This window comes from Pipra filicauda, unplaced genomic scaffold (genome assembly GCF_003945595.2).
Source record: "Pipra filicauda isolate LSUMZ 115617 unplaced genomic scaffold, ASM394559v2 scaffold30_size5312502_pilon, whole genome shotgun sequence".
Lineage (NCBI taxonomy): Eukaryota > Metazoa > Chordata > Aves > Passeriformes > Pipridae > Pipra > Pipra filicauda.
The window spans coordinates 2,434,137-2,548,286 of record NW_024104432.1 but is presented as its reverse complement, the minus strand read 5'-3'; the positions used below and the strand labels follow the sequence as shown (position 1 = coordinate 2,548,286).

At 42.2% G+C, this 114,150-nt stretch overlaps 4 protein-coding genes across 4 annotated transcripts; 1 reads left to right on the top strand and 3 right to left on the bottom strand.

Annotated features, from left to right (window-relative positions):
- Positions 1 to 2,614: 2,614 nt before the first annotated feature.
- LOC113999171 (stem-loop binding protein) lies at positions 2,615 to 10,280 on the bottom strand. Its single transcript, XM_027742387.2, has 8 exons — positions 10,053 to 10,280; positions 9,669 to 9,800; positions 7,114 to 7,218; positions 6,537 to 6,596; positions 6,151 to 6,282; positions 5,431 to 5,580; positions 4,343 to 4,424; positions 2,615 to 3,602 (listed from the first exon to the last, which is right to left on the bottom strand). The coding sequence occupies exons 1-8, from the start codon at positions 10,094 to 10,096 to the stop codon at positions 3,486 to 3,488; spliced, it is 822 nt and encodes a 273-aa protein (XP_027598188.1). The 5' UTR covers positions 10,097 to 10,280; the 3' UTR covers positions 2,615 to 3,485.
- A 3,993-nt stretch (positions 10,281 to 14,273) lies between these two features.
- On the bottom strand, positions 14,274 to 25,557 carry LOC113999168. Its single transcript, XM_039383440.1, has 13 exons — positions 25,554 to 25,557; positions 25,121 to 25,418; positions 23,377 to 23,493; positions 21,512 to 21,616; positions 21,029 to 21,148; positions 19,843 to 19,992; positions 19,079 to 19,216; positions 18,287 to 18,403; positions 17,289 to 17,396; positions 16,757 to 16,870; positions 16,326 to 16,439; positions 15,387 to 15,579; positions 14,274 to 14,678 (listed from the first exon to the last, which is right to left on the bottom strand). Exons 1-11 carry the CDS (start codon positions 25,555 to 25,557, stop codon positions 16,334 to 16,336), a joined length of 1,377 nt encoding a protein of 458 aa, XP_039239374.1. The 3' UTR covers positions 14,274 to 14,678; positions 15,387 to 15,579; positions 16,326 to 16,333.
- A 941-nt stretch (positions 25,558 to 26,498) lies between these two features.
- On the bottom strand, positions 26,499 to 36,787 carry TMEM129 (transmembrane protein 129, E3 ubiquitin ligase). Its single transcript, XM_027730804.2, has 4 exons — positions 36,462 to 36,787; positions 34,940 to 35,414; positions 32,501 to 32,660; positions 26,499 to 29,847 (listed from the first exon to the last, which is right to left on the bottom strand). The coding sequence occupies exons 1-4, from the start codon at positions 36,664 to 36,666 to the stop codon at positions 29,599 to 29,601; spliced, it is 1,089 nt and encodes a 362-aa protein (XP_027586605.1). The 5' UTR covers positions 36,667 to 36,787; the 3' UTR covers positions 26,499 to 29,598.
- A 1,826-nt stretch (positions 36,788 to 38,613) lies between these two features.
- TACC3 (transforming acidic coiled-coil containing protein 3) lies at positions 38,614 to 65,704 on the top strand. The gene is made up of 16 exons (XM_027730801.2): positions 38,614 to 38,684; positions 49,976 to 50,156; positions 50,298 to 50,443; positions 52,763 to 53,842; positions 54,952 to 55,051; positions 55,504 to 55,693; positions 56,607 to 56,659; positions 57,523 to 57,656; positions 58,311 to 58,422; positions 59,133 to 59,264; positions 61,181 to 61,257; positions 61,349 to 61,392; positions 62,402 to 62,562; positions 63,877 to 63,983; positions 64,179 to 64,299; positions 65,531 to 65,704. Exons 2-16 carry the CDS (start codon positions 49,977 to 49,979, stop codon positions 65,594 to 65,596), a joined length of 2,703 nt encoding a protein of 900 aa, XP_027586602.1. The 5' UTR covers positions 38,614 to 38,684; position 49,976; the 3' UTR covers positions 65,597 to 65,704.
- Positions 65,705 to 114,150: the final 48,446 nt, after the last annotated feature.

The following is a 114,150-nucleotide window of genomic DNA, read 5'->3' as shown; positions in this document are numbered from 1 at the left end:
AAGTGAAGGAAAAGTTGGGACACCTCAGCTCTTCAGTGTTCTGCCTTGCCACCCTATCCACACACACATACCAACAGCCCACCCAAAACCAGATGGAGCTTTAAATTATCCATAGCCATGACTGCTGTCAGTTAGCCAGGCTTGGCATGAGGATGCTGAAAGAGGATAAGGCTTGGTGTGAAGGGAGTAAGAGAAACATAAACCAGAAGGCACAGGTCTATAAAAAGCAGGGTTGACAGGTTCTGCTGCCCACGGAACAACCTGTTCAGTTTTATTTTTAAAGGAATTTAACCTAATAAGGCTAAAGTTTGACAGCAGCACTTGCCTGTTCTCCATCTGAAGCAAACTCCATTGCATGCATCTATGCACAGCTGAACATATGGATGTCACTTTTCCATGAGATCTGTCACCAGACACTGCCCTAAGTGCACGGGGTTAGCCCACATTTAACCACTAGAGGGCTTTATTCTATCACAAAAAACAAGTTTTCCAATTCAGCATTCAGTACCTTTGGAAAAACATCCAAACTCGGATAACATAATTGTTCTCTTCAAATGCCAGCCATAGAAACTAAGGTCTCTAAGTAGCTGAGGGCAAAGGGGAATAATTTGTAGGATTAAATACACTACTATGGATGGCCAGCTCCTTCAGGAAAAATTAACAAATCTGAGACTGTTTCATAAACAGCTACTGGACATGGACCAGTTACATTTCCAGGCTGGAAAATGCTCACACATACCTAGTTCCTGGAGGAGTGTGTGTGCTGAATAGCACGGACCTGAAGAGCTGAACAATTTCCCCACATTATACCAATAGCAGAATCTTTTAGTCAGACTCCTATATTTCCTCCTCCAATACAGATTCCAAAGAACACACATCACAAAATCCTAAGGACTGTCACAGAGAACTCAAATGACTCAAAAAGACCGGGGTTTTGTTTGTTTTAATAGTATTTGTTCATGTATTGCCTTCTCACAAAGAACCATAATAGCAGTCTCAGATATCATTCCTAGATAATTTCTGGAATTAATATTTTTGCTGAAGCTATGGATAAGGTTTAGTAATAAAAATTGATTTTCAGAGACATGGAATCTTTCAGATTAGTAGAGTAATAAATTTTTGTACAATAAGCTCTGAAATGTGTGTCTCCTCTAGCTATCTCAGTGGATAATTATTGGTTCAATACAGAATCATAGAATGGTTTGTGTTGGAAGGGATCTTTAAAGATCATTTTGTTCTAACCCTCCCTGCCATGCACAGGGACACTGTCTACTAGACCAGGTTGCTCAAAGCCCCATCCAGCATGTCCTTGAACACTTCCAGGGATGGGGCAGCCACAGCCTCTCTGGGCAACCTGTGCCAGGGCCTCACCATCCTCACACTAAAAAATTAACTTCCAATACCCAGTCTAAACCCCTCCTCTTTCAGTTTAAAACCATTGCCCTTTGTCAAAGGTCCCTCTCCAGCTCTCTTGTAGCCCCTTCAGGTACTGGAAGGTGCTGTAAGGTCTCTCTGGAGCCTTCTCTTCTCCAGGTTGAACACCCCCAGCTCTCCCAGCCTGTCTCCATAGGAGAGATGCTCCGGCCTTCTGAGTATCTTCATGCTCTAAATGGTCCATGTCCTCCCTGTCCTGGGGTTCCCAGAGCAGGATGCAGCACTCCAGGTGGGGTCTCACAAGAGCAGAGGGGCAGAATCCACTCCCTTGCCCTGCTGGCCATGCTGATTTTGGTGCAGCCCAGGACACAGTTGGCTGTTCATCCCTCAGCCTGGATTTGTGCTTGAGAGATTGCCCTCACCCACGTGCTTTCTTATTGCAAACCCAGGTCTAAGTAGCCTTAACCTTATGAAGGCTCTAAACAATCTCCTGAATATTCCACTGATCCAACCTGTTTGGGCAGCTATAATGGGGTAGAAAAACTTATTTTTTAAAAAACAATTCTACTGGCTGTTCTGATACTCAGGTATAGACTGACACACCACCAGTCCCTGCCTCCCCTTAAAAATCTTAAATAGTTCTTTCTCTACTGTGTCATTTAAGTCTCCATTTAAAGGATGAGTTACAATTTACTCCAGGGTTATTTAAGGTTTCCCTATCAAGTCAAGCTACCAGATTTTACGAGTGTCTAACATATTAGACAGCTGTAAGCAGTATTACTAGCTAAGATACTTGAGTTGAAGAGTTCAAGTGTCTCCACTGAGCCTGAGTGTTGTAACATCAACACCTAAAACCTTCATTTTAGAGATAAACCCAAGTGAGGTGACTGTAAAACAGGTCCTGTTAGTAAACGAGACTGAAGTGTCCACCCAGCTCTTCCAGTAGTTTTTCCTAGAGAACAGAATTTCTTAACCAGCTAATGGACATCTACTAACTACATAAACTGCTTCTAAGGAGTCTGTAAAAGGTCAACAACAGGCCCATTGTAACTCAGACTCAAATTCACCCTGCACAGAAAATAAACAGTTTTTAAGGTCCTGCTCAAAGTCAGAGGATGGTGCTAACACAAGTATACCCCAGCCTAGCATCAATATCTCAGATGCACAGCTTCCAGTCTTCTCCTGCATTTTGTTATCCACAGAACATTGCCAGTAGGAAATGAAGCTGAAGAGTCATAAGTAAAAGTAAAGGCAATTCCATTTATTTTCCAGCAACATCCCATGTAAAAGCAATAGAAACATTAACTGCTCTCAGCAGAAAATCTGTACAGTTGCTATCATTTACAACAGTTTTACATTTAAAACCAGCAAATTAGAAGAACCAAGAACTTTCCCTAGACGTTGTTTTCTTGACTGTATTAACAAATGACTGATGGCTATTTACAAATTTCAAATTCAAGCTAATGCTTCAAAAAAAAAAAAAAAAAGCCATTATTGCATAGGCTTTAGCATATTGACCTCCAATTTCTCGAGAGAATTTAATTTCCAATTGTTTCTGGAATGTTTTTGCAAATAAAGGGGTTTTTTTAGGGTAGGTAGTTAATCTTACAGTAAGTAACTGCAGTAGATGAGTTTACTAGTTACTAATCAGCTACGTGGTTTCAGCTGCCACATGCATTACTTCAAGTCAGACCTCTGTAGATGTAATAGCAAAGGAATATACAAAAATATCTCCCTACTTCGCTCTTTATCTGTGGGTGGTGGGCAACTGAAATTATGGACACAGTGGGGGAGGTGGTGCTGGGGAAACTGGTGAGATCTTGCTGTACTATTCATAATTACTTGAGGATAGCACTGCCTTTGGCTAGTTTTTCTACTGAAGAGTTTTATAAAAAAAAAATCTGATATACATAAATTAAAAGTTAACAAGAAGTCACACAACTTAATCGCAATTTTACATAAGTCTGATCTGGAGAATATGCAGACCAACCACGACTTTTAAAAAGAGTCTTCAACTTTGCTTAAGCTTTCTTACTATTAACAGGTTATGAATCAAGCTAACCTCTCAAATTTAAAGGAAACTTTCTCTAAAACAGTTTGCATAAGACTATTTAACTCACAGTATCAAATTCTTTCAGTGGTTCACTCAAACACACTTCCAGGTCAAATTCACCTTCTGCTTGATACTCAACATGTCTAAGTTTCGTGGGAGTGCCAGAACATGTATCCTGGAAGACCAAGGCAGTTTATAATTAGCAGTTAAGTACAGATTTAGTTAGGCAATAACCCAATTAACTTCTGTAATTCAGTTAGACCACCCTATAACAGAGCCTTACAAACACTTTAAAGGCCACACAAAACCCCAAGGCTAGTCTTAAGATTACAGAGATATAAATGCAGGCTTCTGCCCATTCAACCACATTTGAAGATTTCTTGCAAGTGTTTTAAGGATCTATATACATGAAAATATACAGAGTTAATATTCATTAGAAAAAAAAAATCCAGTAAGAAAAGCATTCTTAGATCTTTACTGAAGGTTACTGCTCAGCTGTACCAAGTGCCCTGTGGATATAAAAGAAGCCTAATTCTGTGTGCCAAGAAAATCACACCCTATTTTAACATTAGGTATTGCAATCTAAAGCATTATTTCCACTCTATGTTACAATTCACAACTGATTTGCTTTCAACAGATACAATTTCCTTTTGTAGGCTATGAAAAATTAGATATTTGTAATTTGACACGATTTAAAATTCTAACTCTCTAAGTCCAAGACTACAGAGAGATATTGGCTATAGCTGGAAAATATCCAAATTTAAAGATTACTCAGCTTTATAAACAATTCCTAAAACATAACAGATGATGGAATTTGTCAGGTATTCAGGTTACTTGGGATAAAGTTCTAAGTAAGGAAACAATTATTAACAAATTGTTAACAAATATATTTATGCAAATGACAGATAGGCTTACATCATTATCTTGACAGCTTGTTTGAGATTCAGAATTGCTTCCAACAGATTCTGTCTCCATCTCACCAAGGTCAACAGGACAGCTGTAAAATCATTTAAAAGAATACAACACAAAACAAATTCATTTTTTAGTGTTCAGTTGCACTTTGCGGTGCAGTTCTGAAAACAGTGAGCAAAGGAGAGCAAAGAGACCCACAGAGATCAGAGGGACAGTGGTGGCAAACTGGGGAAGGCAGATGGAACAGCAGGTCAGCTCCACACAGCCAAAATGAATTTAAGTCTTGAGACTAAATACTGCAACTTGTCAAAGACAAAAATGCTTCTATACAAATGATAACAAGTGTTATGGAAGAGGGGAAGAATTTTTTTTCCCCAGACAAGGTTTTCATCAATCTGTTTTGCAAAGAAGGTTTAATATCCACTGTACACAGACCCAGAACCCAGTATCCAAAGATAATACTAGTATTTCCACACCAAAGCTTTGCTTTTAGATCCCGTTGCTCCACATTGGTTTTAAAATCAGCACTGTTAGGGAAAACAGCACTTCATTAACACAGAACTGCTTACTGAGGAATTAAGTTAAATCTGTGTCCCCTTCATTCCTTTATTACCATAGTTTTTATTTTGGATGTTCCCTGATCAGCTGTATTGCTTCCTACAGAGGAAAATAAGCAGTTGCAGTACTCTGCATCTTTTAGAGTTTCTGCAGCTTGGACTGTGAACACTTGTAGACATGCTTTGAGTTTAATGGTACCTTAAGATGATTTCACAAGTTCTTCTCTCCTCCTCTCTGCTCAAGAAACAACATTTTTATACCACGTTCTTGAACTAGCAAGTGAGAAGATGTGAGGCACGTTCTTGTACACTGTGTTGGTCCAAGCTCAATATTCAGGGGATCTGCCCTTGGTGAGAACTCTCCAGCACTGCTCCTACCACAGATCAATCTGCAAACTGCTCTGAAAGAATCAGCTCGCCTCAATGGTGTGGTGTTTTCTTTTGCAGAGCACTGCAGAATGAACTGTTTGTTTTTTAGACACGAGACTTGACATATTAGTTTCTATAAAAGCACCTTGAACGCTCTGTACGTACATTTCTTGCAGATCACATCCCCCTTCAGTCGGTGGATCCCAGGAATGCAGTGCAACTTTCCACAGTTTGATCTGCTGGTCCCATGACCTGCGGCTGTACTTCTTGAATTTATTGGGAGTTCTGGGATGAACTCCTGGTACACGATGGCACCTGTTAAGATATTAGAAGTGAAAAATTAGTGGTTTTCACACATACATAACATAGTTTTAAATGCTAAGTCTTACAGCCTGTATTATTTGAGAAGAGACTACTGGGCAACTCCAGCACTCAAGAAAAGGTTTGCCCACTCCATATGAACTTTGTAGTTTCTCTGATTTCAAGTCAAATGAAAAACAAAAAAAAAAGGGTTATCAAGCACAGGTGTGGAAACCTCATTCCAGACTCAAGAGCGACTGTAGCCCATTTTGTCTTGTAGTTAACTCATGAGAAACATCGACTGCAAAAAGCAGTTTCATTTCCTCTTGTTGACAAGCACAACTAAAAGAACTTTCATTTCCATTTCTGCAGCATGAGGTATTTCTCACAGACCGCCTAATTAAAAGAAAACCACACCTAATTTGAGTGTTAGTGTGACTTCACAGTTAAAAAACGTCTTAAAACTTTTTTTTTAGATACTTTCCATTTGAATGTGTGTTGGACATCAAGTTTAGTATATTAAACATGCTTACAGAGAACAGGTATGACTCACAGTTCAGTTTTCCAGGAAGTCAGGTAGCTTACCTAGGAACTTCTTTGACATATCTATCATATGCAATTGTGTTTTTTCCGTAATTTATCTGTTTCTGTCTTCTCATTAAAACCACTTCATCTGTCTCAAGTTCTACTGTCGCAGTGGACTCCTTTGAATCAGAACTGAAGGAAAAAAACACAGTAGATTTGGGACTGCTGGAGAACAAGCCACACTCAAACAAACCCACTTGTAAAAGGCTACAAACAAACACCTTAAAACTTTTCAAACAAATGCTCTGGATGTTACTAAATTACACTGTAGGAGGAGACTTAAAATGAACTATTTTAAACTGAGTGTTTCAAGAAACAACATGGTGCATGTGAAAATTCAGACTTGTTTTCAAAATTTCCTCAGCTAAGCTAGAAATTTAACCTACCTTCCTGAGGAGGACTTCCTTTCTCTTGAAAATTCATTTATCAGGAGTTTTCTTCTGTATCTGTAAAAGTGCAAATCAGGATTAAGAATATATGTAACACAAAGAGAATATTAAGGCTCAGCCTCACAGTTGATTTTACTTTTCAGCAAAGCAGCAGCACCCCAGACACTGTAAACACCTTTCCACTATGGATGTTTCAGTTTTCCCTAATTTAAAAAAAAAAAAAAGCAACTGAGGACTTTCTTTTTCTACAAAATTCCCCTATTCTTATAGTAATGATATGAAAAACCCCAGCCATTAGTGAGACAGTACTTAGACGTATTTCAATCTAGGAGATTGAGGAAAAGCTTCTTCCAAAAGGGAGATACTTAGTGATACACATCCACTCTCCAGTGAGCATCCCATGACATTCCTGCAGGACTTAAGCCAAAGTTGACCTAAAAGCAGCAGCCAAGAGGCTAAGGTGGGCCTGATTTTACTACAGTGGTGAAGTTAAAAATACAAGTCAGCACAGATTCTACAAGACAACTACCATTTCCCCTCTTTTCCCCACTTGATCCTAAGCACCCAGGGGTACCTTGCAATTTCTTTGTTGACATTGGTCCTCATTTCCTCTTCTTCCACTGCAGTTCCCCAGTCTAAACACCGGGAAAGGGGTCCAGGGCCTTCTGGTGTTGTAAAACTAGAATGAAAAGGAAAAAAAAAATAGAACCCCTATGTTAAAATTTTGTTTTTTGTATTTCCCACCCCCAGCATCTCCTTCAATCACAGCTTGATCCCTATTTAATGTGTTTATTTAGACTACTCACAGTGGCTGTGAAAAATCTTGTGCTGTTCTATTAAAATGTCATCACTGTAAAATTAAGCATCAGTTCAGAGTTCCACCTTGAGGTTGGGTGGTTTGTGTTGGGTATTTTGTCTTAAAAAGTTTATGTAGGTATCTACAGAAACATAGCACTGTAGCATGTAATGCAGCTCACCCTTTCAATAACTTTCAGCTGGTGTCCTTCAGAAAACAGTACACGAAATACCAGCTTTACTCACTCACTTATTTTCACTCCACCAAATGACTTAAGAATTACTTATTCATTCATGATTGCAGACCCATTAGCTATGTAAGAGACAGAAGTTAGAACACAGAATTAAGATGTAAAGCTAATTAATTAAAATTACACCATAGCACCAGGAGTTTCTCCATGTGAAAATATGCCTCATAGAGAAAGCAAAGGCACAAAAAAAGTCATATTTTAACCAGCAAACTGAGATTTGCTGTGACTTTGCAAACTGGTTTAACAACTTTATTGCAGCCCATTAGCATCACAAGCAGGTTCAGAGTCTTGCAGGGGAATAAGCTCAGATCCCTTCTCAGCCATCTGTAGCTGCCTACATTTAGACTATTCAGTGTTTTCCAGTTTCTGTCCTCCTGATGACCAATTTTCCTTAAGTACTGAAAACTGTGTCCTCCAGAGCAGAGCTTTTTCAGAGGATCTTGAAATGCTCTGAAGACTTACGAGGATTCTGGGCAAACATGTCCCCTGAAGTCAGGGAATTAGATCCATCTACACTAAAACCAGCTTCAACTCCCTCCCTGCTCCCAAGCTGTCTAAAATTCTTTTAAAATGAAACCCAGTTACCAACTCAGCAAAATTAAAAATTCAGAGCAAACAGTACAGGTCCCTCTGCAAATATCTGTTCAATCTATATGGATTCTTAGCATTTTCTGATATTGATTTCTAGTTTTGCAGAGAGCACAGGCCATGTTCAATTATTGCTCTCCAGTGCTGGAGAACAAATAGCACAAACCCAGCAGTCCCAACACCTGAGCTTCTTCCTCAACACTGATGTACCTTTATATACTTGTTTGATTCTGCACCTGTGCTGCAATTACAGAGAATTAGGGACAACTGGCAGGGCTCTACGCTTTTTCTTTTCATTAATTTGCTCTGGTGCCAGACATACTGAGCTCAGCCATCTTACTCAAGACTCTCATCCCCATTTCACACCTGGTGAGAGGTTCTGTTGCTGTGCTAGGACTGTAAATGGTGCTCAAACACTGCCACAGGAGCAGAAAAACAAGGCTACAGCTGGCCCCACCTGAGTCTGATCTATGACCCAGCCTCCATCCTGCTCCTCCTTGCTTTTTAGAATTTTAATTTGGGAACGTTGAATTGGCATAAACAAAAAAAAATAGTAAAAAAAAATTTATCACAGGAAGAGAACGATTTCAGTCAGAGCTGAATCCAAACTGAAATGAAAAAAGTACGCCTGCTCCATTTAATACTGGAAGACACACAGAAACACTGCTTATTTAGGTTGAAGCTGATGAAACTATCTGTAGTTTCATTCTTGTAGTCCTATTCAAACATGCCTTCTGAAATCAATTTGAGTTACTTTGCATATTGTAAGTTGAGCCATTGACCAACATCTTCCCTGCTCACTATCAGGAAAGGAAAATGGGTAGTTACAGGGCACAGCCCATGTCATTTTAGATTTGAAACCTAAATTCAATCTTCTGGGGCTGTGGCCACAACTCCCATCTGCTGATCAAAGTCACTAAAGGGACTTGTGGCATGAATATCTTGGACTGTAAATGTGATACTTCAACTAAAATGAAGTTCAGCTGTGCTGGGCAATGGTAAGGAAGGCAGAAGAGCAGCAGTGTGAACACACTGGGAGACCTCAGAAGTGGATTGCCCCCCACACGTGCTGACACAACTTCTCAGTGTAGTCTGTACTGCCTCCAAAAATCATGAAGGCAGATGACTTCTAAGAATTGAATTTTTGTCATCTTTTTTAATTTTACCACAGCGGTTTGTACAGTCTATATCGACAGATAAACAATTGTCCTGTACAACTATTTCTTTGTGATAAATGGCAATAAGCAATCAGGAAATAGGGCAGAAAATTATCAAGAATACAATTCAAGAGATAAGAACTAAATATTCACTCTTCAGAAGTGACTCTAAGGTAGGAGCACTGCCCGAGATCCTTTTCCCTCCTTTAAGACCAGCTATTTATGGCTGATGAGCGACCGATAAACAGCCAGGGCTTGGAAAACTCAGTAGAACAGCCAGTTCACAGCTCCTGGCGAACAAAGAGCCGGGAGCCGCTCCCGTGGCCAGCACCGCTCACCTGTCCTGCCGGCTCTCCGCAGGACGGGGCTCGTTTTCCTCAAAAACCGAGGATTCGGGCTCGTTCTGCCTCCGCCGCCTCCCATCGGCGCCGCGTTTCCGCGCCTGGGCCCAGCGCGGGGGGTGCTGCGGGCTGGAAAGAAACACGGAAAAACACAAGGTGAGCACAAACCAGGGGGGTTTTAGCGCATTAAAACCTCCTTCAGACATCGCAGGTATTTATTTACTCATTTCACTCCCACAAACCCAGCGAGGCGGCTCCCCCCCCGCCCCACCACCACCAAGCACACCTCAGGGCCGGAGGGGAGCGAGGGCCGGAGAGCTGCGGGGGAGGGGAACGAGAGCTGGGCCGCCGCCACCCCCCGCCTCATCCCGGCGACACTACCTGCTCTTCGTGCTGCCGTGAGGGCTCCGCTGGCGGAAGGACATGGCGAGGGGTGTCCTCGGCAGGGAGGGCCGGGCGGTGAGGGGGGAGCGGAGCGGGCGCAGAGGGAGAGCCGGGCGGTGACGGGGGAGCGGAGCGGGCGCAGAGGGAGAGCCGGGCGGTGACGAGGGAGCGGAGCGGGCGCTGCGGGGAGACAAGGACAGAAGGAGCGCCGCCGCCTTCCCGCTCGGCCCCTTCACATCTCCCGCCGGCGCTGAGAGGCAGCGCCCGCCCCGCCCCCCCGCGGGACGCCTCCAAGGGGACAGGTACGGGAGGGGGGGAAGGGGAAAGCGGAACTCCCCGCCTCGCGCCTTTACACACTGATACACACCCCACACACCCCCCTCCGATAGTGTGGTGGTTCAGCCCGCTCCGCCCGGCTCCGCCCCCGGGGCGTGTTGGCGGGAGAATCGGTTTTTGGCGCGCGCCTGAAACAACAGCCAAAAAAAAAAAAAAAAACCCAACAACAAAAAAACCCACAAAACCCCAGCCGAAACAAAAGGAAAAAAAACCACAGATCTCCGCGATTTAAATATGAAGGATGGCCGGTCACCGACACAGCTCTTCTGCACCTCTTCAGGGTATTTCAAGGGACGGTTCAAACCCTACGGCAGACGGTTACATTTATGTTGTTTAAAAAGACATGCCGTTAAATAGTTTTTCATATCAATAGTGAAGGAAGTTGGGTAATGCCACGAGGTTGCTATGCCTTGGTAAGCAGAGCTTTCCGGTGTTTTTAACAGCACTTGCATGCACAGTGAGATCCTGCTCATCCTGAGAATCCGGCACACACTAACATTTTGCAACAGTAATTTATAAACAATCCGGAGAACTCCTGCAACAGAATACACACAGCTTTAAACAAAAATACCTTTGCAGCCCCTGTGGCCTGAAGGCTGGTGGACACTTCAGAAAGATGCAGCACACTGAGTTTTCTTCTTCCAGCCTTACAATCACAGGATCATTAAGGCTTGAAAAGACCTTTAAGATCATCAAATCGATCCATTAACCCAGCACTGCCAAGGCCACCACCAAACCATGTCCCCAAGTGCCACATCTGGTAAAACAGATGTCAGAAGTAGCAAACAGAAATTGTCTGAGTAGTTTTTTTTTTAATGTGTGTTGTTTTTTTTTTTTTTAGTATCAGTTTAAAACACAAAAGCAACTACTGAAGTGCAGCAATGCTTTTGGAGAGACTTTCTGAGCACAGCGACAGGGTGGTGTTTGGTTTTGATTTTTTAAAAATAAAGATACGCTTCAGCCTTGCGATGCACAAAGGATGGTGAGAGGAGGATTTGCATCTCCAGTGTGGAAATGAAGCAGAGTTTCACAAACTACAAATTTCTCATGTAATTATTCACAGAAATGGAAGAGGCCTGGTACTGTGTCTGGTCTTCCCAGCCATCACGTACACAGCTACGTGCCTAGTGCTCCTGACTGAAATCAGTACTGTTTTGAGAAAAGGTAAGCAAGAACTGTGTATACTTTCCACTCATTTTTCCCCTGAAGGTTGTACACAGGTCCTGTATTTTTCTCCTCAGAGCATCTCTGCTGTAGGATGTGTCCAAAACGCCTGGCTCTGGGTGGTAACAGTCGGGCTGGCTCCCACTTAGATCTGAAAATAGTACTATGAAGGGATTTACCTTGAAAATTCCTTTCCTGTTGCCTGGCCTTACTGTAATTGTACAAGCTCACATCTTTCTGGGTGGCATCTGCATGGACACCCACACTGCTGCAGTAAAGTCGGCTCTGCCAGCACCTCTTCTTTCCCACACTCCACTGTGGAAAACAGAACTGTGTTCCTGAACCAAGGACATGCTTGAAGTACAGCACAGGTTCCAAATATGTAAAAACAAACTCCACTCCCTTCAGCCTGGCTCTGAGATAAGCTGACTGGAACAACACGTTTACCTGAACACATCCAAGCAAGCCAGACAGGACAGCTCCAGTCTGGAAGCCACACAGTGCTTTTAGCATAACGCTACGTACAAATTAAATTCAGTTTATCCAGTAGAACTGTCTGCTGTGACACAGCTCAGGGACTGCAGCTGCCTTGCATCCTTCTGTCCTTGTCAGCAATAAAAATCCTTCAGAAAAGCATTTTCACACCACAGTGGGAAATTTAGGGAGGAGATATCCTCAACTGTGATCTCAAAGCAGGAGTTTTACAAACAAAAGGTACACACGAGCCATGGCATTTCAGAACTGCCAGTGAAGGAAAGTTTCCACAGACATAGATAATGTATCATCTGTAAGGAGATCCTCACAATGGAATCATGCCAACACAAAATACTTGCCACTTCCAGGAAGAAATTTAAACCTGGCTGGTGAAGTTCGGGGTGTATTTTGGCTTAATTACAAACCGAGCACAGGTTTAGACAAAGGAGATTTAATTAAGTTGGGTAAAATTAAAGGAAGGGTATCAAATACAAACTGGGGGTGGAGTGCCAGACTCCTGCTTCACATACCTCAATTGTAGACTCTAAAATAGCCTTGGGTAGGTAAACAAGTGCATGGACAGGCTGCATTCCAATTTTGGCTGCTCTGTCTGGACTGATGAGGTTACTGTTAATAATTAGAACACGTGGTGATCCTACATCCAGTGGCAGCACTGCACGAAATGATTTTAGCAGACCTCAAACCTCACCTGCTCAGCATTCCTTTCCTTGTCCAAGCATACAGAACCTGGATTAGTGAACAGATCTACCCAAAATTTCACTGCCACAGGCAGGTTAGTTACTCTATTTCTAGTCTAGGTATCTTCAACCAAGAAATATAAGATCTTTTAAGGACTGCTGAAGTACAATTCTTATGGATATGTGTCCATAAATTCACTGCAAGCCCTGTCCATTTTAGGCAAAAGCTTAAGGGCTCTTAATACTCATTAAATACTTAAGCAGAGTTTAAGTATTTCATGACAGCCTATTACTCTCACCTGGCAGTTCCATCTTCTCCAGGAAGACACCTTTCTCACAGCATAACAGCTGCTGGGGCTTCAGCTGCTCCCTCCCACTAGGTTACAACACCCTAAACACAAGTTCAAGATAAGACGCCAAAATACAAACTGAGGGGTTGGACACAACCTGAGCTGTAAACTGCATTCAAGAGTCTGATTTAATATCTGAAGACTCCTCTTTCCCCCTTTTAGCAAGGGCTAATAAACCAAAGACAACACTCAAAATAAACAGAACACCCTAAAACAAATGAAAAAGGACTACTGAACCCACATATTCCTTTTATGATCAAACTCTAAAAACATAACAGCAAAAGCCGACTAACAACGATTTTTAAAGTCTTTAATTCTTCTGCATAAAGGCAAAAAGCCAAAAATGTAACACATTCCCTTATTTACAATCATCATAAATCACATGGAAGCATGCACATTGGAACAACAAGGTTCTAAATATTACTTCTTAAAAAAAGTGCTGTACAGATGTGTCCCTTGCATACACACACTTTGTGCTCCGTGGTGTGTGACTGAGCCACCCTTGTGCTGGGATAAATGCCTCAGCACGCCTGGAAATAACGTTTTGGAACTGGGAGTAGTTTCTGGGGAAGCAGCTTACTTTCAAATCAGCAGCAAAATGGGATTTTAGCCCTTGGGTACTGCCAGCCCCACAGCAAGACTGTGGCAAAAAAGCAAAACCAAACTCCTGCAGAGAGACAACTCCCAGCTCTAGCAGACATTGGTATCCCAGGACATGCTACACAAAATGCCACAAGGACTATAAAGTTCCTGTAACTGGCACATGAATTTTGTATAAACCACTGTAGCCACAGCTCTCACTTCAATCTTCTGAGCACACTGCCGGAAGAGTAAAACAAAGGAGAACCTATCCCAACACCATCACATTCCTCAGACTGGACAAGAGCAGCTCCACATCTGCAAATACTGCTTCTCACCCCCAGTTCCTGTAGGAACAGCAGGCACTGAAATCATCCTCTTACACTCTTTAACAGGAGACTGGCTCTTTGGGTCAGGCTGCAAAACACATAAAAGCAAAATCTGGGTCTTTAAGCTGTGCTACTGTTCTAGCAGTTGCTCAGCCCCTTCAAGAAAAGGATCTGATTCTGATAAACTATCACCTTTTCCTTTCTCTTCTCTCACTTGGCTTAGGCAAATGCTATCTTAATACATCTCAGAGAACAATAAACAGGCCAAATGGATGACCACCCACTCCAAAAGTTCTCAACAGCTTGTCTTTAACAACTGGAGAAAGGTTGAAATTATCTACATTCTTCTGAAGCAGTTCTTCAGGCTGGATGTACAATTCTGGTCCAGTAAAGCAAAGGGACTCCTTGGTTTTAGGGCTGACATTCCTCAGTTTGACTGAATATTGAACCAATTCCCTGGTATAACATTTAGGAGCAAGATCTCCATATGGAATGGCAGGATCCATCACCTGAAGTAGCCTTTGCAATGTGATGCACATGTCACCTGCGAATGCAGGGACAGCAGAAACTTTCTCACAAAAGCTTTAAGGAACATCCATTGTCACTGTAGCACAGGCTTCATGAAATCTGAAGTTTTACACTTGAGGCACAGCTTGTAGAAAACAATCTATCCTTATAAAGATCTGGAGAAACCTAAACAAAAAAAACATATAACAGCATTTTATAAATATCTCATATATTCCTGAAGTATTTGTGAAAGAGAAGAGGAAGCACCTGAGCCTACCATTCCCAACCCATCGTAAAATTTTCATCTAAATGTCATTATTAATTCATAGAATACATTTTTCTCTTAATTCTAATTAATGAATTACTGACATATCTTAGGTGTCCTGCTGACTAAGGTTTTCACCTAGAAAGGAACCAGGTACATTCATATTTACAGACATTTAACTGCGCTCCAAAACAGCCACATTTATTTTTCCTGTTTAAGACAGAAATGTTATTTTAACAAAAAGGCAGGTGGTGTGGAATTCCACCATGTAACCCACTGTCTGGTTTTCAAGCAAGATTAACCTTCCACAGACAAAGTTCCTGCCATTTGAGAGTTAGAGGTCATCACACCTAAAAGCCATGGTTAAAGGCCGTGTCGCTCTAAATACTGACCTTTGCATCCCAGGAAACCAATGTGCTGCTCCATAAAGAAGCTTTTTAATTCACTTTGTACATTTTACATCTAACACAGATATTTTTTCAATTAGAGTGATTACAAACCCCCTGAAAATATACACTCCTTAACTGAGCCTTATTTACAATGCAGACCACTGCAAAACAGCTGAATATCAACTATCTAGAAACCAGAAAGGCTCTGAAGTGGGATGTAGACAGAAATGCTTCTTTTACCTGAATAATTTCACCTTGTGTTGATTGCACGTTTGCTGACTGTAAATCTCTTCCTCTTGCAGTGCAGATCCTACATGACAGCACCAGTTTTCCAAGACTTGATCTGCTGATCTCAGACTACATCCCTATTCTTCAAGTCTTTTTCTGTCACAGGAGAAATTCCTTCTTCAATACTTCTATATACAAAGAGAGACTAGATATTTTCAAATATTGAATTAGCACTTTGGCAAAGTGAATGCATATTAAATCTTACTCATGCTCAAAGAGTTTAAATTAAAAATCAATAAAATCAAAAGAAAAATGCTATCAGCTTTTTTTAAAAGCTCTATCTGCCTTTTCCTCCTATTGCTAGAATGCAAAATCTGAATGTAAAACTGATTTTGTGCCATATTCTTAATGAGCTTTATTGTGCAAAATATTCAAAGATCACTGTTTAACATTTAAATCTTAGTCCACGTTTCCAAGCCTGCACCAAACATAGATCAAAGACAATCTAATTACACAAAAGATCCCCTGCTAATAAAACCTATTTGACCCAAGATTACTACCCATCCTATTAATGTACCACAGGAATCTACAGTCCAAGAAGAAGTTTTCACTAAAATTTACTGCTGCAAAACTCAAAGTTGTGACTTCATTACAAAAATATGAAGAGATAGAAAAGGTGCTACTGCAATAATTAAAAAAACTGGCACTTTTCATTTGAGTGATAAAACACATTTTCTACCTGACAGATAAATATTTCAATTTAGCAAGTGTAAATCATTAAATCTTTTCATTCAGGTGCTGCATTAAATACAAGAGGATGGGATAAAATACTAATATAATAAAGGAATAAAATAAGATCTGCTTGAACTGAACAGTTTGATTGTGTAGAATGATACTGTGGATGGGCTACTAAAACAGAACAGGTTAAATAAGCAGCCAGCACAAACTCACCTTGGTATTTAAATTTTTTTCCTCATTATTGTATCTTCAGCATTTGCACTTCCCCATCCTCTTTCAGGGTATTCTGACCGATGTCCTTCCAAGAAACTGCTACAAAGTTTAAGCCTACAAATAAAAAAAAAACACAAACCAAAGACCAAGTGGCTTTATTATGGTAACCTTTTAAATCTTTTTACATTTAATAGGGCTACAACCTACGTATTCTAATATAGACTGTAACATGAGAACATAAGGACAGAATTTTACCACACAACAAATACTGGCCAACACATCCCTAAGAAGAACAGTAGGAAAAAAAAAAAAATTTAAAAATCTATCTTTACAATAAAGGTTTGGATTGAAATACAGCATTATTCAACAAAGCTTCTAAATTAATCTGCAAAACAACCCCCAAACCCTGATTGAAGAGCTGCGTTTCATACCTCTCCAGCCTGCAGTCTGTGTCTCTGCAAGTTTTGCTGTCAGGCAGAAAGAAGTTGGATTTCTTCTGTTTCGGATTGTTCAACCCTGAAGAACAACCCGCTGGAATTGGGTCACTGCATAAAAACAAATAACTATCGTTGATGTCAGCTACAAAACAACCTCTAAGGAGACAGAGAGGAAGCTTCCAGCTCCCAGGCTGAGGAAGTGAGAGGTGAGTAACAACCACAGGGACCAACTCTGCCAACTGCCACTGCTTTTCATAAGACAAAGACCATGAAAGGGGCTCATCTTTTGGCATAACTTAATGGCAGACGCAGCAGAAAGCAACAGATGGAGAGTCAGACTGGAAAAAGCCAAGTAAACTCAAAGAACAAAAATAACAACGAAACATATCACAGGTTGGAGTAAATGTAAGGAAGGAAAAAAAAGTAGCATTAACCAATGAAGGAAAAGATTAAGAAGAAAAGCGAAGGGCCCCTTCACAGCATAAGCAATAAAAAGAAATACTGTCATAATCTTTGTGGTATTTACCTTGTTATTTCTATACCTTGCTGTACTGTCATTACTTCATCATCTTCACCAAAGGCTTCCCACTCTGAGCATTTTGAAAAAGCCTCCTGATGTCCTGAGTCAGTAAGGCTGGAAATAAAATGAAATGGTCTGAATCCATGCACCTTTGTCACACAGTTCCTCTTAATTTTTCTGAAGGGGGAATAAGTAGAGAGAAAAAAGCCAACCTGTATAAACATTTTTACTAAGGTTAGCGTGGAAAGTCTGGTAAACCCCTGAAAAACTTAAAATGATTGGTCAAGTTTTCTGGTGGTTCTGACAAAACTTTGTACAGTTAAACCGTGCTCTCCTCTACACAGGCTATCGTTTCTTAGTTGTAGGAAGACTTCTTATGCAGCAGATAAGAAAGGAGAAAAAAGGAAATATGATACCAATAGCTACAGAAGTAGCTTAAATCTTGAACAACTTAGAATAAAGGTGTTGGCCTGAAAAACTCTACCCTTGTATTATTCATTTTTTAACAATAACCTCCCTCTGTCCCAGGTTGTGTGACCCAATTCCTTGTTGTTCCAACCAGCATTTTCTTCCACACCATCTTTCACAAGGCAGGAAAAGGCTTAATCAAAATACACAAAGCTTCTTTTCACATCCCTTGAGGGGTACATTTAATACACATAGTACAGAGAAAATGTAACTTAGTAATAATTAAACAGGCAGCGAGTTTCAGCAGTCCAAGAGAAATTAAGAGCAGCATATTAGTGTTGCCTAAATCTACACACAAAAAACCCCTCCCCTCTGTGCTGTGACTTGTGACACTGAAATTTTCTTCATCTTTGCAACAGACCTCTGTAAATATTTGCTATCATACAACACAATTGTTCTGGCATGATTTCCCTTCCTCATTAAATTGCACATACATTTACATAAAATTAAAGCTATTAACAATACCAGTCATATTCCAAAAGTCAGTTCATATAATCAATGAATTTCCATATTTGGAAATCAGAGTCATTTCATACCTTTCCAGTGTGTGGTACATCTGCACATAAGGGGCTTTGCTCTCTGAAACCACAGAGGACTCAGAATTATTTCTTTTTCTGCGTTTCCATACTGGAGAAGAATCAGATGAACAGGGACTACAAAAATAAGACACAGATTTTACACACATAGCATTTTTCATCTGTGCTGAAATGCTTATCAGAGTTCTGCTAAATAATGGCACATGCTACACAGGATGATTCTTTTTGAGGTATGATTCTTGAGGCACACAGAGGAACACAGAAAAAATGGCTCAAATTTTGGTAACCATGCCATTGTATTATGGAATGTGAACACAACTGCAGAAGCAGCTTGGAAGCAGAACCATTTTGAGCTTCACACACATCCCCCCCCCAGGACAAGATATCTTAGTAAACAGGGAAGTGCATAGGGCGCTTCACTGTCAGTCTCCCTGCTGTTCTGCAAACAGGTATAGTACTATTAAGGATGGTGACTCCTGCTTCTGAAAAAGTCCCCCTACTTTCAGCACATGCCAATGGTGGTCAAAGAAACCTGAGTACCCCACTGTATAAACAGAGAAGCTGAAAAAACACTGGCTTTTCCTCCTGTTAGTCATGTAATTCTGCAGTGCTGTTAATTTGTCCACATTCAGTGCTCTGTACCACTGACGGATTACATTCAACATCAAGTGTCAAACTCCACAGCTGCATTTTAACTGCTCTTCCACAGAAAACATTTCCTACAAAAACCTGACAGCATCGACATGCACTGAATTATGTCCCCAAGTTAACCACGAAAGTTTCATCTCCTACCTCTCAGGTGTGCAGTCAGTCTGCCTGCATTCGTCTTCACATTCATTTCTCTTCTGCTTTTCGTCAAACACAAAGGAGGCAGAAATGTCCTGATCTTTGCAGAACCATTCCTGGGAGCTGCCTGAGGGTTCTGTACTACTAAAAACAGGATGGAAAAAAAAAAGGTTTAAAAAACAGCCCATCTGGCTTACTGCTCCAAGGAGACAGCAGTTAAGCTGTGGTAACAATTAACAGTTCATCCCATATGACATCCAAATGGTGTAAAAACTGCAACTTCCACCATAGGTCAAATTACAACAGAGTAAAACTATTTACACAGTGCAGTAACAGAGCCAATAGAATTCCATTCACTCTTTTCCTCCCTAATTTACTATTCTAAATCTTGTAAAGTATGAGCTGGCATCAAAGATGGAAAGGTTATCAAAGTCAAGGAACAGTAATTAAATTTCTGCTTTTGCCTATCTCTTTCTAGAAAAATAATGTGACCTTGTGCTCACCAGTGTAAATACACAGGGGAAGGGAATGTACTACTGCAGACAGACCAAATGCCTCCCTCTCCAGAACACCTGATTAAAGATCAACTCAGACTAAGTAATGGGAATTTCTTGAAGACTAACAGAATTCAAAAGGAAAACAAGGCATTCAAGGAGACTCCCACTTCTGAGCCTGATCTCCTCCCTTGCTCCCAGTCAGGAATGCTCTAAAGGACATACAGAGCCCTCCTTAATTCCTTAATGCCTGGCTTAATTCACCCATTTACACACACTGGCTGCAGATCCCAGGTCTCTTCAGCAGGAGGATCCCAGGCATGCAGTGCTATCTTCCACAGCCTGATCTGCTGGTCCCAGGATCTACGGCTGTACTTCTTAAATTTGTTGGGAGTTCTAGGATGAACTCCTGGTATTCGCTGATTCCTGTAAATACATAGTAACATTTATTATTTCAGACCATTATTTTCATTCTTAAAAAAAAAAAAATTCTCAGTCCATCAGATCCCAGTGGCATCAGTAGTCTAATAAATAAAACATTCCTATTTTTAAATATCTAACTGAAACGTGTCTATTCTAAAACATTGTCAAAAATAGATCACAAAAACAACAACTAACAATAACACGCTGAGTCAGATTTGAGGTTCATCCAGTCCAGTACTCTGACAGCTGCTAAAAGCAGATTCCTATTGCTCATGGACAAGTATGAAACTGAAGAAGCATAACTCATACCCCTTCATTAGCAGCCTAACCTCCTGCTACTTGTACTCAGTTTTCCTGAATCAGGTGCAGTTTCTTTGTATTCAGTGTTGTACTGAGTCTGGCTGCGATGGAGTTAACTTCCTTCACAGCAATCCCTGTAGTGCTGTGTTTTGGATTTATGTCTAAAACAGTGCCAATAACACACTATTTTCTGGCTGTTGCTGACCAGTGCTTGCACTTCAAGGCCTCCTCTTCTCCCCACTCAGCCCTGCCCCATCCCACAGCCATTAAGCTGAGGGAGAACACCAAGTTGAGAACCTACACTGGGGAGACACTGTAACAATGCTGTCACAAAGCAACCCAAGACTCTTTGAAGAAAAAGACATTACTGAAAATGTGACCATGCTACTGTGCTACAGTCCTCATCCAAAGACGACATTTCCTGGTACCAATTAACTTCACACTAGCCTAGCAACACTCCCCAGAATCACAGGGAGCTGATTAATACAGAATTTATTTAAAGTATACTTGCTTCTAACAACAGCAATCCACAAAGGGAACATTTAGCTTTAAATGTTCCCTATCTACATTTGCTCATATGCAGAAAATAGCTGACTTCTCTTGAAAACATCAATTGGTTTAAGTTTCCTTCACTTGCTGTTCACAGAATTTAAAGAGAACTAAAGCTCTGTGCTGATCTATGCACACATCAGGAACAAAAAAGAATTTATTTGGAAATCTGCAACACAAGGCAACTTACTTTGGAACTTCTTTAATGTATCTATCATATGCGAGGGTATTCTTTCCAAAATTGATCTGTTTTTGTCTTCTCCTCAGAACCACTTCATCTGTTTCCCTTTCAGCTGGATTAGCAGAATCACTTGAAAACAAAAATTACACTTAGGTTGAAAGGAACCTTAAGAGCTTTACAAGAAGTTATATAAACAAAAACTCTAGAACTTCCTGTATTTTACTCTGATAGGCAGTAAGCAAAACCCTTACCTCAGTAGTTTACAGAAGAGAAAGTTGTGCTAACCAAACCTGAATCTGAAATGATTATAGAAGTAGCTTTTGAGATAAAACTTCTCAGTGCTACTCTCTCCTTTAGGCTTCCTTCAGGCTCAATATGAAAGAGCCTGACTGTGTTTCAAATCTTCTTTAATGCATGTAAAGTAGTCAGAGATCATCAGATGGCTATTGCTAAAACCAACGCAACAATACTTAGTAATTGTTCAGTACTTACTTTGTCATTTTTTTATTTGATGTCCTCATTGTTTTGCCTTCTTCAATTCTACCTTCCCAGCTGGGGCAGCTAGAAAGAGACCTAGAATGTTCTGGTGCTGTAGAGCTAGAAAATAAAGGAAATTCAATATGAATGTCTGCTTCTCGAAACATATTTAATGAACAGAAACTTCAACAGTGGACAAAACCAGCTCCACAACCATAAAACCACGGGCATGCCCCTACTCTATTTCAGTTCAAAGTCACCTTCAGCAGTGATGTAAGATTATCAGTTTTACTTTGCAAGGAAAGAAAATGGTCTTGAAGTGAATCTCCTGTCACAACACCTCACGATCTCTTAAAATACTTTCATCTCAGCTCTCTCTACTACTTGAAGACCTTCTGGACATATCAATTCCATCAGATATCCCAAGTCATGGAATTACTTGAGGTTAAAATTAGTCTAGTTGCTGCTCTCCATTGTCAGCTAAGGTCTTTTTAAAGGACCAGGGAGATGCTTAAGAAATAGAAAAACATCCATCATGTGAGCAGAACTAGTATTTTGTCCGATGATATCATATCCCAATATCATAATTTCAAAATGCAAACTTTGCTGTGCAAAGCCAAAAAAGCAGTCAGGAAGCTCTTAAATCATCAATTGTATCACTGATGTTCTCCAAGAGATGGAACACTTACCAACTTCCTCATTAACTTAAAAAATTACGGCATTATACAGTTCCCATTTATGTAAGTGTTGAAAACTTCTCCTTTCAGTCCGCCCTCTTTTGCCAACATTACTGCCTCAACATTTAACATAAGTAATACAGAAGTAGATTGAGCTTATAGTCTTACTTTCCATAAATAGTTTCACATCAACAGATGAAATTACCATCCATGCTGACAGTGTCATTTTAACACAGGAAGTAAAGATTTCACACTAAAAAGGAACATATCTACTCAGCAAAAGAGAAACACAAAACGCTGCTGGCACATCCACTTATACCCACACTCAAAACATAGTTAGTATTTTTCATGACAGCATCAAAGACATAGAAAACACTCCTGAATACAAGGGTTTTCCTAAGCTCTTCAAAGAATTAATTTATTAACAAAGCAATATTAAACATGCCATCAGAAATTACAATCACATCCATACAATGTAATACTCAGAGATGTATGAATTATGTAAAAAAAAAAAAAAATTCATGTACCCTCAGTAAAATATTTCCTCTCTTCTAACTTACATTCTGCTCGGTTTTATGCAAATATCCAAGCACTCACCACTTTTCACCTTGGTGTCAATCTCAACCACTTCCTCCACATTAAGACACCACTGCCTCTGTCTTTAGTCTGGAATATCCAAAAGCAAAGCAAAATCCTCCTAGAATTACCTACGTATAAACTTTTATCTCATCTCAAATTGTTCCTTGTACTGGACTACGAAAAAAAAAAGCAAAAGTGTTTACTAAAAACTGCAATACAGCTGAACATACCAAGTGCACTGTCAAGTGAAGAGACAAAGATGGTTTGCCCACATTTACATGCATAAATGCATAGGCAAAGCATGAGAGTAACAGCATATGGCTTCAATGGGAATTTTATACTAATACTGAAGACTACAGCAATAAAGAGTTTAGACTACTGCCTCAGTATATACCATTTCTCCCTTTCATGTGGAATACTTGCTAATATTATGGCTTGTATTTCAATCAGACAAAATGGGTGGTCGTCTCTTGGCAGGATGCAGGTATTATTTCCTAGCTCCATGCTACTGTATTATTAGAAAACATTTAATCTAATCATGGCCAAGCTTTTCTTGAGTCCTAAAGAAGAATGCAAGAAAGTGAAGATTTAAGGACACATTTAAAGAAGACATTTTTTCCTTACCTCTCCAGCCAGTGGTCTGAATGCTCACATTGATATTCCTCAAACACAGAAGAATCTGAATCATTCCAGCTTCTACATTCCTGTTCTTGGTGCCAGCAGTGTGGATGTTGCACAGAACTAGAAAACAAGAATTTTCATCTGAAATCAAGTCCCTGGTAGTCACTGAACGTTGCCTATACAAACCAAATATGGACAATATCAGACAAATATCTGATTTGGCAAACAGGTATGTGATTTGCAAGAACTTATTCAGGCAACACTAACTTAACAAAGGTGTTAGACAATGCAATTGCTGAGAAAAGGCCTTTGACTAATGCAATTAGGACATAAGAATTTTCAAATAAACCATTAATATTTAGATAACAAAAAATATATTCTATTTGCAAACAAAAAGGTGGGGGAAAAAAACCCTAATTGAGGAGTGTCCCCAGGGTTTATGAACCTGTGCCAAAGTTCAGACTGTCCTCTGTCAGCAGTGCATTATTTGACACTTACTGTCCCATTCAGTAGTAAACTAGTGGAAAAGGCAAATGCAGAAACATCACTTCAACACATGGAAACAAAATGGCTAAGCAGAAGTAGGTCATATGTTCACGTGGAAACACTTTTACCCAGGAAATCCTTTACCAGACACTGCAGAGCCCTCATAAGGAACAAAGACCTGACTCTACTGCTTTGCAACACACCGGCGGGACAGCCAGAGATTGCTTAAGGGTTAAGAGTTCTCTACATTTTCCTTCTCAGTTCTGGGGGCTTGGACCTCTTAAATGACAGGTTGCTAAACAAAACACCCCCACAGCGTCTGCTGACACCAGACTTGGCTCCTGGGCCAAGGACCACACCTGTAGATCCACCCTCACCGCCTGCCTGGGAGAACGACCTGGTACTGCAGGCTCTGCACAGCAAACACACTGCACCTGTGTGCCTGTGAGTAACAGCAAACACAGGGCTCTTTGTGTGCCACGTCTCCGTGGCTTAAGTCAACAAGTGAGAGGAAAGGAAGGTTTTTGATATTTTAATCCTGCATTAACCACCGATGTTTTCCTTCCCTTCCTCCTCCACCCCGACTGGCTTTGGGAGTTTCCCACTCCCAGAGGGCTCAGAGTTACCACCAAGACATAGCACAGACAGCTCGCTCCAAATCGCGGATCCAGGCAAAAAGACACTGCCAGCGCGCTCGGTTTTTGCAAAGGCAGTAGATGGATAAAACCCTCCTCTAACAGCCTTCAACAGCAATTACTCGATTTAAGGACTTGAAAGAAACAGCGGGGAAAAAATGCACCCCAGCTTACGTACAACAAGACAACACATGCCACTGTTTGAAAATGCAGGAGGAAATGCTAAGCGAAAATGATGACTTTTACAAACATTGCAGTGTTTGCCTCGTACTGCCCGCCCACGCCAGCCTGAGGACAATCCCAGTGCCCCCACCGGGCTGGGGCACCGAGCCCGAGCCCACGCCCTGCCCGGGCTGCTGGTCCCTCACTCCTCACCGACAGGGACACCAAGGCAGCCTCTGCACGGGAGGCGAGGGCGCAGGAGAAAAGGGGATGTTTGGCAGAGGATCCCAACCCTCCAGCAGCTCCTCCCGGAGTCGCCCCAGAACAGGCGCCCTGGGACGGGTAGCACCCCCCCACCCCCCCCCCGCCCACACCCACAGAGGAGCCGCGGTAGCTCCAGAGGCGCCTCGAGGGAGCGATGCCTGCCCGCCCCGGGTCCCCCCGACCCCCGCGTCCGCTCCCACCTGCGAAGCCCGGCCGGATCCCCGCCGCCCGGGCGCCGCTGCCCGCCGGACATGGCTGAGGCGAGCGGCGGCTCCGCGGCCGAACATGGCTCCGGCTCCGCCGCCAGCGCAGGCGCGGCCCGGCCTCCTGGAACGCGAGGGTAGCGCAGGCGCCCTCCGTGTTGTGCCACAGCCGGGAGAGAGCCCAGTGTGGGGAAGGCAGAAATGTGCTGTTTCTGCCGGAAAGCCGATCGGGAGTTACAGGGGGAGGCGAAGGGTCCTGCAGCCCGCGCTCCTGTGAGGGGCAGGGCGCGGCTCCCTCACGGCGAGAGCGCCATGGCCCTCACAGCCTCTCCTGTGCCCTCACCCAGGATAAGGGCGGCTGGAGCCCCCGGCCCACTGGGCTCGCTAATCCAGGGAAAACCCCGGCTCCCACATCACAGCGTTACCTCACGCATGAGTCAAGGGTTGGGTTTGGGTCAAGTTAGCCTTCTGCTGGATGTCGTGAGCTAAATCATCTCACCAAAGGTGGGCACCACAAGGTACGCTCCAGAGAAACGTGTCCCACATTTCACACCATTAACGGAATCACAGAACAGTTTGGGTTGGAAAGGACCTTAAAAACCACATTGTTCCAACCCCCCTGCCGTGGGAATGGACACCTTCCACTAGGCCAGGTTGCTCAAAGCCCCATCCAACATAACTTTAAAATTAAAACCAGAAGTCTTACATAAAATCAATTGTATTTTTATTCAGTTCTTCAGAGAGTTTTAAGATTAACTGCATGTATTCATTAAACCTTTTCCTTAAAGGCTACCTAAATAATACTGTCCATTTTAAAAGAGGTAAGCTATCTAGGAAACCAAAAACCAAAAATCACAAATAAGAAACCCTGCAGTAAGTCTTTGGAAGAAAATGTCTTGTAATGTATGTAAAAGCTTGAATATTTATATCTTACCTCCTTAAACAGCTCAAAGTCAACAAATATTTCTTAAGAAATGGCACTCAGACCTTTATTCTTATTGAGGTTTATCCTGACTGGAATGGTATTTAGCTGCAGTCTAACAAGTAAAATCACAGAACGGTTTGGGTTGGAAAGGACCTTAAAGATCATGTAGTTCCAAACCCCTGCCATGGGCAGGGACACCTTCCACTAGACCAGGTTGCTCAGAGCCCCCTGAAGACTTCCAGGGATGGGACAGCCACAGCTTCTCTAGGCAACCTGGTCCAGTTTTGATACAACAAAAATACTCATATTGAAGAGATCATGTAATAACCTGGTATTTTTGGGTTCAAGCTACACCAAGCCTCATGGTAAAAAAACCCATCTTCATTCATATAATTGATTCAAATTATATCCTGCTTGGAAAAAAAAAATGTCTTTTTTTTTGGTTAACTATGTTAACCTAAAAAATCAACAGATAACATATTTTCCTAGTATTTTCTGGAATGCTCAAATTACAGAACTAACACAACTGTGTAAATAAATATAGCCACCTACTGAGCTGCAGCACAGAGTGAAATTTGGGCTATATATGTACACACACATATGGCATATTTATACTGACAGTGTGAACCCACAGATACGTTGTCTTAGTTCAGTGACATCACATTTATATAAGGTACTTTGGATTACTCACATCGCCCACCCACAAGTCAGTGATGTGGAAAAGCATACACACTGCTGAAAAATGCAACACTAAATCACTAATAGTGATTTATACACAAAAATAAAAGAAAATTATTTAGTAAATATTTTAGCCTATCACATTACTTGTTTTGAGGTTTTTTTTGGTTTTGTTTGTTTTTGTCTGTTTTGTTTTTTAATAAAATGTTGTAAAAAGACCAATTCTAAACTCTATCCTCATTTTTAAGAAATGTATCAAGATTGTGTGGGAGGCAGTGTTGTTTTCTCTGCTGCAAACAGAGAGGATCTTCTCCACAAATGGCCCTATATGTGCAGGTGGTTCTTTGGCTGATGACCTGAAGCTATGACAAAGACAAATGCCTATTTTTGTATTCCATTATTTTCTTGTTCAGTGGTTTATTCACATCTCATATGACTGTGCAGGGAGAAGTCACAGTTCCTCCTTCTACTGCCTCTAAGAAGGAAATGTCATATGGATTTTTAACAACTTGTTTCTCTTACACAGCCTTTAAGCTTACAAACTTTGGAGGCATGCCAGACTACTTTGAGAATTTAAACTTGGGAAATAATAGTTGTTTTAAGGAATTTAAGCCAGGCACTATTATTAACATAAATCATAATTTTATTTTGATAATTATTACTAAGTTTCCTAAGAGGCACTTCTGTGGATAGAGCATTAAAAGATGCAAGGGTATCTTACATTTTTGATGGTTACTCCATCGTACTGTTATACTGGCAAAAGAGGTAAGATGAAATGAAAACTTCCAGTTAATTCAGGGCAGATTTCTGTATGGAACAGCTCCAATTGCACAAGCAATTAGGAGTCTAAAGCTCTATTACATGAGATACTATTGGCAACTGACATGTTTTTCTTCTATAAAACCATCTGCAGCTACATGTATCTACTATCTAAGTTTCTCAAGGCCTTTATGATTTTAACTTCAGACATCTTTACAATAAATATTTTATTTCCGAACAGGCAAAGAGCTGTATGAACTGAATGACTGTCAGTGGCAAAACCACAGGTCCAAAATCCTACCCTCTCTTCTGCAACTATTTCAAGGATCACATCCCACGTGTCTGTGCCACATCCTGTAAACTTTCCAGAAGTAAATGTTGCAAAAGGCTTATTTGTAAAGGCTGCTGTGTAGCAATAGGTGCATTGTCAGATGACACCACATGGCCCTGTGAGAATGTTCCAAAGGTTAAAAAAGCCTGCAGAGACCATTTTAAACTTGCAAATAACTTTACCACAGAAGCAGTGGGAAATATTTCAAATTCAATCACTGATCGTCTCCTTGATTTTTTTATTAATTTTCATACTTGTCAACAAATCTGTCTGAAGCTCTGGAACTTAATCCTATTCAGCTGAAGAGGGACATGCCACTTAAGGTCTCTTTGGGAGAGACAAATCCATACTAGCTGTCTCAGCGTCACATTTTCACTCCATACAATGCAAAACAACGGGTAATGAAAAACAGATAAACCACCATTATTAATAGGTAGTTTAGATAATTGCATAGCAGATGTTGTACATATAGCAACTGAGATATGCTGAAACAATTAATGTCCTTAAACCCAGTTTGGACTTTTATAAGTCAGTATTATTTGAAAAATCCAAAGGTAAAAACCAACACCAACAGTATAACATAAATGTTAGTTTTTAAGCGATGCTGTCTAATCTGTTTTCAATTCCTTATCCCTCTTTAAATTGTGGATTACAGTCACATTCATAACCATTTCCTGCCTGGCTTAAAGTGTAGCTTGGTGCAATTCACCATCTGTAGCTCGGCTGAGACTCATGAAAGGTTTCATGGTTATGCTTCCAGTACTTGTACCATTTTTTCATCCTGCCACCTATTCCTGCTCAAAGCACTCGCCTGTCAGGGTAATCAAGAGGTTTTTATGGAATCACTGGCATGTCATCTCTGCTAATGATTTACTGGCAATATCCTTCTTATTATTCACGCGGAAGATATCCTGGCTTTTATTCACCTAGAACAAAGTATTAAAGTGTTCTTTTCTCTCTTTTATCGTTTTTTCCCTCTGTTATTTTAATTCACAAATTAAAGCTCAGAAGTTTGCTGCACTCCCTTCAAATATAATAAAAAATGTCCCATCATCTAAAGCACATCAAAACCCTAAGCAATGTAGCTCCTAGAAACCAACAGATTTCAGGATGCATAGCATTAGCAGTGTAGGTAAATGGGTTGTATTTCTGAATCCTTCTGTTGTTTGAAATAAAGACATCCATCAAAATGTAAGCTAGAGGCAAACTGATGGAATAAAAAGTCCCTATGGGAGTTGGAAATCTTCAGGGATTAGATTTCTTAGCCTACTGAAACCCTTAGGACCAGCAGAAGGACCACAACTGGTACACTTGTTCGGTGAAGAACTGCAAAGATTACTAAGAACTTGACAAGTGGAGTAAAGAAAAACAAAGCATCAATGAAGTCTAACCAAAGTATTTTTCTCAGTTAGCCCTTTATTAAAGAATCAAAACCCAAGTTAATTTTAAAAATGTAAAGAATTTAACCTACGTTAAAACTTGAAAAGAGAATAGTACTGCAAATATAGAAGGATAACCTTCCAAGACATAAGAAAGGAAAACATGGGTTAAAAAAAAAATAAAATCCAGGAATTGATATCGGGTGAGTAAATACCAAAGATACAGGTAAGAGTGGAAAGTAACTGAAAAGATTTGCATCTGTTTTCAACACTGTAGAAGAAACCTTTGGAGTTTGCACCCTTGTAGAACACAAAGTCTCAGAAATAAATCTAGGAGGCCTTTGACCAAACCCACTGTGAAATACATTCAAATTAAAAAAGTTAAAACGTACCCAAGTACTACTCATCGTATTAGGCAAACATCTAAAATGCAAAATTTGGCTCTGCAAGTCGGACAAGGCACTTGGCTCGACAGCCAGGTCTCTGGGTGCTGCTGATCCTGTCGGCTGGCAAACCACTTGCCCATGCAGGTGAGGCACCACATGGGGCGGCAGTAGCACTGCTGGCACTCCCCTTCGTTTGGCTCCTGGCAGTTCTTGATGAGCTTGATGTTAGCAATAGTCTGCATACACCCTATGCATGGCTCCAGCTCCTAAAGGAGGAGAAAAATGCCCAGATTGTGAACTGCACAAAATGGTTTCTGTGATTGCTCTTCAAAGGCTTTTAGAAAATTATCTGTGGCAGAATAATCAAGGCAGAACTGCCCCACCAGAAGATGTCAAACAGTTTTATTACAACACTTTCTAATGAATGGGAGCAAAGTTTCTCTTTAAACAGAAAACCCAGAACTGCTGCCTGAAACTAGTGATTAAACAAAAATGACTGAAAATAAACATTCTTTCTGTCTCCAAAGAGCTCCACCTATTTCCAGAGCACAGTAGCCACAGCAAGGTAGGCACATAGCCAGCTTTATCATTCACACAAGATATTTTTCAAAAAACATACCAATATAAAGTAAGAAAAACAATAAAGCGAACAGTTCTTACCACTTGCTACAGCAAATGGCTGTTCCTGTCTTCCATCTTTATAGGTAAGAGATATAAAAGGGGAAACCGGGGCTGTACTGAACACAAGGACACTCATCTTGAAGGACCAGAAACTTACTTAAGTTTTCTTGGATAATACTGTAATAATTAATATTTCCCCACAGTTAATTATGCCACATGAACTTGTGGTTGCATATAGGGATATCATCTTGCTGTGAAGTGTTTTACAATTAATAAACAATAATTAGCGTTTCCCCTGTGTCTTCCAGCTGTCCAAGAACTTGACAAAGTTCAAATGACAGCACAGTGAACAGGCACAGAGACCTGAATCCTGTTCATACTGCTACTGGTGTAACAAAAACCAGCTCTGCTCTGTGGTCTCTAGTTCCCAACTCCAGTGTCTCTTCCCTGTCAGCTCAAGTGCCTGCTCAGCCACACTGGCAGCTTGGCTGTGGAGCAGATCCAGATGAACACAAAACAATTTGCTTTGCCTCTTTCTGCCCTGGTTTCACACAACCAGGTTCACCACAGACAAAGTCTTGTGTCAACATGGGGACCAGGAGTGTGCAGGAAGCAGGACTGCTTCTTTCAGAAGCTGCATCAGCTTTAACTTGTGAAATTAAGGCTTATCTTAGTTTTTAGGCAGGAAGACCTCTAGCACAGAAAGATTAACTAACTTTTTCAACTTACTCATGGAGATTCAGAATAGGAAAAAATTCAGTGTTGTATTTTTTATGTCCTTATCATAATTTGTGATGACATTTATCACTCAATATCAAACCAAAGACCAGTAGCTCAGCTGACACTTAAATGCGTCACAAATTAATTTATTTTAATTAAAATGAAAAATTATCAGGTTCTATCTTGTCTTTATTTTGAACATCTCATTTCACTATAAGCTGGCACTGCCACCAGAACGTACAACAACATCATGTGCAGGCAAATCTGATCCAGTTTTATTTTAGCTAGTTCAAGGAACCATAGAGTGAACACACCATGACACTACCACAGATACCAACTACTCCCTGCATTAGCTGAAACATAAGACACAGACTCCCTGCAGGGTCACCAGAACTGGTTTAATTAGTTTCCTCTGGTACATTGGACAGTGGTATAGTCACACTTCTGATTGGTGTACAAGTGTAATAATGACCAGGTCTATGAGTATAGCTGCAGGTAGGACTCTATGGTGTTATTTACAACCAAAGTAAGCCCCAATTACGATTCATTAGTTTATTTCAGCAGAAGATCCAGCAAAACCTGGCTGTCTAGAAAAGCAAGCTGTAATGGAGCAACCTGCCTAAAGAACACCAACAGCAGCTGTGACTCCCCATAAACTTTCTGGAAGCGCAACATCATAATTTCCAAATGTTTTCACGTTATATTTTTATGGGAATTATTACAGGGGACTTTATTTCACTGTGTTATTTCTCATGTCTCAAAACTGCTCACAATACAGTTCATCTCCTCGTAGAAGGAACGGAAGCAGCAGCCTGAACTACATTTATGATGTGAGCCCTGAGATGGCAGGTGAGCCCTTGTGAGGGATGCACCCACCCCGACTGAGCAAACAGCACTTTGGCTCTGGCGTCACCCACAAGGAGGCCTGACTGGAGTCAGTGTGCCTGTGCAGACTGGAAGGAATTGTGCTAGGCTGTATCTTCTCAGGAAGTTAAGGAATCTAGGCCATGTCTTATCAGGAGGTAACTAGATGACATTGTAAGTCCTACAGCTGCACATCCACACCAAGGGGCAGTTTGACCACCAGTCACTCACTCTAAGCAAGTTACTGCAGCCCCCCAAGCCCATTGAACTCTCCTGTAGGGCAGCAGGCTGTCTCAGGCAGGCAGGACATCTCTCAAGGTTACCTCTCAAGGCTGAGAAATCCCTTACCCTCTAACTATTATCCATAGCAAGGTAAGCAACTGTTTTTATTAGATCTAAAACGTATACAATTATTAGAAGTAGCCAGTACCAGAGTGACTGCTGTTAAATACCATTTAATTACTGATTGATTACTGTTTAATTACCATGTGATTACTGCTTAATAACCCTCAATTAATAATTATAATTTAATCATCATTCAGAGTTTAATTCATATTTTTAATAAAACCATTTTGTTAACCTCACAACAATGAATTCTCTTAATAATTCACCTGAGACAGCCCTAAGTAAACATTTACCAATTACACAGTAATCACAGGCTCACATACATTGAAAGTATAATTATTACAGTGTCACATGGATAGAAAGTCTCACCTGAGTGCTTGGAACGTGATATGGCTGGTTAATTTCCACCAGAGATGTAAAGGTTTCTAAAAATAAATCACTAAGGCTTTGATGGATCACAACATTAGCTGCATTGCTGATAGGAGCACGGAGCTTTTCTCGGAGCTCCCCGTACTCTGTGGAGTTCAACCTGAAAAAGAAAAGATGGAACAAAACATTACCATGATTATCTGCTTCAATACCTCGACAGTACATTGCAGAGGTTGACATCAGAGAAGTGAATCCACAGAAAAGCTATTTAGGCTGGTTCATGAGTCAGAATAAATAAACAGTGAGCATTTTATTTTCTTTTGCTCTTTAATGATTGGTTTTGACACAACTTAGCCAACAGAACACACTGTCCTACTTCATAGGAGCGAGCAGGATATGCTGGAGATCAGCTAAAACATCACACAAAATAAAGGAAGGCTTTTGAAGTGATCAGCATGAACAAAAGCAATACAGGTATGTAAATCATGCATTAACTGTAAAGTACTGCATACACAATTTTTGCCCATCTTTTTAATGCCTATTTACTTAGATCATATATAAATTCTTTTTCATAAACTCCTGAGGACAGAAATCAGTTATATCCTGTAGCACGTATCACAAGGTGATATAGTACACGTAAGTAGCAGAAGAATGTCAATTTATCAGGTTCTGTGATTTTATGATCCAATTTTAGACAAACCCAGAAATTTCACAGAGGTTACAAACCACTGCTGATTTAAGGCTGTAACAAGATGCATTTCACACCAGCTGCTCCTGCTAAAGTAAATGTAAATGATGCCCACAGACCTCAAGTGGCACTTGAGGCCTCGCACAGATCCTGCAGTGACACATCCCTGTTGTTACCCCTTTTTACTGTAACAGTTCAGAACTGTAGCAGCAAAACTCCCCAGCTCAGTGCTTCCACTCATTAAACAGCTTTCATGGAGCAGTCCCTGGAACTGTTGCCCTCGTTCTTCCTACCACTGAATTCCCAGAGCACAGCACAATGCAATGCTGGCTCAGCTTTAGCTCCCAGTGGTCTCCATTGTTTTAACTACTAAAGGATATTTGACAGATTATTTATCTGTTTGTTAACAGACACTACCCATGCAAATAACAAAGACCTTTCTATCCAGAGGAAAAGTGGCCCACCTGCACAAAAACATTTTTCTTCCAGAAACATCACACTGTATCTGATTCTGGATATATACTACGATCCTATATGATTTTGCTGCATTCTAGTGGGGATTTACTATTCCTGACATCTTATTAGAGGAGCTTTTAAACACTGTTCTTGATGCTGTGCTGTTTAGCCACAAAATAAAGGGGGGGGGGGAGTTGGATTTTTTTTTCCTCTAAAAAGAATTGTCAAAGTCATGATTGCCCAGCTGGGGGTGTAGTTTTATCACTCTGGCACCGACGCACTTACAGAAGAAAATCATTAATTGTTTAATACTCATTTGGTTACCACTCTCACAGGTCTATACAAGTCTCTTAGGACTGTCACTCTTACCTTAACTAACCTCTTGTTCTGAGCTCTGTTCACCTGGATCTCTAACACAATCACCTCTATGCCTTCCTCATGCTTGCTCTACAGCACACCTACAAGTCTGGTGATCTGTCTGCTTTTAATTACCTAGTAATTACCTAGTAAATAAATGCTGCTGACATACACATTTACAGCAAAAAGATGCTCGCATGCCTTTTCAAATATATAGTTTTAAGAGCCCTAACATGGCTTTCAGTACTCCTCTCAATGACACAACAAAACCAAAGACCTTGGCACCTTTCTACTCAGTGTTAGATGTTTCTGCAGAACTTGTACTTTTGCCCAGCTACATGGACAGACTGCTGAAAACACCCAGCACGGGCCCTTGCAAAACAAGCCCTAACAGTTCATGTGTGCTAAGATTTACTGCTGTGAGAACACATAAATCAGAAACAGACCAAAACTACTTCCTTGCTTTACAGTAGCTCAGTGAGAACTCTTCTGAGCAGTGACAGAATTATGAGTCTTAAGCAGAAGGAAAAAAACGAAGTCATGGGTGAACAACAGCCAGTTTTGGAGAAATAACTATTTCTCATCACCCAAAATTTGGAAGACCAAAGATTGTCCTTTTCATTCCTGTTCTCCATCTTTGACCTAAATTTCTCCAGTTACTTCTCCAACAAAATCCTCTCCCTAAGAATGGATCAAACAGGACAGTCTCTCTGTTTAACCACTGTGCATTCAACGCTGCAGGTGTGTGAATCTTTCTAAACAACCTTTCTTCATTTCACTGCAAGGCAGAACTGCACACACAGCATCTCTGAACACCAGGCAGGGAGCAGAAGGGAAGGGACAAGATCAGGGAGTCTTCAGACCGGACACAGAAGCACTCCATCAGCACCATCAAATAGTATATATGTAACAAAACAGGGTTAACACAGTTGTTTTACCGGATATCAAACGCCTTCACGTAGGGATTGATACTGGAAACTCGGATGGTGAGGAACTGCACAGGCACATTTGAGTCTGGGGTAAGTTCATGCTGTCTGGAGTCTGTCACCGTCAAATGAATGTCCTGCTGCTGGGCAACGTGTAAACAGTAGGTGGTCACTTTAATCACCCATGTGTCTGTAACAATCACCCTTGCTCCTGGGGCTCCAGTGGCAAATTTGTCGATTCTCCTGAATTCTGTATTGATGGAGGAAGCTACTGCCCTCCAACCTGACTGTGGGAGAGCATGGACAGCGAGTGTTCGGGCTAAAGGGTGATTATTCCAACCTTTCCGTGACCAGTAATATGCCAGGGCACTGGTGACTGCTGGAAGGAGAACTGCGAAGAAGAGGAAAGTTTTCCATTCTTTTGAAGCCAGGTAGAAAAAGCAAAGATGTTTTTCAGGTGCAGCAAAGCACATTCCAAGGTAATAACCTGCAAGGGAAAAAAACCCAAACAACTTGCTTTCAGAAACCAGTCAAGTACACGCATAAACACATACCCCTAAATCATATGGTATCTAACCAGTGAGCTCACCTCCAGGAGAGCTACTGTACTTCTGGATGACTTCAAATTCAAGCCCCTTGTCTTAATCAATCTTAGGAAAATGCTTATGCATCCCTGATTTTTACCAGAATTGCATAGCTAAATGAAGCTGATTTGAATTTGCAGATTGAATAACTTGTAAGATGCCAATTTTACCAGAATTATATAGGTAAAGGAAGGTGATCCGAATTTGTTGAATAAAAGTACCTGCAAGATAATACTTTTACCAGAATTATATAGCTAAAGGAAGGCAATTTGAATTTGTTGGTTGAATGAAATTACCTGCAAGATACCACTTTTACTAGAATGATATACCTGAACGAAGGTGATCTGAATTTGCTGAATAAAATTACCTGTGAGGTGCCACTTTTGCCAGAATGATTTACCTGAAGGTGATCCGAATTTGTTCAGTAAAATTACCTGTGAGATGCCACTTTTGTCAGAATTATATACCCAAAGGGAGGCAATTTGAATTTGCTGGTTGAATAAAATTACCTACGAGATGCCACTTTTACCAGAATGATACACCTGAAGGAAGGTGATCCGAAATTGCTGAATAAAATTACCTGCGAGATAACACTTTTACCAGAATGATATATCTAAAGGAAGGTGATCTGAATTTGAATAAAATAACCTGCGAGATGCCACTTTTGCCTGAACCATATACCTAAAGGGAGATGAATTGCATCTGTTGGTTGAATAAAACTACCTGTGAGACGCCAGAATGATACACCTTAAAGAAGATGCTTTGAATTTGCTGAACAGCATTACCTGCAAGGCGCCACTTAATTTTTCGCAGAACTATATGGCTAAAGGACGCCAAGCTGAACTCCCTGGTCGAGCGAAACGCAACTCCTCGGGGAGTGCGTGTGCTCCGGGTGCAGCCAGCCGGCTGCCGAGCCCGGGGTGTGCACGGGGAAGGAAGGAAGGACTCACCCAGGGGCAGCAGGGAGTGCGCCAGCAGCGTGCCGGTGCTGCGCCGCAGGTGGTACTGCACGAAGGCCGCGTCCTCGCTGCCCAGCCAGGCCGAGAGCAGGCTCTGCACCGTCAGCCCCGCCGAGCGCACCTCGTCGGGCGGGAACACGAAGCACACGGCGAACACCACGTAGGCCAGAGTGAAGGTCACCGCGGGGCTCTCCATGCTGCGCCCCTCCCGGGCACGGCGGGCCCCGGGAGATCCCGCCGCGCCCCCGGGTGCTCCAGGGGCGAGCGGTAATTCCTACCGCTCCGGCGGCACTTCCCGCCGCAGCCCCGGATGCCGGGGCGGGGACCGGCAGTGCGAGGGGAGGCGGGGACCGGCCCTCCATCGGCTCCCTCCCTTCCATCCATCCGTTCCCGCCCCTCCATCCCTCTGCGCCTGCCAGGTCGCGGGATCCGGACATCGGGAACCGGACATCGCCCTCATCCCGCGCCTGCCCGGCCTGGCCGGGACACGCAGCCCCTCCCCGTGGCCTGCAGGCTTTGTACGAGGTCATGCTCCACAGGCCTGGCAGAAGGAGCCGATTCCAGTTCCTTACAAAAGTGAAAGAGCTCTCTTGTTGGATGAGGGCAGCGTCCCTCCGAAGCAGGGAAATGGACTGTTTTGCTTAAGGGTCCGAAAAAAACTTCCCTTTATTTTTCTTTGTCTACTTTATGTCACATTTTCTAATATTTTCTTTTATTTTTCTAATATGTTCTAATATTTTCTAATATTTTTTTTTATATTTTCTAATATTTTTCTAATACTTTCTAGCATTTTCTAATGTTTTTCTAATATTTTCTTTTTTTAATATTTTCTAATATTTTTGTAATATTTTCTACTATTTCAAGACAGGCACGTAAGACCTTAAAAGGCCTTAAAGGGAGACAGATTTTAAGCTGTCTTTGTACACACACACCCCCCTGCACACACACATAGTAAAAGGATCCCATAACTGGGATCTCTGGTTACTACTGAAGCACAAATAATAACTAATAGCCACAAGATTTGCTGTTTCTCGTGGAATGTAACAAACCCCTTGCATGAACCCTGTAATTATCATGAATTTCCATATTTGTCTCTTTTGGAGAAAGGAGAGATTGTGTAACTGGAAAGGCACAGCAGAGAAAGCATCATGTGACGTTGTACACTTCCACTGATGGGGAACCAAGTCCATAGGAAATGCCACCCCCCCAGAACGTGACATCTTAACGCTGGCAGGTGGTTGATGTGTTACTGTTGTGATGGAGATCGGGAATTCATACCGGTTTAGTGACTCTTGGAGATGGTTACATCAGTAAAATCACGCTTGGATTCTGGGCATCTTACTTCATTCTAAAAGGCGTCCTTGTTAGCAAGTTTATTGTTTTAGCAACCAGTCTGACGACTCAACAGTAAGGACTGTTTTATTTCGCTGAATGGGCCACGAAGCTCAACAATAAAAAGCAGGCTGCGAAGCAGCAAGTTTTCTTTCCGTGATTTTATGCAAGAGATTATTGAAAAGCAGAACCACAGAACCGGTTGGGAGGGGCCTTAAAGATCATCCAGTTCCAACCTCCCCCGCCATGGGCAGGGACACTTCGCACTAGATCAGGTGTGGCGGTGCATCCCCCCTGCCCCGGGGCGGATCCCCCTCTAGAGTCTATCCATCCCCCCTCAGGTTAATCCACCCTCAGGTTTATCCCGCCTCAGGTTTACCCCCCTCAGGTTAATCCCCCCTCAGGTTAATCCACCCTCAGGTTTACCCCCCTCAGGTTTATCCCCCCTCAGGTTTACCCCCCTCAGGTTTACCCCCCTCAGGTTTACCCCCCTCAAGTTTATCCCCCCTCAGGTTTACCCCCCTCAGGTTTATCCCCCCTCAGGTTTACCCCCCTCAGGTTTACCCCCCTCAAGTTTATCCCCCCTCAGGTTTACCCCCCCCGGCCCTGCAGTGCCCGCCCTGCCCCGCGCGGGGGCGCTCCACGAGGGGCACAACGGCCACGCGTCGGGCTGTCCCCGCTCCGCCCCCTTTCCCGCGTGGCCCTTGTTCTGATTGGCGGGCGCGTCCCGAGCACCGCTCGCTCATTGGCGGGCCGGGGCTGCCGTTGCGGTTTGAAATCGCGCGGCGGGCGCGGAAGGGGCGCTGCCGGGCGGGGGTGTTGCGGCCCAAGTGCGCGCGCCGCCTCAGCCCAGCGCCGGAGGGTCCCGGGAACCGCCGGCAGGTACGGGAGGAGGTGGCTCGGGGGCTCCGTTGTGTGTTTGAGGGGCCGGGAGGGGGGACTCGGGGACCCGTCTGTGAGTTAGGGGGTCTAGGGAGGACTCCGGGACCCACCTGTGAGTTTGCGGGGACTCAGCGACCCTTCTATGAGTTTGGGGGGCTGAGGGAGACTCAGGGATTTCCCTGTGAGCTGGGGGGGACTCGGGGACACTTCTGTGAGTTTGGGGGGCTGAGGGAGACTCGGGGATTTCTCTGTGAGCTGGGGGGGACTCGAGGACACCTCTGTGAGTCTGGATGCTGTGGGGGTGGGCTTAGGAACCCCTTTGTAAGTTTGGGGTAGGGGGACAGGCTCGGGGATCCCTCAGTGAGCGTGGGGTGGGACGGGGGAGTGGCTTGAGGATGCCTCTGTAAGCTTGGGGTGCTGTGGGGTGGGGAAGGGCTGGGGAGGGAAGCTTGGGGAGGTGTGGAGACTTGGGGAACCCTCTGAGCCTGAGATGGTTTGGGGCTGGCGTTGGGGGGAGGTCTGAAGGGAGCTCAGGGACCTCTTTGTGAGCTTGGGGTGGAGTGGGACTTGGGGAAAGCGTCTTGAGGACCCCTCTGTGAGCTTGGGGTGCTGTGGGGCTTGTGGGGGAGCTCAAGGATGACTTTGTAAGGTTGGGGGTCGTGCTCGGGAACCCCTCTGTGGGCTTGGGGTGGGGTGGGACTGGGGGCACCTCCGGTCGAGGGGTCTTAGGGACTAAGAGATTTGGGGGAATTTCTGTCAGTTTAGGGATGAAGCAGAGGCAGGAGCTTGGGGGTAACGGGAGGAGGGCGTCGCGGGAGAGCTCGAGTGCCTCCCACCATAAATTCGGGGACGAGGCGAGGACCTTGGGGAGCATCTCTCTGTGTTCTGAGGATGATGTGGGGCTGATCGGGGACTGGGGTGATTCAGGAGTAAAGGGGGGCTAGGGGAGGGTTGTGGGTTTTTTGTTTGTTTGTTTGAGTTTCTTTTTTTTTTACTTAAAGCACGGCTCGGTGGGCAGGGATGGTGCTGCCCGGAGAGCCGGCACAGCCTTCCCCGGCCTTGCTGCTCCTCCCCTGCAGTCAGGGGAAGGTGATAGAGTGAGTCGGTTAACCAGGAGAGTGTTTATTTGTTCGGAATATGTTTGCGCTAAACATATATGTGTATATATAACAGTCAGCTCTGTGTCAATTTGTATGGAAATACTCACAGCACGTACTAAGTTACTTTGCCATGAGTGAGAGCTCTGCATTTCTGCTGCTGGAGGAGTTCAGAAGGATAATTGAGTAGAAAAATTCCATCCTTGCCCTACTTGTTCAGTGGCTTTTTCAGGCATTGGAGACCATGTTGGTGTTTTGGATGTTTTGCCCTGTATTCGTTAAATAACAGGTTCTTGCCGTGAAGCCCCCATTTTACAAATTATAGGTACCTGATGTCTCTGAATTTATGCTTATTCTCAAATACAGAATGACAGGTTACTGCTTGTGCCCTGATAAATATTTTTCTAAAGCTAGGAGCAGTTTTGTTTTTGTGAACTTTAATAGAATCATGGAATTATTTGCATTAAAAGGGACCTTGAAGATCATCTAGTTCCAAACCCCCTGCTGGGGCAGGGACACCTTCCACTAGATCAGGTTGCTAAAGGTCCTGTCCAACCTGGCCCTGAACTCTGTTTTGCTCTAGTGGGAAAACCTGCTGCCTTTCACAATACTTGCCTTGGACACTGACCACTTTAAACAAAGATATGAATAAAGCCTCCCTTCTCCTTTCGCTTTATCATAGCTACTAGCTAAGGAACTTGTGAAGTACAATTTAGATCAAATGTTGAGCACAAATTTTTTAAATAAATGCTGAATTGCTTTTAATGACTTAATCCTGGAAAGAAACTTAATTTTTAGATTTACTATCTAAAACTCTCAGTACATATGGTGTATGTATATAGTGTCAATTTATTGGGTATTTTAATGATCTGAATTTGGTTTAGCAATGGTGTACAAGTATCTCAATGAGAAAGCTGAAAAATTCTGCAAGTAAACCTCCCCTACTTATGGGGCTTTTAGAAGGTGTTGACAACTTTATCATGTCCTATGGTTGTTTCTAAAGTAATCACAGCAAAAAAACTAGTTTGTAAAGATTCACTTGATCTGTTGTCTCGATTTTAATTTGGAATGAAAGAAAGCAATAAAGTTCACTTCAAGTTCTACAAGTGGTTAATGTAAAAGTACTTTATATACAGAATAACTTGAGCTAAAGCATTAATATGATGAATAAAGAAGGAATGAAGAAATAACTAATACAGGCATGCTTTACATGCCATTGCTTCTGTAGCCATTGTTTGCATTCCATTGCTGATTAAAAGTTCTGTTGTCAGGCTTGCAGACAAAGTAGCCGAGTTCTGTGGAGAGTATGAAGCAAATTTTCCTGTAAGAATTAATGTAAGAGCGAGGAAATGTGTACAGAAGCCTAAATACAGAAATTTAAATACATAAGGGCAATGAGATTGAAAATGTGACTTAAGATTTTCAGTTGGAGTATTCTTGTTACCTCTTTATGCAAGTGAAAACAATCACTTTTAGTCTTCCTGAGCTGATTTTCTGGATTCATCTGGAAAAAGAAGATAAGGATTAGCTATTTGGTCAAATCAAGCATTTGAGATCACTTGGAATGGTTATCAGTTGCAGGAAGCCAACATCTTGTCTACTTGATGATACCAGTTATCTTGCATAGGTGCTACAAGATAACACATCAGTTCTTATGAAATAAATTGCTTTGATAGCAATCTTTCAGATAAGTACCTGCACTTCTCGGGTGTCGTCCTTTGTGGACAGTGATTACACTCAGATCTTCCTTACCATGCCTTCTGTCTTTCTTTTTTTAAAAAGCAGCTGTAGTGCCACTGAGGGTTAGTGTCAAACCTTTAAGAACAGCAGAGACTGGAATAAAAGGTAGACAAAGTTCAAGTACCTATAACTTGCCTGCCATATTTGAAATGTGTTCTTTCTCTATTTCTAATTTTTCATCCTTAATCTTAGTTGCAGCAAAGGCTTTAGTTTCAAGTCCTTCACACTAGTAAGATTAGATCAGCATATATGATCTACTGAAGCTTGTGCCTGTCAAATATGTGAGAAATAGAAACCCAATCGGGCAATTTCCAATCAGAATTTTATTATATGATAAAAGCAAATTCAGCGCTGGGTGATCAGGGAAGGGGTTCAACAACTCCCAACGCCTGTCACACCCAAAGAAGATAGTTGTCCTACATTTATTTCCAGCTACTTCATGAATATTCATTATACATAAGCATAAACATTACACATTGTTGAGTCAGACATTCAACAGATGTTTTTCTTTTAACAAGAATATATTGTCAAATCAGACATTCTGCAGATGTTTGCTTGCTACAAAGTTATAGATTTCAAGAAAGGTCCTATTATCTATCTAACTAAACAAAATTGTCTCACTATAAATCCTACACAAGGTAAAAAGGGAGGTGACTTGTTTTATCTCTTTATAGGGCCCCAATTAAGTTTTACGACTTGTTTTTCTTTTCTCTCCAGGTCATATTGACCCTTCACTGTCTCCTCTTAATCAACTCGAATTATTTTCTCAATTTATCACAATCCCTCTCCTCTTTCCATAAAATTATTAATTCGAGTTTTTTGTTCTAATCTGGACAATACTAATTTGACATTTTCTTCGTCCCGAGAAGGTGGAGTTCTGGTGACCAACAGTATCTTAGCACTTTGAGCCGTCTTTTGATCTATCGGCATTGTGGATATTTGCATTCTTTGTACTACAGAAACTATCAATCTAATGAAACAAGGGATTAAACATGGTAAAAATATTATACTGGCCAACGCGCATAATAGAAAGAATCTTACTTTCTTCCACCAAGCTGTTCCTAACAAGTTATCCCACCATTTGCTGTCAAGCATGGAGTTCCATTTTTGTACTGGTACATGAGTTAGTTTTCTGATATCTTTTGCAATATCCATAACTGCCTGTCTATTATCATCAATTTGTAAGCAACAATCCGAAGTGTTAAATTTACCACACACCCCCCCCCTTCCTCGGCTAACAGATAATCTAAGGCGAGCTTATTCTGGTACACAGCTGCTCGGGTTTTTGATTGCTGACTTGTGATTAGATCCAGAGTTTGAACTGTCTTATTGGCTATTATTTCCATGACTGCTTGGAGGCGGATAATCTTATTTAGCATGTATATGGGGGTTCGATAACCTCAGGACCCATCTTGGGCCCAAGTAGCTGGTCTGTAAGTAGCAATGATTCGTTCAGGAGGCCATTCATCATCGTACCACTTTTGCGTTCCCCCAATGTCTTCCCTTTTTTCTCGGCGTATGGTTCCATAATCATCATACAAAGGTACACCTAAACTCATACCTTTTTCAGGGGGCAGCAAAAAGAACCCTGGTTGGATTATACCTAGTGTACAGACTCCTCTCCAGTCTTTAGGGAGCTGTGTATATGCTCGCTTTCCACATATCCAAAATAATCTTTCTGGAGCTGCCCATTCTAAATCAGTACTACTTGCTTGGTCTCAATATATTTTTAATTCTTCTATGCTCTCAAAAGGGTTTTTCACATCTGTGTCATTACACCACCAGCTTTGAGCTTCATCATGCCAAGTACAATCTGCAGTCATATTGTTAGTCCAATATCCTAACGGTTTCTCTGGCCACCAGTATTCTCCTGTGGTATTTATTATTTTCACTGATAGGCATGGGGACTTTCCTACTTTAGTTTTATATGTTTCCCTACCTCTTCGTTCAATGCATTCTTGCCCAATTACATCAGAAATTAGAATCCAACCTTGGGGCCTAGATTCTGATGCTCTCTGGGAGTGATTCCATTTTAAAATTTCCCATGGGGTGAGACCAGTACCTTTCCAGGGCCACTCTTCTGTCATCAAAGGTCCACTACAAATCCAGCACTTAGGTAAATTCAGGGTTTGAACAATATGTTCCATTAGATCAATATATAGATTAGTTCCATAACCCGGGAGTTGCCACTCCTCTCCTAGTTTGTCTTTCAATTTCTGGTACAAGTCACCTATGTTGGAAGGCTTTCTTTGTGTGGTTTCTTTCAATGTAGTTTGCACTCTCTGTTTTATTATTTCCTCCCTTTTCATGTCCTGCATTCCACCACCGTCAGAAATGTCCCAATGGCCTTCTTGAGTGAAACAAATCCATTCCTCTCCCTTAGGACAGCTAAGTCCCAGCCTGGTTCCCCCTTTTCTTAAATTTTTTGCTACCCATATTTGCCGAGAATCCGTGTTGCAAGTATTCATTTCTCTAGAGTTATAGCAGACTTTGTTGACAAATGAGTGGTAGCTTAAGCTTTGAATTATATCGTGTAATTTGGTAGCATTTTGCACACTCATCAGACAGGGCATGAGCTCAAAGGCAGCAGAGTATCCAAAAGGGTCCAGCATAACTTAAGCCTCCACGGCCTATGCCCAAACGGGGTTGCATCCCGTGGCTGGCTGTCAGTGGCAGGTTCAGAGGTTAACCTGGTCTTGCCCCTTTTAGATTTTCTAATTTAATTAAGGTCCAGTTTTCCGTTTCCAGGTAAAGGTTCACTTCATCTCACAACAACGGATTCTGTTAACAAAATTATTGTTCCCACTAATTAGTCAATATATAAATCGTTAGCCATTGTGACATTCTTTACATGGGGTCTATAAAGTTAAAGTCATCCAACGGGCAGTCAATTTGGGCTGTTTCTTCCGAGAATTTCTCTGCACTGTATCTTAATGCTGCATACCAGTCAGTTTCAAATATTTCTTAATTCACTGGTAATAACAATTCCCACCCACAGAACAGCTTATTTATCTGTACTGACTCCAACTGAGGTTGACTTCCTTGTGTGTCACGACACACAGGGCAATGTATATGTCGGTTAAAGGCCACACAGGACCATTTACGGTGACAGTGCCTACACTGACACTCTACCCAACCATCATGCTGAGCCCACGGATGTTTTATACAGCGTATACGATCTGGTGGTGGTGGTCCAGGAGTTAGGGGATCTTCTTTTTCCAGGTCACAAGCTAACACAAGGATTGGGTTAACTAAACGATTAGTAAAATATGCACCTGCCCCTCCACTCTGCCAGGGGATGGCTCCTTCTTTCCAAGAAACAAAACACTGTCTCCTAAGAATTTGTTCTGGGACTAATTGAAACCAAGATCTCAGGCTAGGTTTTATACAGAAACTTTCAGGAAATACTTCTCGGGTCTTTAAGTCTCTTTGTTCTGGGGATAACTCATTCCAGCCTTCGATATGTTTTCTCCATTCAGGTGATGGATTCATAAAGGTCCTTTTTGGAGTTTAAGTCCACTTAAACGTCCCCAGGCGTTGACGACACAGTCCACTCTTTCAGAGGTGATGGAGCAACAAGTCCCTTCACTCTGGTCGCGTGTTTGCATTTGCAGTTGAGACATGTGTCTACTCCTGCATAAAAGTTGTTCTCTTGGCTTCTCAGTTTGAATTTTAGTGGTACAGCTTCCAGGGTTGTTTGCTGGAACAAACTGCCTGTGAACATTTAACTTCTGACACATTGTTAGTTTACATTCAAGACAAAACCCCTTTCCGAGTTAGGGTAGGAAATATTCTTTCACAGGTTATGAGCCTGCGGCAGTTTTAAAAGACAGGGGATGCAAGGGTTAGTAAATAGTTTCTTTTCCCTTAGACAGTTCTCACAGTTTTCAAAGCATCACCTTATTACCTTATGATATATATATTGCACCGGCGGGTTTTAGTTTTTGTGTTCGCCAGGAATTTACACTGCTTTTGTTTTCCCTCCCCGTTCGGTCTGATGGGGGAGGGGAGGGTCCCGAGTTAGACTGGACTGGGACTCTAGCTACTAACACCGCTCTTTTGTTCTCTTGCAGCCTCTGCACCCCAGTCGATCTCTTGCTCGCAGCCGCTAAGGTGTTATGAGTTGCTCCGCTCGTGTTGGCCACAGCCAGGAAATAATTTGCCTTTGCCCCTGCTACGGCCCCCGCTCTGTCTGCGAAGGTGGCAGCAGCTCCTGTACTAAACTTAGATTTTGCCTGTCCCACAGTTGGATTTATCCTTTCTGTGCGCGTGGTTAACGCTGTCCCGGCACTCGCATCTGCTGTCTCTGCCTGGACCACAATAGCAGGAACTAAAACTTCTTCACTAGTCAGAGCAACAACTAGGACTAGTTTTTCCTGTCTTCGCTTTATTGTGCTCGCCACAGTTTTAAACTTCGGGATTGCTTTCTGCTGTAATTTCGCTCTCTCTGTCCCCAGATCTTTTCCTGTCACACGCATTCTCACTGTATCACACACAGGTAACACTTTTTCTTCACGGCGCCAACCAGTTCTGTCGCCATGGTAACGGCCATTCCCGAAGCCTCCCCTGCTCTCTGAGCCGGGAGTTCTGTTGCCGCAGTAACGGCTGTTCTTATAATCGCCTCACCGCCCACCGTACTAACTTTCTGCTTTCTGTTCTGATATACTGCCCAAGCTATCTCTAATAATTTCTTCTCTATATCGTTTGTGGACTGCCCCACAAACAGGTATACCAGCTGTTTCTTTCCCAAGTCTGATTCTAAATCAATATCAATATATTCTCTAACAGCATCTTTCAATCTGCTCAAAAAGTCTGTGGGCGACTCATTTGCTTTTTGCCTGGCTTCATACATTTTGACCCAACTTATTTCTCTTGTCGTTTCTTCTACAACAGTACAGCCCGCAGCAAACTTTGGGGTCTCTCTTGCACTTTCTTACACTCTCTTGCACTTTCTTACAGCTCTCATATCAGTAGCGTCACCGACAGAATCAACTGCCTGAGCACCCATCAGTGGTGCTGGGCTACTCGTTCTCAGAAACACCTCTACATTTGGGGCCGTCGCCCCCCCTGGGGCCGACGCCTTCTCTTCACTGCTACTGATACAACTATCAACCTTAGCTGTTACTAGTTTCTCTACTTTTGAGCTCACTTCTGCCGTTGTTATGGCAACTTTATCTACCTCGGCAAAGCTGCCAGCTGCTGCAGAGCTACAGACTGCTTCCCTGCTCGGTGGAACAGACAGGGCAGACCCCGCAGCCATTGCCCCTGTGGGGCCGGGAGTTTCTCTTGCTGTTACTCCCGTTGCAATCAAACTAGATGTTATTTCTGGGCTAGCCAGCCCCGCAGCGTCTGCGTAAGCCTCCCTCTGCTCTGCCGCGCTGAAAGCGGCTTCAACAAAAGTTGATTTCACCTGCACTTCTGTGCGTACTCCAACTAAACCGACAGGACTCACTCCCGCTGGACCCGAGCTAACTTCTCCAGAGGCTTTAATTTGCCTAATCCCTCCCGGTGCAGCCAGATCCGCACCAGGGGGTCCTTCAATGGCTCCTTCCTGCTCAGCCAGAGCCGGTCCAGGAGGAGCAACCACCAACCCCGGCAGCTCCAACTCCCCCCACCGCTGCTGCAGCAGGGAGTCCGATTTGTGGAACTCCCGGGCTACTCTCTCTCCTGTCAGATGATATCAACATATCTAAATCATCCTCTCTGGTGTTCTTAAATAGGATTTGTGGGATAGGAGCAGCTTTGACTCAATCTTTCTTTTTCCCTCTTTTTCTAACTCTATTTCCGATTTTTCTGCCCTTTCTGAGCTTTCGTTTCTCTTACCTTCCACCCTAATCCAGGGCGTGTTAATAGGAACAAAAACAACTCTGCGTATTGAATTTCCCGCCACCTCTGTTCTACATGTAAAAGCGAGATTAATTGAAACACTGTGTTCAGTTCAAACGGACCAAATTCCGGCCATGCTACCCCTCTCATTTGTCCAAACAACGGCCAAGCATTTAGAGACAGCCTACACAGCTCTTCCTTCTTTAAAGATGTCTCAGAACCAGCTAACGTCTTCCAATGTTTTTAAAACCAAACTCGGGGGGGATTCTTTAGGGATCTTAAATTTTGAATCCACACCACCTATGCTTGCAAAACAAAAGCAAACCACAGTCACACACTGGGTTTCGAACTTGCTACCTTTAGGTTACAAGGCTGTTTTGCAACCTCTCAGCTATTTACCGAGTCACACTGACTCCAGAGCCCCACTGGCTCTCCCACAGCGTCAGAGCACCGGAGGGCGTCCCCTCCAGACCACACAGCCCCAGGCTGACCCGCTCTGACCTGGGTAACTGGCGAACCCCCGTTCGCCTCCCCTGAAAATTGACTCTCTAGACTGTTCCGAGGGCCCAAGTCAAAATTTTCAGGAATCCGTGCCCCCTATCCCAGGACACAAAACTTTCCCGCAGCTGCTAACTAACCAGATAGGTACCGTTTCCTTATTTTTCTTTAGTCCACTCAATCATGCAGTACTGAATCATTTTTGTTTTTTCCTTATTTTTAGTACTCTCCCTCTTTTCCCAGTTTAAGATCATTACCCCTAGCGGACTGTCTAAGGGTATATCCGGCAATGCCTGCCTGCTCCTTTCCTTCCTGGGGCAACTTAATTTACTAATTCCCTGCCCCATATTCCCGAGGTCCCTTCTAAAGTTTTCCTACCTTTCCACCGATCCTCTGGGATCCCCTCTAAGATTTTTCACCGACTCAGTGGTCCCTTCTGAAAAACTCCCACCGACCCCAGAGGTCCACTCATCAATTCAACCGCTTCGTCCCTTCACCTGCCGCATTCCTCGCGGAAAAACGGAAACGAGGTTAGAAGGACTCCACTATCGCTTCGCAGCTACGCTGCGTCTCATTCATCATTCACTCCGACCTCTTTATCCGCCCCCCGAAGTGATACTCACAGTCCGTTGTTCTCACTCGGGTCTTCGTGCACAAGAATTATGGGCTTTTTGCTGCAGCACTCCAGGAGCTTTTTAATTCCTTGCTTTTATCATATACATGTGTTACCCTTGGTCCTTGTTGAAATATTAGGCCTGTGAATAGGCCGCTGAAAAGCAGCGGGCGCGCTCCTATCTCAGGCGCTAAGTATCTCCCAGAACACAAAGGGTATCACGTCGGGCGAAGTCACCAAGTTTGTGAGAAATAGAAACCCAATCGGGCAATTTCCAATCAGAATTTTATTATATGATAAAAGCAAATTCAGCGCTGGGTGATCAGGGAAGGGGTTCAACAACTCCCAACGCCTGTCACACCCAAAGAAGATAGTTGTCCTACATTTATTTCCAGCTACTTCATGAATATTCATTATACATAAGCATAAACATTACACATTGTTGAGTCAGACATTCAACAGATGTTTTTCTTTTAACAAGAATATATTGTCAAATCAGACACTCTGCAGATATTTGCTTGCTACAAAGTTATAGATTTCAAGAAAGGTCCTATTATCTAGCATCCATAATATATTGTCAAATCAGACATTCTGCAGATGTTTGCTTGCTACAAAGTTATAAATTTCAAGAAAGGTCCTATTATCTATCTAACTAAACAAAATTGTCTCACTATAAATCCTACACAAGGTAAAAAGGGAGGTGACTTGTTTTATCTCTTTATAGGGCCCCAATTAAGTTTTACGACTTGTTTTTCTTTTCTCTCCAGGTCATATTGACCCTTCACTGTCTCCTCTTAATCAACTCGAATTATTTTCTCAATTTATCACAAATATAAGAACAATATTTAAGAAATACCTTTTTAATGACATTTTTTTTCCAGATTTGATAGCAATAATGTCTATGCTGCAAAGGATTTTTAAGTACTATGTGTTTTACAAAAGCAGCACGTGCTCAGAGTGTGCAGGAAAAAGCTAAATAATTTGATTCAGGACTGTGATCCTAAACACACCCTAACTAACGAAATTTGTTTTTGCTGTCTGTTGCTGTACAATGCAGTAATGAGACCATGTGAGTAAAACAGAGAAGTGATTGTCACGTGGCCCTTGCAGAAGAAGTACTTCTGCTTAGCTGGATACCCTGTTACAGGAGACAGGGCTGTACGTCACTGCTGGCTTAAGGGCTTGGGAATGAGGAAATGTTGTAGATGACAGAGCTCCCTTTGAAGGATGGAGGCTTAATTAGTAAGGGTATAATGTGAACTGTGGAAGGCATACTATCAACAATTAACCTCTCAGACCCCCACCAAAAAGGCTGTGCAGTGCTGCATTTAGATACTTTGAGTCTTCTGAGATACACCTCTCCATACGAAGACTTTCCATACTTCCAGAACTCCTTTGAAGCTGTTAGTGTTTGCTAGCTGGTGCCAGGCTGCCAACTTCTTCCATTATCTGAAAGTGCATCTGGCTGACCACACCCTCTCATTCATGCTGTGGTGCTGTGTTTGTTGATGTTCTAGAATGAGTCTGCAGATTTTAAACGCAGAAAATGGAGAAAATGGAGGAAACATTAAGGATGATCTAACAGCAGACGACTGTGGCTTTTTCTTGGCGCCGCCAGAACCTACAGGGAGACCTTCCATTCTACGCCTGTCCCAGAAAGAAAACTTGCCACCAAAAAGTGTGGCAAAAGCAATGAAGGTAAACTTTTTTGCTTTTGTATTGCTTATATTCTTTCTCCTTCTGTAGTCTTTGCTACCGAATGCATAAGCTATTTGGAGCTTGAAAAATATTGTGCTCATGTTTTTCCTTTTTCTTCCTCCTGCCCCCCCTTTCTTCAAGGTAACCTTTCAGACTCCTCAAAGAGATCCTCAGACTCGAAAAATCCTAAGTCCTACTATGACAGACAAACTTGAGACTGCTTTTACACTTGATGATTGCTGTGAAGACTCGGTGGATGATGTTTTTTGTGCACTCTCTGATGCTGAGTGAGTAATGAATTCACTGCTGGTTGTATTAGCCACGTGGGATGTGCTCAAGCTAACTTTTCTGCATTACAGAACTGTATAGTTAAAATGTAATTTTGTGTTTTATGACAAGATGTAAACTACGTGAAAGGACCAAAATTAATGCTGACTGATGCATGAACTTTTACAAAGGTAACTGTCAATACTTTTAAGAAAAGTTCATCTCAGTTGTAATGTTGAATACTGAACTCTAATTCCTCTATAACTGCTTTCATAGAGATGACTTAAGGTATGGATAAATAGCTTAAGAGAAAAGATACATTAGGTAGAGAATACAAAACCGTTTCTTAAAGTTTTCATGTGAGAATGCAACTATTTTGAAGCTAATTTTTAAAGCTCAGCCTTAAAATATCTTCTGTTGTATGTTAAGTACTGTTGTGTCTTAAGGAGAAAAATCTGAAGAGATAAATCTTCTGAAGGGTTAGCTTGAACTGAATACTCAGTGAGTATTAAGATTAAAGAAACCCTAGCAACACAAAGTGAATATAACATCAATCACAAGTATAAACAAGTTTATGTGCCTTTATAGTCTAGCAACCTGAGTCTCAAAGTGGCTCATGAAAGGTGTCTAGAGAGGAGCATAATATCTACCATGTTTCAGTTTGAGGGTATCATGACAATGTTTAAGACACCTCAATGCATATTTTTGTTACTGACTTTTTTTGCCCCTCCTTTAAACTTGTATAAACATGTGAGGCTTGTAATTTCCGATGGCAAGCAAATAGACCCTTTTGTTTGCTTTTAACGATGAAGTACTTTCATTTGACCCCTATTTTTGTTGTTTGTAAGGGAGGGAAAGGAGAAGGGAGGGAACACTTAAATGTTCTTTAAATGTAAAAATTTGCTTCAACTGTTTGTTTCCATGTGTAGTCTAGTTTAGAAAAGTACTTCTGAGCTAACCACCACAATTAAATGACTTAGTCATTTATACCCCAAACTCATTGCTTGCACAAATAAACAAAGATTTAGTACTTATAAAGTTCAAGTGAGTTAAAAGGGTCAGCACTGAATTGGTTTTAGTTAGAGCATAATTATGTGTCAACACATTGCTTGAACTGTTCTTTCTAATTTTAAAATGTGAGGATTTGTTCGTAGCAGATAATCTGCAGGGCTCCGTGTTGCTGAAGGGTGTCACTTTTGACAGGTGATGGGCATTTCAGGTGTCTCGCTCTTGACTGGCATTTATTAGGTTAAACACTGAAGGAGAGTAGAGTGGGAGGGACCTGAGTAGTCGGAGCAGCCTGGGGCTGAGCTATTGCAGGGAAGAGGCGCTCAAACCGGGTGAGAAGAACTTCAGCTCTTATCTCCCGCCTTTGCTTTCGAGTTTATCAAAGTGGAGTTTTTAGTGAGTGGCTTTTAATCGTGTTCTGTTCTGCAGCAGATAAGGATGGCACATAGAAATAAGAACTTTACGAAGGGACAAAACAATGGGAGGAAATCCTGTTTCAGGAAGTAATGGATTAACTCTCTGTAGTCTGAGGCTAAACTTCAGAAGTTGTGTAGAGTTTAGAGAAATAAAGTGGAGAGCAATAACTTGTAGAATTCTTAGCAATAGTGAGTACACAAACTCTTTAACCTGTTTCTTTTGTTAGAGAGTCTTACTTTCTTGCTGAAGAAGTATTTTCTTGTATATCACTGCTCTTCAGATCTACTGTTTTAGGGAACTTGGAGTTTCTGAAGTCCAGGTTCTCTTTTGGTATGTAGGCTCTCGTAGATGAAATGCTGGTGCATATTTTTGGGAGGAAAATGCTTGCCAGAATGACCAGACGAAGGAATGACTAGAATGGGAAAACCTGAATCATGACTTGGTTTGGTCCCAGTCTTGAGTCTGTCATGACTCAGAGATGAATCTGCATGAAGGTGAACCAGGAGCTGTGCTTGCGTTTGAGCTGCTTACTGTCAGTAACTTCTCCTAAGCAATGTGTGTTTCTCTGTCCAGTAAAAGAGCAATGTCTGTATGCTCTGGTGAGCAGAGCAGTCTCCAGGAATGGCTGTCATAAGATAACAAAGCTGTGTAGAACAGGTAGCTTAAGAACACTGGATAACTTCTAGGATTGATCTCCCTGTAGTTCTTGTATACCTGAGCTTGTAACTTCTGACTGTTCAGGTGGCAACTGAACTCTTGCTGTTACAATATAATTTTGCTGTCAGCTGACTTATTGCAAAAAAAATCAAATTATTCGGAGCGTGCAAAGCTATTTGTGCAAATATCTTTCTAAAGATAACTTCAAGATATGCCTGAAAAATAACTATGGTATGTGTGGTCTTTTTTTAATGCAGCACATGTCAACAAAAGATTGAACCTGAAGCAGACAATACACAAATGCCAGAGAAGGTCAGCGTGGCTTCTTACCCAGATGATGAGATGCCAGTGAAGAGCCGAGGATCCTACAGTATTGACTTCGATAACTTAGATGACATCAATCCTTTTCAAAGTTCAGCACAGTTGCCTTATTCTCCTGGAAATCTGCAGAAGTCTCCTGTAAAAGTAACTAGCAGCCCCAAAAAAACTTCTGAAAAAAGTAATGATTCTCTTCTGACTGAAGATGCAGGTCCTTCTGCTTCAGCCACAGTGAATACAGAGTGTTTAAGTGAAGAGAAGCCTTTATTCTCTGCAAGAAAACCGGCACCGAGTGAGCTGGAGTCTAATAAATCCACACTGTCCCCTAAGCAAGCTCTCAGTGACTCTGAGCAGGGTGTGAAACCTGCTTCCACAGACGTGAGCCAAACTGATAATTCAGTGGGATTAGCAGAGGCACCTACACCTCCTGGACAGTTACCTGGCAGTTTGGGTCCCAGTAGTTCTGATGTAACTGGTTCTCTTAAAACTGGGGAATCGAAGCGTCAGGATGTTTTGGTAGCAGAAAAAGCTTCCACAGAAGAATCAAAGCCTGATGAAGATCTGGCCATCTCCAAAGGGAAGCCTGCAGAAAAGCCTGATGTCCCCAGGGCTGGACCAGTAAAACTGGAATTTGACTTTGATAATGCCACTGCTAAAAAACCACCTCCTAGGAAACTAGGTAAAAGACCTGGAATTAAACCACCTTCCAAAAGAATTCCTGTTACCAAAACAAAGCCAGAGAATATTGAAGTGCAAAATAAAAGTAATGTGGAAGATGAAATCCCTCTTCCTAAAGCATCTTATAAGTTTGACTGGGACAAACTTGATGATCCAAACTTCAATCCATTTGGAGGAGGCTCCAAAATTTCCACCTCGCCTCATTCTAAGCCCAGCCCTCAGAAAGTTCACCTGCAAGAGGAGCAGGATAGTACCACTTCAAGAAGGGACTCTCTTCCAGTGGAACAGGATAACTGTTCAAGTACCTTTGAAACTCCTGAAAAATCAGAACCCAAAAATCTGTAAGTAAATGTGCAGCTAAATGCAGAAGCACCTCAAACCCATGTGAGGAAAGGTAGATAGTATCTAGGTAGTTGATTCCTACTTTGACTTCTTCCCTCCAACATTGACTGAGTCTGTTGTTGTAATCTCTGACACAATTATGTTGCAACAGCAAAGATCTCACTGGGGAGACTATCCTAAGATGACTAGCTCTAGGGAAAGTTGTTGTTAAATCTAGAAGAATGGGAGGGAACAGGCTTAGGTGGACGGATCATTGGGTCATAAGGTTCTTTCCCCACTCCTCCAAGATTAGAGTAAAATGTGGAGAACCAGGTGACTGCTACTGTCTTTAAATCAAATGCCCAGGGAGTAGGCAGTTCTGTTTTCTGCTGGTCTGAGGTGCTGTTTCTGCCCTGTGTGTTCTTGGTATCTAAATGCTATCTCCAATAGAAAGCCCTGTCTCTGAACCTGCGGGGGTTTTTTTTTTTGGCACCACAAACTTTTTATTTGGGAATGGAATATGTTATGTGTTACCTTTCCTAGAAAATCTAGTTATTAAAGTGTCAGTGTTGCTATAGACAGTCAGAACTGGCACAAGTTGGTCATTTGACAGAAATGTTTGCTCTCTTACTCCCTATGTGATGTGATCAGTTACTGTTTATCAAGGTGAGAAGTTTTACTTACTGCTGACAGCGCAAACTGAAGTGTTGGATTTCCCTAGTGAAGTTCTGTGCTTTACGCTAATACAGCATAGCATTGCTTTGGGAAGAGGAGCAGGCTCTTAGAATTCTGTTCCTAATTAAACAAAAAGCCTGTCTTTTAATTAAAAAATAGTAATGAGCCTAACAAATGGAAATGTGAGAACAGTGCTAAGTGAATAGAAATAAGTGATACCGCTTTGACTTTCTGCTTCCTACATAACACTGCTTCTGATGGAGGGAGAGCTTTCTGTCACTTAAGTTGTCAGCAGGCAAGACAGTGAATTTACATCCCTGCCCTCTCTAAAGCTTCCTGGGTTGTGAAAACTCTCGAAGGTTTCACAGAAGGTAATTTTCTTCAGTGTATTTGGTAATACAGAATTCAGACCTGTGTGACTTAAATTTTGATTTTCTTTTTTTTCTTTCTTTAGGGAAATTGTTAAGCAGAGTGTGGTAGAAGACATGCCAAGAGCTCCAGAAGAGAAACCAGGAGTTCAAGCAGAAGCTGAATTTCCAGGAGAGAGAGACATGGTAAGGTATAACAAAGATAGCCAGTTCTTACCAGGTTGTTTCATTGAAGAGTCAACTTAATGACTTAATCTTATGAAACCAATTTTTGATATTTTGTCTAAGAATTAGTGGGTTTATGCATCTTTAGCAACTCTAAAAGGAATATCAACTGTGTGGACTTGTCTTTTGAAGGTAACATCAGAGACAACCAAATTGGTACCTTGATATTTAGTATCTTTTTTGATCAGCAGTCACATATAAGGACAAACATAAGGGTGTGGACTATAAAAAAAAAGTGACTCCTGTATAATATGAGCTCAGTGTTGGGAGTTTAATTTCTATGCCTGTGAACCCTTGTTTCATTATGTTGGCTACCCAGCTAATTTATGACAAACCAATTTGATCATTATAATGATTTTCATTACATTTAAGTAATTATTTTAACAGTAAAAGATTGTGGTTTTTCTCATCAGGAGCAAATGGACACATCTAAACTGTCTTCAGCTCATAATGTCCCCTCTCAAGATAATTTGGTTTCCTCTGACAGTGGAAAAAAGTCAGTGTCTGCAGAAGTTAAACCTCTTTCCCACAGAACTGAAATAACAGCAGTTGAGGAGACACCTGATGCTGAACCTGAAGAATTCTTCAGACCATCATCTGAGGGTAAGGGCATTTCTTTAAAACAGACTGAAAATATAATGTTACAATAACCTGTGTGTATATATTTTTCTAGCTCAGTTTTGGCATGGATTTTAGTTTTGTCTCTTATTCTACACTTCTGAAAGGACTGCAAAGCCTACAATAACTAGCAGTGCTGGGAAAAGTACCTAAGCCTATTTCTAACTTTCTCTGCTTTAAGCTGAGTTCACAAAGCTGGGTATTAGTGTTCAGCTGTCTGGGAGGATAAAATTTAGGCTGGTACAGAAACAATCTGTTTAGAGTTTCTGTGGCAGTTTTCTGTGCTGAAAAAGCACTCCTTTAAAATAATTTCTGGTATTAAAGCCTTTGTAAACTGAAAACAATGTAACTGTCTGTAGTTGTGAGTCTTGTAGATTACTGCAGTCTTAGCACTACTTGAATACTGGTTTCATATTACGATGTAGATGGCCTTTCTGCACTGGCATGCTTGTCTTGAAAGCTTCCTACACAACTGTGACTTGACCACTTGGTGGGGTTATTCCTTGTAGAAGCATTGTGTGGAAGGATGAGGAAATTATTTCACTGCAGTGCAGTCTGTCATTGACCTTCAGAGTGGAGTGGAATCAGTATTTTGGGAAGTGGCTATAACTTCATTGTTCAAGTCTGAGCTGTGTGCCAGTTTTAATAGTGAGACTGACAGCTGTAGTCTTTCATGGGGCATTATGAAAAATAGTAGAATATCTGAGTGTGCTTGTCACTTTAACCACAGAACAACAGAAGTTCTTCAGCTGTGTTAAATTCTGCACATACTTACAGAAGTGAAGAACTAGAACTCATAAGAATGAAAGCAGTATTTGCTTTATACACATATCCATTTGTTTCTGTCTGTGGTAAGACTATATGATATCTTCATTGTACCTTTTCTGTTCTTTTCCAGTCCTAGGAACAGGCATAGAAATAGACTATCTGGAACAATTTGGGACTTCATCAGTAAGTATGACATTGAAATGTTTTGTTTGCTTCCCTGGCAGGGTGGGGAGGGAAAGCAAAGGTGAAACTGTGAAACCTTAAATGTTTTTGTGAAATAACTTCACTTTGAATTGTCTGCAGAAATACAGGTTCTGTTCCAAAGGAATTGTGGTGACAAGGCTGGGCAGGGGGTGGTGGTGGAAAGGAAATGTATTTATAAGCAATTGAACTGAAAATTAGAGATCTCTTGCTTTCAATTTGCAAAGGTGCTGTTTTTCCTTTAATAGCAGTGAAACCAGTGTGGATGATGTTTCACTTCTGGTGGTTGCAAGAACAACATGATGCATTGAAAGTGCAAGTTCATTTTTTCAAAAATATTTTTAAACTCTTTTGCTTTATGGCCAGTTTCAGGAAATTTGTCTCTAAATTGGGCATGTCATGTTTTAATCAGTTCAACTTCATTATTCTTTCTCCTACTTGGGTCCAGAGTAAGAGTAGCTCTGAATGTACAGTGAATACACTGAATTGGAGTTGGTTTTGGTCGTGCTGTGTTTGTCCTTATTATTTTCTGTGAATGACATACACTGTTCCTTCAGCTTACAATACTATCCTCCCCTTTCAGTGTCTTCTGCTGGTTTTGAGTAGTTCATAAATGTTTGCCCTTTTGATTCTGTCTGTGAGCAGATCGAGTTCACTTGATATTACATAAGGACTTAAGCATGTGGGCACAGAGTTCTCTTATGTAATTTTTCTCTTGAGAACAATGCTCTGGCCACTGAAGAACAGGCTCACCCACTCTCCAGAGGATTGTTTGTGTGTGTGTGGGATGTGTGTGTTATGCTCTGAAACAGCATGTCTGCCAGTTTATGCCTCTTTCCCTTCAGTTCAAAGAGTCAGCCTTAAGAAAACAGTCACTGTATTTGAAGTTTGACCCTCTACTGAGAGACAGTCCGAAAAAACAGTACCAGAAATTGATTGAAACAAATGAAAGTATCATCACAGCTCCACCTCAGCAGAGGTAGGTATTGACTTAGTCTAGGCTGTAGTACATAAGATCAGAGTTGTTTAGATTGCAAAAGAACTTCCAGATCAAGTCCAACAGTTAATCCAGCATTTGTGAGTCTACCACTAAAATGTGTCTCCAAGTGCCACATCTACATGTCTTTTAAATTTCTCCAGGGATAGTGACTCACTTCCCTGGGCAGCCTTTTCCAATGCTTGATCACCTTTTCAGTGAAGAAATTTCACCTAATGTCCAATCGAAACCTCCCCTGGTGCAACTTGGGGCTGTTTCATCTAGTCTTGTTCCTTGGGGGAACAAGGAACCCCCCTGGCTACAACCTCCTTTCAGGTTGTTGTAAAGAGTGAGAGGGTCTCCCCTGAGCCTCCTCTTCTTCAGGCTGAACACCCCCAACTCCCTCAACCTCTCCTCATCAGACTTTTGTTTCAGACCCTTCTCCAGCTCTGTGCCCTTCTCTGGACTTGCTCCAGTACCTCAGTGTCTTGTAGTGAGGGGCCCAAAACTGAACACAGGATTTGTGTGGCCTCTTCAGTGCCCAGTACAGGGGAACAATCACTGCCCTGGTCCTGCTGGGCACACTATTGCTGATACAGGAGCTTTACAAGGAAAGGCAGCACTTGAATTTAATGGTGTATGTTTGTTTGTTTTTAGTCCTGTTCCTGATCTAAGTAAATTGCTTGAGGAACCTGAAAAACCTCTAGTGAGTCTTCAAAATGAAGAAAAACCAAAAGGACTAGATCTTCTGGGGACATTTACAACTTCTGTAAGTGTGCCTACAGTGCTATCAGGTTTCATGTTGGTATTTTGGGAAAGGGATAGCCTAGGTTCTCGAGACTTATGCAGATACTTTAAAGATCACAGAATGTGATAAATGTTTATTTAAACTCTTGTCTTAAACCAGGTTGGATACTCACTTATATCAAAGTTGAACTTTTTGATGGACTTCATTTTCTTAAGTATTAATTTTTTTTTTGTGAAAACTGGTGCCATTGCATGTGGTGTAGGAGAACTTGAGCTGTTTTTAAGAATGCTTTAGTAAGGCAATATTTTTTTTTTTTTTAATGCAAGTGAAGCCACAAAAGATAAACTTGCTTTTTAGTTGCACTTTGATTAAACTCAATGCTTTATAGTCTATGATTTATAGCTTGAACAGCCTTTTATGGACAGATCTGCACACAGGAGTTCATCCTGAAATGGTCTTTTTTTTGCCTGTGGAGAACAATGTGGTGTCATCTGCTTTGTAGCATCTTTTGATAGCTGTAATTGGTGGATAGCAGCTCTGGTTGCACCGTGTAGATGTCTTTTAGAACCACGTAGTTACCTTTAAAGTAAGAAAGTTACGGAGGTATTTTGTGTGTTAAAGTAATCTGTGTTGACTTAGCGTTGAATTATGTACATAGATCTAATCAATGGCATGACAGTAGGACTCTTGAAACTTTCCTTTTTTTTTTTTTTTTTTTTTTTTTCTTACAGGACATGGGTCCCCTAATTCCAGACTCCCTGAGTGGTGATGTTCCTCCAGTCCCTTTTGCTGCTTCTACAGACACTGCTGTGGATGCTATTATAGATGTGCTGAAATACAGCCAAAAAGACATGGATGCAATGGTATGGTGGCCCTTGCAAAGCTGAACTTGGCATAGCTTGGAAATTCCTTTTGTTTAGATTATCTGGGATAAGTCTCTACTTTGTAGGTCTTATCATACTTGACATAGGCATCTCGCTCTGAAAAGCTGTGCACTTGATGGGAGCTGTAGGAATAAAACTCCTGAGAGCTAATACCTAATAGGTTAAACTTCATTTCTAGTTAGGTTCTGCCTTAGAACTGGTCAGCACGTGTTATCAGATGGGATGGGCAGGCTTAACATCAGTGATCTGAATATTTTCTGTTCAGTGCTGTGATCGAGTCTTTTTTTTGTGGGACCTGAAGGCACAACAGTATGTCCAACTAACAAAATGAAGGTGAGATCTGGAGCTCACTCTGGAGGAGAAAGACATTAATGGGGGAGGGAAATAAGAAGTTGATAGGATTTCAAGCATATTCTGGAACTACAGAAGTTGTCTTTAAACCCCCCTTTGCTTACTGATGGAAGATTTGTGTGCCCACTCACTTAAAAAATTCGAGTGCTTGATTCGTTATGGCTTCTGGGTTATGTAACTTTACAAACACTAAATAATGTAAGAGGAGTATCTAAGCATAAATGCCCTCAAAGCTAATCATGTCACTTCAAAATTAACTTGAGCAAAAAATGGAACATCAAAATTCCTGACTGCTGTACTGCAGGCAGCAGGAGACAGCTTTTAGTGCATTGATCTAAAATAAAGAATTTATATATGGTAGGAAGGGGGAAAGCTTGTAATATCTTAAAATTGCTGCTCTAATTTCTTGTTTGAAAGAACTGTTTTACACATGCAAACATAATTATAGGTGCAACTGGATGGCTCCAGCTGTATAACTTAAACAAGTAAAAAGGCTTGGAATTTACTATATTAACTTTAAAGGAAGATAAAATAAATTTTAAGATTTTTTTTTTTTGTCTGAAACAAGTCGAGAGTAGGAGAAAAGGGAAAAATCTATTTTCCTTCCAAGCAAATACAACACTTAGGAAAGTGCTTTCTTGGGGTCTACTGAACCATTTCTGAGCTTGCAAGTGAAAGTTTCTAGCATGTTTCCATCTTCACATATTTTTGCTTTTGTAACATTTGTTTCTAGCATAACTATCACTACTCCTTCCTCTTTATTTTTTGTACCTTCTATTTTCACTTGTGCCCCTCTTCCTGTCATCTGAAATATTGCAATAAATTTAAAATTACTTTGCTCCAAAATAAATACTGGAAATGAGTGTACTACAGTGTACTGTGCAGTTTTGGGGCAAAATTAGCAGTCTTGGCATTTGGCAAAGAGTGCTTATGCTGCTTAATGTTTTTACTGTGAGCTCTGCTTTAATTCAGCTGATGTGAAATGGGTATGATTATTCTTAAATGAGTTGAGGAATCTTTTAATCCTCCCCCTACCATGTTTCCAACTTTGGTGTTGAACATAAATTACTCCAAACAGCAACTTGATCTTGAATAGGCTTCTGGTATTTTTTTCTCTCATGTGTTAAGATTAGCAGGTTTGTGTAGTGCTTTTTTTTTTTTTTGTCTGCCTTGTAAAGAGGAGAGAAATATGTCTCTTATTTGAGAGAATGTTCCTTGGCCAGTTTTGTTCTCTCAGAAATTTTAATGATCTGCATATACAGTGAGTAAGAGTAGCCAAGAGGTTGATCTTGCCTTTTGAAGACATATTAGGTATGATGAAGACATGGTGGTTATCATGTATGCAAAATAATATGTATCAATCTAAAGCTTATTTGAGTCAAGTTTGTAATGAAACAATTTTGATTCTGCTAATCAATTGGAATTTATCTCTCTCCATGTTGGATTATAAGTATACCTAAGCTGCCCTTCAGACTGTTTTTAGTATCAAATATTTTTATCTCTTCCTGTGCAAGAAATGAAGGTTTACTTTTTCACCTTCACAGGTTCAAGAGAAAGAGATGGAGACTGAGAAATGGAAAAACAAGTATAATAAGCTCTATATGGAATACCAGGAAATGGGGTATGAACCTGTCCTGACTTTTGTATCTACTTATTTACTCCAGATGCTTTTTCTAACATATGTTCAACATTTTTTTTTTCATGGTTTTTAGAAAAATAGTTGCTGAGTTTGAACAGACAATAACACAAGTTATGGGTAAGTTTCTAATTTACACTTTGAATGCCTTGAGGGGCTGGGGCCTGCTTAGCCTAGGCTGACTAAGTGAGGTTAGTACTCTTTCACCTCTGATGACATTAATATTTCAAGTGCTTCCAGGGTGAGTGTAAGGTTTCCAACAAGACAGTTAGACTAACAATTTTATGCACATTCATACAGAAATGATATCACTTGGTAGGTAGCAATGAGTTCCTGAATCAGGCATGAACACATCTGACTTTTTCTTATTCTTCAGTGGAGTGTGAGTTGTTGCTTCGTTAAAGCTGGCAGATCTGGTTGTCAGCACTTTGTGTTAACTGCTTATTATCTGACATCATTTAAGTGGCAAGATATAACTAGGAGTACTTGCTGGACAGACCCGGCCTTTGCTTCAGTCAAGTTTGTGGCTTCAAAACTAGGAAAGACATATAGTGAAACTCTCGTTGTATAGGTGCATTTTCTTAATTCAAAGCTGAATAGACACATCTATGCCTTGCTTAAATTTAGTTCTTTAAGAAGACTGAATATTGTGCTAGCTTTTTTGTGCTTCTTTAAGCCTGTGGGAAACGTAGCTCAGGTCTGCTAAGGTTTGCTATGCTAGTTTGACTTGTTAACCCAGTCTTCTTCAGATCTTCCAGCTATTGTGTATGTTTAATGAAAACAAATATTTTTGAATTCTTTGCTTCTATCACAACATTTGAGGCTCCTGTTATGGTAAACTTGGGTGAAGTGTTTTGACTACATTGCAGGAGAGACAGTGCTTTAGGCCAGCACCTTGTCATCAGTGTTTAATGGCCTTGATTTCGGTGTGAGGTAGCATGTAGCAAATAGACAAGGACTTTCTTAAAAGCACACATGTGGTATCTTTCCAGATGAGAGGCTACATTGTGAAACCCTCTTGTGCTTTAAGAGCAAGAATTGAAGGCATGGGGGCTGCTATCTGTCTATTCTATGGAGCTAGTTTTATGCTTATGCAATAACTGTAACGGGTTAACTCCACTTTCTCTAGAGGATTCTCAGAAGCAGAAGGAAATCTCAAGGAAAGAAATGCAGAAGCTGATGGAGGAGAAGCAGCAAGCTTTATCAGATCTCAACTCCATGGAAAAGTCTTTCTCTGAACTCTTCAAACGACTTGAAAAGCAGAAAGAGGCACTAGAGGGTTACCACAGAGTAAGGATGCTATAATGCAAATAATATCCTTCAAGATAAATGAGATTTAGTGAAGAGGAAATAGTGGAATTTCGGAAGCAGCCGTTAATTAGCGAGTATAGGCACTACTTGGAAAACCAGGTGCTAAGTTGTTTCTTTAAAGATGATAAAAAATTACTAGCTTGTTGTATTTAGTAATGACTTAAAGTATAATAATGACATCTGTTAGAAGCCAAAGTTTCTTCAAACAGAAGTGAGCTGGTTCTTGCTGCACACATGTCATTTTTGTTTATCATAGAGACACTCTCATGTAGCAACTACTGCACAGGAGCAGCTTGTTTCCCTTACATCATATTGAATGGATGTTGAAGAAGGTTTGCTATTACAAGTCAGATTGATAGTAGTTCATTGGATGCTCTTTACTAAGTTGTGTTTTTTGTTAAAGCTAAAATCAGGCCTTCATTCTGCAGCTTCTTCAGAGGCTGGAGGAAGGAAGCTAATGAGGAACATGAGCTATGGCTTCTTACTGCATAAAATGAATGAAAATTGATTCAGTTGACATTTAAAAAAAGCACCTTCAGATTTTTTCATTCAGTTATCCTTAAACTCAAGCTTAAAACTAGCCTATTACAAGTTTCATGGTAGTCTAGGTTTCAGAAACAGGCAGGATGGCTGTGTTAAAACTTTAGTTTCTTCTTAGACTTCCTTCATCTTGTGTCCCTTCCATTTCTACCCTAAATTCAGAAACCCTTTCCTTGGCACAGAAACACACCTAGAAACAGAGTTGCTAAATTCAAGAGCTGCAATTAGTAGGGAGTCTTAGCACTTGTTTCAAACAGTTCCAACTTTCTATAATAGCTAATAAAATATCTTCATAGTGTGCCTAGCAATGTAACTTTCTTGCTGTTAATATTGTATTAATTTACATTGGGGTCCAAAGCCTGAATCTTTCCATGGGTTCTCTGAAGAAGCTGGATTTGTAGCTATTCTTTGGACAATTGCAGCTTAAGACAAAGATGATTTAAAAAAAAAAAAAAAAAAAACAAAGCCAACCAGTGACTGTAGTTTTAGTGACCTTCGCCTTTACTACATTTTGCTACTAAATAATGTATTAGGAGGGACACAGGGTGAATAAATCTTAGTTTGCAAAGTTCAGGTAGGTGAAAGGAGCCATTTTAGTCTGTGTAGGTCTGTGGGACTTCACAGCTGTTCCTGCTACCCTGGTGAGCAAATACTGCCACTCGGGTGTATTCAAACAGCCCATTTGTCAGGTGGAGAGACTCTTCATCTACTGGCACGTAAAAAGCTAACTAAGGTTCTTGGTTTTTGGGACAGAATGAAGAACTTTTGAAAAAATGTGCTGAGGACTACTTGGCTAGAATTAAAAAAGAAGAGCAGCGGTATCAGGCACTAAAGGCACATGCAGAGGAAAAGCTGCAGCGGTAAGTACCGTGTCGAGAAGGCAAGTACTGGGAGTGAAGTATATACTTCTCACAGTTGCTGCAGAATGTGTTTCAATAATACCAGAACTTGTCTTAAATATGTTTAATTTTGAGATTAATCAAAAGTATAAGCATCTAGTTTGATTTGCTGTGGTGACTGAAGGGGGCATTAACACCACCTTGCAACCATTTCAGAGCAAACGAAGAAATTGCCCACATTCGAAACAAGGCTGAGTCAGAGGCTGCGGCGCTACAAGCGACTCTGCGCAAGGAGCAGATGAGGAACCAGTCTCTGGAGAGGAGCCTTGAACAAAAGGTTAGTCAAAATGCCATGGGTGAGCCTCTTCAAGCTATTGCCTTAGACTAGGTCAAGAACTCCCCTGTACCAGTGCTAGGAGTAATTGTGCTAACTGTGCTGGTTTTGGTGGCTGCTGTCCTAGCAGGGTGAGGGAAATAGGCATTGAAAACAAAGACACAACTGTATTATGTCAGGACTTGTCTGTATGTGTGGATTTTTTTTGAGCACGAGGTTTGTTCCCATAGGTGGATTGTAGAAGTGAGGAGGTGTCAGGAGGTTACTGAAAGAGGTGGTGATCTAACAAGTAAACATGAAACAGAGCAGAATTTGGAAATAAATCTTGAATAACTCTGGTTCAGCTTGTTCATGAACATGGCTTGTAAGCTGTTAGCACTGGTATGGATTGACTGTATATGACTGAAGTCTTCAGTATTGTTCAGGCCATTAATCCTTGTACTTTGTTCCATTTTGCATAGGTAAAGTCTTAAAATGTTTTGTAAAGGGCCATCAGTTTCCTTTGTTGGAACCCTTCAAAGGAAGCAGCTTTTTGAGGGTTAAAAGTCACAGCTGGAAATGCATGCAGTTTTACTGTGTCATGGTTGTCTCTGCCAGCACTGAAGACTCAAAAATGGATAATGCTGACACACTCCTATTATGGAAAAATCCCATATTTTTTTGATCTTCAGGCTTATGGCTAAGGTTTGCATAGCTGAGGAAACAGTAGGCCTGTAACTGGAGAGATGAGACAAGCCATTTAACACAGAACTGGTTTTGGTCTTGTCATAAATACAGTAATGCTTTATGTTAATTCTTATTAAGAGGGTTTGACCATATAAGGAATTCTACAAACTGGAAACTGTAATTTTTTTCAGTGAAAGTATAAAAGCATTATTTTGAAGTGTCTTGTGAAGATTAAAATCTAAACTGTCGTTGTCTTGCATTTCCATGTACCTAACGAAGACTTTGAGTCTGAAAAGTCTCATTTCCCTGGATCAGTTGTTCTCCATGTATTATGGGAAAGTCTGGAAGAAGTAGAAACAGTTTAGTGGATTCTGGCTCATTTCCTGAGGCTCTCAAGGATGCCATGTGCCCTTTGACATAGTAGACTGTCCTTAAATTTGCATAAGTCACTATCATGTAAATGCACTTTCTGTTCTATTTGCTGACAAACGTGTCTTCTTGGAACTCAATACAAGGTGGTAGCATAGTTTGGACATACCTGAAACTCATTCTTTTCTTTCTTCCACAGACTAAAGAAAATGATGAACTAACGAAAATCTGTGATGACTTGATCTCGAAGATAGAAAAAAATTGATATCTCTACTGTCTTGTAAATATGTTTAGTTTCTCTGACTTGCTGTCTTGTGTGTTTACTCACTTTTTTATGTATGTGGGAAAAAAATAAAATTTTTGATTCACACTTGTCTGGCATATTATTGGCTGCATCTTTTGTGGAAACATCTGTAAACTTAAGTAACAATGTCTTGCATAACATATTTACATGTAGCTCAAAGGAAAAATTTTAATTGTCATACTTTCAGTCTGTTTCCTCTGTAGTCCTGATCTGGCTTTGCTGTGGGGGCTCCTCATGGGCCCTATGTCTCTATTCTGCACTTTCTGCTCTCACTTAAAGAACTCCAGAGTTACAAGTCTCTAATAAAACTGGACCTGTCACAAGTGCTATAAAGTATTTACTGATGTAAAAAAAAAATTGGAACTTCAGTTTGATTTTGTGCTTTAAGAGGAGCGGAGTGATTTTGTTTTTGCAGACAAGCTAAGCAGAGGGCTGAATAGCAGGACTGATTGCCTGCTACTCTCTGTGGGGTTTTTCCATGTCATTAGTCTGTCTGATGCTATTGATTTTAAAGTCCCCAGTCAAGAGCTCCCTCATCCTGCTTGTAGAGGAAAGCCTTGAGAGCTGTAGGCTGCAGGTCACAGGTTGTGATGAAGTCAGCTCTAGGCAATAGCAGACATCTCAGATGAGATGTTATTACCTAACAGACATTAACTCATTGCAAGCTTACAGCTTTTTACTTCTAACATTACTTGGGAGGTTATTCCCTCACTTGCCTGGCTCATGGATGTGTCTTGCTCAGAAGGGCTGTTGCTGCTGAGTGTGCTCTTAACTGCAGTTGGAGCCTTTCTCAAGCTCATGTTAGGCCACACTTAGCACAGGTTGAGCATAGAGCCACAGAAGTTAGACTTGTGCTTTCCTTTCCTGGTGTTGGATCATCTCTGTGGTCTGATGAGCCCGACTGCCAGGTCTGGGGGCTTTATTAGGGATAAGCCTGCAATCCTAACTCTTTCCACAAGATGTAGCTGCTGCTCTTTGAAACGGGGACTTTACTCGGCTGGGTGGAGCTGGAGGTTGTCGCTCTTCTCTAGTCGTGCTTAATGCTAACAAAATAATTGTTTTCATGGTTTTCTCTTGGAAAGGATGAAGAGCTGCACAGCAGTGAATGATAACAGATTTACTGTAAAAAGTGACAATGCTATCTGGAGTTTTTGTGCTACACCACTCTATGCACCTTTAGGAAACTGCTATATCAGGGAACACTGGGGTCTTCCTTACCTTCCTGAAGAGGATGAGTGAGCAGATTTTGTATCTGTGAGTCCCTAAGGCTTAACTTCAAGACATTGCCTATCCTTGAGCTTGGATAACTATTTCCCTCACCAAAAGTTGTGGGCCTGAAGGGGCCTCTGCATTTTAAACAGCTCAGAAGGGATGGTTTCTTTTTCTTTGCAGGTGCAATATGTACCTCCAACTTAACACTCACACCACCTGTAAGATTTTAGTATTTTGTAATTCCTACCTGAAAAGTATTGTTTAAATATTACCTTCCTTATTTTAAAGAACTGTTCTGGTTACTTTCTTATGCTGAGCAGTCCTCTTCAGAAGAATTCAACCTTACAGCATACAATGGAGGTACCCAAATGCACATTTAATGAACTTGTGTGAGCTGTTGTGTGGAAAGTACATGTGTGTTTCAGTGAGATTAGTGTTTGCTTACCGAGAAAAGAATCAATCTGTCTGGGAATTTTTTGCCTTATTTTCATTTACTTACTGAGCCTCATCTGTTGTGAATTCGCCTCTCTGCAAGCAGGTGCTAGGAGGGAAAGGTGATACTGCTTGGTGCCTCTACTCTCTGAGTTTTATTTATTATTTATATGAAAAATTGCTCAGTGCTGTACAAACAGAGGATGACAGTTCGCACCCCAGACAGCCTGTTCTTGGTTCAAGCGTATGGGAGGGTGTATTTTATTTCAGAGCTGACTAAGGTGGATCAAAGGTGCTGAGCCTGCTTGCATGATCTAACATTGTTGGGTGTGTTTATACAAAGGGCTTCCACAAATCTGTGCCTTTAACACTTTTTCATGGTATTTCTGGTGTTCTTCAGGAACTCTTGAGGATACACATCTGACCTTGAACTGTACTACCATGCAGGCAAACTGTGCCATATACCTACACTGATGTTGGTCAATCTCTTTTGTGAGGGGATTTTTAGTTCTCTTAGACTTCCAGAGCAAACCTAACTGTAACCTGGCCTGCATGGTCCAAAGTCACCTTCTTTCCAGCCATTTCCACTCCTGTTTCCAACTTTCAGCAGAACATTCATCATGTTCCAAGCATAGACTTTAGACTCTGGCATAGTTAAAACCTTTGGTTCAGAAACTGTGGTATAAACCTTGCTGGAGTCAGGTAATATCTCCAGATTGATCCTAGAGTCAGTGGGTTGTACTCTGACCAACTTTCCAGTCTTTTTGTGCAGCTCTGACAACACAGAATAAGTGAAGAAATGTCCTAATTTGACATGAGGGGATTTCAACAGTCACCTCAGTGTGAAACTGCAACCAGGCAAAGACTGAATCAAACTCTCTGACTTCAGCTGGACTTCCAAACACACAGCTTCACTTCTAAGGCTGCAAGTTATACCTCCAAAGCAGGTATTTTCCCCTTTTCTGTTGTAAAAATTAAAATTGCACAGAAGAAACTGAGAGAAATAATTAACCATCTCCTACTTTTCCTCGTTTGGAGGATGGATTTATTACCTAAATGAGAAAACAACAGAATGTTTTAAAGCAGAAAAGGGAAATGAATACTATTTTTCCATTAAAAAACAAACTTAGAAAGCATTTAATTTCAGCATGCTGTCTTTGGCTGTATGAGGAGCTCTCTGTCTCTTCAGAAGTCACTAGATCATGACATGACTAATCTTTTTCTGGTTTTGAAAGATCTGTGTGGTTTGACTTTGAGAAATGGATTAGTCACAGCATCTACTTTCTTACAGATTTCTTTTCCTCTCTGCCTCACCTAATGCAGACAAACTAAATCCTCTGTGGGAGTGAAGGGGAAGGAAATTCCCTGTGAGTTTTTTCCTATTTTTGATGACAGTGCCAGTAAAATTAATGGCAGTTTACATCAGCTATTTGCTTTTCAGTGCTTGCTGCCAGGTTTTTGCCAATATTGTCTTGCTGTTTGCAGACAGAACCTGCATCAGACCCTGATTTTTTTCTCCCTCTTGGGAGAGAGTTTCCCAGTGGTGAAGTTCTGCTGTGCGTAAGAGGTTTGTGTTGTAACTTTATCCATCTCCATGGAGTCTCTCCTGGCTCTCAGTGTGAGAGGACAGTCCCTTGGCCAGTGTCACCTGTCAGAGCACTACAGGAGCTGATGGAGCTGGGGACCATCTTGCCTGACTGTGTTTGTGTGATAGGTCTCAGTGGCCCAGAAGCAGCTGTGGCCATTTAATGGGGCTGACACATGTTGTGTGCTCACTGGTGTCATATGGCTTGTTGGCTGGAGGAAAGAGCCACTGGGGACACAAACGTGGTGAATATTCCTCCCTCCATCTTTTTAAATGCACTTAGACTTGCAGCAACTCTAGGAGTTGAAGATCAAGACTATGAGTTGAAGGTCAAACCTATTAACTTCTGTATCTCCTTGGTGTCCTTTGTATAGTGTTGGGGTTGACTTCAGACTCTTCTGGAGGAAATGGAGCAGGATGGCTCTGAACTGGCTAAGGGGTCATTTAAACTCTTTCCTTTCTCTCTGTTTTCCAAGCTTGCTGAGCAATATTGTGTCCTGGGGCCCAGTTAACTACTTTACTTTTTACTTTGTCATTTCTAATACCTTAAAAATAAGCTTGCTTTATATTGTCCAATTTAACTTCATTCTCAGCCATGTAATTTCTTTTTTTTTTTCCCAAATCAAGGGCCTATATCACTCCCTCCCAGCACAAAGTGAATGTTTTTGCGTGTTGAATTCAATGAACCCATTTCCTATTGTACAAGTTCTCCAAGCCAGTTCTCCATTATCTCCTCTGTGAAATGCACCAGCCAAAAAGAGAACAAAGCTAAACAAAAGGTAATACTGGCTTTGGGGACCAAGCAGCACATATTACTCAGTGTGAATGGGCTGTGCTTCCTGGAGTGTGGGAGGGTGCCAGTCAAGCTCAGGTGGTGAGGAAATCCAAATATTTCCCATGAACTTCATGTATGGGATTTGTTCCCAGTTTGATGGGCAGGTACCATTAAGGAAAAAGAAATAAAATAAAAGACCAAACAAAAAAAACCCTAACAAGCAACAAACCCAAACAAAACCAACAACAATGACAACAACAACAAAAACCACAACCAAAAAAAACCCCAAAACCCAGCAATGTGTGGTAGGCCCAGGAACTTAACATTTTTGGGAAACTTAGTTTTGCAGTGTTTCATCACACAGAACGTTCCACCAGTTGTCTGTCTCTTGGCATTTAAAACACCATCCTCTTCCTTTCTTTCCATCAGCAAAGCCAACTGGCTGTGTTTGGGAGGCAAGTGACAAGTGTTACCCTGGCTTGCACCAAGGAGTTGTGTGAGAGCCTGTGACTGACAACTGGTAATTTTATTTCTGATCCTGGCACCACGATTCACTGTTCCATTTGAAAGCATCATTGGTATTACAAGGGAGAACTATGTTTGGGTTGGAAGAGAGGTAAGTGTCAGTCTAAAAATAGATCCAGCCTATCTCCTCAACTGCACTCAACAAAGCTGAGGAGACAGGGATGCGACAACTGCTTTATTTTCCCAATCCCAGCATCATCTGCTGCTGCCCAGCATGGCCCCCAGAGCCTAGATGCAGGAAGTCATTGGATATAATCCATGATGCCAATTAATAATGTTGTTTATTGGATGTTGCAGTAAGGATGAGGTCTAGTTCATTGCAGGGTGTAATGATCTAGGTGATTGTGATTGCAGGGATCTGAGTTCTGAGTAGTAACATGCTCTTGAAGAAGAGCCCTGCACCTCTTTCCGCAGTGGTGGCTGGAGATTAACAATGTCTGCTGCTTTTATGCCACACATTTGGAGGTTTTCAGTTCCAAAAGCTGTGTGTGTTGCTAATATTTTCCATCTGATGGGCAGCCTGGACTGTGCGCTTCAAATTTTAGCTGCCCAGATCTCATGATAGGAAAGCTGTTGTTCCAGTAGATGAACTAATTAACAATGAAGCATCGCATCTGGTTGAAGAATCTCTGCCGTAGTTTCTATGGAGATTTCTGTAAATAAATAAAATCCTTTCCAAAACAGTGTCTTGATCAGCAGTAGTTTCCAAACAATGGAGCTACATCTGGGTCCCAAATCTGAAGTCTCCAGCTAGATCTAGTTTCACTGGGATATCAGGACTGGTGGATTTGCTGTGGATTTAACTCTTCCATGTAGGTGATATACAAGAACTCCCTCTTCGAAATAGAAACCCAATTTAAATTGGTTGGGTGCTTTTTGCATTGCCTGTGACATGCAGCGTGGGAGCTGGCTCTGTTCGTAGTGCAGTGGTACCTCTAACCCAGGCAGTGCATTTGGTAAACAACACATAATGAGAAAAATGTGATGTTTTTAAATAAAAATGGTAACAGTTCTCTGTAAAATGAGGGCTTTTAAGGAGGCTGTCAGTGGTGGCTGCTGTTAGGACCCTGAGTGAGGCAGAAGTACCTCGTGGGCATCCTGGAGGACCAGCCTTTGCAGAGCCCACAGCAGCTGGAGTGTCATTGCATACTATTTGGCTGGCACTGACAAATCCATCGCTCCAACCTGTGACATTTCAGTGCTTGGAGTGACTCAACACAAGCAGTGAGTGTCATTAACCCCGTTTTGGAGCCTGAGGTCCTTGCAGTGACAATTGTGCAAAGTGGAGCCTGGAGACTTTGTCTGGCAGGGATCTGTAATTCATTCCCGCAAGCACTGCTCTCATGTTTTACCATAAAGCCCATCTGAGGAGCCCTGGCAAAGCACCTGGAAAATGACAGAGCTCAGAGACTGAAGCAGGATGCTGGTGGTGACACCAGCTGCTGATGTGGAACAAGATGACTGATAAATATGTGCAACTGATAAATAGCTGGACCAGGTGTAAATGTACCATGAAATAGCCTTGGTATGGACTGAGAATATTAAGTCAATTCAGACCACACACACACACACACACACATTAGGAAGTATCTGTGTATACTTGAGAATAAACATTGGTTGTGTTTGGCTGGCTCCTGAGAGAGGAAGAGTCCCATCTGGAAAGAAATGAGTCCCTCAGTGCCCTTTAGATTTAGGAGTACCTAATTGTAATTTCCAGGATTAGACCTAATCTGCTCATCTATGCTCCATGATCAGGAAAAGAACTGCAATTGGAAATGTTGGCAGCTTATTTGTTTTTTTCTGTTCACTTGTGTATATGATGTATATAGCTAGATATACATGTGTCTGTATGTAGACACACATCTACAAGTTTCACTCCTTGCTGTGTGATCAAAGCTTCCTAGGACATCAGCAGCAGATGATATGTGCATCTGTCTGTTGGGAAGCACACCTAAGGGTTGTTTTAATATCCATCTATTCCTTCCTACCCCAGCACTGGCTGGGGAAGCTGTCGCTTGTTGTGGCAAGAGTTATGCAGAGCTGGAGCTGCTGGTCTCTGGTGCCTTCGTCTGAGGGTCTCTGAGGATGAGTCTGGCTACAGAGAATTGACTATTCTCTCCTTGCACAAGAAGCTTGAATCACTCAAGAAGAGATTTTCAAAGCCTTATGTGAGAAATAGTTGTGCAACTTTTAGTGCTTTGCAATTAGTCGGGGTCTACCTGTCTCCCGAGAACAGATGGCCAAGGTTTTTGACTCTACAAGTGATATCCCAAAATCTTTGTGTGTTGAAAGCCACTAGCCTTGTGCTGTGAAGAGGAGAGTTGTTCACAGGCAAGCAATGATAAGTTTATCTCAGGGGTCCTATTACAAAACAGCAGTGGTCTCAACTACCCATCCCCTGCACTGGCAGGGTCGTGGAGTGCCCCTTACAGCCCCCCTAGGGCTCACCAGCTCAGAGAAATCCTTCTGTAGTCTCATGGTTTAACCCCATCTGGCAACTCAGGCCCGCACAGCCGCTCACTTACCTCCTCCTCGGTGGGATGGGGGAGAGAATCAGAAGAGTAAAAGTGAGAAAACTCATGGGCTGAGATAAAGACAGTTCAATGGGTTAAGCAAAAGCCTCACATACAAGCAAAGCAGAAGAAGGAATTCTTTCACCACTTTCCATGTGCAGGCAAGTGTTCAGCCATCCCCAGCACAGCAGGGCTCCGTCACAGGTAATGGTGACTTGGGAAGACAAACACCATCATTCCCCTTCCTCTTCCTCCTTCTTCCCTCAGCTTTACATGCTGAGCATGACACCATATGATATGGAGTATCCTTTGGGTCAGTTCAGGTCAGCTGTCCTGGCTGTGTCCCCTCCCAACTCCCTGTGCATCCCCAGCCTCCTTGTTGGTGGGGTGGGGTGAGGAGCAGAAAAGGCCTTGACTCTGCGCAATCTCTGCTCAGCAATAACAAAAACATCTGGGTTATCAGCACTGGTTCCAGCACAAAACACAGCTTGATAGCAGATTCCATGAAAAAAACTAACTCTATCCCAACCAAAACTGAAACACACAGCAGAACAGGAGTCCTGATCCACCAACAGGAATGCACTTTGAGTGGCTACCAGGTGTTTTTCAGCTGATTTGCGTGGATGGACAGGGAGCAAAGCAGGTTGATTGCTGTAGACAAGGAACTAGGCTGGCTGTACTGCCTGTCCAGGTGTGACACTGCTGTGCACTTACTTAATTACTTGCTTTGTTTACAGTAATATTCACTTAATCAGCATCGTAAAGAATATTATTTGTAGGAATATTATCCTCCTGGCTACCAACAAAATAATTACTTCAGACTGCAATTTTCAATTGCATTTTGCTGTGATTTGTGGCTGTGAAATCCAGAGGATGTTAAAGAAATGGATAGAAGGGATTTTCAATTACATTCTTGCAAGTAAAACAAACTGCGGCTTGTGTTTGTGTTTGTGTTTGATTAATAATCAGTAAAATAGAAAGGAAAGGGCTGTAACCCAGAGATCACAGGAGAAATTAACTGGATGGGCCAATTTGAGTTCCAGGTATTCTGATGTGGCTCAGACACAGCTGTGGGTCCCTGGGTTAGCAGCAGAAGTGTCTCCAGGTCCATACAAGTGTGCTGAGAGGGATCTGAGCTGTGAATTCATGGTAGCCGATGGTGACAGACCCCAGAGCTCAGGGAATGCCACTGGCAGCATGCTGGCTCTTGGACACAGGGTAGAATGGGCCAGGCTGAGTTTCAACCTGTGGTTTGCAAAAGGTTGGGGCTCCATGAAAGGTAAGTACATGCTGTAAGTGGGTTTGAATCCTCCAAATACTAGTTCACACCTGCTTTGGTGTGCTGGTGGAGGTCTGCAAATAAGAAAAGGTGAAACCAAGATTGCTTCTTCCTCCTCCCTTGAGACAATCAAGATGAGACAGATCAAACTACCAGAGAGCATTTCCACACCACCTTGAGCCAGGTGTGGGAAGGAGTCAGGGTTTAGAGATAGAGTTAGGAGGTAGAGTTAGCCTTGAGCGTAAAACTGTGTGCTCTCAACTTGCTTTATTCCCACCACAAAACTTAGGAGGACTGGGTTAGCACCAATATAAACCAACATGTTCTCAATAATAATGATAACTAGAACCAAGGCATGTTTCAGCATGACTCATGCATGGGAAGCTGGAAATGTCCTGGTGCTGTATGGTCAGATCCTCAAAGGAGTTTAAACATTTTATTCTTGTGGATTTTGATTGGAATGAGGCACCTACTTGTGATGAAGACCTGAGCCTTATTCCTCCTTTACACACTGTACTGAGATGGCAGAATTGAGATGGCCCTCTGCCACCAAGCTACACTCTGCTGCAATTCCTTTCTGCTGAAATAAGTTTTAATATAACTTATGATTCTAAAGATATCTTTAAAAATATATAGCTGAAGCAAGCTGGTGTCACTCCACTGAAATCAAATGTTTTCTCTGGCTGAGAGCTAACCTGCATCCCAGCCTTTCCGCCAGCACAAAATGCACTTCTCTAGTGTGTCACAGAAAACTGCCTTTCCTTTCCTTTTTGTTTCCCTCATCACAGTTCTGGAAATGGATCAGTAGACCACTTCCAACTCTCAGCTTGCTTTTTAGACCAGTGGAGAGATGATCTCTCGTTTACAAAGAGAACTAGGGAGGTGATAGAGCAAATCCTCCTAGATTAAACCCACTGATGGGTCACCACAGGAGCAGAGAATGAACTGCAGGAAGGAATTGGGAAGTTTTAAGGACTGCAGCTTTTAAAGACTAGCAGGTTGGGGCCATGTTAGAGGTCTGCAGAAAACAGCCAGGATTTTTCACTCTAAATGGTCTTCCCTGACTGAGGGTCTGACACATAAGCCACGAGCTCAATGGGATGAAGTCTTAATTCTTTCCTTCTATCCTATTCCAAGTCACACCCATCCTGACAAAATCAACAGAGCCAACACCTCCTTGCACAGAAATAAGCAGAATTAACCCCCCCTTGCTAGAGTAAGACAACAGCATCTTTATGAGGCACAGAACATGTGTCCTGGGGCATATCCCTTGCAGTGACACTGCGGGTGCTGTGGTATCTTTGTCTCCAGGAGTGGAGGAAGCTGAATTGCAGCAGTAAGGATCTGGGTGCTGTGGTTTCCAACCCATGTCTCCGTGTCCCTGTGTCTGCCCAAAGCCCAATTTTATCCATGGGCAAAGGCAGTTTCTGGCAGGAGGCTCCCAGCCCAGGCAGGCTGGTGTGTTTGCTGCCCGCAGGTAACACAAGCCCTGGTGCAGCTGGACCTGCTGAGCCAGGGTGGAGTAAAGGTGGGGAAGGTGGTCTAGCACAGAAAGCGAACATCTCAGCTCCTTCTTTCTGTTACAGGTGGGAATTCACATGCTTCCTGAGACCAAGAAATTCTTGAAAATGAATTTTACTTTCACTTGGAATGTTCAAGCTTCTTGAATGTGTTCTAAGAGGCTCTCTCAGACACAAACTTGCTGAGTGAGAGGGAGAAACAAAACAGCAATTTGATTTACTCCCTAATCTCCTTATTGAAGCCACTGGTAAGGAAACAAGAAGCTTTTTTTTGAGCCCTCTTTTGCTGTCAGACTTTTCTGCTGGGTGAGAAGGTGTTTTTTGTCCTTATGCTTTATTGTGGCTTGGGACTGTGTACACCAGTGACTGCCTCTGCATAATAAATTGGAGGTGACCTGAAAAAAAATGGATAAGCTGCAGTTTCTTGGGAGTTCAATAAACATATTCTCCAAAACCCCTTTGTCTATATATTGATGGTTTTTTCCAATTGCCAAGGAACTGCATGTACGCTTCTGCTTTTTCAAAAGCACATTGTCGTTGACAGGAGGCACTTTGGCTCCAAAATTCTGTCAAATACCCCTGTCAAACTGAGAGATTTTTCTCTCTTTCCCCCTTCTCTTCTCTGTCTCTGTGCCTCTCCCCTCTTCTCCCTCTCCTTCTCCCTCTCTCCTGTCCTCTCTGCACCTCTCTCCCTGTTTTGGAGGATATGGGGTGAGAGGCCATGCTGTGCAAAGGGGTGAATTTCAGGCTGTGGATTCAGCAGTGCCTTTGTGTTTCCAATTTTTTAGCTGCTGAAGGAGCCAGTGCCGTGGCAGTGACCTTAACAAGGTGACAGGGCCCTCAGTGTCACACATGAGTGATCACTACCTGCGAAAGGACATGAGAGGGTGTCAGCTCTGACGCAGAAATGCCAAAGGTGGGGAGATCAACGCAGGCACCTAAAGGCAGGTGTTGTTGACAAGGGCCTTAGTATGTAATTAGTATAAAATTCTAAATTACTACAATTAATTAAATAATTTAAATACAAAGTTACAAAGTTGTTCTGAGTTGTAATTAGAAGCGGCAAATGTTACTGAGAAAGGCAAGGAGCTAAAGTTGTTATTTTGGCTCAGGAAGTGTGCAAATGAAAGGCAAAGGTAGATGGCATTTTTTCCCTGGAATTTGTGCATCTGGTTGTAACATTCTGGTTCAGGAATGTCTATTAATATTAACTTACTCACTTGGGTGACTTTAGTAGGTGGAAACCAGAACTGATTTCAAAGGACTCTGAAGGAGGCACTTCATAAAGGAAACAAATAATTACACATTGTTTTTTATTTTGTTATGTTTTTACCTTATTTGTGTCCAAGAAACTTTAAATAGGCTTTCTTTGTTTGTCCACACTGGAGCAATATAACCAGGAAATTTGGCAGAGCCCCAGATCCTGGCAGCAACTGCCAATAAAAGCTCGCTGAGCAAGTACAAAAAATAAAATCACACAGTATCATTTTTAACTTTGATTAAGTTGTGCTGAATTGCTCCGAGGGAGGTAATGGCAAGCTCCAAGGGGTTAGGACCAGCACGGGATGTGAAGGATGTTTATCTTTCAAGTGTTTGCTTTGTGCTGTGTATGTAGTTCCCACTGCTGGGGAAACACTTTGTCAAAAGCCCACTATTAAGAGCGCTTGGGGGAATAAACATTGAAACAATGGGAACAAATAAAAACCTTTATACCGTAATGTGCATAGCAAGCCACCGTCAAATATAAAAGCTGAATATGCTTTAAAATGCTCCATGCCATCCAACCATGGGGCTGCCTTAGATTTGCCAGCAAGTGGCTCAGCAGTGCTGGGGACCATGGTCCTGGGGCTGACGTGCCTTAAAGAGCAAACGGGTGAAGGGCACAGTCACAGTCTTGCTTCAGGATGACCACAGTCAGTGCTACTGCTCCGCTGCAGTGCGATGCTGCTCAGCACGGGGTGATGGGGAAATCAGCACCTGCTGTTTTGGCCTTGTGTGCAGTGAAATTTGGGGCCTCTGGGAGGTCTCCTGGAGGAGGTACCTCTGAGAAGGGGAGCAGGCAGTCAGCTGAGCAATGGGAACTGCCACAGCTCCTGAGGTTGTTGTCTGTGGGGATCTGAGGAACAGCACCTGGGACACTGGGCTACTTGTGTCAGCCAGGCTTGTGCCTCATGTTTGGCATGGTGAGGATTGTCATGGGTCCATGTTCATGAAGCCAATGGATTGGACCCATTCATGAGGAAGTCCCCCAGCCTTGCCTGAGGCCTTGGGGGCTGCTGACTGTGCACTGAGCTATCCTTACACCTTTTCCCACTCTGGTCTCTGGTTGCTCTGCACTGTTTCAGTGGTTTAGGGCTGGTCTCCTGCTTAGGACATCCTTAGTTGGTTCCTGACTGTCTCTGTGACAACTGTTTGGGAATTATCTCTGAGTACATGTTCAGAGATTTTATGTTCAGTGGATTTTAACTGGGGTTATGTTTCACAGTAGGACCATTCTATGTTGGGCTGCAGATCACTCCTTGCACCAGGAGCTTCCTTGGGGGTGGTGATCTCCCTGCTGACAGCAAAGGAGTGATCCCATCCCCAGACGTGGGCATCTTGTGCTGGTGAGACAGACTGGGGTGCCCGCAAGGTCATGAGCAACCTGCTCCAGCTGAAGCAGCTGGATGAGAGGGTCTCCAGAGGTGCCTTCCCACCACAGCTGCATTGTAGCTCTGTGCTAAGCAGAGGTTAGGGACTATCCCTGGGGTGCCCATGGGTTAAAACAAAACCTTACTCAAGCTTCAGGGGTCCAGTTGTGAGGAGATGGGGTCCCAGCTGCAGCATGGAGAAAAGGGACAGTGGGAAGGAGACTGCTTGGGGCAGAGCTCACCTGCATTAACTTGTCACTCATATAAAACTGTGTTATTGCAAATAGGAATGGTTGTACTTATCCCTCTGTTTCTGGACAGATTAATTGTGCCCTAATTTTAAATCTTAGGCTACCCAAAATGGTCTAACTCTTATTTTGTAGTCTTTTCTAGCTGTGGAGGTGGAAAACTCATTTCTCTTTCCTCTGCCTGTACCCAATTTCTTGATGCTTCATCCCTTGGCCTCTCTTTTTGATGAACCTTAGAAAGCAGATCTCTGTACTTTTGTCACCATTGCTATATCCTGCTACAGCTCCTGCATTCATTTCCTGCTTTTTCTCTGTATTAGGAGCAATAGTTTTACTCTGTTGGTGCCTCATTTGGTTTCATGTTCAGGACAGAAAAGGAGGGAGCTCTGCGTGGTTGTACCATATTACTCAGGTTTGGGGTGGTTGTAGCTACAACTCAGGTCATGGACATATCAGATTCCTGCTTCTTTCCCTGAGGTCTTCCCTTGGAAGACCTGGGCTTCACCTACCTTTCCTGTTTGCAGGATCTCACCATCCATTTGGTGCCCAAGGCGGCTGCGGCAGTTGTTTGGTGACACCTTTGTACTTTTCCAGTAATGTCCCAGTTCTGACAGATTATCTTTCCTGGTTATCTCCAAAATCCCCTGCTTGCAGGGCTGGTTAGTGACTGTTTCAGGGTAAGACCCCTCCTCACAGACCCCTTGCAGCAGGGTCACGTCTCCATCCTTCTGCCCCTCGCTTATCTATGACATTGTCACATCAGGGAGGGAGCTGTTGCCACACTGATGGGCTCTGACTTCAGTCTCTCTGCACTGCAGTGAGGATACAGCTTTCAAGCCCTTGTGTGCAGTGCCCCCAGCTGCACACTGAGCTCTCTTCCTCTTTTCCTCTCCACCTCTCACTGGGTTTTGCTACCAGACTTTAGATCTGTCGTGTTAATGCGTTGATGTGTGGAGTTGGTCCTTTTCTCTGTCAGGCCAACAGCAACACACCTAGTCAGGCAGTCCAGAGGACCAGACTCTATTGAGGCTATATTTTTGTGTCATTTATGGCATCTACTAAGCCACTATAAAGCAGAGCCAGATCTCCACGTGTCGCAGATGATGGGTTTTCTCTGAAGGTGCAGAGGCGTCTCTGATGCTGAGAGCCCACGCTGTGAATGCAACTGGCAGATCTGCCCAAGGAGATTTGTTACATGTCTGGGTGTCCAGAGAACGAGAGGATGCAGCCAGAAGAAGAAAGGGAGCACCCAGTGTCCAAACATGTGGAGTGACAGCTGCCAGCAAGGTGATCAGTGGACACACACCTCCGGGATACCTGTGATGCCTCTTGTCCATCGAACCTGACCAGGAGAGCAGAGGAACTGGGGTGAATAGTTTACAGCTCAGCAGACTCCCATTGCTCCTGTGCTTCAGAAGCAGCTTCTTTAGAACCTTCACCTAGGGATTGTTTAGACAAGATGTGGCACGAGGGTCTGGCCAGCCTGATGTCCCTGTGGGCAGCCTGGCTGGAGATCTGGGAAGGAGACACCAGACATGAAAAATGTATCATGAGGCTTTGAATGTGAAATTCTTCTCGTGTGAGAGCACCAAGGAGAGGCATTTACTCCCATTGGTTTTCTTTATGAAAACCCACAGGTTTTCTTTGGCTGCTTCTTTTAGCACGTTTGAAAACACAAGAAACCATTTCTTAGGAAGCAGCCAATGTTGGGCAATGGGCCCTCTAACTCCCAGCATGTTTCCATTGACTTTCACATATTTTTGTCATATTGCTTTTGGCCTGTGATATAATTTAGACACTTGCTTCTATACCTCTTTGGTACAGGCTTACATGGAACTAAAATCCCATAGTGCTTTACTGTGTAGGCTTGGGCCTGGCTAAATGTTTTTAAGATCTTAAGCTCTGCTGTGTCTTTTAGTATGCTGCATAGTGCCACTGGTTAAAGAAGTAAATTAATTGCAGTAAATTAAATGAGAGCCTGTTTGTATTTCTTGTGTTTCCTCTTGCAGAAATGCCAGGAGTCACAGGAAAAGCTTCACCAGCAAAGGTTGGTGTGACTGGTACTATTGTATATTGATACTTCGAAATGGCCTCCATTTGTGCCAGAGGAGGTTTAGATTAGATAGTAGGAATAATTTCTTCACTGGAAGGGTGGTCAAACATTGAAATAGACTGCCCAGGGAAGTGCTGGAGTCACTGCTGGGTTACCACTTAGACTTGATGATCTTAGAGGTTTTTTCCAATGATTCTGTGACTCTGTTTTATGGTTCTGTTTCAGGAGTGGTGGATAGGGTGTATATGTGTTCAAACAGCCTAATTCCTGTGCCTGTACCTGTAATGTGAAAATCTCAGCACGAAGGATTGATGTTCATCACAGACATCATCCCCAGAGGGGACAGACATACAAGCACATAGAAATTAAACTGACTTTCATTTAAAGATGTATAATATCCTGCAGTACAGTCACTGCCCTGGGCTGTTTATTTTGTTAAACGTAAGCAGCACGTGGTCAGATCTCTGGCTTTGAGGAATCCAAAACTGCCAACCCATCGATATTTCAAACTGCAATCTATGGAAAAAGTGCCCTCCTTGCATGCATGCATTTCCCATTGCTGCAACCAGCATCTGCCTTGCATGTCTTGATCCCTGTCTCACCCTCTCCCCAAAGAGACTGCTGGGCACACTGGTGTGATTTGTTGCAGCAGAGATTTTCCACTTGTTTAAACTCATATTGTGGTTCAGAAAATTTCCAGATACACCTAAAAACTCCTGGAGTCTAAAGAAATAATCAATTTGGTGTTCTCACTGTGCATTTTCTTTTGAGTTTTTCTGCCCTACTCTGATATCTTGAAGCTTGTGCTGTTTGTCAGGAGCTGAGAATCTCACCCGTGTACTTGACTGCAGGGCTTGCAGCTTGAGAAACAGAGCCCTACACCAAGGGTACGTTAAACTAGGGAGAGCTGGAATCAGTGCATGGCTGTGAACTGAACATAAACATGCAAGACTGAAAAGCTGGTGTGTTTACCCACCTTGCCGCTCCCTTTTATAGCAGTGGTCTTACCTTTTGCCTGGGCACTGGGAAGAAAAAGACATTTCTGGGGGGTAGCTCAACCTGCTCAGCATCCTTTTTTAGGATGGGATGAATCATAACCCCAGAAGGGCTGAGGGGGAACTCAAAGCTGGTTTTTGCAATCCCATACTCCAAGGCACGGCTGACTCTCATAATCATCTGAAATATCCCCGCAAAGAGTTCTTGGAGGAGCTGGTGATGGGAAATCCAGAGCCATCCCAGCACTCCTCGTATCCTCTGGCCTTTTCCTTCTTATGTCCCCATAGGGCTGCACACCATGTACCTGCACCAGTGTCACTGCGCACCACTGTCCCAGGGTCTTTAGGAACTCTCCCACCTGGATGTTTCAACCAACCACAAAATTTCTGCCAAAAAAACAAAGCAAGATTCTGCACATACCTGCATAACACACAAGTGAATAGCAAGTTTTCCTGTGTATGCATAGGTAAAGTATCAGAAAATATGTATTTCATACGCTGACATCTGCAGTGCTATAACTTCCCACCCTGACTCTCTATGGGGCAGGAGGCCTGCAGAGATGTGACTTAGCTGGTTCAAGTGCATCAGCCTGTTCATACCCCTGTGTTATTACAGCTCCCCCTTAAAGAAGAAGATTAACACTCCATTTAACAGCTCTTTCTATGACAACACACCATAAATTAAATTCAGTATAGAAGGAAGTATTTGCATGCCTGGGCTTAGTTTCTGAGACTTTCTGTTAGGAGTAGAGCAATATCCCGAATTAAGATGCTATTAGAGCTCTGGGGTTTGCCAGAGCCCCATAAAGAAATGAGAATAGGCTATAATGGGGAAACTGGCCAACTGCCTTACTTGTCAGGCAAATGTTCCGGGATGGGTAAAGGTGTGAAGTGTCTGGGACAAACACAGAAAGCCATGAAGAAACTGCCATGTGTGGGTGGGGGAAGGAGGGATTTTTGAGCAGCCTCTTGCCATTGGCATTCTGGAGAGATTGGAGAGAGTAGCTTTGGATGCTGCTCTTGTGCCATTGAGATAAGCATCTGGTCTTGGGACTAAGACCTCAGGCAGCCAAAGGCTGAAGATGATAGAATCATAGAATCATAGAATCATAGAATCATAGAATCAGCTGGGTTGGAGGGGACCTCTGAGATCATCAATTCCAACCTTGAGCCAAGAGACCTACAGAAGGTTTAATGGGAAGACAGTAGGAAAATAGGAAACAGTGTGAGTAATTAAAATTATTTGCAAGGTCTGTCACAGTTTCTCTGTCACTGGAAATATCTCAAGCTCAAGGAATACTCAGCCAATGCAGACTCGGATATTATGCATTGACAGATGAGGTTCAGGTGGCTTGACTGGTCTCTAGTGGGGTGCACCCTCACCCTGGAGAATGGCAACTGTAGCTATATATAAAATAAAGGGGAGGGAAAAGCTACTGTCTGGAGGCATGTATCATGAGGTTTTGAATGTGAAATTCTTCTGGTGTGAGAGCACCAAAGAGAGGCATTTACTCCCGTTCGTTTTCTCTGACAAGAGAAGGCAGACTGGACACTTGGACTACACTAAATAACCAAAACCTGGCAATAATTCAGACAAAGTAGTGGGCTGAGTGAGAAGTGCTGGTGTGAGTTGTGGAACTCACTGCTGCAGGACACTGCAGGGCTGGAAGCTCATTCTGAGGTAACAAATGAGCAGACCTTGGAATGAGGTAGGGAAGATCCAGAACGTGGTTTCTCACCTCTCCTCTTGCTCTCAAGAGAGTTCTGCAAGGCACATTAACCTTCATAACTGTGTCTGTAGATCATTCCCTCCTGAGACAGGCTCCCGTGAGGGAGAGGTCTTTGGTACTGCTTTACTCATGCTGTTTTGAGTGGAGGCAGACGCAAGGCAAGGCTGTGGACCATGTATAACACAGTGGGTGTGAGGGAGTGTTTCAGTTCTTTTAGACTTCCTTCATTAAGCTGCCTAAAAAGAAAAAAAAAGAGCTAAAGGTGCTTAAACCGCATTGTGAAGCCCTTCTGGGCTGCGGGAACTGGAGTGGGAAAACAGGTAACACCCTGACTCCTTTGCACAAGGAGGATTGGCAACAAAGCAGTCCATATATAATATACATAATATATAAAAATACATATACAAAAATATATATGTATACTGGTGTGTAGGGCTTGTAGTAACAGACACTTCATAGGTATGCCCTCACTCAAGAATGTGGTCACTGTACACAGACATTGAAATGCCAATTACTTATCACTGCAGTGCTGTTCAGCTCAGGAGAAATGGGAACAGAGGTGTATTTTTGCCTCTTATTAACAAGACACACTTTCAATTACAGGGCCCTATCCTGACCTCAATTACTCTGAGTGGCCTCTACACTGTAAGTGAGGTAGTTTGGTTATGCTGTGATACTGAGATGTGGATCTGTCCTGTTAGAGGCCTTTGTATTTTAAACTAAGAATCAAAACTATTGCAAGGATGGTTGATCTTTAAAATAATAGTTGCTCTCATTAACTCTTCCAAGTGTGGTTCAAACTGGGCTGTAGAATTCATAATTAAAAGGAATGTGCATATTTTAGTCCATCCAAGATTCAGCTGCAATTAGCATTCCTATTAATATGCTGATTTATTCCCATACAGTCCCTGGTTACTCAGAGAGCGAGGCAGTGAAGAAGATCAAAGGCACGTGGTCCTGGCACTTCAGCATCTCCTGGGAAATCTCTGCTCCCTCCTGACAGGAACTTTTGTAGCTGTGGCTCTGGGACCTGGTTGTTGCTGCTCCTGGGCACTCGAAACTGTGGTGTCCTACTGCATATAGCTCCTTTCCTTGAAGTGTTTAAAGCAATTCCTCAGGAGTGGCAAAGGGTTCCACCCACACTACCTATTGGGAAAGCATTTCCTGGGCCATGTTGCTTTGTTTTGCCCCAGCATCTTGTGGGAGGCCAAGGATACCCGTGGGAGCCTAGACAGGGTCTTTTTCCATCTAGGATACCAGCATGGAAGTAGCCTCAAGGTGCAATCTGTTCTCCAGGAGCTTTGTCTAATGAGCGCCTGTGGAGTCTGGCTCAGCTGCTGCCGGTACAGCAGGTCCTGCTTTCTGTGGAGAAGAGGGAGGAAGAGGAGACGAGGGACAAATCTGCCTGTCCCCTTGGGTTCACTGGTCCATGGCTCCTGTAACAGCAAAGCAAGGCACAGATTTGTTGCAAAACCAGACAGGCTAGATTAGAACATTTTGTTCCATTTGTTTTTTGCACATCCAGCTCCTCCTCCCACGTTTCTGTGTGTACCACGGGGCAGATGTGCACAGCTGCTGTGACCTCCTCACTGGGCGTGTGTAGCACCAGGGCCATGCAGGCTTGTCCTTTCCTGTGCAAACCTCACTGTCTGGCTAACCCATTCTTGAGGATATCACATTTCCACATCATTTTGGGGAAAGCACACACTGTCCCACACTCATGTCTAAGGTATCCAGTTGAGTCCTTTACAGGCCAGCTTGGGGAGTCTGAAGTGATGGGTCACAAGGCAGAAGAAATAGGGAATTAGGTTTTTTTTCACTTTTGCTCTTTGTGAGCATGGGGCATGGTCTGCTTGCCAGCATTATCTCAGAGCTTTTCCTTACAGATTCCTTCCTATTGCAGAGAGTTTTCTCCCACTCTCTTCCACTGGCAGATTAGAGTGATTTCCCATGATTTTCTGCTGCGTGTTATAGGTTGGTCCTACAAGTGGCCCTTGGAAGCACAGCACCACTGCGTGTCAAGGTGCATGGAGGGACTTCATCTGAACTGGGTGGATGTTTTTAGGGCATTGGAGGCAGTGACCCTCTTCATTTGCCTTTAGAAAAGCAGCAGTGGCCCCACTGTTAGCTGGGAAACTGTGAGCGGTGGCCACAGGCTGCAGTCCTGCATTTGTCACCATCTGCTTTTATAACTCTGCCCAAGTTATTTCCTGTGTTTTACGTCATGGAAACAGTACACAAGGATCATACACCTCTGAAGAGCTTTTTTCTCCAAACACACACATTGCTACCTGAGAATGAGAACACACCTACAAATCACATGCCTTTATCCTCCTGCTGTACAAAGCCTACCTCCCTGTTTTAGTACAATACACCAGCTGTATATGACTGTATATTAGCTTTTGTAGCCCCAGAGGTGCTGTTCAGTCTGCCACCTTCTCTTTTCCACCCTAACACCTGTACATTATTCTTGTCTCTTGTTTTTCACAGATGTCGATGGAAGGAGGAGGCGCGTTCCCGCAGGCAAAAGGGGACCTGCACTTGTCGGAGGAAGCTGTAGATGGTGCTGTTGGCCCAGGAAAGCAAATCTGGGATCGTTATTCGTCGATAATAAAAGCTCCAATGAAAGTAGTGCAAAACGAGCAAGTCAGAGGGACTGAGAAGACCAGGGCGGCTCAGAGCTGTGGGAGCACCTTGGTGGGTAAATCTCGAACTCCGGTGCCAAATGCTGGTCAGTGAAAAACGGGATGGAGAGGGACTGCATCGGGTGATCGTGGACCACTGTGTGATTCACCGGGACAAGGCTGAACAAAGCTGCTTTGTCTGTCCTCTGCACACCCGTGCCTGCCTACAGTGAAGCAGGATAGTGCTTTGCCCAGGCCAGTACTTCTTAGGCAAGGGCTGGAGGCTCTGGCAGGAGGTGTGGCATGCCACAAGAGATTAGGAATAACTGAACTTCAGAGAAATATCTTCCTAATCCCCATTCACTGGTTTAAACCCTGAGGACTTTTATTTCTTCCAAACCTCTTATTTTTTGTTTGTTTAATACTGGCTCTTATGACTAGCAAATCTTGTCAGCCATAAGTGCAAGCAATTCTCTTTTAGATTCCTGCTAGATTTGTTGGGTATGGGAAGAAATCATAAGGGATTGAATTATCATGGCGTGATGAATTACCATTTCTCCACTGAGCTGTGGTCACTGGCCATTTGTGGGCTTTTAGCCCTTTGCACAGCAAATTTCAGCAGCAGTTTTAACCAAGATTTAGCCTGCAAGTGTAGGATCTCTCCAATAAACAGACTCTTTCAACATCATCCAGTGTGCTAAGAAGCAAGCCATGATCTGCTTATTCCCAGAATCTTGGTAATGGCCTGTAGCAGTGAGTTTCACAGGTCAGTTGGATGGTATTTAAAGTATTTCCTAATGTTGGTAACATGTCTGTGGCTGGCCAGGTGCCTCCAGCTTTCCTGTAACCTTCTAGCCCATGCAAAAAAGGGCCAAGATGACCACATAGAAGCTTACACTTGTCTGCTGTGAGCTGCCAGGAAGTTTTCTGTCCCAAAATACATGCCTAACACTGCATACCCTCACCCCTTTCTGTGTGGAGATGCTTATGGAACAGCTTCCTGAGCCCTTTATCTGTCCTGTGCGCAGTGCTGATGTTAGTAGCACTACAGCAACAGTTTGGGATGGTTCAGATCGGGTGTTTTGTGTCACATGGCTCAAGGAATGCTAGGTAATGCTGAAACTTCAGAGCTGAGTCTTTACTTAAGGGCTGGCAGCACTCCACAAGTCCTGAATAAACACCTTCATCGGATCCTTCAAGTAAATCAAGAAAGCCAGCCCGCCTCAACTCCATTTCAGGCTTGTAGAGACTTTTTCTTCTTTGCCTTCCCTCTCTTAGAGGAAATTTATATCAGAATACTGCTGAAATCCAAGATCCCTCATCTGCCTCCCCCCACAAAAAACAGAGGCACAAAAGAGGCATTAAAGACACCGAACATGCAAATAATTGAATGTTTTCATATGTGGAAGAATGGCTGCTTTTAGTAACTCATCCTAGAACACAGCATTAGAGGTTTTGGAACGAGAGCCTCCCAACAGCATCAATAAAGGGAAAAGGTCCAAAAAGTAAGCTAAACAGTGCTGCTGCCTGAATATAGCCTTTCATTCAGCTGTCCCCACACTGTTTCAGGCTCATTTTGGAGTTTTTTTGATAAATGATGGAATTTGTATTTCTTGGCTCCCATTCAAGAGTTTATATTTTCGTTCTATAATTTCCTTAAACATTTAATTTCCTACATTAGTTGACGGTCTCTTACATCTGCCGGAAAATTAGTTCTGGTACTTCTGTACCTGGGCTGGGAACTTATTTTTTTATTTTCATTATTGAAGAAGAAGAGAGAGCAAACCCACCTGTGAGGAGATGCTCTTGTGTACTGACTTGCAGTTTTGTAGATGATATAGGAAGACGCAACAGATAAAGAGATATTTGAGTCAAAGGGCTCCAATTTTAAAGTTGTTGGAGAATGTTCTGTTCTGATCAGCTGTAATACTCCGGCCATCTTTAACAGATCTGAACTCAGAGCTGATGAATGCATTGGAAACAGAGTTTTCTTACAAATGCTACCTGTGGAAGTTGCTGCTGCGAGGTATTGGTGCCACCTTTAACCATCAGACAGCATTTCTGTGAGGTCTCTCCAGTCCTTTACCTCTTCTTCCTTCCCAGCACTGCCTCTGCAAACAAGGTGTTCTTGTTCCAGGCTGACCTTTCCTATGGTGGTGGAGCCAGCACATATGAGAAGTGGCAATCCCCCAAAACAATATGAGTACATATTTTTTCTAGTGTCATGTAGGTCTCCAGGGAAAGAACTCATTTAGCACTCAGTGTCACATAAGGCACTCAGCATCACTGGAGGAGAGGCTATGGTAAGATCCAAGAGCAGAAGTAGGAAACAACTGTGTAGCAAACAAATTAGTTAGGGTAAGAGTGAAAAAGGTGAGAGGTAAAATTATGCTGGGAAAGTGTAAATAGGGAGCAGATCACAAGAGTGCTTTTACCTCATTTGTCAGCCAACACGGTACCCTTCTCTGCATGACTGGATACCAAAGGGAACCATCACTTAAAGCTGAGGCCAGCAGTCAGCAGACAGGGTGGCTCAGGCTGCAGTTGTCCCTGCCTGTAAGTGTGTTTGGACATTTTGTATTGGAGTTTGTGACAGCACTTTGCATCTGGAAATTCTTGTTCCTACATTCCTGAGGAATCACATACTTTGAGAAGCATTGTTTGACTCTCATGTCTTTGCTCACTCCCTGTGTCTCAAGCAAAACAAGAGGTTTTTTGACCCCAAAACCTAGAACCTTATACTGCAAATACATTTTTTTTGTGCTACTGCAGGAGCGGGAAGTAGTCAATTCTATTGCCCTGTCACCAGCAAATTACTCCCCACATGGAGTGACTCCCCATCAATTCCCACTGGGCAGCTGTAGGACGGATTTGAAGATGCAAAATAGCAGGATCTGTCCTAAGTTAGATAAGTTGTGTATTATTTAAAGGTCACTGAAAGGTTGAGAATTCGTGATTTCCTTGATGCTTGGCTGGAAAAAAAGGCACGTGCTTCAGCCTTTTTCAGCACAGGGGACTGAGTGTTCTTGGCACTGCGACAAGGGAAAAGAGTTGAAGTCTTGGCCTGACATGGGATCAGGCATCTGAATGGCAGACAACACAGCAGTGAGACCAGTTGAACCTACCCCACCAATAAGTCAGGTGCCTTCTGGCCAGGTTACAGTATTTCTAGGATTTAGATGTGGTCAAATGAGACTGCTTTTATGAACACCCTCGGTTCTTGTAGCAACTTGAGCTTGCCACCATGGTATCCAAGGAAGTCTGATCTGGTTTGAACTAGTTTAGTAGTATGGGAGATAAAGGCCTCCTCTCAATTTATATCAACTGATATTTGCTCCAACAGACACCTTCCCCAGTCTTTAAATAAGTAAAATCTTCAACTGTTTGGACCTGAGAATGTGTCATAACTTGGTAGAAATGATCTGATGGAACACATAACAAACTCTCTTTGTTCATTAAGCCCGTAAAAAGCACGGAATATCTGTGCCCATGAAGACTGTGTATCAAAAACCTCCCTACACCCTGAAAATACTGGGAAGAGCAAGACTTGTCTCAAAGTAAATAGGATTACTGCAAGAGATGCATGGAGGGCTGTGGGATTCACCAAGGAACTGCATTTGCTGGCAACAACTTTTGCCGGGTGAAGATCTGCTTTTAGCACAAAAGCCCACAAAAAATTCCCTTCTGCAACAGCTCTGTCCAAGGCATTGTTTCCAGCCCTTGTTGACATGCATCCTCCCAGCCTGTGATGTAGTGACTTATGAGTTCTGGTGGAAATCAAAGCTTCTGGTACATCACAAGGTGAGTCCACTGTAAATGAATGGTTGTGACCCTAACTCAGCTGGAAGTGATTGCTCAGCCTGCCAGGAAACCCACAGGAATGCAACACTTACTGATTTCTACCCCAGGGACAGCCCCCCCCCACCAGGAGTTCTGCAAGGGGTTGGGAGCAGCCTTGGGCTTGAGCTGGCAGAGGAGCCCACCTTTGGCCCTGGCTGCCCATAAGACTTTGGCCCATGGAAAGACCTGCAAGGGATCTGAGAGAAAGCAATGAGAATGCCAGCCTGTCCAAAATGTGGCTCATGCCAGGAGGGATCTCTCATGTACAGTTCTAGGATTCAGATCATGTCCCTCTGTCCTTACTCCATCAAAACATCCACTGATGTCCACAGATTTTTTTGATCTGAACAAGGGCTTCATGGTCTATTCCTATTAATGGCTGGATTTCATCTCCTTCCTTTCTGTACAGTGTACTGGTTGCCTCCTCCATTCCCTTCTTGTTCATCAGGCTGGGATATTAGAAGAGCTGTGTGTGGTCCTGGCTAGTTCCTGATCCATGCTTGCTCCAGGAGAAATTGAGGTTTCAGTGAAAAAGTGTGTGTGTGGAGTGGGACTTATTTTTCTTGATACCAAAAATGTCTGGAAAAATGAAGTTAGGAAAGGAAATGCCTTCAAAAGCCACACATCACCTGAATTCCCAGAAAGGCAATGGTTGGAGAGCACAAAACAATATATGAGAAACTATCAAAAGTGGAAACTGTACAATAGCAGTTCTTGGGCCAGACACATTTGAAAAATTAAAACTCACAATCAGTTCCGCCATCCTGTTCTGACAGGTGATGTGAAACCTGATGCTGAGAGTGGCCAACACAAAAAAGGCATAAGGGACCTTGTACTGCTGGGAATTTTTGTTACAGCTGTGTTGAGAACAAGCTTTTTTCCCCTTTCCTCCAAAGATGACTTCCTTCCTAATGGCCCTACTTGCTGCTCTGCTCCCTGACCTTTATCTCCTCTGGAAAACTCTTGGGGCAGGGCTGGGGCAAATGACCACAAAAGGTGGACAGAAGATTCAGTGAGAGAGCTTGATCTCTTGAGGATGGTGTTGGAGGGAATAGATGGACCTATCCACCCCCAGAAAAGATCCAGACCAAGGACATGCTGGTGTGAACAGGTGTCCCCAGCATTAGACACTACAACCCTTCTCTCCTGCCCATCTGCGTCATGGAGAAGACAACAGGGGTGCAGTTCTGCTGTGCAGTGGGAGGTGGGGATATCTCTGGAGTGCTGACAGACCAATACACTCTTACAGCTGGCTGAAAATTGTCCATCTTTTATTCTAGAAAATAAACAAAGCCAACAACACTGGAATGGAACAGTTGGGCTCAGCTGTGTCCAGCATTTATGCACACTCAGCTCACACAGGATGGAGATCTGATGGCCCCTCCTCTCACGCAGCCCAAGCCATTGGCTGGACGATGAATTCCGTGGTGAACTACTGCCTCCTGCCTTGTTGCATTTCTGCGTGGTGTTGTGGGACTTGGTGATGTATTTTGGGTGGGAAGTCCTGGGTGTTCCGAGCCTGGTCTATAAAGGAGGCTGGAGCCACGAGGCGCCCGCACAGCGGCCGCTCAGCAGCTCGGCCAGGTGCAAGTTCAAGTCTGAAACACGTCAAAGTGACGTACAAAATACTGCTTCCCAGAACACTTCATTCTATGGAAATGCTTTGATATTTCAACATTTCGTCCCCAGTCTCAACGGAAACAAATACTAAAATATTGGAAATTCCTGTGGGACGAAATTCCTGTGAAGTTCATTTCTGCACTTAGCGAAAGTAAATAAAAAAATGCCTTGTGGGTGGTTTTCTGTTTTTGCTCCCCTAATTAAAGTTTCCTGATTTTTCCACAGTGCCAGGGATGGTTTAAAGAGCTTACTCCCTTCAAGAGCCATTGCACTCAAATAGGCCTTGAGATTTCCCCATGGTGAGGAGGGAGATGCATGTGGAAATCCAGATTACTAGTAAGCAAAATCCAAGGGTGGGGAACAAAACCTCCTCCTTGTGAGGCTATAGGCAACTCTTTGCAGAGTTCTGATTGTTGCTCTGGTTTGCTCACTGCTTTGAATCAATGTGATATTGTCAGAAAGAAACAAAGATATGCATTTTTAATTCATTTTCTTCCTGGCGTATATAAAATATGCTGCTTTGTTGGAAACCTTTGGGTTTTATTTTTAATAGGAGCGTGGGACGTCAGGAAACATTCAGATTTCAAGCCTTGCACAAGGCAGAATTCACATCCAGTAAGGTCTGAGGGGGAAGGCTGCCTTTGGCCAGCAAGGTGCTTACCAGCCCTGGCACTCATCTGTGGGCCTCTTCCTTCTCCTCCCTGATCCCCAGCTCCAGTGACAATGGCTGGTAAATTTATTGCTACCTTGTTTAGCTGGAGTTTAACACCAGACTGGGGTTTTACAAGCAAATGGCATTTTTGGCAGGCTTAGCCTGTCTGCCTCCTGAGATTCCTAGTTTGAGGCCCAAACTTTAATTTTTGTTCTGCTTCGGTGTCAACAAATATTTCTAAGTTGTGATGTGACCGTTTTCTCCAGAATATGCCTTTCCCACCAGGCAAGGACCATCAACCTCTCTGAAACTCAGCAGCAAGATCATTACTCCTTTTACTCTGTACAGCAAATATCAAAGTGTATAACACAGGTATGTCATGGCCATGTCACGACTGGCAGTGTATGACTATCTGACAGCTGGATCTTGGCTGTTTCTGGCTGCATACACAAGATGCTCTGAGCTGCTGATTACATATTTACTAAACAGCCACATGAGTGAGGTTTCTGGCATTGCATTTCCATCTCTTGATATCCTGCTTCAACTTCTGCATCTTTGCCGTGTTTGGAATTTGCAGGTTGTCCTATGAAGTCTGGGGGTGTCTGTTGTATCAAGGTGGATTGATGTCACACGGTTTCCCTGCTTTTGCCACTCTTCCAGCATTAGAGCTATCCAGTACCAGTGTTTCCCAACCCAGAGCCAAGGGAGCAATTTAGGATGGTTGGCACTCAACACACCCAACACACTCAACACCGGAGCACAAAGTATTCCCTCGCATTTCCAGCTCACTAGAAACCTGCTTATTATGTTTGCCCTTTGAAAGGAAAATATTACATATAAGAACAAAGTCCCAAATTCATAATAGCTGCAAAGTATAAGCACAATATTTACAACAGGGTGAGCATGGGGAGGAGCAGAAGGACACGAACTTAAGGCTCTTTGTCTGTTTGGTGAGGCTGTGGCCCCACACCAGCACAGGTCCAGAGAGGTGACATTCACAAGTGACTTTGAATCCACCCCCACACACAGATACTCTTGAAAATTACTGTGTTTCCTGTGTATCCAATTTGGGATTAGTGTGCCAATATTGTGGTAATCTGAGCAAGTGATTTTGGGCGTAGTCCCTCTGCAGGATCTAGGGTGGCTCCAGAAGGCACAGCTGCCTCTGAGCCCTCCTCTGCAGACTGACAGGGATCAGCCACTCCTCAGGTGTCTATTGCTGCTGACAAACTGACCATTGCAAAGACAAGTTGTTTAGGGGAAAAGCTGGGAAAGTGATGTGTCCAAGTCCGGAAGACAAACCAGAGAGTCTCTTTTGGAGGGGCAACACCTGCTGCAAGCCGGGGCCTCTGCTGGTAGCACAGGAGTGTGTGGCTCATGGTGATGCCTACCATTCAGATCTCTAGATCTCAACAGCATCCTCCCTCCCCAGCAAACTGCAGTCTGTTTTCCTGAAGTGGTCGCAGCAGTGTCCCCTCAGGACCATCGTGTCAGCAGGCAACAAAGCTGTTCAGTTGCAGGCAAGCCATTTGTCTTGTCTCTGCAGAAGAGCAAACCAGCACAGTTTCTATGAATGCCATTGTGTGCTAGTTTGGGAAGTGCACAGCACACAGGGCCAGTGCAAGTTTGACAACAACTGACATGAAGCCTCAGCTCTTTTATTAGCTAGGACAGCAAATTCAGTATAAAAGCCCCCCTCCCCATTGCTGCTTCAGCTTCCTAGAATAATCCTTCTTGTCTACACCTTGGATTAGTTTATACCTGCCTGTTTCAACTTCTTTCTGTTCTCGGGAGCAGTTACCTGTAGGAAATGTCAGGCAGCAAAAAATATTGAGTCATGTGGGATTATTTCACTGCATGGCAAAATAACTTGAGGCACAGACATACCAAACTGCTAAGACTTTTTTCACCCTTGATCTCCATTAAAATGCACTGTGTGGTGTTATTTTAATACAACATGTGCTACAGTCCCACAGTAGCCATGCTGTCAATATTATGGTACGAAAGTGCCTTAATGCTGGAGTAAGCACAAAATAATTAAAACTTCTCCATAGAATAATTAAGCTGCTCTGAAATTCTGTGTGCATGGGGAGATTTCACCCCCAGCTTAGGTGTGGTAGGGCCAGGAGGGCAGATCTGATCAATGACTGATCTTGTGTCTTCTGGCAGCACCTTCACACACATCCTGAGCTCATTGCTGCCATGGTCCAGCCAGTGAGAAAAGTGGCTGTGCCAAATCCCTTTCAAGTCATTTCACTTTTTTTCCCATATTTTTTTATTCAGTGCCCAAGAACTAGTTGCTGTTTTGTGCAAAACTCAGACCCTAATCTTGATTGACTTCTGGAGAGATAATGCTAACTAATGGTTCAGAGAAGGGACACATTGCAGAGGAGATGATTAGAAATCACACAGATACTGAAGATTTGTTTTCATGATTTTCTTGAGACTGCTGCGATTTGAATTTCACTGTGCTCGTCACACATGAAAATAGTAAATAGTTTAAGCATCAGAACAACATACACATTACAAGAATAAGATGAATGGAGAGGTGACTTTTTAGCTGGATGCAGGTGGTGAGATATTGGTATGCTGAGCATGAAAAACTCGCCAGCAAATTCAAAGAGTTCAGGGGTGGGGGATGACTGATATGGCCAACACAGCCTTGGGAACATACTTCAAAAGGTGAATGTGTGGGATGCTGCCAGGCACGGTGAGACAAAACAAGTAGTAGCAGCAGCTTTGCTGTCTGCGAGATTTTCCCAGGGGAACCAGATGGTTGGGAGGTGAACGGTGAGTCCCCAAAGTCTTGTGTCACACAAACCTTTCCCAGGAGGATGGCCCCTCTGCTCCCCCCACTCTCACGGGCACAGGGTGTGAGTGTCAAGGGTTGTGCTCAAATGCATGGCCCTGACAATGTGGTTTCCTCCCCTGTGTATGGACAAGCTCAGCTGAACAGTGATTGGAGCTGTATAAACTCACTAAAATAAATAAGAGTGGAGAAAGCAAAGCTGACACTGATGGCTGTGAAAGAAACTTTTGAAAAAAAAAGGCATTTAATATATCTGTTCCTCTCTCCCTCAGGCACTGAGGAATTTCCCCCCAGCTTCATTAGCTTCCCTGATGTGCTCTGGTGCATGATTCAGAGCAGACCTGTCCCTCCACGTACACCTCACCCTACTCCAACCTGTCAGACTGAGCAGTCCATGGGATGAAGAAAACAACTCCAGGACAGACTATCCCACCTGGGGAGCTGTTCCTGCTGGGCTCTGCATTATTCCTTGTGTTAGATTTGGCTTTGAGAAGCCACCCACTGCCTTTTAAAGGTTGCACTGACTATCCACCAGCTGGAGACACTTCCCACCTTCACAGATCCCCCTGTGAGAAACCTCCATGTGAATGCATACCTGGACCATGCCTGCCCCTGCAGTTAGCATGCATCCCTGTTTCTCCCTCACCTTCTCCTGCTGGTGGGCTTTAGGCCATTGGGACTCATCCTGTAGGAGCTGGAGTGAAGTTGTTATTTTTCCACAGTGCAAGGAGCTGTGCAAATGGAGAACACGTAGGAGAATGAGCAGAGGTCAGCTGGCACTGAGCTGGGTGAATCAGTCACCACGCACATTTTTCTTTGTGGTTTGTGCTTCTTTTTATCACAGAGAAGGTGGGTTTTGTTCCTGAAGCAGGGGGAGACTGTCTATAGTACTGCTGGTATTTGCTTAACTACCTTCCTGAGAGTGTAAATCTTCCCTCTTTCTTTCTCTCTATGGGGATAAAACATTCAGCAAATCCCCTTTTTCAAAACAGGGATCAGGTATATCAGCAGGCACAAAATGAATTTCGCATTGAGCTTGGATCTCCTCCTCTGCAGGGGTCTCTGGGTCTGCTAAACTTTCACACTTGATAGCTGAAATCTGCTTGCGATTAAAGGAGAAAATGAAAAGCAGACGGCTGAGGTGAAAGGTGCAGATTGCTCTGTTTTACTGCCCTGGGAGTGAAGGGGGTTGGTATGCAGACCACTGTAGAGAAGCTCAAAAATTTCTTTCCTATTTCAGAGGTTGAAGGGAACATCACATCTTCCAGACAGTGTTCTTGAAGGGCCATGCTCATACTGTCCCGTCATCATAGCAGCTTCTCAGCTGGGGCAGAAACTCTGGGTAATAAGCACCCCAAATTGCCTATCACCATTGGCCAGGTGGATAGAGAGGCAGCTGCTGGGACACTGTGAAATAAACCCCATCTGCATACTGTCCAAACTAGTTTCATGGGTGGGAGTGTCAAAGCAAGAATGAAACTGAGGAATCAATAAATTAGTGAGTGATGCCTGCCCAGAGTCCTGTCCCTTCTTCCAGATGAGATACCTGAGATCCTGGTGGAAAGGTGTGACATCTTGCTGACATTAGCAGCAAGGAGTTGGAGGGAAAAACTGGCTGATGCAATTTATAAACTTGAGTCCAGGGTGATGGCAAGGGATGAGTAAACACCAGAGAGATACTTTGGTACCTGATTAATCAACTGAAGTGGCAACATTTGTAAACAGAGGTGGAGAGATGAGATGATTCTATCTTTACTTCTATCAACTTACTCCTTTCCAAACCCTCCTGATTCACTTCTCCCAGCCTGGATGCGCACTGAAATCAATCTGGCACTTGTGCTCTGCCTGGGCTCGGTGAATGATGCTCCATGTTGCAGACTTCAACTCAAGAGCTGAGTGAGCTCACCCTATCTGACCAACTCAGCCTCAGCCTTGCAGCCCTGGGGCCATTGTCCCCATTTCAAGTCTAATCACATTCCCGAAGGAGCATCTCCAGCTTGGAGGATGAAATATATTAAGGGGAAAGTTGAGAGATTTGGATTGCACAAGCAAAGTAAACCTTCTCCTTGACCCCTGTGCTGGGCTTCAATCACCAAAACAGATGAATAATGTTTTTACATGAGTTAAAAATCATTACTAACCCTCCTTGGACAGGCACTGATGAGCACTCAAGCATCACAGCCACTGCTCTCGTCTCAGTCAAAATAGATGGGCTTGGTGGTGACATGGATGTCTCTCTCTCGCTCTCTTTTCATCTGGGGGGGATTTAAGAATGTTAAACCCCTGTGTTTTTACAAGCTCTCTGAAGTGCACAGCCTGAGAGATCCTGCTACAAGGATCAGACAGACACTCTGCTCTCACCAGTAGATGAAGTGGTGAGAAATTATTAAGAGGATTAGCTGCTGGTCCAAAAGCATGTCTGCTGGAGCAGCCAAAATACCACTGGTTCATAACCTTCCTCTTGTATTGTCTACAGTTTCATAATTTGGGGATTCAGAGTTCACCAGGAAGTTAAACCAGTGAAGCAGCAAAAAGGTAGATTTCTGTAAGAGACCTTTGGAAGAAGATAAAATAAGGAATATTTCAAAAATGTCATTTGTTGTCATTATCCAAGGAGCATTATCCAAATCATAGAACAGACTAAGAAGGGTCAGGCCAGAACTCTGCCAGGTAACAAGAGGCAAAGGTGAACAGAGCAGTAACCTCTCTTCCCCACCCCTTGCTTCAGCTCTGTTTCTGGAGGGCTAAGCAAATATCATCCAGCATTTTCTGAGGCCCTGAAATATTTGCCGAATGGGTGTTCTGGCTGAGCTGGGAAAAGTCCCAGGCCTCACAGAGGAGTCTTCATCTCCTCTTCTGCCCACCTTTCCTCCCTCCTGTGAGCAATCCCTCGCTTCAAGTCCTGGGTTATATTTTCTCATGACTTTGCTCCATAGTCCAGCAATATTCCTCCGAAGCCATTTACTGCTGAGCCAGTCCATATTTCCTCTTCTCTTAGGCAATATAAAATCAAAGGTGCAATTAAGTTTCCACAGTGGTTCCTGTGAGAATAAAGAGAAGTAAGGTTTGCCCTGTTGCTTGACTGCTTGCTCCTAGTCTGAGATCCCAGATCTGCATTCCCTTGAGGGCAAGTAGAGACATTTAGATCCCATGTTTAGCTTGACTTGTGGCTAACAAAAAAACCCAAAAAATCAGATCTAGGCTGGCTGACACTCCAGAATTCAGAACTATGAAGACCTCAAGTTTTGGTTTCTTAATTATACATTTCCTATATATGAAGCTAAGACAGGAAGCAATGAACATAAATTACAGGAGAAAAGCCATTTAGACGCTGGGAATAATAGAAAGGCAGTGAAGCACTGACAGTGTTAGCTGTGAGATCTGCCATGGAGCTCTGTGGGAACAGATTTAGATCTTGTCTGCATAGAATCATAGAACGCTTTGGGGTAGTAGGGACCATTAAAGGTCATCTGGTCCAATTCCCTTGCAATGAGCAGAGGCACCTTCAACTATGTCATATTGCTCAGAGCCCCGTCCAACCTGACCTTGAATATTTTCAGGGATGGGGCATCATCTGCTTCTGGGGCAATCTGTTCTGCTGTTTCACCATCTTAATTGTAATAAACTAATACATAGATGTTCCACTGTACTCTTTCTTTGGAGTTCATTCATGCCATGCATCACTTGTTCCCAAAAAACTTATTGAGTCTTGATTTTGTTTCACAGTGTTCAAGGAGATCTGCTGCCTTTGCACCCTTGCACAGTTTTCTTCATCAGCCCTTTGACAGCCTCTGGGTTTATTTTGTGGATACAAATGAAGCTTATTCTGCAGTTCTTTTAAGCGTGCTAAATATAAGTGAGGAGAAAAAGCAACAGACATAGAAGCAATAGAGAATGGAAGGGAAATCCTCTCATTGAATTGTCAGGACTCCTGTGTGTTTTTATGCCAAAGCTCTTCTTGTCTGAGCTTATGGCCTTTACCCAGATCATGATGGGATGAGAAGGCACATTTTTCATGTTTATCAGAATCAATGAATGTCTGCTGGATGGACAACATTTCTGAGTCTTAACCTGGCTGACGCAAAGTTGTTTTTATGAGTCTGTGAGTAATTTGATGTCTATCAGAATTATTTGTGTTATTCTTGTTAATTGTGGCTACCCAAATGCCATTCTAACTGCTGAGATAACATGATATCTTTGATGAGATATTGACAGCCATGGAAAACTGGAGGAGAAAAACTCCCTACTTTTAGGAAAAAACCCAGCAGGATTAATCCTGATCCTGCTGAAGCCCACTTATTATTGATTTAAAATAATCTGGCATAGATGTAGCCTTCCTTCAGTTCCATAGGACCTTCCTACAAATCTACATTTGTTCTACAAATGGGTCTACAAACATTCATTAGTTAGTATTGAGCTATTACAAATCCTTGAGGGTCTAGGGATAGACTTTGCAAGACAATAATTACTTGAAAATTCCCAACTAATGGCATTTTGGATTTCCTCTTTATCCTGGAAAATAAACTGTTTAATTAAAAGGAAGAGTGGAATTAAAATGATAGAGATGAAAAGACTCTTCAGTAGGTCATGCAGAATGTAATTGGTTGCTTGGCTCAGCCTGGTTCAATGAACTGTCCTGCACTCAGTGGCTCAATTAGCTCTGAGTAGCTAGTGCAGCTTTGCAGCATTTCCTAGCTAGTGTAGTGGAAAGGTTTAAAACAGAAACATCCAGAAATAGCAGAGGCTTTCTGTTTTGCTTTTCCTACTCGTACTCAGGAAGAGGGTATAAGGAGAAGACAAACTTACATTAGCATTTTGGTGTCTTTCTTGAAATGGTGTTTAAAGATTTACTTAATCTTATCAGGCCAGTCAGAGTGCCTGCTGTCTTTGTGCTCCCTTACACAACTACAGAATGGTGGAAATTCTGAGGTGATCCTACCAGAACAGTCCATGGCTGAGCTGGCAGTTCCCCTCTGCTGGGCTTCTGGTTTTCACCCTCAAATTCAGGTGGAATTTGAAGGTGATCCTTATTCTCTAGAGGTCCATGGAGGGGAAGCTTTTGGCTTCCTCTGACTTCGGGGGGGGGGGGGAACTTTTGGATCCATCATCAGGAGCACAACTTTGGTGCTCCCCTCACATCCAGGACCCTCTCATAAAATGTGGCAATTCTGTGTTTCTCTGAATTGTACCTGCAACAAAATGTGAGTGCAACTATGAAAAGTAAAACAAGAAATCCTTGAATATTTCTAGACACGTGCTGGTGTCTCTCTCACTGGACTGAAGATCTGGCAGCAGAGACAAGAAACCATGCCTGCATACAGCAGAGTGTCCCAACCTGCAGTGCCTCAACAGCTTTCAAGGTCCAAAATAAAAGTCTCTATGTGCTGGGAGTTTGAGATGTGGTAGCATAGGTGTCAAAAGAAGAGACAAGTTAGTAGGGCAAATTAAATTAGATTACTATATCTAGACAGAAATATTTCAGCAACTCGTTGGACACACAGGTCCCTCTTCAGAGCAGATCTGAAGGACTTAAATTTCCCCAAGATGTCAGGTCAGCTGCACAAGAAGGGTTGTGTGCCCTGCAAGCTGATGTTTAATCCAGCTTTACTAGTTGTTACCTGTTAGAAGTTTGCCCATGGCAGACTGACATGATCACCAGGGAGGTGCTTGTGCTCACAGTCCCTGTTGGACAGTGAGGAATTAAAGCAAGCAGAGGCCTTGATGAAAGCTGTGGGACATAAAGAATAGCAGTATTCATTGCTTTGAGGGAACCTGGCAGGATGGGCAGTTCCCCTCGTATTTTGGCACTCCTAGTTCTGATCTGGGGACCCTGAAGAACTGACGGGAAAAGAAAGAAGAGGAGAGGGAAAAAAAAAACCAAACCCCTATTATTCAGACTTGTATAAACCTCCATCAAAGGGCTGGTTTGTGTTTTGGACATGTCTCAATGTAGGTTGTCATTAGTGACTGGCTAGCTATATCTGAATAGATGCAAGTGACAATCCAGAGCCTTTTCCCAGCCTTTTTTTTTTTTTTCACTCCGGTAGGAAAAAAAAGGTTAATTGCAGTCTAAAATATATCTGCAGATGGTGTGTGCTCCTTGGCTCCAGTTGGGGCTCAAAGTGAAACACCACAAAATGCCTATTGTTACCAGCACTTTCTGCCCCTCCATGGTAAGAAGCCCTGTTTGCTCTCAGCACATTTGGATCCCAGTTCCTGTCCCTAATGTTTTCATGTGACCTTTTTGGATGGCACACCAAACTTCCTGAGGTTTGCCAGTTTCTGATTATAGGCTGGTTCTTGGGAACAAGAAACAGACCAATTGTCATCCTGCCCCAAGTGTGGGCTGCATCCCAGGACCCCTGAGGTCAGCAGATCAGCAGCAGTGGATGTTAGAGGGAGCATGAAACCACAACAACTCTGCTGAAGCCCTTGGAAGGTGAGTAAAGGTCATTGCCCTTCCACTTCCAGTAAGTCTGGAATTTGGATCTTGATCCACAGAGGCATTTATGTCCCTGACTCCCAGTGGTTTCCTAGCTATGGTACAAGTTAGGAGGTGAGTCCCTAAATAACTGGTGGCTGTGAGCCCAGTGTCTCAGTGTGCTCAAATGTATTTAACATAACTTGTGTTATTGATGTATATACTGGAGTCCTGAGTGGAATCTGGGCTCCTTGGAGTAGAGACAGAGACACACAGGCTGGGATTTAGGTGGCCAAGAGTTGAAGTTTACAGTGTGGGTACCTATATCAGAGCTGCAGGCAATGAAAACAGTACAGAAAATACAGTTTCTGTTGAGAGTGGGATATCATTAAACAGTCACCAAAAGCAGATCTCCTGAGAAAGTCTCTTTCTATTCTTCAACTGCAAGGGAAGCTGGAGTTACATCTATGTTATGGGTATCTAAATTTAGGTAGGAGGTGTCCCATCCAGAATGGGAGTCAATTCCTTCTTCAAAGAGGTTGTCATGCTGTAGAGTCAAGACAACTTGGACTGAGATGTGAAAAACAGAGGCAATGAATTTTACTTAATGCCAGCCAGCAGAGCCAGGATTTGGTACCTGTCGGGGGTGACAGCGGGTCTGTCAGCACCTTGGCACATACTGATGAAGCAATAGATGTTGACCAGATCAAAGTATACCCCTGAGATGGACTGAAAAGAGAGGACTGAAAATGGAGGCCCTGATCCTGACAACATACTGATGCATCCTGAAGAAGCTGTCCTGTGGGAACAGAGAACACTGTCTCATGAGAACAGGAGTACTGTCTCATGAGAACAAGGACCTGTTTTGAACGAGAGTGGTTGGGAAGAACATCAACATGAGAGAAAAATAAGAGCAGGTGCTCGGGACTGTTGTGGGAAAGAACTGGGCTGTTTTGAGAAAGAGCAAAGTTGTTGTGAGAAAGTAGAGGTTAGAAAATGCACCTATTAGCTGTAAGAATTCTGGTGTGAAAGTTTGAACTGTCCTATCCATGTGCATTACGTGTGTTCAAAAACTGTACTTAAGGGGCTGTGCAGCAGCCCCGTAGTCCCTGCTTTTTTCTTGGAATAAACTTTGCTGGAACCTTTTTTTGTGTCGCTTTGGCCGTTCCGACACTTATCAGCGACATCTGGTGACCCCGACGTGATTGCAACGTTGAAGACGGATTTATCTCCAATTGCGGAGCTGCCGTGACTTCCCTCCTAGAGGGGGAAAGAGCAGAGGATTTTCTCTCCTAGAGAGAGATTGGACCTGTGGGGCGAGGCACAGGGGGAACGGAGCCCGGTGAAGCTTGAGAGCGGGGCGTTCCCGCGAAATGGTCCGGACCTGAACTTTTTGACCCTCATTAGGTAAGCTAACGGGGGTGCCACCGGGGACTATATTTTAACAAGGGGACAGCACATAACGAAGGAGGAAAGTGTGGTTCTATCCACATGGAAATCCCTCTTAAACCGAAAGAATGTCAAGGTTGTTGAATTTAATTTACGACGTGTGCTGTTATAGTACTGAAAATAAGGCTTTGAAGCTACTACGTTAAGTTGCATTTCATGTGTTTGCCTAACACTTGCTCCGTGAGACTTTGAAAGATTTAGAAGAGTATGGGAGGCAACAGTCTATGCAATAATTCATATAAGAACTAAAACTCTGAAACGCAGTTGCCCAGAAAGATAAGCAGGTTGCCGATGTAACAAATTGTCCTTGAACTACACCTCCAAGCAAAAAAATGCAGAAAAATTTAATAATTCACTCCCAGAGACAGAAAAGAAGTAAGGACCCCCCCTCTCCATTGCCACTGCTGCAGAAAAAGCAGTTTTCCCACCAGATAACTCCACCAAGAAAACAACTAAGAAAAGAAATTCAAATCAAGATATATAAGCGAATGAAGAGGGACAGAGATAAATTAGAACAATGGGAGCTGGACAGAAAACAAGACAGCAAAGCCCGTCCCTGTATAAGCCTTTGAACTTAAAAGTCAGCATCTACCTCCTTTTCTTGCTTCTTCGCAGCCTGAGTTACCTATTTTTTGTTCATGTACTAATTGGCTGTTTCGGTCTCACAATGTGTGTAAGATAAAACACAGAAAAATATGCAACAAATCAAGTTTGGTGTCATGGAAGCCTGAAGACGACGATCCCTACTGGGGGGGGAAGAAAAAGGGGGGCAAAAAACTGCCTTCTGATATTTCTGTTAATTCTCATGTTAACTGTAGTGTTTGTTGAATGTGTTTTTGTGAGCTCACAATATTATTGTTACTGTGTGTGTGTATGTGAAGAAACAAAGTTTTTTGCCAGGAGAAAAAGGAAAAAGGAAAGTAAAAAGCCTTCCCTTGAAAAGATTCAGCCTTACCAGGGAAAGAAACAGAGTGTATTTCACATGATAGAGATGGTCTGTTTCTTGGTAACTAAGCAGAAACTTTATTCACTCCCTCAGAGCTGGGAGGAGAATCAAATATCCTACTTTGTAGAAATTGCAACTTTGTAACCTTCTGATTGGAGAAAGAAATTGTCTTACAATTTCATAACATAGTCTCACTAACTGTTTTCTGAAGTTGTTCATTAAAATAAGCAAACTTGTTTTAAAATACATACATAAATGTAATGGAGAAATAGAGTTTTTAAAGTAACTGCTGACAACTGTCTGTGATAAGAAAATTCCAATGCATGTGGGGGGAGCGTTCTCCGGCAGAGCTCTAAGCACAGCTGCTCTACCTTCCCTCTCCCCCCCCCTGCTCAAACAGCTCTGTAAACATTCTTTTGTTGCTTCTGTATTTTACAGTTAGCTTTAAGGTAGACTTATTTGGTGGAATACCTAGCTCAAAAATATCTTATTTGACAGGGGCAGTTTTTGCCGGAGCAAAAAGGGAAAAATAAATAAACTGTTTCTAGCTGGAAGTTTCCACCTTTGTGGAAAGAGAGATAAAATCTAAAGATATAATACAGGAAACTGCCTAACAACAGACAGTGTTTCAAGTTTAAACTGCATCTGTCCTAGTCTCTTATGCTAAGCAGCAGAGGTGTGTCCCTGTTATCAGGTGACAAGCTTAAACCAGAACTGTTGCTGCTTTGCAAGGTGTGCATTCTGGATCCCCTGGTATACTCTTATGAGCAAAACCCTAGTTTAAAGCAACCTGAGTGAGTTTTACTGTGGCTTTATGTAAATTGCTAAAGTTGAGAGCTACTTTAAGAGTGTTAACTTCTTAAATACATCGATGTAAGTTAAACTGTTACACCTATTTTGTTTAAATAAGATGTTTAAAGTTTTCATGCATATCCCAGAAAAATATATAAATATCAGCAAAAATTCAGAATTAGCTGCTTATAAATCCTAACTGATCATATCGTTTCAGAGGCTGGGTGAGACTGCTTAAGTTTTAAAAGGACATGATTGTTCTCCAGTTTCATTTTTACATTCAGAGAGGCAGGAATCTGCCCTATGAATTTGTGAATCCTGTTCAAATCACAAGCCATGTGTGGCTTGATAATAGAAAAGTAAAAGATACAAAACTATATTTAATCCAATTATGCAACTGAGACCTTATAAAAATCAGTAATCCCATCCTCTGAAAGATTTCCATATGCTGGGATTTTGAACGGTCAATTGTTTCTTCATAATGAAAGCTGCTATTTGCTTTTATTGAAGTTACAGTGACCTTCCTGAAATTCAGTGTTTTCCTTTACAATAGGAGAGAATTTTTCTGCAGTACAATATGATAAAATGCTGCTCAAAATGTTAAAAGCAAAGTAAAAGTAAATACAGAAGTTAGAGACCTAAAAAGATGAGCAAAAACTAAATGTGATTGTTCTAACCAATGTTCTTTGAGAAGCAGGATTGAAGAATGCTCCAGGAAAAAATTCATAAAACCAAGCCATATAACCTATCTCCTACAGAGAGAATTATACTGCAAAGAATCATCACTAGGCCTTCAGTTTCAAAGAAAAACTGCAAAATTACCCATGATACCCACTTAAAACTGACTGAACTATTAATAACAAATTTGTGAGTTTTTTATTAAAGGTGAAGAACAACTAAAAGAAGCAGATGAACAAGAACTGAGAGTCAATTACGTCCCAGACATCAGAGACGACTTGGACTGACTTCTCACAGAAGACCCTGAATTTCAAGCTGTATTAGCAGACTGTAATAATGATTTATCTATTCATTTTTCTAGGTACCGACTATAGACAGAAATCATGTGTTGCTGCCAATCACACATTACTCATGCAACTCAGACATTGCTTTAATTCTCCACAATTTAGGAAGTTTTGAAAAACTGTAAAGACAAGTAATGTTGTAATTTGCTGGTTTTCCAGAGCTAAAACAATTATACAGAGATTCCTAACTCACTTATAGGACAAATTGTTGTCAAGAAAACATTTTACACATCAAATGAACATTTTAAAATATAAAAAGGGGGAAATGAGACCATGCAGGTGCATAAACAGATGTTAAATCGGAGTAGATCTCATTTAAATTTGTTAGGCCTTATGTTCCTTGTATGTATTCCTTTTCAGGCCAGGTACAGTTGTTGGACGTGACTGCCAAAGATGACAAACTGAGAAGTACACAGTCAATAACTACTTAAAATATAAAGTGTGTAATTAAAATGTAAAAGTATAATAGAAATTCCAGCTATGTGTGAGTGAAGTGTGACTGAGGTGGCCACCAATGAATGACTGAAGAGAGATTGTGTGAGAGAGAGAAACTGTGTAGATATATATGTGTGTAGACTTAAAAAATACTTTACATGAGTGTCAAGATTTTAAAGGAATGTGTTACATGAATCTGTCGGACCATAGTGCGTCCTTATTCTAGATGGTAGATGAACTCTCTTTTTTCTTGGTGAAGTGTTGTTATCCATCCTCATTGGGAAATGCTGCATTTCTTCTTAGCTTTGAATCAGGGGTTGTCGATACTGATGCCTTGCTTGATCAGCCTGTTGCAAAGGGCCCTGCAACAGACTGTTAAGGCCATCTTTGTCGCACAAATACAAAAAAGGGTGAATTGTCACGGGTGACAGCGGGTCTGTCGGCACCTTGGCACATACTGACGAAGCAATAGATGTTGACCAGATCAAAGTATACCCCTGAGATGGACTGAAAAGAGAGGACTGAAAATGGAGGCCCTGATCCTGACAACATACTGATGCACCCTGAAGAAGCTGTCCCGTGGGAACAGAGAACACTGTCTCATGAGAACAGGAGTACTGTCTCATGAGAACAAGGACCTGTTTTGAACGAGAGTGGTTGGGAAGAACATCAACATGAGAGAAAAATAAGAGCAGGTGCTCGGGACTGTTGTGGGAAAGAACTGGGCTGTTTTGAGAAAGAGCAAAGTTGTTGTGAGAAAGTAGAGGTTAGAAAATGCACCTATTAGCTGTAAGAATTCTGGTGTGAAAGTTTGAACTGTCCTATCCATGTGCATTACGTGTGTTCAAAAACTGTACTTAAGGGGCTGCGCAGCAGCCCCGGCTGTCCCTGCTTTTTTCTTGGAATAAACTTTGCTGGAACCTTTTTTTGTGTCGCTTTGGCCGTTCCGACACTTATCAGCGACACCTGCACATATAGTGAAGGATGCCATTGGCTGTCTCTGCTTCTAGGACACACTGCTGGCCAATGTCCACCTTACTGCCCCCAAGAATCCTAGGACTTTTCCCACAGACCTGCTCCCCAAGCAGTTGGTCCCCAGCTCAAATCATTTGGAAGGGTTCATCTGCCACACATACAGGTTTTTGCATTTGTCCTTGTTGAGATTCGTTAAGTTCCCAGTATACCATTCCCCCAGACACTTTGAATTACTCTGGATGGCAGCCCTGTTCTTAAGCCTAGGAGCTGCCTCCACGCCCAGTTTGGAGTCAACAGCAAACATGACAAGCAGATAATCTGTAAGCTCCTCTAGGTCATTGTTAGGGGTGTTAAACAAGGTAGGTCCTAGGACAGACCCCTGTGGTACTCCTGTTGTTACTGTCCTCCAGGTAAGATATTTAACCACTGCCCTCTAACCACTCAACTGTGTCTTTATTCATCTTCTCGTCCATCCATTCAGACCACAGCATCTTAAAACGGGTATAAGGATATTGTGGAAAACAGGGTTGAAAACATTGTTGAAGTCAAGCTAAATTATGTTGAGTGCTCTTCCCTTGTCCACAAATCCATTCATTTTATTATGAAAAGCAATGAGGTTGTCTATTTTACTGCAGAAGGCAAACAGTTTGGTCAGGTATGATTTGAATTTGATAAATCAGTTCTGTCCATTTCTGATCCCCTTCACGCTCCCAGTATTCTGTGGTTTTACTAATGTGTATAAACACCTGATGGGAGGAAGTAAAGAAGATGGAGCCAGGCTCTTCTCAGTGACGTTCAGTGATAGGATAAGAGGCAGCAGCCACAAACTGACATACAGAAAATTCCACTTAAGAATAAATAAAACCCCACCTTTTTTTGCGTGAGGTTGGTCAAACACTGGAACAGGTTGCCCAGACAAGTTGTGGAATATCTATTCTTGGAGATAACAAAAACCTGACTGGACACAGTTCTGGGTAACCTTCTGTAAGTGACTCTGTTTTGAGCAGGGAAGTTAGGTTGGACCATCTTCAGAGGTACCTTACAGCCACAGCCATTCTGTGATTCTGTGATTTTTCTCAAGCAACCTTTTCATCACCTCTCAGCCACAGCCAGTTTCTATCCTCTTTCTTGAGCCCCTTCAAAAACTAGAGTCCTGTGAGACCTTGTGATGAAGGCTGAGGGAGAGAAGGCATTGATTTCATCCTAATCTGTGTTCACTGTCACTAAATCAATCATCCTATTCAGCCACAGTCCCACTTGTTTGGCCTTTTCTTACTAGAATTAGCTCTTCTAGTTGCTCTTTCTGTCCCCTGTGAACATCATCTCCAGCTGAGTTTTGATTTTTTTGAAAGCACCCCTGTATGTCTGAGAAAAATTTCTAAATTCCTCCTTTGTAGCTTGTCCCTGCTTCCCTGTTCCACGTGTGGCTCTGCCACCAACTCCCTGCTTAGTCATGCCAGTTTGCTGCTATGTCTGTTTGTTTTTCTGTGTATTGGAATGGATCATTTGTGCCCTCAGCTGTAGTCTGTCTTTAAAGAACTATCAAGTTTCCTGAGCAACTCCACTCCCCTGATCTGCTTCCTATGGGATCACACCTAAGGGTTCCCTGCTCCAACTTAAGTCTACTTGCCTGAAGTCCAGGGGCAGTGCTCTGCTCCAACCTTACTCACTTCCCTTGAGATCTTCAACTCCACGATTTCATGGTTGCTATAAACTAGTGTCTTAATAACTTCAGCACACTCTACATCTGATGATTCACAGACTGTTCATTTTCACTCCTCATGTCAGCCAATAACTGAGTAAGGACTAGGACATTGTCATCAAACTATGATGAAAACAAGATGTTAAGAAGCATAAACTAATAAACTGTTCTGACTGCAGGATCATAAGCTGCTTCAGAGGCAACACTAGAATTGTACATTATAGTACATCTAGTCTGAATAATATACTTAGATGCAAACCATGAATATTATATTTTGAACAAATATTTATAAATCACCTGGTATTATGAAGGCTTCAAAAATTATTGGCATGTATGAGACTAGCTATAATTTAAAGGAATGTTGACTTTTTATCTTACATACCAACTACTTCACTATTTACAATGTTTATTATCTTGGATTTTCTGAGTTGCTATTTTACTTTCCAACTTGCAAACTGAAACCTGTAAGCTACATTTGCAATTTGAATTTGGAAGACTTTTGCATGGGTCAGATAAGTCAACACAAAATCCAAGGTGTGGTGTGGCCACTGACTTCATACAACACTGAATCAGAGATCATATTTATACAGAGGTGGTTTTGCCAGGTGAACACTCAGCTTAGGGCAAATGAAGCTATAAAGCTGTCATTTCCCACAAAAGCCTTGCTTATGTAGAACAAGGCACAGTGGTTCCATTGTGAAAACCACTTTTCCTGAATTTCTGTTTTCTTAAAACTGCCAATGAATTGTTGAAAAGACAACTATAAGACCTTTTCCTTTAAAAACTAAAATTATCCCTTTATATTTTTGTCAAGTAAAACAGGGTGGAGGTTATATCTCTTTTTTTTTTGTTCTGGTGAACAGAGTGCCTTGCAATCATGACCTGAAAGGTATCTTAGTAAATGTAATTTAAACTCTGTATTTAATCCCAGCTTTCTTAGAATAATATTCTGACAAGATTTCTAAATAATAGATATTTCAATGCTGCTGCTATTTTCAGAGGCAGAGCTAGCAGATTTAGGATTTTATTGAATATTTTTGGTTAAGGGCAGGCAAACATTTTGGACTCTTCTGAGAACGTGTGAAAAACTAACTAACCCTCAAAACCAGCATAAATATTTCCATCTGCACTGTTTTTATGTCACAGTCTATTATAATTACATATTGCGCTGAGAACTGAATGCTCTTTTCAAACTATGAGGGAGCGACACAGTGAAAGTCTTTTGACTAATAGAGCAGTTTTTTAATGGTATCATTTTAAATGAAAGTGCATGCTTGTGTTGCCTTTGAAGATATAATAAAACAAGTCTCTAAGCAGACAGAAACATCAGAGAAGTCCACTACTCCTTACAAGAATCAAGGTGATGAACTTGGCCTTGGATGTACAGATGTAATCTTTTCTTGCTGCATGGGGATTTTTATGTTTATCTCCACTGTACACTGAGATGAGAATACACTTGACAGGTATGCAAAATCAGATAGATCATCTTCGTGGAGGTGAATCGTTGCGTGCAAATTTTCTTCCAAGTAAATATTTAATTAGCTGCTCTTATTGAGATGTCACCATTCAGCATCTTTGCTCAGTGCCACTGGAATACATGACATAATAAATGACACTAAGGTCTGGAAAGGTGATGCAGGCCTTTTCTGCTGAGTCACCTTGGACTTGACTTTCTGATACTCCACAATATGGTTCAGAGAAACTAGTGTTAAATGACAGTGATGGGCAGCTTCGCCATGACAGAGAGAAGGTAAGGCAGGGGAAGGCTCACGGGGAAAAGATCAGAGAGGAGAGGAGCCAAGGATGACTTGGAAAGAAACACTGGAAATAAATCTGCATTGTGCAGTCAGTTTAGGCAAGAACAGCATGTTCAGCAACAATTTCCAAACTTCCTGTGAAGTGAAATATTAGAGATAGAGTTAGGGTTAGGATAGGAAGTTTTGTCACTGTGGAGCTTTAAAGGTGGTTACTCAAGTACAACTTATGCTATGAAAAAGGGAAAGTCTTTCTAAAAGAGGGACGTGAAGGCAAAGGGCATCATAAGCATTAGGAAGAAAAACTTTTTATCCAAAATTAACTGATCTTCTTGTCAGTTGAACAACAACGATCTATTTCAAGTTTGACTGAAATACAGTTCAACTTCTATACTTTTATTTTCTTGTGTGTACAAATTTCACTTTACCCTCATATGTGCAACATCTGTTGCCCTTACCAAAATACCATTCCCATCTCCAAATGCAAAAAAACCTCCTGAGTCTATGCAATTTTATTATGAAGGTTTTGTTTCATAAGAAAGGTCTTGTGAAAATGTGGCACACAGGAATGCATGGAAATGAGCAGCAACTCAGAGTGAAAAGTCACCATTTTAAAAAAAAATGTATCCAGGAAGAACAGGATATTAAGAGTCATTCCTTTCTTAGTGAGAGTTTGAGCAGAGATTCATCCTATTTAGTTTTTAAGGACCAGGGTTGTCTCGATCTGGATGTGATATTTTTCATGTACTGTATAAAGTTCAGAATTAAACCAATTATAATTATCAACAAGAGGTAACATGTCTATAAACTGTATTATAGGAAATTGGATTCAACTTATCTAAATTTACATATTAAACTCATTTGACAATTAATATTAAACATTTTTTTATATTTTTAGTTTGATAAAGCCATTTAGAACCAGTCAAGATAAAAGACATACACATATAGCTGCAGATATCCTTCATCCTATAGGCTATTCCTATATGGAGTTTTCCAGAGGTGTAGAAACACATTTCAATTATAAACTAGATAAAGTATGGTGGGTTTCATATAATTTATGTAGAAAACTTTACTTTTGTGATTCTTTTAAATATATAGCCATAGCAATCTGGAGTGTCTGTCATTTTTTATCTTTCCTTGACCAATGATGTTCACTTTGAACTGTGTACTCCTTCTAAATAATTTTTTTTGGACTTCTAGAAGAATCTGCAGGAACAATTTTAAAAATTCTAAAACTGATTTCAGTAATGAAAATGTACATTAAATTAAAAAACAACAAACCCATCTGTATTTCTACTATATTAAATTTCATTTTGGGGCCACATCACAACCATCTCTCTGATGTTCCTTCCTAGACATAGATGCAATAAAACACTTCAGAGGAATAAAGAGGAATCCAGATTTTAAACATCTTTAATTCAAATTTATGAAAGTGAAGGGTAGGGCTGGAAAGATTCAATAAGCTTTACCAAATTAAAAACACCACCTCTCAGGGTTTTCCTGTTATTATGTAAGGGAAATGAAAGAGTTTTATTCAGTTGTCCCTTATTTTTAGATAAACATCCTGAATTTTGGTTTTGCACTAGTTGGTTTGACAAAATTCCAGAGAAAATTATAATATTTCTTTATGGTTTTGCTGATGTAGACTGGCTTCAGTGTTTCGTTGGCAGTAACATCAATGCCAGCAGCCTAGGATCTGCAGCTGGCACTTCCTGTTCCTTTAGCAGCAGCCCACAGAGCAGCATACATCTCAAGCCTCTCTGATATTGCCATATACAATGTTCTCAGCCAGCTATTCCTCATGTAGGTGCCTAGACATATATCTGCAGTGGGCACTTGGGGAATTCTATTGGACTGCTTGGAGAGTCGGTGGGCACTCACATCAACGCTTGTTCTTTAGGTTTTGCCTGTGCATTTAGTTGGGTTTCAGTTACTTATTCATATTCTTACCTCAGATATGTGCTGTAACCAATTTTTTTCAGCATGAAGTTGAAAAGTGTCTGAGATGTATTGGTCTTTTCTAGCAGAAGCAATTTTATACTGTGTGTTTTCATAATAGAACTTCCTAGTGAAGTTGTAATGTTCTCTGAAAGCATGTGAGAAGGTCTTAAAATATTCATCAGATTCATTCTCTTCTTGGAATTTGCATAGAAGCTGTATCTCAGAAATGAAACCAGAAGAAAGGGTCAAATGTTTATAAAATTTACTGACCTGACCTAATTTTTTTATTTCATTCAGGACAATATTGCTTCAGTATTTTTGGCTTTGGTGTTTAAGTCTTATCTCCTCCTTGATCCCGCTTTAGAAGTAAATGTTTTAAGGGATGAATTCTGGTAGGAAGGAGGCTCAAGTATGTTCTAATGAATGTTGTCAAGGATGCCATTATATTCCAGGAGCAAACTCCAAGTAGACTTTTACTATTGAAAAAAATCCATCTATTGGCAAGACTGTTGAAAGTGAGCAGCCTCTTCATCCTCACATTAAATCAGAAGAGTCTGCTTGAGTGTCCTCTGGATGAATCTTCATCAACTCGGTTGTGGTACATTGGTTATGGATTAATGGGAAACATACTTTTTGGGATGTTGCACACAATTTTAGTGGGCAGGTATTGTCTTAGCAAAGTAAATTCTACTTTCTTCCCTTGGAACAGAAAGTGCTGATTGGCTTATGTTAATACCTCATCTATTACATGAAACAATATATTAGGAACTAAATGACATGAATTTCCTTCTTGGATCTGCCATTGATCTGCTGAGTAATGGGAAATAAGTTTTCTCTTTTCTCTTTGTTTTCTTCCTGTTTCTTTTATCCTCTCTTTTGTTCTGAGTAGCATTTGGTCCAAAGGAGCTTTGAGGTGGATTTAGGCTTTTTGACACCGTTGTTTCTGCTACTAGTTTTGTCCCTAGGAAAAAAGAACCAAATTTAAAGCAGAGACAAGATTTGTCCTCATTGTAACTGTGAAATACTAAAGATATATTTAATTGGAAACTATTTTCCAACATTGATAGTTATTTTAGTTGGAAAATATAAACTTCAGAGCTGCAATTCACACAAATACTTTCAAAAGAAAAGCAAAAAAATAGCTAAGAAACAACAAGAAGGAAAAGTAGTTCTTACCGCAGTTCTTTTCATTTAGAAAATTTAATGACAGATTTCTAAAGTTACTGACAGCTCCATCTTCTTCATATGTTGACATTTTTAGAAGTATGTTCAGAAAATTTTGCTTAGAATGCCAGGTCCCCATAGATAACCAATCATTCACTGATATATTTTACCACATCAACCATCCTGTCCTGTAGGAAAGAAATTATTTGCTAGAGCACCACAAGAAGCCTGTTTTCATTTCAAATAAGCTGCAGAGAAGAAAATTGTCTTTCTTGAATGTCTGGTTAATGTCTTACAAGAAATAACTAACAGTATCACTATCTTCTGTAACAATTCTACTGAAAAAAGTCAAGAAGGATTTTGCTGTGTTATTCATTTCTTCCTAACTAGATACACAGGGCAAGCTGCCTAGTTCTCTATAAATTGATGGTGATACATGAATTATAAATGACAGATGGGTGCCTTAGTTTGCAAGGTCATAGCAAAGTTGTCAGGCAAAATGCAAGAAGACAATACACACTGCGTAGTTGTCATATGTCAGGGCATACTTGCAACTCAGCCTTACTATTGCTCTTAAAGAATATAGGAAGTAAAGAAACTATTTTGAATGTAATTCCTAGTTGATTCACCGTAATTCACTACACAATTTCCCTGCTACTACAGCAGATAAGAAAGTGAGTTTGTGTGAGGTAAGAACTACAGTACTTGCTCTTGAAATGCAAAAGCTTGATGATGGGGAAGACCACAGAGAAAATTTACCAGCTGTATTAGTCTTTGGACTCATATGATGTTTTAGGATGGATGAATGGTCTTTCAGGTCTCCTCTAAGTTTAATTTCCTATGATTCTTTAAATTTCACGCACCATTTTTAG

What these genes read in the sequence shown, in the direction of transcription:
- LOC113999171 (XM_027742387.2), bottom strand. Translation starts at nt 10,096, where the DNA reads ATGTCCTTCCGCCAGCGGAGCCCTCACGGCAGCACGAAGAGCAG. An exon ending in TATGTCAAAGAAGTTCCTAG is followed by an intron (nt 5,581 to 6,150) that starts GTAAGCTACCTG and finishes ATATCTTAACAG; the next exon opens with GTGCCATCGTGTACCAGGAG. An exon ending in CAAGCTGTCAAGATAATGAT is followed by an intron (nt 3,603 to 4,342) that starts GTAAGCCTATCT and finishes TTGGTCTTCCAG; the next exon opens with GATACATGTTCTGGCACTCC.
- TACC3 (XM_027730801.2), top strand. Translation starts at nt 49,977, where the DNA reads ATGAGTCTGCAGATTTTAAACGCAGAAAATGGAGAAAATGGAGGAAAC. An exon ending in ACAGCTCCACCTCAGCAGAG is followed by an intron (nt 57,657 to 58,310) that starts GTAGGTATTGAC and finishes GTTTGTTTTTAG; the next exon opens with TCCTGTTCCTGATCTAAGTA. An exon ending in TGGGGACATTTACAACTTCT is followed by an intron (nt 58,423 to 59,132) that starts GTAAGTGTGCCT and finishes TTTTTCTTACAG; the next exon opens with GACATGGGTCCCCTAATTCC.
- LOC113999168 (XM_039383440.1), bottom strand. An exon ending in ACCTGGGATCTGCAGCCAGT is followed by an intron (nt 19,217 to 19,842) that starts GTGTGTAAATGG and finishes TCCTGTTTTTAG; the next exon opens with TAGTACAGAACCCTCAGGCA. An exon ending in ACTGACTGCACACCTGAGAG is followed by an intron (nt 18,404 to 19,078) that starts GTAGGAGATGAA and finishes TTATTTTTGTAG; the next exon opens with TCCCTGTTCATCTGATTCTT.
- TMEM129 (XM_027730804.2), bottom strand. Translation starts at nt 36,666, where the DNA reads ATGGAGAGCCCCGCGGTGACCTTCACTCTGGCCTACGTGGTGTTCGCC. An exon ending in GTGAAGGCGTTTGATATCCG is followed by an intron (nt 32,661 to 34,939) that starts GTAAAACAACTG and finishes TTTCTTTTTCAG; the next exon opens with GTTGAACTCCACAGAGTACG. An exon ending in ATCACGTTCCAAGCACTCAG is followed by an intron (nt 29,848 to 32,500) that starts GTGAGACTTTCT and finishes CTCCTCCTTTAG; the next exon opens with GAGCTGGAGCCATGCATAGG.